Genomic DNA, 144,179 nt, shown 5'->3' with positions numbered 1-144,179 from the left:
CACTGTATGTACAGCTATGCTGTGTAAAGAGAGAGCAGCAAGTAAATTCAAAGTGAAGCAAAGGAGCTACTACTGTAGTTTCCAGAAAGGGCAGTGTTAGGAGTGATTTCCATGTCTGCAGGACAGATCACTGGAAGGAGACTGAGAGGAAGCAGTACAGCTGGCCTGGTAGAGCCAGCTCATCAAAAATAGTTCTACAGAACAAGTGGGCAGAGCTGGCAGCACAGAGGACTTTAAATGGGAGAAACCAATATAGTTGTGCTTCTCTGGGTCTCTGCTTCCTCTTAAAAACAAAACAAAACAAAACAAATGCTGTTTCTTTCTTTCAAAGTGGTTGATAGCTCTCAGAAACTGAAATAAAACTATCCCTTTGTTTTACACTGTACCCTAACTGTACCACGTGGCTTTATCTTTTCCACCTGTAAATAGAGCATTGAATTTTCATTTAGGGTTGTTTGGCCCAATACACACAGCACTTGAAGGTGACACATTGCATTCGCATTTCCATCGAGCCCGTGCCTCAACGACCTAAGCGTCATGAGCCGGACGTGACGCACGTCGGCAAAGCAGCGACCACCTTTGCGCCCTTGAGGCCTGGCCCCGAGCGCCGCCGTGGTGTCACCTTCACGCAGGCCTGTGACGCCCCGGGCGGCGTAGACGCGCGGCACCGCTGGGCCAGGCCAGGAGTGCGCACAGGCCTCGCCGCTGGGGCTCGCCGCCCGCGCCTGATGGCGGCTGGCGAGGCTGCCTCACAGCGCTGGCGGCCGCCGCCGCGCAAAACACCTCCGAACCCCACAGCCCGAGGACAGCGCTAATCCCAGCTGCCAGCCACACCACGCCCCGGGGGCGGCTCCGCGGAACGGGAAAGGGCACGGGGAGGTGGGAATGGGAGACGTGCCGCCGGCGCCCCGCCCACTGTGGCGCCGCCGGGCGCCAGGAGGGGGCGCGGCCGGGACTTCGTGGACAGACCGCCCTTTCTCTCCCCGCTCTTCTCTCCTCCCGACCGTCCCCAGTGGGAGTGTGTTTGGGATCCACGGCCTTCTCGGTCGCGGCGGTGGCGGTGGAAGGCGTGGCCGGCGGCCGCGCTCAGCACCGCCCTGCTCAGGCCTGGAGCAGACACAGAGGCTTCTTTCCGGACCGGCGCAGCGCCTCGGCCGGTCAGCTTCTCCCTGAGAGGGAAGTGCCGGAACAGCGTTGAAGGACGGGACTTTATTCCAGCGCTCGACTCTGAGACCTCGGTGGTGGTCGTTCTTGGTGGCAGAGAGCGCCACCAGCCCCTCCGTGACCGGCTCTGGGGACTGGCATGTGCTTGTGTGCGGTAAAACCCTTTCCGTAAGGAAAGCGCTGTGTGGCGATGCTAAGTCTCATGGACACACGCTTTGATAGCGAGAGGCTATAGGAGCCAAAACCCCACTGGTGAAATACAGATGCATCCAGTAAAACTCTGTTTGGCAAGTCATTTGTCTTTAGCAGGATAATGCCACTTGTCAACAGCTGGCTTTGAAATGTTACCATCCCCCGCTCCCCCCAAATAATTTTTTTATGTGCTATTTTTTTATTCTGTCAGAGCCTTAGATCTTGTTTCCAATATGATTTATTTTGATGGCTTTATGTATTGCTCTTCACTGCTTGTCTGACAATGGGAAAACGGAGGTTGTCACCTCAGCTTTGTACCAAGGGTGAGGTGCATGAGATTGAAAACTAGACATGGCAGTTTCTCTCTTCTGAAACGGAACAGACATGTTCTGCGGCGATCTACCTCCTGTGTATGCAGTGAAAGTCCCTTTGTAGTGGTTTGTTGTTGCTTGGTTTTGTGTGGGTTGGTTGGTTTGGTTTGGTTTTGGTTTTGTTTTAGGAAATCCCCTTTGTGTGAGTCTGTGCTTGCATACATTTGATCCCATGAAGTGAAGGTATTTGACGCCCTTTGAACAGGTTATGTCTCATGCTATTCAGAAGATTGGGAGTCTTGCTGTTCCTTGAATTACAAACCCCTCAACAAAACAAGAGGTAGATGTTTACAGTTGGGGACAGTTAGCAAGCTGGCATAGGCTGGCAGCTGGTGACAATCTGTGTTATGCTATACTAACTGCCAAACTATAGCCAAACTTCATGCTTTTTTACTGTACCCTGCATGCTAACTAGTTTGTTCTTCCACTGAGGGGTCAGGAACCTCAAATTATCCCATACACCCCACTACCTGCATCAACACCACATCCTCTGCTTGCATATTGTCCTAAAATGTGTTACTTTTTAATTCTTTTTTTTTTTTGTTTTAATTTGCTATTTTACAGTTTCACAGTATTTCTCCATAGTCTTGTGTTGAGCCAGGAAACAAAGCTGTCTCAACAAAGCATTTTATCTACCTTATCTGCACCATTCCTTATTTTAAATAGTATTATCATGTTCTCTTTTCAATGTCTGTTTTGTGAAATGAACAATTCAAATCATTTGAATCTATTTGTGCATGTTTTTCCATACCAAACATTCCAGTTGCCTTCCTCTCAATACCCACAACCTCTGTTTTGTACCATGTTCTGTTAGCAGATGGTGTAATCACTTCTGCAACATGTTTTAATATAATGGATACACAGTATTTTTGTGTGTATGTTTTTCTCAGACAATCTAATGCCTTATTTCTGAATATAGTTGTGTATTGAAGAAAGGCTTTCACTTGAGCTGTCCTTAGTTGTAAGCAGATGTCCTTCCTGAACAAGAAGCCCAAATAATTCCATGTTTCCCTTTACACATGAATTATCTAGTGACATGGAGCTTAGCCTGACATTGCACTATTTACCTAGCTAGGGTAAGTCCTTCTGATGTTCTGGGGTCTTTTCAGGACTTGAGCAGCCTGAGAAGCCATTACTGCTTGTGGCTTATAGCCAACTTCGTAATTTGAGGAACTCTTTAAGCCAAAATAAGCTTCCACTAGTCCTCAGTTTGCCCGCTCCCTGCTTTATAGAGTCATACGTGTTGACATGAGCTAGGCTGGGGAACAACCAGGCTGAAAACTAACACAGGGCTTGACCTGATCTCCCATCTGACAGTGTGTGTAGCTGTGATAGCAGCTGTGTCCACAAAAGGGTGGCAGTAGTGCAGAAGTGGTAATGAGTTGTAGAGAGTGAAGGAGATTGGGGACTACTCCTTTTAAGTGGCAGTGCTATCTTAAACTGTTGAGTGCCATTTGACTTAGAGCTTTAAGAATGACAAATTGTGGTTTTGTTAGAATGAGTTTTGTGCAGAAGTATCCATTATCAATGAACAGACTTGAGCTGAACATGTCAGCTGAAGCCCCCACTGCAAGAGTATGTGCTGTGTGTGCTTCTCTGTGCCCCAGAGGATCTGGAATCTTGTCAGAAGGAAGGTTTCAAGAACTTTTATCCAAAAGTTGGTGTTAGATATTGTTGAAAAGGAGAACTGGGCTGCTGCATTAAAAATTATATTGAATTTGGTTTGGTATGTATCAAGTGTTAGATACATAGCAGATGCTATTAGAAACTTCCAACCAAAGACATATGAAGAATCATTAGCCTTTAAAACCTTGGGGATGAGATCACAAAACCAAATCCAATAAATCACAGAGGTTGGTTTTGGAAAAGCTCGTGGTAGAGCAGCAATTTGTTTATACTCTGACAGGTCAATTGGATCAGTGTCAGACCTTCTGTAGGATAAAAGATTTTGCTTTTAATGTATGCTCTTCCCTGAGCGACTTCTGTGCAGCTTTCATATCAAACACATCTGGTCAGCTTCAGGATTACAAAAAGAAAATCTGAAATAGATGAAAAAGCTGAAACAGAATTATTGCAGATTTGGCATTGAAAGATCTCCAGAGTAAAGTCTTATTACCTGATTTAAGTTCAATTCTATCCCAATTGTTTCTGGTTGTTCCTAGTATAGTCCTATAATCTCAGATTTAGTCCTATTTCCTTTTGAGAGAACATTCCCTAATCCATGTCTTTCTGAGGGAGACTTTAAAGCTAATGTGATTTTACTACCTTCTCTAAAACCTTGATGAAGATTGCCTAATTACAGAAACAGTAAAAAAGTTGGGAAATGTGGTGCAGATAAAGAATCTTACGCTTTCAATGATGGTAATGCTGCCCCAACTGCTATGAATTGGTCCGATACCATAAATCACTACATTTATGAAAGCCTTCCCTGCAATGATGCCCAAACTATTTGTAGCATAAAAAGCAGGTTATTACCATAACAATGAGAATAAGAAAATGCAACTGAGGTAAAGAAGAGTTGATACTAGTCTGTTGTCACACCAAGCAAAAGATTACATGACTACTTTTGGGGGGTATTTTAATAGAGGTGAAAGTAGTTTCTTATGCTTTGTACCATTTACTACATTTATGATTACTTATAGACAGGGAAACACTTCATCTGAGTAAATCTTTCTTCCTGTGCTCACTTTCTACTGGAACACCTCATACCACCATCCCTTTGGTCTTCACATACCACACATCAGAATTTCAGATGTAACCAATAGGCAGATCAAAGATATTTTTCCAGATTGCCTCTGTACTTTGTTAAAAAACCTCTACCCCAATTTTGGCCTTTATTTTCTTTTAGGTGACCTTTGGTGGGAAATTGAGCTTCGATAATTAAGAGTTATCTTATACTTAGGGTTTCTTCCTTTTCTTTTAATGGTGGTTTCTGCTGTTGTAAACCAAAAGGGTGATAATTAATGTCTCCTGCTGTTTATGCCTGCTGCCATCTACAGCAATGAGCTATTATTATTCTGTCTGCTAGTACTTGGAAAGGATATTAGTTGGACAACTAATCCAAAATACATCAAGTAAAGATCATTGTCACAACTGCTTGAAATGTTACAGATGTTTGAAATAAAAGGTTTTCATTATATTGGATGATCCAGTCCATCTGCCAAGAATATGACTTGCCATGCACTCTCTAATGTCTCACACAACTTCTAGGATACTGTAAGTATTAAATACCTTATATCCCTTGAAATACATCATGTTGACTTGAAAAACTGTTCCATCATTATGGTGCTAGGTAGACCTGATCTGGTCCAGTTCAGTGGGTGTGGTGGTTTGAGCCTTAACTGGGATTTAAGAGCTCAGATGGGGGCAAGGCTGAGAATCCCTCCCCTGCTCCCCCTTCCTCCCTCCCAACAGAGACAGGGGCGGGGGGGGGGGGACGGGGAAGAAAGGGAGGGAGCAAATCCACCAAGAAATAATTTGGAGTCAGCTTGGAAGTAGAGAGGTAAAGAGTTTTCTTCAAAGTGTATATATGTATTATATATATATATAACAATAACAGGTAAGGTTCACAAGGGAAAGGAACAAGGATGGATGGGAGGAGTTAAAAAAAAAAGAACAAGAGTACAAAACCAGTCTCTCTGAAGAGGCGCGGAGGCAGCAGGGAGAAGGATCAGGCCTGACCACGGGGCAGAGGAGCAGGAAGGCAGCCGCAGTAGCTCTCATCCAGCAAAGGCAGGAGCCAAAGGAGAGCTAATGGCTGCAATGTCCTCCCTTTTATACCCTAGCTGGGCAGGGAGAGGGGAGTGGAACAGACTCAGTTTCCCAGGGGTAAAATGCCCTGCAGGGAGGGCAAAGCACTCGCAAGCCCTCCAGCCCCAGTTTTCAGGATGGGCGTTAACCCATCACCGTGAGACTTTACAACAATGCTCACTTACTAGCCTGGAGTCAGTCTGTGGTGGTTGTTACTAATAGTCTTCTGTAGAGAACTAGACTGCAAGAGAGCCTAGAATAAAAAGCCAGGCTCATCTCTATACCAGATGAATAAATAAAAGAGATGAAATAAAAGGCTGGGGTTCATTTTTTTCCTTTTATTTTTTGTTGTTGTTGCTATGGGGTTGTTTTTTTGGTTGGTTGGTTGGTTGGTTGATTAGTGGTTGGTTGGGTTTTTCTAGGAGTTAATCTGAAATTCTGAGTCTCTGTATGGTTTCTTCATGAGGACATGTTTGTCAGATGAATATAGTATGCTCACTATTACTCTCTGATGTTTTCTGGTACAAATCCAGAAGGCAAAGGCCACTAGAGAGCTCCCAACTTCTAGATTTCTGTGTTTCTTTGCATTGCCTGTGGCAGTGAGATGGCAGAGAAGCTGCCATCTTTAGTGGTTTGGAGGAACGTGTCTCCTAACCACCTGGAGTACTGTGCACATCACCCTGCTGACTGTCATGGTGCAGCACTCCTCCCTGTAGTTAACCACAAATGACATGGGATCCCCTGTGTGCTTTTTAAAGTATTTCTCCACTGTGGGCATATCTCAATTCCACACAAATGTGGGCATATCTCAACTCCACACAAATGAAGCAGAAGACACTCCTCCTGGCAGTCCTGCTGCAGGTGGTAGAGGACCCCTTCCACCCCTCAGAAAATTTTTTACTGTTTCTTATTGCCTTCATCCCCCAGGGAAAACCTGTCTGTGCATTACAAACAACCTATTGTAATCAATACCTACTTTTAATTAAGCCCTGGCCAAATTGTCATCAATCGGTCTGGTTGATTATAGGCAGTAAGTACAAGATGACAATCTTTGAGTATTTAAAACAGAATTTAATCCTTGACTACAAGTCCTGGTCTGGCAGTCTGTGAAATCTTAAACTTTTTGTCTTGTTCCTGTAAACGTGACTGAAGAAGAAATGAATTCCCTCATAACATGTAAGGGAGGAAAAACCAACATTTTCTTAAGGAAACTCATGACTGACAGCAGCAAAAAGTTAAATATATTTGATCATTCCATCAACCTTCTAAGCCAACTCCTTAACTAGATTGATATGTTTCAGTGGGATGTTGAAATGTTGAATGTGTGTGGGAGAGATCTACTCTTTACAATGCTGGGGACCAGGAAACAGCATTGTTCACAGTGCATGTGTAAAAAGTAATTAAGTGCTTTCTTGCACTCCGTAAGGTATTGATTTAAAAAAAACCAACCAACAAACAAAAAACCCCACATTTGAGAACATGCTTTGCTGTAAGGATCACGTTCAATTCACATACCTATTTGACTTGTAGCTCTATTTCAGATGCCTGTTGAATCACCATTTCCAAAGTAAGAACCAAGGTTCTTTAAGAAGTGAAGGGGTAGAGGTCTTCAGAGACATCTGTCTCTTTATACGGCTACTTTAATGAACCAGCGCTCATACGTTTCAATGCCAAAATGTAGGACCTATAGTAGGCAGACGGTGATGCAAACAGATTCACTAACCACATTGCTGATCCTTTTTCCCTCAGTGCAATTCCTTAAACTATGACTGTTGTAATATGAAATATTAATGTGGTATGCTGTTTATTCTATCTTTTGTCTAGTTGTTCTTACTTGCAGTCTATATTTGTTTAATGGGGAAGCTCAAAATGTAATACCCTGCTCCTGCTGATTGAAGTTGCTAAAGCGCTGATTTTGCTCCTGGTTTATTCAGTGCATGCAGATATCTCTTGCTCTTCCCCTACCTCTATATCTCACCATTTTCCCCTTGTTTTAAATGTGTTTACTGCCACTACACACTTTTAATAAGGTGCCCACAGCTGCTTTGCTAAGAAACTATTGATTTTGTCTCTCTGCCCATCAGTTGTTCCATTTCAGTCTGGTCTAGACTCACTATCTTTTGAAGCCATGGTTCAGTTTCAGATGAATTTGTCAGAGGGATTGAAAATTGAGATATAAAGTTTTCATGAGTTGTAAGGAACTAAAATTTTTGCTAGGTAGGCAACCACATCAGCAGGCCACTCTTGGAGAGGCCCCATAATGACTTTGATCTGTTCAGCTTGCCCGCTAGCTGGCTAACACGTGTGTACTGGCCTGCTGGTCAGGATTCATGCATCTTGGAACAAGCCCAAGCACATGACATGAAACATATTCCCCTGCAGTCACCCTTTTGCTAGACTAAGCAATCCAAAGCCCTTTAGTTTCCTCTTGTAACACAAGCTTTCCATTCCCTGGATTATCTGAGTATCATTTGCAATTGCTGGCATTTCATCTCCTCTCTCTTAACCATGGGTGGGCAGAGCTGCACATGGGAGTCCAGCTGAGGTCATATTAGGACTAGGTGGTGGTAATTTTTGCTTTGACTTTGACAGGAATGTCTTGGATGATTTAAGACTCATTCTCAAAAGCAGCAAGAGAGTGCTTACATTTATTGCAACAAGTGTGTGTGAGAATTTGCTGGGGGCAAGAGGTCATTTTTACTCACAATTACCTTCTCCCCCCACACACACTATTGGGTTGCACTTGAGCGAACTACCTTCTGCTTCTGTACATCTCTTTAAAATGCCTCTGTGACATTTCTTCTTCTGTACATCTTAAAATATCTTGAGCCATATGATGACTTTGAATTTCTGGCTAGTAACAACAGCTTCAGTGAGTATCTCTAGAACAATGAAGACAACTTGTCTTGGTCTAGGGCAGTCAGGAGTTACTAACTTAAACTTCTCCTTTCTTTTCTTTTCTTTGCTTGATGTTTTAAGCAGCAAGATTAAATTTGTGAAGAACAAATTCTGTGAAATGCTCAAAAGCATTTGAAGGCTGCATTCAGAATCTACCTTTTATGGGAGATTAATAATTTCTTGACTTCTCCCTCATTCACTTTTTAGGAATAAACCTCACAGTAGCAAATTTTGCTACTTGGCCATCCATTCCTCTGTACCCTGCAGGAATAATGCTATTTTTGAACAAGCTGTTACAGATATTAATCTTGTGATGTCTCTATGTCTGATAAGAAAAGGAGAGATGAGTGCAAGCAAGCAGCTGAATGAACTGGAAGACAGGAAAAGAGAAAGTGAAGATCTTCTACATGATGGCTGTAGAGATGGCCAAATATTTAATGTTGGGCATTAGAATTTAGCACTTAAATGTATGTTTGAACTGTCATCTCTGGTTGCTAAAAGGTTTCCTGGTGAAGCCAGTCAGTGTTCTCGTAAGTGACCTTCAAAGTTGTGTCACAAGAGAGAGGCTGTCTTCTAGCCTGTTTGAAGTTTGGCTTTCTCAAATGCACTGGTGAATTTTTAGCTTAAATCCTGAAGTTTGCTCATCTTTACTTTGGTTGATAAAGAGAAAACAGTGGGTTTTGTTGCTTGGTTTGTTGTGTGTTTTTTTGTTGTGATTTTTTTTTTAACAAGGAAGGATTAATTTTCTTACCTAGCAGAAAAGTACTGAGTTACGCCATTTCACTTGAAAGCCAGTTTTCAGTAATGAAAGTGTTTTTCCTTTTATGTGATAAGAAGGCTGGACTATAAAGCATTTATAAAAAGAGTAATAGAAAATATATTGCTATAAAGAGCTTGTTTTGTAAAACCTACTTGCTGGAAGTAATCCACAAATAGGCTTAAAAATAAGCCTCAGATTTTTTTTCCGAATATCTCATCAACAACAATAAGGGAAACATTATGCATATTGACAGAGATGACTCTTTGTGTCAGGTATACACTGTAGTTTCAGAGTTGTTTCATTTTCAAGCGTGTTTACAAAATGTCTTTGGACCTTTTGGACCCACTGCAGTTGTGATTATTTTAATCTATCATCTGAAGGCTTCCTGTGATTTCCATTCATTAATGTGAAAAAAGCAATTGACTGCATGCATTTAGATAACCAGAGCTATGAGGAGCATCTGTTTTCCAGACATCTCTGTGTTGTACGTGACCTATGGTCTGATTTGGCTGAAATCTGATAGTGTTGTATAATTTTGCATGCCATCATTAGAACATTCCTCTGAGGGGCACCGGAACAGGCCCCAAGCCTGGGAACAGCATTTTTGGGTGATCTTCTTGCTCTTAAGGAAGCTCCTTGCAGAATCACATCCAGCACATGCAGAGCAATGCCCTCAGGATGGGCACACAGTATTTGGTGATTGAGCAAAAGCTGGCCTGCACACTGAGCTGTACAGTAGTTCGTGTGTTAGTGCAATTATTAGTACATCCTATAGCAAAGTAGCTGATATTCAGTCAATCACAGCAACAGCTGTCTCAGTGGATGGGTTTGCACAATGGTTTCCCAAAACATGCAGACATGTCCCTCCTCCTAGCTGCATCAGGTCTACTACAGCTGCAGAGAAAATGGAGGCTGCATATATGTCCACAGGCAATGTGATGCATTAGGAGCAGATCAGTAGATCTGATGTTAGATGCAGAGCATTCTACATCTTCGATAAATGTGGTCTGAAGTTTTGACTTAGAGTAGATCTAATGCGGTGCACTGGACCGTAAATGTCTGTAGCACGCATGCAGTGAGGAACTAGATGATGTTAGATTTGGTCTTGTGGTTTGGACCTCCACAAAGGGATGGAGCACATTTGGGAAGCACCTGGCATGGGGCTTGAGGTTTAGTTCCAATGAAAGAAATCTCATTATAAATACAAAACCCATTCCTTTTATGCAACAATGTGCAGTAAGTGTGAACAATGGGGGAACTGGATTCAAAACTGCTTTAAGGGTCCAAGTCAAAATGTCAGTGTAGACACAGCTTAATTAATTTGCTAGTTATATTTGGTCACTTGTTCAATATTTCCTTCAGATCAACAAGATGTGTACAATTCAAGTAACTGAAACCCAGTGTCATTCTAAATGCCTTCTCCTGAAAGAGCACACAAAAGTAGCTTGGAATTGAAGAATGGGCTATAATGAGATGAAAAAATCCAGATATTTTATTCCAGTGGCTTCCTCTGGAAAAAGGCATGAGTTATATAAATATGAATTTTACTTACATTGTGATGCTCAATAGATAATGCATTTAAACACCAAAGAGACAAGCGAAGTCCTGAGGTGGAGGATACCACTGCAATGTGACTGTTTTTGTGACATTTTCTGTGTGGTGTATCCAGGAGGTTGAACAAAGAAAGTGATTTGAATGTGAAGCCTACCTAGATCTCTTGAATGCTTCAGTGCCTCTACCTTCACAAACTTGGGAAAAATACAGCAGCAGAAAATTTAAAAATACATCTTTTTAATTAAAATGATAAATTCTAATCAACACTGGTAGTTGTGCCCAGAACGAAAGGAATACAAATTATATTCACTGACATTCAAACATGAAAAAATCAACTATAAGTCAAGTTTAAAGCAAATCCTTTGATCTCTAATTTAAACAAAATCCAGGTCAGTAATAATAAAAATCTGTTATTATCAGGATGACACTTCCTTAAACCAGAAGAGGTGATGTCAGGCTGATTTCCCTAAAGACTGGTGGATATATCACAAAACTCCTCACCACACTTCCACCAGACATAACAAATAACTCAGATGTTTGGACAGCAAGTAGATGGGGGAGCATGGGGACAGAAATTCCTTCTTAAGCCTGCTGCTGCTTTCATTTGAGGTTTTGGCAGAAGAATTAGAAAACGAGTACAAACCTGCAATACTTCACTACTCAGCACTGCTCCTTCTCTTCAAGTTAAGATCTCAGGAATCTCTCAGTCCATCACCTTTCATAGCTATTTAATTATTTTTAAATGTACATTTATTTATGCATACAGGTTGCATGAAATTGGAGTAGTGGAGTAAATTTTAAAGTTTACCAATGTTTAGTACCATTCAGTGAAGTTCAGAGGTAGTGTTGTAAACATTGCTCATAAGTCTTAACAGAAAAAGAGCATCTCAAAGGGCAACTAAAATTTTACTTTCAGTGCAAATCCTCCAATGAAGACATTAAAAAAAAAGTCTCTATAATGCTATAGTCACTAGTGATGTCCCTGAGGGAGCAGTGCTGGGCCCCATCCTCTTAAATATCCTTATTGATGATCTGCACAAGGAGATTGAGTCCATCATCAGTAAATTTGCAGATGACACCAAGCTGGGGGCAGGTGTTGATCTGTTAGAGGGTGGGAGAGCTCTGCAGAGGGACCTTGACAGGCTGGACAGATGGGCAGAGTCCAACGGCATGAGATTTAATACATCTAAGTGCTGGGTTCTACACAACAACCCCATGCAGTTCTACAGGCTGGGGTCAGAGTGGCTGGAAAGTGGCCAGGGAGAAAGCGACTTGCGGGTAGTGGTTGATAGTAAGCTGAACATGAGCCAGCAGTGTGCCCCGGGGGCCAAGAAGGCCAATGGCATCCTGGCCTACATCAGGAACAGTGTGGCCAGCAGGAGCAGGGAAGTCATTGTGCCCCTGTACTCAGCACTGGTTAGGCCACACCTTGTCCACACCTGTGTCCAGTTCTGGGCCCCTCAGTTTAGGAAAGATGTTGAGTTGCTGGAACATGTCCAGAGAAGGGCAACAAGGCTGGTGAGGGGCTTGGAGCACAAGCCCTATGAGGAGAAGCTGAGGGAGCTGGGGTTGCTTAGCCTGGAGAAGAGGAGGCTCAGGGGAGACCTTATTGCTGTCTACAACTACCTGAAGGGAGGTTGTAGCCAGGTGGGGCTTGGTCTCTTCTTCCGGGAGGTTTAGGCTGGATGTTAGGAAGAAGTTCTTCATAGAAAGAGAGATTGGCCATTGGAATGGGCTGTCCAGGGAGGTGGTGGACTCACCATCACTGGAGGTGTTTAGGAAGAGACTGGATGGGGCACTTGGTGCCATGGTTTAGTTGATTAGATGTGTTGGATGATAGGTTGGACTTGATGATCTCAGAGGTCTTTTCCAACCTGGTTAAGTCTCTTCCTCTTCCTCTTCCTCTTCCTCTTCCTCTTCCTCTTCCTCTTCCTCTTCCTCTTCCTCTTCCTCTTCCTCTTCCTCTTCCTCTTCCTCTTCCTCTTCCTCTTCCCATAAAATGAATTCAACAATTTTATCTCATATTTTTTATTAACCAGGAGTACATTTATGATTTGATATTGGGCAAATCTAGGTTTACATCATTATACATAAAGATAAAAGCCTGAGCATCTTTAACCTGTGCTGTCTACAGATCTGGTGCCAGAATTATTACATTGAAGTCTCCACTCCAAATGACAGCAATCTAATCCGTTACCAGCAAAACAAGTAAAAAAGGAAAAGATTAAAGAAAAAAAAAAAAAAGCATCATAAATAATCTTCTGTAGCAATACTGAAAACGATTTGCAGCAACAGTTCATTCCTTACTCAGAAAAGCTGGAGGCTGCAAAGGTCTCCTAGATTACCATAGTAACTAAAAGAATAATTTAAACCTGCCTTTTAAAGAGTTGTAAATAATGCAAGTGTACTATCAATCACTGCTCATTGTCATTTCACATGGTCTAGAAGACAGTTTGAAGAAGAATGTGGTATCACAGTTCCTCTTGTAAGGAATTCCAGCATAATAAAATTATGTGTCCCAATCTAACCCCTTCTCTGTTGTTTCTTTCTGGATCTGTCTGATTAGAAATAAGAACCTGTACAACAGGCATTGTTTACATGTCTCTTTGAGAGGCTGAAATGGTTCTAGACATCTACTTCTCTGTCTCAACCCTATCATTATAAAGGATCAGACTCTCTCGATATGTGTCTATCCTGAGTGTTGAAGGATCTGCTGGAACCATTGCAGTGCTGGTACACTGCCGAACATATGTATGTAAGGGTCTTCAGTGTTATCTGCAAGAGTAGAAGGACACAGCTATGTGGGTGCTGCTTTCAATAATGTTAAAAAGATTATCAGAGAAAAATCTTTTGGATGGGGATTTAAAAAGAAGGACCAAATGGTACTGATGGTCTTGAGCAGAATGCTATAAGTAAAAAGGGACATAAGAGTCCAATCTTGTGTGTTGGAATACGAAATTCAGCAGTTCAAGAAATTCCTGAATAACCACATAGACAGCCTATTCTGTCATCTAGAAAGCAGATATGATAAACAATTCAGAAGATAGCCACTGTATATGTATGAATAGGAAAGATATGGCTGATTCCCCAATATTATTCTAATTCCATGTGGTGCTCAATGATTTTCTGAAACACGGTAAAGCAGTGGCATGTGATTTGGAAGAGCAAATGAGTGTGTGTTTAAAATGCATTGTGCTTTAGTCCCTTTCATGGTTAGGTGTGGAATTTCATAGCATTCTTCCCTTTGAAATTAGATGTTTCTGTGTCTCCTGGGTCAATGTCTCATTGTCATGGTCATCATAATAGGGATGAAAAAAGAACCCTCTGAAAGCAAGTTGAAAATTACTAGCAAATTGAATAGAGTACAGCTTAGAAATTATTTCCTTTATCCAACCACCTATGCACATTTCCATCTCATTTATTTACTGGGGTGGTCCTTTTCAGATACAGGAAAGGAACAGATCCAGTTTACATCCTTACGTCTAGCATGTTTTGGGATCTGGACAAAACTGTTTTCAGAGCTGTTGTCATTCACATTCACCTTTTCCCTGGAAAAGCCATGTTTTCTTGAAAATATAATTTTCTCCACGCTCTCTGTCTCTGGATTAGTATATTGCTTGTTAGCTTTTTTGCAGGGCTTATACTGTTCTTGAATCCAGGCAGCCTGATGCAGTGAGAACATATACCTGTGGTGTGCGCGCTATGGCTGCTTGGCCATAATCCAGGCAGCCTTTATGTCTTGTCCTAAGGGAAAAAGTGTTGTTGCTGCTCTTTTTCTCTGGCATATGAGGCACCATCTCAGGAAACTTATGTAAGATGTGTTTTCTGAATGGTGCTATTTACCACTAATCTTTACAATATTTATTGCAGGCACAGTGGAAGCAAATAGGAAAATCCTCTAGCATAATTAAACAACGGGGGGAAAAAAGCATGCTGTGACAGACAATCTCTTAATACATATTCAATGCAAAGAATTAAGTTCAGTAGAGACTATTAAGGCATGCACCTTTGCATCTGAAAGTATGGGGACTTCGCTTATGTTGCTGTATTGGTATGAAGTATACAAATTCTGTGATGGCTCAGGCAGGGAAAAAGTAAAAGAAATATGGTGGTTTAGGATTTGTGTTAGTCTTACATCAAAAATAGACAAGACTCATAGGTGGGCATAGCATTGAGTCTTGAGAAAAACACTGTTCATTCTAATCAATAACAAATAAGAGGGCTTACTTTAATGTAATGTCAGACTTGATAGCATTCTTGTAAAAATATAACCCTTAACTTATTAAATATTAGTCTAACACTATATTGAATTCATAGCACTTACATTGCACTTTGAAGAGGCAAAGTGCTGTGAAGTATCGATCATGTATCAAAAAGATAACACTGAGTATTTTAAAAGACTGTGGTGCTCTTATGTTGTAGGAAAGACTGTATCTGTCTCCCAGCTCTTGTTTTAGTCAATGAGAAACAAGCTCAAAATTGAAATTTCTGCTGAGTTAATTATTCCATTAAATCCTCTGCTTTTCCAAATTTATTAGAAAGATTTGTAACAGAAATAGTTGTGAAACAACCCCCTCAATCTATATACACTGCATTTTTTTAAATTATCAAGCAATTTCATATCCATTTTGCCTGACTCATTTTTTCCTATGGTGCCACTTTTACTTTGTATCATAATTCCACTGAACTGCTTTGTGGAGGACTCAAGTGCCCCAGAAAGGTAGATAATGGTAGGTTAAAATCACAGTATCACAGTATAACCAAGGTTGGAAGAGACCCCAAGGATCATCAAGTCCAACCTGTCCCAACAGACCTCACAACTAGACCATGGCACCAAGTGCCATGTCCAATCTCCCCTTGAACACCTCCAGGGACGGCGACTCCACCACCTCCCTGGGCAGCACATTCCAATGACAAACGACTCACTCAGTGAAGAACTTTCTCCTCACTTCGAGTCTAAACCTCCCCTGGCACAGCTTGAGACTGTGTCCCCTTGTTCTGGTGCTGGTTGCCTGGGAGAAGAGACCAACCCCTTCCTGTCTACAACCACCTTTCAGGTAGTTGTAGAGGGCAATGAGGTCACCCCTGAGCCTTCTCTTCTCCAGGCTAAACAATCCCAGCTCCCTCAGCCTCTCCTCATAGGGCTTGTGCTCAAGGCCTCTCACCAGCCTTGTTGCCCTTAAATAACAGAAAATAACAGAAGGAGGGCTAAATCCTGATGACCTTTGTTATTAACTAGGAATTCATATGGTTGCAATTTTTATCTGCAGCTGATATTTACAATCCAGTTTAAAATCCATCAGAAAGAAACATAAATATTCTTACATAATTTCAACCATACCCAGATCCTTTAAACTGTATAGCTATAAAATAGCCATACTTTTAAAGACAGGTGCTTTATCTATAAGATTAGGTAAAATGAATGTATATTGCATATTTATATATTATCTAAGATAACTTCTACCATACCAAACCAGAACTGAAATTCCACTGGTGAAGTACAATGTTTTCATAATGCTTCCATCTGAAACTGATTTCACAGTTTCATTTTTTAAAAGTTATTCTGCTGTTTGGTTGGTTGGGTGGTTTTTTTTTCTCCACAAATAAAGCAATATTTCCGTTTTTTAAGTGAAGAAGACTCTAACCAGGGTAGGCAGATGACTTCCACTATTAAGTCTGTTGAGTTATGTTGGTTTTATTGGTTTTGTTTGTTTGTTTTATTTTTGGGGGAAAATCCCAACCAAGCAAAAGGGCACTCAATAAATCATAAGAGAGAAAAGCCAAAGTAATGGGGATTATATTCTCAAAATATGTGTCTCTTCAGTTCTGTAAAACACACTATAGAGCCATCAATGTGTAAAAGCATACATCCCATATACTTAAGACACCAGGTGTACCTGCTGAAAATTTGGTCCCAACTAGCCAAATTGCAATTAGAAATAGGATGCTGCCAAATCAGTTTTCTTGCATATGTAACACTAGCACAGGATGTAAAATCAAGTAAAAGATACCCTATTAGTTAACCTACAGATGCATCACTTCTTCACAGTGCAGTGTGGGATTTATCCATAAGCAAGTGTTTATATGAATCATACATTAGTGGTGAATTATGTAGATCTGTAAGCATGTATCAGTTTCCCACCTGCAACTGCACTTTGTATTGCCCTCTCTATTGATTTGGAAATAAAAGCTCTCCTGTTTTTGCTCTCATCAGTTGCTCACTTCCAGCTCCATGATCTGCTAGCATGATTGTCTCATCTGCAGCTCCTGGCTGGACTCTCTGAACCTTTGCTCTCTGATTGCACTGTTTGTGGCTAGACCCAACTCAGATTGCCAGCAGAACTGGAACACTTGGTATTGCCTGGTTGCAAACCAGCTTTATTGCAGCTGGGACAATTCCACTGTACACTTTAGGTGGTTTTTACTATTATTTAATTTAAATTTATTTTTTTATTTATTATTTAAAAGGAATAGCTGCCTTTTGCTCTCAACACTCATTTTCCACGTCAGAATTTACACAATTTAATTCATTATGTTGTGTTCCTTTTGCACGTTTGTGCTTCCAGAAACTCTGAACTGTTTTTTTCACTCCATTCTTGAGGCTCAGGTAGCTAGGAGGGCACCTATGCTTGTCAATGCATTGCATGTAGAAGGAAATGAATTATTTAAACATTATCCATTTGCAGCAGTGCTGCATAGGTATAAAACTCTGACATAACTTCTGTGAAGTTGTGCCAGTAGCTTTAGGGATCTGTTAAGTATTCATTGAGCATATCCCTATAAGAGTCATTTGCACCTTTGAAAAATATAGTATAGTTTATAAGCCACTGGATATTTCAATATTTTGCTCTGTATTACAAAAGATAAATTATAAAAAATATTAGCATATTTTTCCTAGGTAATTTTAAAACCAAAATCCTTAGACAGCTATCATTCTTAAACATTCAGTAGGATAAAAACTGGAAGTGTATATTTAATTGCAGAGTAAGTTATTAGTTCAGAAACAAACAAACAAACAAAAACCCAACTAAAAAATGAATGTGTGTACATAAATTCACCTCTGTTCAGCAAACCATTTAAACATACCAAGGCTCCACTGGAACTTTGAGACACACTTAAGTGGCTTTACAAATAGCACTGCTTAAACAAATGCTTAAAGTGCTTTGTTGAAACAGAATTCAGTGATGCAATTCCCACCCTGTAAATTATTAAACAGGTGCAGGTGAAACTATAAAGTATGAACTTTAGCAACCTTACTAATGAGCCTAAGAAAACTTATCTGCTAGGAAAATAACAGTATTTTAAAATACGTGCTGCCTTTTTACAGGCTTACACAGTTTGGCTACATTTAGGTAAAAAAAAAATTAGAAAATGTGAAAGCTTGTGTAGAAACAGGTGCACAATGGAGTTCTGTATAAACCAAAAAATATTTAAAAAAATACGACTCCCATGGCAGATGAGCATCTTCAGCATTAAGTTCTGCCCTGGTTTAGGCAGTATCATGGCAGTTGGTGTAACTAGTATCACAGTATCACCAAGGTTGGAAGAGACCTCAAAGATCATCAAGTCCAACCTGTCACCACAGACCTCATGACTAGACCATGGCACTAAGTGCCATGTCCAATCCCCTCTTGAACCCCTCCAGGGACGGTGACTCCACCACCTCCCTGGGCAGCCCATTCCAATGGTGAACGACTCTCTCAGTGAAGAACCTCTTGATGCTGTAAGTTTAGGGAATATGGCCTGGATGTAGATCCTATTATAATGCAGATCTGGTTGGATTATCACTGTGGTCTCTATTAGCCTTAAAAAGCTACAGGGTAAAATACATGAAACATGGTCTCCTATATATGAGTTGCTATAAAGTTTAGATGTTACCTAATGTTAAATCTCATGAATGACACATAAAGCATTAAAATGGAAAATACATACCTGTGCTGGGTTGAGGCAGCCCCCTCTCCCCACCACGGGCAGGAATAAAACACTCAGACAAACGGATTGCAAAAGTGATGAAAGTTTAAATAGAAAGCAGTGAATGTTACAGACAACCCAAAGCGCAGTGACAAAGAAAGATCCCAAAGCAGACCCAGAGGCATCCCATTCCCACCTGAGGGTACACCCGAGACCCTCAGGGCTCCTTCTTCCCCCTCCCTCTGCTGGGCTAGTCTCAGCTGGCCAGGCCTGAGACTGCCCATCCCCCTGTGGCCTTGGGCCTAGCCAGGCCCAAAGCCAGCAGACATCTCCCCCAGTTACCGGCTGGCGGAGGAGGAAGAAAAGAGAAAGTGCCAGACCCTGCACTGGATCTTATAGTGGTACAAAGAATTATGGTAGGAAATACACACAATTTCCTGTGTCCATCCCTCTGGGCTGGACTTCTGGACACAGGAAGTGAACACACCGGGGGGCACCCAGCTCAAACTGCAACAATACCATTGGTTAATTTGACCTAGGGAATGTTTGCTGGATAGTTTGTATGGGAAAAAAAAATAGATGACAGACTTCAAGGGCAATGGCTCTTTCCTTTTTAAAGCTTCTTAATGCAGTATGCCCTGCTCCCAAAGGGAATAACTCATTATCAGACTTTCTCTTTACAGAGAATAGTTAATTGTCACTCTAAAAATTACTCTGTTGTTTATGTATTTCTGATTAGAATCTGATTACACTCTATTTGCCTAAACATGTAATGGCAGCACCAGTACTTATCTGTGAAGCTCTAAAAGAGCAAATTACCCAAATCCTAGACTAATTGTCAGCATAATGGACAGAGAATGTGGCTTTGAAGTAAGAAGTGTGAAGAGAAACTTCCAGTTATTCAAAGATAGCCAGTTGGATATGTAGATAGCCATGGCTTCATTAGCACATAAAGCTTTTACTGGGCAGAAAGCCATGCTGGTTAAAAAAATGAAATGAGGAAATGGAAAATCAGTTTGTAAAGACTCAGGTGGGAAACAAAGAAATTAATGACAGGGATTAACAGTAACAAGATTTTATTTTTTTTAAAGTTACATTCTGGTAGTGGGCAACTAGATTAAATGCAGTAAAAGGCCACTTTTAATAAATATTAGAAGGAAAAGGGAAAAAAACACAAAGAATCTGCACCAGGTATACATTAAATATGGTAATTAAACAGTACAAAAGATTCTTGTTTGTTACCTGGAACAAAGAGATTATGTATCCATGTGAGAAATAGGCAGAAATAATAAATATCATCTGCAAGAAAACAAACAGGACAGCATCTGTTCATATTAAACTTCAGTCCTAACAGAGTTAGATGAGTGTCTGTCTTCAGCTGCTAACAAGGTATTTCCCCAGTTCATGGGTAGTTCCAGAAGACGATTGTCAAAGTTGCAGCGGTTTTGAAAATCTTGACAGGACCTGTTGAATAATTAATGATGTCATTCAGAACTGTAGCAATTTGTGACCACATTAAGAAAAAATAGAGGTTAAACTATGATTAAGGTCAGTCAACATGGCATCCCAGAAAGTAGATCTTACTGTAGTTCTTTTGCTAGCAGGGGTGCCTGCGCTGCTTCACTTGCTATTAGAAGTACGTAATTCTGAGTGCTAAAGATGACTGTCTTCACATAACAGCCATTGATCCTTTCAGAACTTTTTAGTCAATATCACAATAACACTTTGATTTAAAAGAACTTCTACTGTACAAAATTAATGTTACATGGATTAAAAGCTGACTCACTGGTTAATCTCCAGATGTCATTGTTAATGAGAAGACACAAAGAAAATTACTGTGAAGAGGTTTTTTTTCCCAAGACTGGTTTTTTTAAAAGTCCTAATACTTGTATCAATTATCTAGACAACATAAAATATTATGATAAAGTTTGCACATGAGAATAAATATTGGAGAGCGTGTATAGCTTTTATCAGTGGGGCTGAATCATCTCATTGAGAATCACAATGCAACAAAAAGGCAAATTATAAGGGCCAAATACAATGTATTATACATGGAATCTGACAACATTAGCTGTATTTATAGAGTCAGTGACTCAGGGTCAGAAAAGAGTTTTACAGTGTGAGGCTTGAGAAATGCAGGGCATGTGGTTTATCAGAAACTGAAGAGAAACTGACTGCTAGGTACAGCAACAAGCAAAGGATAGAGCTCATTCAAAGATGGCTTTTCAACCTGAATATAAAAGTGCAATGCTATACAGTGGCTGGAAGTTTGAAGTTGACTAAAACCAAACTTGAAATAGAGATGGCCTGCTAGCAGCAAATGTAACTGCTGGAGTCAGTTACTGGGGAAGGTGGAGGTCCCACATGTCATGGATTGAGTTGAACCTGCTGCTGTTATTCATACCATGCTGCAGTCATGCCAGCTTCAACAATGAAAGTACTAACTGGAGCAGAGTATTGTCAAGCTTGAAGTTTAGATTGCACCATGGGAGGCTTCCTGTTCTGGTTGCTGCTTCTGGTTTCTGGTTTCTTGGGTTTTGGCTCTTTTCTGCAGGGCTGGGGGTGAGAAATGTGGGTGTGGGGTAGCACTGGTTTTGGTTTTCTGTTTTATGCTTGGTTTCCCCCCTGTGTTTCACTGCACTTTTTCTGCAAATAGGCTAAGCTAAGGTAATCATGCATCATGATATTAGATTAATTAGATTATAAGGTAATGGAATTATGCATTGTGATTATTATATTTTATATTGTATTACACTCTTGTCTTATTTCTTTATCTCAACCAAGTCTTGTGTGTTACTTTTTGCCTCACTTTTTGTATGTGGGGAGCAGGCAGGTTAGCCCTTGCACTAAATCACTACACCGGGCTTACTAAGCAGGTGAAAACCTAAAGAGAATTCTTTTCCACACACGTAAGTTTAGCTCAGTTTCAGGTTGGATAGTCATAGCACTGTATGTTTCAAATAAACTACACAGGGAAGGAGGATGGGCTTAGCATTGGCAATTTGCATACATCCAGGCTGTTTAATGACTATTTAAGGCCTGGTATAGCTAGATAACAGCTAACATGCTTGCAAACAGTACCAAACATGCAAACTGACACCACCATCCTCTGAGCTCATGGGATGACTGTGCACACTGAGCAGCACAAATATGGCCAGCTTTATTTGATGTAGAAGAAAATGCAGCCACGTGCACAGGACACACAGTGGGTTGCTTGGATGTAAGGTCAGAGAAGAATCGTGTGTAATAGTGTGGAGATGTTCCCATGCAGTCCTGCTGAAGGATATGAGCATGTCCTGAGCATGTTCATTACGTTTGCAGCTCTTCATTAAGACAATACAATCTTGTATATCTGGACTTCAGCTGGTTGGCTGTCATAGCAATGAAAGACTCCTTTGATGCACAATAGCCCAATTACATTTTGTGGGTGGTGGGTTATCTCCCTCTGACACGTTGGAATGGGTCTCTCCTAGAGATGGAACACTGATGGGAAATCATATGGAGAACCTTCTTTCTTAGATGCTTGTCTGCTATCACTTTTTCACATGGTAAGCAAAGTGCCAAAGAGTTCAGCAAATTTAAAAATGAGAAATGGTTTGCTTCCATGTCAGGGGGATTCTATCTTTCTTTGGAGGACAGGGCATGGATTTTCTCAAGAATTATCTGGACGTATGGCATCACTTCAGATTAAAGAAGAAGATAGGCTCTACTTGCCCTCGGTCAGCCTTAGTTTATCCTTTTATTTGAGTATAGCACACAATATACATGAAAAAAAGTGTTACAAAACTTGCAGAGAAGCAACTTGTAGATTTAGTTTCCTTGGATGATGACATTGCTGAAACTTGAATTGCTTATGGAAATCTGATGCTCTAGCATTAAATAATAAAACATTTGTTCCATTAACTTGCATGAGTTCATAGGCTGAGTTTCATATTTTCTCCTTACTGTAAAAAAACACCCCAAAATAGAAAGAATGAGTTACAGCACTGGCCGTGAATCCTAATGGTCTCTGTGTATAGGTGCCCACATATAGTAAAACCTCACACTCAGCTGATTTTTTCTGTTCTTTAGAAAAAAATGAGATAGGGTTGAATTGACTTGACTGCCTTTAAAACAACAAATTAGTTTCAACTTGTGTAGACAGGAATAATGTCAGTGAAAGCATGTTAACTTTGCCTTCCTGCAGCATGTGAATATATAGATATAACAAAGGGTCCTTTGTAAAGTTTGTTTTTACTGGTAGCCTTGCAAATTGAGGGGCAAAGAGAATTAATGTCCAAGTTTAGGAGTTTGCCATAATCTAAAATAGATTGTTGGGCTTTTGTGGCACCTACCATTATTCAATCGAAAATACAGCTTGTGCCAGAATGGGCTCAAGTTATTTCACTTCAATACATCTTCCCTTGTATGAAACTTCCAACTTGATTTGAGGCTCCAGAGAACGGGAGTGCACAACGTACGTATTGTGTATGCCAGATTTCTAGTGTCACGTAGAAGTCGAACAAATTCCTGGAATCCCAATGTTTGAAATTCACGTGTGGAGACGCATGAGGGCACTACTGGGCGGGGGATGGCTGCCGGTGGACGATTGCTGTCTGCTGGTCCCTTCTGCAGCCTAGCTGGTATGATGCTTCTGGACTCCAGACAGGAGACATGACTGCTGGTGTCAGGGCAAGTCCCTGAGGCACAGGTGGTGCAGCAGGGGAAGGGACAGTGGAGAGCAGAAGACTAGATCTCCTACTCTGTCGAAAGATTTGAGATCAGCTCTAAGTTCATGTAAAATTTCTGAATAAATTTTTTTGATTTTATAAAACCTGAATGGCCCTATTCATATTCTTTGTTTTAATGGTGAAGACATCTTCAGTCTTTGTGGCATGCTTTTAGTAAAAAGTGATAATACAAATAAGACCAAAAAAAAGGCCTGCAAATATTAAAGAGTTAATGGTATTTAACTTTGTCTTGCTTTCTCATGAGCTTTCTAGGTGGCACTTTCCAGAGTAGGATAATATTGACTAAGCCTCATTAAACTGATTTGGAAATTATTTTTTAAAGGAAAATGCAAAGTTAATGATCCATGTTCTAATGTCAATAAGCCACTTCAGAATGTACATTGACAAACTATTGCTACTAAAAATTACTCTCCGTTGGTTGAGGGTATGCAAAATGAAAAAGATGAGGCTGAGTCATCAGTAGGCATTTAGGAAGGCATGAAATTCACACAGGGAATAGCTGGTGAAATATGGGTGCTGTTGGCACTGAACCCCTACTCAATGAGTTGATATAAAGTTGCCATCGGAACAAGAACAAATCTCCTTGAGGGATTTATTGGCAAATACACTGTATATGTCACCATTATTTATTCTACTATCTTCATTACTCTTGAGGCTTGGCTAGTCCACAGTGTCCTATTGGAGACACTGCATTCAAATATCTAGAGGAAAGGAAAAAGAATGATAAATGTTCGGGAAAATATGACACTTTGAATCAAAAAGCGATGTCTGAAGGGAAAAAAGCTCATGGTAGCTTTAGACACGTATGTAAAAGATTGTCATAAATGGGATACCATCAGTTTTCCTCCACAATCATAAGAGGAAGACAAAATTCAGTTGGGTTAATTTGCAGAGTCTTGAGCAAAACCAGGTAATGGGCACAACAAATTGCCTGAAGAGAATAGGTGATTCACCTAAGGATTTTAAAGGCAAGGTAAAAAAACATGTTGTATTTGGTCTGAAATGCATGTAATCCTGCTTCATTCTGAGTAGATGCCTAATAGAAGGCCTCAGGAGATCCTGCATTTTATGGTATCAGCTGTGTACTAAAGTCTTACTGATGGAACGTCCTGCTGAGGCTTTTTGCATATTTAGCTTTTTTTTTTTTCCAGTTCTGCCTTCTCTCATTTAATGAATATTTTAAAAAATAATGTGCCAGGAATACATTTTACAGGCTTCCCTATTTTCCTTCACAGCACTGCCATTGACCAAGAACAAAATCATAGGGAAGGAGGGAGGAAGGAAGGAAGGGAGGGAGGAAGGAAAGAAGGAAGGAAGGAAGGAAGGGAGGGAGGGAGGAAGGGAGGAAGGGAGGGAGGGAGGGAGGAATGAGTAAAGATTTAGCTCTTGCTGCTCCTGGTCACCTGGGGACTGCTGTCCTAGGGCAGGCTGGATCAGCAGCAGATTTTCTTATTTTCTCCCACCATTTTCAAAGCCATTCTCTTTTTCTGTCAGCTGGAGGAGGATGCTTATTGTACCTGGTGTCATCCTCAGCCAGGCTATGGCTGGACTTTGTATTTATTCCATTTATTGTATTTCCCTTTCAAAATAGAGCAACATTAACATTGGCTGTATTCAAACATCTTTATCCATGGGGTCACCTTTAACAGACTGGTTAGAACTGGTTTCCAGTTAGCCTTAAAATATTAATTCATCACTCTGCTTTCTTTTTTTCTCTTTTTGAGCCTTTGAATGCTGAAGGAGGTGGCTAAGTTGAAAGGCTCACTTTCTTTCTGAAAATGTAACACATTTTGCAGTAGCAGAAATCTGAAAGTTCTGCTATGGATTCTTGCTGAAGACCTCAAGGACAGACTAAAGGAATTTAGTTAAAATTGAAGTGCAGATGCTTCCTGATTTATTCCCCTCTCCACTATATTGTGATGCAGCAGTTTGGTCCCCCTAGGCTGAAGCAGCTGTGGCCTCACTACTGCCAGTGTCTAACCAACTCCTTGTTGCCTTGGAGAGCCAGCTCAGGGACCTGAGATGTGTCTGGAAACTAATTCTGGGGTTTGTCAGGCAAGGCTTCAGCCCTTTCATCGTACAGAGCTGAATTCGTAGAGGGCAAAGGGGCTGCCATGAATGCCCATCTGGCGTCAGTGGTGACCCAACAGCTGATCTGAACCTCACCTTTAGCTTCACCTGACAGAGCACAAGCAGAGTTTAACAGGTTCGAGGAAAACCGGGTACAGCTCCCCCTGTCTCTGGCTACGGATATTCCGCATTTTTTTAGGGAAAGGGAGCGCGACTTGCAGGAGAATGGAGCAGAGAAGTACTACAGGCCTGCGCTGGCTGCAGCCGGCAAGGGGAGAGCGCTTTTTAGCCTTAAGGGGAACACAAACTTAAAAAATTAGTGTAAAAACATGGGAAGAATAAGCTCTGGGAGCCAAAGCACGTGTATTTTTCCCCCAGAAAATCACTTAACAAAATGGTGACACTCCATAGCTCCAGCAATAAAAAGCAGAACAACATGCCTAGAATCCACTATTTTGGCCCCTCTGCAGCACTCCCCTTTTTGCCCCTTTTGTTTTGAGGCGGAAACAGTCGGGCAAAACACTGCGGAGCCGACCCGCATCCGCATCCACAGCGCCCAGACCACAGACCCGACCTCGGCGGCCGCGGGACAGCGCGGGGGGCGGTGCGGACTACGGCGGGAGGGCCCGGCCCGGCCCCGGGGCGGTGCGGCGCGGCGCGGCGCTCGGCCCTGGCAGGGAGGGGTTGGACCGCCCCTACGCGAGCAGCCGCCGCCGTCGCGGCGGGAGAGGTGACAAGCCGCTGCGCGGAGCCGCCGTCGCCGGGGTGGAAGAAGTAGGTGTCCGTCCTTCCGCGCCCCGCTCCGAGGTAAGGCAACCGCATGTTTTGCTGCTAGTCTCTCCGCGCCAGCGCCCGCCCCCGCCCGGAGGCTGTGGGGCCCCGGCGAGGGGACAGGAGGTCCCGCGGCGTCCCGGTGTCGACCCCCGCCAACACGGAGCTGGGCCTTGCGGAACGCTGCGGGTGCAGGGCGGCGGGAGTTTCGTTTCTCCGCCGCCCCTGGGAGGAGCAGTCGCGGCAGCAGTGCCGGCGGCCCCGGGGGAGCCTGGCGGCGGCGGCGAGCCGTGGCGCCTCCCTGCTCGGGGCGCGCCCGGCCGTCCCGCTGCCCGTCCCGCCGCACCTGGTCGGGCGGCGGCCGTCCCCGAGTCCTCATCGGCCTTTCCGCTTGCTGCTGCTGCTGCTACCGCCGCCGCCGAGGGCGCGGGAAGGCGCCCCGCGCCCGGAAATCTGTTCGGGTGCACCCCCACCCCCCCTGCCCGCGCCGCTCACTCCCCTTTCGCTTTCCTGGGGGACACGGCGTGGGACGAGGCGGGAGGCGGCGGGCGCTGCTGCCTTGCCCGTTGCCTCCGGTTCAGCGGTAATTTATGGTTTTGTTAACTCAGCATTTGGCACGGCGCGCTTGCGGGGAGCAGCGGCGGGCGGGAGTTCTAAGTTTTTGTTACTTGTGGGAGGAAAAGGAAGAAGGCTCAGTGGGGCCGTGGGCGCCCCAGCGGCTTCCTCTAAAACGCTCCCTCCCCCCTCCCCCCCCGCCGCCTCGGCGCTGTGGCCGGGTGCTCGCTGTGGTGTGCAGGCAGCAGCAATGGGCAGGGTTGGGGCGGGGGGCAGTTGCCATCCATGAAGTTAGTGTGACAGGAGGGGAAAAACTGTCAGAAATTATTTTTTTTTCCTTCCTACTAGTTTTGTGCGGAAATCCTACGTATTTATTTCCTGTATATACATATATGCATATTTATCTATATATACATGGAATATATACAGATATTTTTTTCAGCTATGAGAACATTGCCTAAAGGCTCCCGCTGCCAGATGTTTTGTTTTCTGGCTCTTTGAGGCATATTTGCATTTCTTCTGGGAAGGGAACAGACAGCAGTAATATTGCTGAATATGTATTTGAACAGTAGCAGGGAACAACTTGTGTGCCTTTAATTCAGCTGCAGAGGAGATCCATGTGGGATTAATATACTTAGGCGATCATGTCACACTGACGTATCTTGTTCAGACTTGTAGATTTTTAAAGCAGTGTGGACTTGTAGGTAGTAGCGGAAGTGCAATTAATTTTAAACATGTGACTTGGCCTGGTGCTTACGATTTTAATGTGATATTCATACCTTCGTAAATATGCATAAATTTAGCCATCTGTCCTCTGCTTTTGCTTTGTCCACATACACTACACAGCACAAACGAAAAAGGTTCCTATATTGTAGGCTTTAGAGCCTTTAAAGTCCAGGAAATGCTGTAAAGTTACTGTCAAGGACTAGTTGAAAGCTTCTTTCATATTTGAGTATGCTTGGAAAAAAGGCTACTTCAGCATCAGTGATGCCAGTTGATAACTTGTGTTTGATGTTAATTCTATTTGCATGCGTCCAGTACAGGTGATACTGCTGCTGAAAGGCAACAAGGCCCTTTTGTCAACCTTGTATGCTTTCAGAGGGTGTATGAACCCTGGGTAGAGCCCTGTGGTTTCTCTCCCCTGTGATAAGGTGGTGGCAGGGTGCCAGCCAGAGTTGCTGGTTGGAGATCTTAGCAATAAAACTTCTGAGGTAGGTTGGAGCCCCAAGTTGGGGCATGTCAGTCGTCGGTGCTTGCCATGATCACTGGCATGTGCTATGGCTCACCTCTGTGGGCGTGAAATTTGGAATAGCAGTGGGCTACAGAAATTATTTCTTCTAGTGTCTGTCTGTCCATCTAGGGTAACTTGCAGGACAGTGGCTATATAGTAATGTATTCCTATAGATGGGCTGTTTTGCTGTGCTATCCCTGCTGTTGCCCCAGGCGTGGTACTTCTGGATTGTGCAGGTAGGTGAGTGAACATCATGACCTGTGTCTCCTCAACACACTTTTCCTCTCCAACTTACCCCTTTATGCCCTCTCCTTGAAAAAAACCACTTGTTCCTAGGCATGAGTAGGCCTGCCAAAATCTCAAATGTTTGGTATTGGTATGTTTGGGATTGTGATGCTAAAATCTTCGTTTGAGCATAATTTTCTTAAATTTGGCTTTTCTAGATTAACAGTTGTGATAAGAAGATTAAAAATAAAGTCTACTGGCTGCTAACACTTGCTGGATGATATTTTCATCTCTTCTACTACAGCTGCTCTGTAGTTTCTGTTCTGGTTGCAGATCCAGAATTGGAGTATGCAGTACTAAATAGACTAGTTCTTCTACCTACTAACCTAGGGATTCTTAAACAGTAGTATATCTACCATAGCAAAAGTAGTACCTGAATCCCACTGCCAGTGGCATATGACTGCTATTTTGGGAACCTTCTTAGTCTTGCCCTTTCTTGGGTTCAAATCTCTGGTACAAAGCACTGGAAGAAGTTCTGTCAACGGTTTATGGCAGGAAGAGGAAAAAGCGTATTAAATTGGTATTCCCGTTGCTGCCTGATGGTGTTAGATGTTTTTGCATCCTCTGGGTAGTTCTTGGAATCTCAGTAACACTGGATGATTATTTTACTCCTTATGCTGCCGAGTAAAATTATACAGCCTGATTTATTTAGGTTTGGCATATTTTCACTGAAACTCATGCCTGCTAGGTGAATGAACAGCCTGTTTGTTTATACTGCCTTTCCCCCCTCCCACTTTTAATAGGCCCTCATAGGTCTTATTGTGGTTCTACTGGAAGGCTTCAGAATTTGGTTCAGCCTGCCAGTAAAAACAGAAGTAAAGAGCCATGAACCATATTAAACTTGTTATCAAAGACGATATTTTCATACTGTCAGTTAACAGGGTAGAAATATTGCTTCAGATGGCTCCAGCCAGTCCTACAGTTGTGTTTACTGCTCTTCTATAAAAACAGCTACCTTCATCTTTGCAGAATTACAAAGTAACCTGAGTGGCTTCCAAATCTCACAGTATCTTTTTTCATGTCCCTCTGTGATAATTCAGACTCTCTCTGTCTACTTATTACTCCGATCCTGGTGTTATTACCAATCAAATCTTTACTGGATCACTTTTCCCTAGATGAATTAATATTCATTTTCTCAGAGGCATCCAAGAAATGAAACGCTTGATGGATTTTTATTCCCCCCCCCCCCCCCCCATTACCTTTCTTCAATATTCTCCCACGTTCATTTGCAACTTTACGTAAGTAGAGCTAGTTAGAAAGTGATCATTAAAATGTCATTGAAGTGAAAGTCAGGAAGGGTGTTGATCAAAAATGCTATTCAGTTTCAAGTCACTCATTTGTGGTGAATCAACTTAAAAACAAAAACAATGTATTTTTGACTGCTGCTACTTCCCCTGTACTTTTTGCTTTCTTGACCATTATGATTGGATTATTTGCTATAGCTGGTTTTGACACAATCAACTCACTTTATGCCTTCCGAGAAACACAGTGTCAAAACACTGCACTAAATCTGGAATAAAAATGTAGTTGGTATGGCTCCATCAGCTACAGGTACGATGGAAGAGTAGACTTCTTCAAAGAGCTCAAAGTGTTGAATATGTAATAGTTTATCTTGACTTGCAGTGGTCCACCAACACTTTTGGCTCACATTGGGTAACTGAAGACAGCGATGACTCCAGGAGACTGTTCTGCAGAGCCCAAGGCAGTTCTTTTGGTGCCTAGGCCTGGGGCCATAGAAAGCAGTAAGACTGTGAGCAGATGTTTGAGCACTGTGAGGATGCAGCCTGGAAGATAGGAGGCTGGTGGTATGCAGCTCTTCCTGGGGAAAGACGCAGTGGTAATGCAGTTTTCTAGACTGGAGGGCCTCATGATCAGCCTGCAGTGTACTGGAGATGCGAGTCGCTCTTTGCCTAGATAGAGCTGAGACAGCAACGCTGCCAGTGAGTAATGTACCAGTATGGAAGTGTAATGTCAGTGTAAAGTCCAGAAATACTTCTGACCTATGACCAGTTGGGATCATGTATCTTAAAGCAACAAAACCAGGATTTGTCTGTGGCTGCCAACCGTTGACAGTGTTTTCCTCTACTTATCACCAGATTTCAGATTTGGTTTTAACTTCAGTAATGGATCATTTTGATAGTACTGCAGCTGTTTGTGCTGAAGGATAAATGGATGTGACTCCACATCGAGAGAATTTGAGACTGTTTCATATGGTAGTTTGACACTGGTGCTAAAAGGTAGCACAGAAGGAACTGAGCTTCATAGGGCTTTACAGGTGGGCAGAATCCAACGGCATGAGATTTAACACATCCGAGTGCTGGGTTCTGCACATTGGCCACAGCAACCCCATGCAGAGCTACAGGCTGGGATAAGAGTGGCTGGAAAGCAGCCAGGCAGAGAGGGATCTGGGGGTACTGGTTGATGGTAGTGTGCCCAGGCAGCCAAGGGGGCCAATGGCATCCTGGCCTGCATCAGGAACAGTGTGGCCAGCAGGAGCAGGGAGGTCATTCTGCCCCTGTATGCTGCACTGGTTAGGCCGCACTTTAAGTACTGTGTCCAGTTCTGGGCCCCTCAGTTTAGGAAAGATGTTGAGTTGCTGGAACCTGTCCAGAGAAGGGCAACAAAGTTGGTGAGGGGCTTGGAGCACAAGCCCTATGAGGAGAAGCTGAGGGAGCTGGGGTTGCTTAGCCTGGAGAAGAGGAGGCTCAGGGGAGACCTTATTGCTGTCTACAAGTACCTGAAGGGAGGTTGTAGCCAGGTGGGGCTTGGTCTCCTCTTCTGGGAGGCCAGCACCAGAACAAGAGGACACAGTCTTAAGCTGTGCCGGGGAGGTTTAGGCTGGATGTTAGGAAGAAGTTCTACACAGAGAGAGTGATTGCCCATTGGAATGGGCTGCTTGGGGAGGTGGTGGAGTCACCATCATTGGAGGTGTTCAGGGGGAGACTTGATAGGGTACTTGGTGCCATGGGTTAGTTGATTAGGTGGGCTGGATTAGTTGATAGGTTGGACAACATGATCTTGAAGGTCTCTTCCAGCCTGGTTTATTCTATTATTCTACAGGGGAAGGATCAAGTGGTGGGGCAGCCATTTCCTACTGCTATTGAACTGCTATTGCTCTAAGTTAATCCAGGAAGGTCCCAGAACATTCATCATATTTTTGTGGGCCCTCATGAGCTGGCCTTACCCCCTGGTGAGTGACAAATATTTCATGTCTGATGGTATCAAGAAGGAGGTCTGGAGGTACAGGGATGTACCCTAAATGTCCTCCCCTTGGGTTGTGTAAGCTGCCTGTTGGTGTGTTTTTTTTTAACTGAAAGAGCTTTCTAAATGCTCAAATTAGAATGTTTCCTTGCAGTGCTACATATCTGTATAGACATTGTTAGCTCTGCTGAAGGCTTTAGCATAGGCTTTGATGCATTAATTATTCTGGCCTTTATTTGCCATTCTGAAATCTGTATTTTCTGTCTTACAAGTGTATATGATGAGATGTGAAAACATGAAGGTGATTTTTGGAGTGTGTCACTGGAGCAGTGGGTGTTAGGAGCTGGTAGTATTTTTGACCATTGCTAGTGGTACCAATCAGTGGTTTCCTGAGCCTTCAGGCCTTTGCCTTGCTGGCTGTTTGTGAGCTGGTAAAGATTTTGGAGTCTTGGAGATTCTTGGTCTTTGCTCTGCTGAGGCTTTTTTTCTGATTCCTAGGAAGCTGGACATTCTTTCACTTGCCTGAATGAGGCAATACTCTTTCCAGAACAGCAGTACTGGAAACTTCTTGTCAAGGGTCAAGTCCAAAATACAATCACAGATTGGACCAGTAATGGTGCAAGGGAGCTATGAGGAAACTGTTTTTTTCATACAAAACATGAAAAGAGGGGTTTTGGAGACTTCAGTATGTTTAGCCTTGTCAATATATGTGTTGAAATTCCCCAAATTTATCATTTGAGGACATTTTACTACCTTCTGTTGTTAGCCTTGCTAAAGCCATTTGTTTACTGTAGTCTTTAAGTGAGTGTGGTAGTTTTAGGCTATGCCTTTAAAATTTACCTGCAGTAAATGTTAGGTTTAGCTTTTCAGATTAATGAAACCTAGTAAAGATGCCTTACTTAGAGGCACCTTAGATTTCATGTTGCAGAACAGGTGAATGAAGTACTTCCTGCTATCTGCTTGTGTCTGAGTCTTTGACTCCATATCATGAGGGGGGTGGGGTGAAAGACATGGCATTTAGATCTCATCTTGACAGTTTTGGGTGATGCAATGCATATCAGATATTTCATCTCTTGGAATTGTATATTGCCTGTTGGCAGTTAGAGGTAGGTCTTACATTACTCAATTCATTCACCTAATTTCATAAAGCTTTATGCTCTTTGCTTCCTGTTTTGTGGTGGAGTGTGTTTTTCCTGCTACTTGCACCTTTAGAAGGTATCTTATTTCTCTATTTTTTTTTTCCTAATTCATTGAACATCCCATACCAGTTTATATCATGGCAGATGAAGTGGACTGTGCCATCTTGATTGCTGGGTTCCAGCGGTATGGACACACTTTCAGTCTTTGTGGAGGTGTAAGCTGTTGAGCCTGGAAATGGTTAGACCTGGTTATGCATCCTGTGGGAGCAGTGGTGAGTGTGGACAGGAAGGGTGAGAGTGTAATAGCTGTAGTGGTAAGATTAGGGCACATTCTAGCAGAAGGAGGTGGTGTTGGTGGCTTCAGTCAGTCATTTTCTTGATATAACCTGTCCTCCTTGTTGTGAATTGAAGGAAGGGGGAAGAAAAATCAATACCCTTTCTGAGCTATAAAGAGGCCTCTTGACTAATAGTGTGGCAATAACTGGAGGCTAGAGCTGGGTGGAGCTCAGTTCGCCTCTCTCATGAAGCAGCAGAGTGGTTTGGTCATCTGAATTGTAGTGATGGCCTTAGGGCTGACAGGAGGATTATTGCAGCATTGTTCTCACTTTCTAGAAAGCTTACCTCATTGTTCTTTACAAGTTTCAAATATGATTGAAGCGTTTTTCTTACATGGTATGAGCAGTGCCAAACCTGCTAGAGCTGATCCCTGCTGCTGAGTCCGTGCTGGCATCTGCTGCTAGAAACAAACTGGAAAGGAAGAAATGTCAGTTTGTCTAGATCTGTGCAGAAGGCATTTAGGATTGGGATGATGAGTTTTCTAAACAGGAGGAATGACTGAAACTGCTGTAGTTCCACTTTGCTTACTTTGGCATGTTTTTGTCAGTGGGTTCATAGTTATTTGTTGCTTTCTGCATAACAGGCTGGAAAAAAGGATCAGAATGAATGAGGTATCCTTAAAGGATTCTTAGGATGGTTTTTGGAGCTACGAATACACTTTGAGTTATGTTGTCTTAGAAAAGATATTTTTGAAGATGACCATAATTGGAAGCATCTGCATCAAATTTGCAGTTTCGAAGGACCTATAAAGAACTCTTCTAGAAAGTAAGCACTGGTAATTTCTTTTTGTGTTGTTAAGTGGCTTGTCATAGAGATCTTTGTAAAATGAAAGTGCATTAAATATGCAAAAATCTGAGACGACCGAAATAGTAAGGGCTAAGATTCTGTGGCCCTTTCTGTGCAGGAACCAAAGCTTTTAATCTGTGCCTTTCTGTTCAGTTTAACAATTCAAAGACTCAAAAGAAGAAAATGAAAAACAGCTGAGTGATACTCCTGTGTATATGCTGCCAACAATGAAGGGAAGAGGTAGAGATGAAAATCTCTTTAGTTCGTATCTTGGGAACTGAGATGATGGTCACTGCTTTTGTTACTTCTAGGTCAGAAGAAATCCTGTTGCTGTGCCTAGATTGAGTGAAGAACTGCTGTTATGAATAGAGGTCTAGGCTGCGGGAGCTGAGCTTTTCCTCTGCAGTCCCTTTTGCCTAGTACTAGCTTTAAGCAAGCCAAAGGTAGCAGACAGGATGTCTTGTAATCATATTTTGGCTCTACTGATGTGTTTCAGTGCTAATATTTTATTGTTATTAGAGAAAGTGTTAGAAAGCTGGATGTTATTCCCTTAGAGACTCCCTACAAATAAGTCTCTGTTGCATTTTTTGGACCTCTAGTGAATGGAGCCCTGTGTACATTTTTATTTTGAGACATTCTTTCTGCAATTTGCTTCATTTTTGAGGTGGTGGGATTAAATCTTGACATGTGCTCCTTGAAACATGCTGTTGTCAGAGATCAGGCTTTTGGATGCCGTTTTTTCCTATGTTCGGTGCTTCTGCTAGAGGACCTTGTTTCTGGTTCTTCATTACTCTTTCTTGTTTGCTTATTTTTCCTGAGTGAATTCTTGTTTCTTCCTGTGTATACAGCTACTTGGTTTTTGTTTTCTGTTATGTGACATGGGAAAAATGGAGGTTTGTGATCATGTATTATGTGGTAGAGTAATTAGTCAAAGATCCACATGTAATGTTTACAAACATTGTATAGATAGGTGTTTCTGCCACTTCACAGTAATCAGAGAGTAAGCTGAAACAAAACAATCTCTTTTGAGTTGAAAATGGAAATTTGGTGCAAAACTCATAACTGAATGCATGTAAATCTGATGTTTAAAGAAATGTTTGTCTATGTGAACACAAACTCATAAACTTCACAAAACAGAGCTGCCTGCTAACCAAAAGACTCGTTGCTTTCCAGCTATTCACTTGGCATAGCTTTCTCCTACCTGTCATCCATACTTCACAGAAAGAAATAAAACCCTGTACTTACATACTCCAGGCCTTTCCTCCTTGCCAAAGTAATGCTTTGCTAATTATATGGAGTCCTTTGCTCATAGATATGCAGGTTATTAATTGCCGCAAAAGGGTGAGGGATCGAATCCTACTCTTATTGATTAAAAAAACCCCAAAACAACCAAAGCAAACAACAGAAATTATCCAGTTGGCTCTCATTTTCTGTGAGGCCTCCTGGAGCCTGTTTTTCTCTGCTTACAGTGAAGATTGCTTGCTGATTTTGCTGCATGCCCCTGAGCATCTACCCTGCGGGCTCAGGCTATTAAGTGGCAGCTTGTAGGGAAATGGGAGCTCACATCACCTGTTAAATAGCAATGGGATGTTTTGCACCTGTATTGCAGGGGTGTGCAATAGGATAATGTCAACGAATTAGAGTGGGACGAATTATTTTTGTGCTAATCGAAGCAAGGAAAATTCAAAATGTAGTTTAGTTTCAGTGGCATCTTTTCCCCTTTGGGCTTGTAATAGAACTTTTGGATTTAAAGGATAATTACAGAGTCCTCATTACATCACTGTTTGGAGGATTTATTTGCAGCTGTTACTTGAATTTTATGCGGGATCTGGGATACGTTGGAGGCTGATAACTGAAGCTTCATAGAAGATTAAAAAATATTTGGTTTACCTACAGAAAACATAATTGGAATACTTTTCTCATGCAGTTACATGAAGTATTTTTTTGGCAATTTAGGAAGTGTTTTACGGGACAAATCTTGCCCCTGTGTCTTCCCAGTAGGTTGGCTGTTATGGCAAACCAGTAAATTCGCTGGATAAGTGGCAGAAGTTTGGTATAAGTATCTTCCACCTATGTCCCCTGAAACACAAGAAGGTTTTCCTATACCCACGTCACACTGTGGCTGAGGTTAGTAGGTTCTCTGACAAGGTGATTTGTCAAATGGTTTCCTCCTGTTGTGGGTTTGAATAGGAGCTAGTCCAAATATGAAGCCAGAACAATAGCTTTGGAGGAAATTAGTCATGGAGGCATCTGAGGAGGAAGGAGCATGTTTTTATCAGGAATGGAAGAACTTCCCAGTACACAAGGGTCTTGCTAAAGATAATTTGGGCATTAGCGAGTAGTGTCAGATTATACCTTTGCATTGTTTCCATCTGGGTATTAAAGATTAAAGGGTACAACACTTGCTCTATTCTTAATTTGACACATTTGAAAAATATTCTTTCTAAAGACATGGATTAAAAATACATTTTTATGAAGGCTTAAGCATTTGCTCTTTGCTTCAGCTGGAGTGAGAGGCTTGGGAGACTTCTATCACATGATTCCTTGGTCATGGTGGATGCTGTACAAAATAGTGGGACATGAAGTCAGTTGGCAAAGAGAAGGATTTATCTTGAACTTAGGACATCTGTTGCTGGCTTAAATAGTGCTTGTACTTCTACCTTATGCTTCCCTGTGATTGTTAAAATGTCTATTCTGAGCAGAGTTCAGCAGTTGAAGAGAAAGGGTTCCTGGTTTCCATATAGCCCTAGAAGACTAGGGCTCTATCCTGATACGAATGGAGGAAATGGTTTACGTTTTTGGATGGATACAGGTACCTAAACATACGGCATCTAAAATGACACTAGACCATTTTATATCTGGGACATCTGCACAGGACTGGCAAATATAAACCAGAACATAACAGTAACCCATTAGCCTTTCCAGCAGTGGCCACTGGAGACCAACAGGAATTCCCTAGGGCATCTAAGAAGGTACTAGGTGTCTGGGCTTAGATGACTAAACTTTAAATGTTAATATTTCAGTACTTTTGAGATTTGTTATTTCAGATGAACAAACTGCAAACACTTTTGTTTTGTTTTTTTTTGTTGGGGTGTTTTTGTTTTGTTGTTGTTTTTTTTCCAGCTGCCAGGAAGCAAAATTCAATCACTTTCCTGGAAGGAAAAAACAACTTTTGCATAAGTCTGCATTCTAAGAGTAAGGCAACATAGGTAGTTTGACAATTTATTTTACCTACCTTATTATTTTCCCAGTTTATATTACCTATCTTATATAGACAGAGTCATCAAGATATTGATTGTTTTTACCAATCTTCCTTCCCACTAAAATTACCGCCCTCCAAAACCAAAAGGAGAATTGAGAGGAGGATCTGAGTCTGACTCCTCTTGGGTTAATTTGGCGTCAGTTGTTCAGAGGTAGAAAGCGTGAATGAGTGCAAGGACTGATGTTCAGTCAGGGGAAAAAAAAAACCAACCCTGGAACATGTTCAGCATAGCTTAGAGAACAAGCTTATGTAGCTTATATAGCAACATAGCTGGAACATGCTTATGGCAAGCTGAGGATTTACACTAAAGCTGTAACTGTACATTGTCGAAATACAGGTGTTCTTTAGCTATATATTAATGTCTTCAGTTATTTCAAATACTCAGAAGTGCTATCCAGTGCATTTAACTGTCTAAATAGTTGTGTTCCTGAGAAAACTGCTTCTGCAGTAAGATTTCACCTTTTACATGTCTAATGAAGGACATGCTAGAAGGAGTCTAAGGGTGACCATTTCAGGTAACCAATAGGAAAACACATGCTTTTAGGGTATGATGAAATCTCTTAGAATAGCTACTTTAGGATAGGATGAATCACAGCCCGCAAATGCCTATTTCTCTTCAGTGACTATAAAGAGAGAGGGGGAGTAGAGTGACTCAGTGAGATGTGGTTGTTTATATTTGGTCAAATATATTTTCAGCTAAGTGCATAAGGCTACTATCCAGAGGCAGCTCAGCTCTCCAAGGCACCCAGGATATGTCTCTCAAATGTTCATCTGCAAAGCCTGGTTGGAGTGCACTACAGCTCTCCTCTGGCTGGTGCTTTCATCACCCTTTCCAACTGGAAACACTCTGTGAAGGAGCAGTGCATGTGTACTCACTTTTCAGTCTGATGGGGAATTGGTGTCATCCCAAAATAAAGTCAGGATGCAGACTGGATGTGTGCCTGAACCCATGTGTTTGGATCTCACAATTTAGACACGGTTTAAATTCCTTGTGCAACAAGTGGAAAGAGAGAGGGGATTTGGAAGGCCTCCAGATGCCACCTTAATTTTGGTAAGATTGAATCCTAACATGTAAGTTGGAGATACGTTTGCTTCTGTGGTGTGTTTTCATTTCATAGTTCTCTCAGCATATATGATGAAAACAGAATAGTCTTTATTCATATCTGTGCATAATCAATTGCCAGTTTTCCTAGGTTAGGGAAATGTTGGGATGTCTGGATGCATGCTAGGAAGTTAAAACAATTTAAATCCTAGACTTTAAGTTCTTCAAGAGAGTGAGTGGACTTTAAGAAGACTTTCAGTGAAGTATTTTGCAAAGGCTGGCATCAGTGTTACTATGTGTGAATAGCACTAGGTGCCTAGTTTTAAAATCTTGGTAGCTGCCTTGACTTTTCTTTATGCCGTCATTCAGACCGTAACTACCAAGGTCAAATTTTGCTAGTAGTGGCACTTGTGGGTAGTTACTAAGAGAAGAGTCTATAACTGACAGATTAAATGGTTTTTAAGTTCTTCCTGCCATTGCTGAACTTACTGAAATGTGGCTGTCGGTCATGTATGAAAGTCTTAAAATCATCTTTGTGCTATACTGAATATCATGTAAGTTGCTTGGCGTCTTTAATGTTGACATTAGACTTACTCCACACTTGCAAAACTTCCTTTACATTGAGACATTTTTGTTGTTTCTGTTATTAGACCTAATCACTATGTTTGAAGAGTAAAGAAGGAAAAACTGTGCGGGTTCTACATGTTCCAGTTCTCCTCCTCTTTATTACTTCCAAAATAGTGCACTTTTCTCCAAAAGTTGCATCCACACCCTTCAGAAAATTGTGTGTAGTAGTCACAGTTGGCAGCATTTTACCCTTAATTAATTATAGGTGCATGTCAAGCAGAGCAGGTGGTGTTTTGTTAAGTTGGGAATTTATCTTTATTTTTTTAATTCTTTGTTTGACATCTGCATTTCTAAGCTTCTCTAATATGATGCCATTTTCCAGTTAAATAGGTAATACAATTATATGAATTGGCCTGGAAATTGAAATCTTGGTGTTTTTCTTTTTAAACTGATGTGAAAAATGAATGAGCACATGGGCATGTACTGGTTCAAGATCAGGCACTTTGGAGCTCCTCATTCCTCAGTGTACAAAGTAGGTATTTAAAAAAAAAAAAAGTTTCTTTTTCTTTACTCCACAAACTTACAGTTTACTTGCTGTCTGCTACTCAAGTGCTGCTTTTGAAAAAGATCATACATTTTCTCTTGAGGTTTTTGATTTGGTCTAGCTGAAGGATTCACAAATATGATGTGATTTATTTTCAGCACCTGCTATTGAGTTGTGGGGCTTCTGATCTATTTGGCAAGGGAGAAACTAAAATGCAGTAGCCCACATGAGGAGCTGGGTGGGCATGATTCGAGTATCTGGCATCCTCACAATCCTTTTGACTGCAGTTGAAGCTCTTGCAGTGGTTGAAGACTGGTGTATACACTGTGAAGCAGTGGTGTTGAAATAGGATTCTGCAGGCGGCATTGAACCTGTACATTTTGGGGTGGGAATTGTGCTAGTGTCTTGGGTTTGTGGTGGTTTTTTGAGTTTTGCATGTTTCCTCCCTCTTTAGAAGCCACCTAATGGACCACAAAAGCTCTTGGCATGTGTTGCCATATGACCATGCATGTGTGATCCATGGAGAGGACATCTAGCTTCTCTTGACTAGTGCTTACTCTTTCCAGTGTCTTGTCTGGATTGGGCTCTGCCTTCATCCTTGTTGTAAACTTCTGCTCAACCAGACCCAGGATTTCCAGACTAGCTCTTTCGTACCTTTGTCTCTCTCTGTTGTCATGATCCCTCCTGTGTCTGCCCAGGTTTGTGCCACATTGTGGTTCCCCCTGACCTTTCTCATACTCCTTCTACAGTGTGCTCTCAAGGGCATGTCTCCTGCATGCCCATGGGTCACAGCTGAAGGGTCATAAGAGCAACAGGTGAGGTTGTCTTCCTGCTGTCAGCTCCAATGTCTGGTCTCTGGCAGATGGGAGCAGCAGTTACAGGGGAAATCCTGCTAATCTCCTGTAATTTGAGCCCATTACATGCTCAGTCACACCGTGGGGCTGGTGCCTTTCCAGCCACATATGAACGGATGGCTGGAGGGAAGCGGTGGTCACTTACTGCAGAACATTTTCAGAGGTTTGTACTATAGGGACCAGGAAAAAAATCCTGAAAAGGTGGTATATGTCAGGTGAATTCTAGTAGGTTTTAAAGCTTTGTCAAATAGGGAAATATTTTCATAAGTATAGCAAAAGAACCCATGGCCTTGGTATGACAACAACAACAAAAATAATAGTAAAAAAATCAACATCAAAACCCAACAACAAGCATGAAAACCCTCAGAAACAAACAAAAACCCAGCAAGAACAAAAAAACCACCCAAACCAATTCAACAGCTAACCAATCAAACAAACAAATTAAAAAACCTGGAAAAAATTATGGGATCAACACTCTTGAAAAATTTCAAGACTGCCCTGACATAAGCAGGGGAACCAGAGTTCCCTTTAGAGTGAGTTACGAGAGTGGCAGAGCAGCATGTTTTTGTCAAGGCTGTCTCAGAAATGGGCAAACTGTGTTTTGGCAGAAAAGTAAATAAATCCTGTAGCAGATGTCCAGCATGGAAAATTTTTAACACAGGCAGCTTGAGTTTGGCAAAGTCAAAAGAATGTGGAAAATACCAACAAGATGCACCATGTTGTCTTAACAATGGGTAGTTACCACCTCTGTTCTCATGGTCTCTTGAAACCCACCAGAATCAAATGAGTTTTTGTTTTGGAGTGGTTTGTATCATTCTTTATTTATATATAGGGCAGAGCAGAGGGGAGGGAATGATTGAGCAGAGAGCGAGGGCTGACTGGCAGGAGCCTCCTTGGCAGGAGTGTATTTCAGCCATGCCAGGAGGGGGAGGGTTTTCACAAATTGAGTAGGAGATGGTGGAGCCCAGAGGAGGGTTTTTGCTTGCAGGGTAGAGGAATAATGGATTTTTGGGAAGCTGTGTTTATAATATGCAAAACAGTCCATAGGAAACAATGGGACCTTGGGACAGAGCTGCCAGTGAATGAGAGCTTTGTTTTCCTCTTGTCTATTCATATTTCTAAACTTTTAGTGGCATTTTAAACACATTTTACACATTTTTTTATATAATGGCTTGAACTGCATAAACTGCTGTCTAAAGTAGTATTGCACTGCAGTCTTGATCCTTTTCTGGATGAAGACTGACTTTCAGCTTAAGCTCCTTTTTGTATTTTTCTTACTTGCAACCCTTGTTCAATAATCCTTGGCTGTGTTGTTCTCTCTTTTTAAAAAAAACTTCACAAAAATTTGTGGGAAAACTGATTGACAGCAGACCTTGTGTACCAAATATATCGAGCTGCCCACTGTTTGCCTTGAAAATGTCAACTAGTATCATAGCCCTTATGCCAGAACCTTGATACAAATGAACATCAGCTGTAAGCTAATCACACGAACTGCGGTTTACATGCTGCTAATGTGATTTGCCTGCTGGTGATATCAGAACACCATTGTCTTGGTTTTGTTTTCATCAGGAAGCAGCCCATACCTGCAGTCCTGTCCCTAACAACTGGTATCAAATATTCAGAAACGTGTATGTATTGCTGTTAAATGCAAGCACTGCACATGCAGTATGAAAACAAGAATATTACTGCCGGAATCCGAGCGTGTTTTGGCTGCGTGTTAAAATGCAGGATAGATGGTCTGGTTTATGGTGCACAGCTCACCTTTAGAGCCACAACAGGATCACTGCAGTTCTGCAGTTTTGGGAATGTTTGGGCAAGCATTTACGATTAGCAAAAGCTTTGAAAATCCTTGTGCAAGAAATGGTGTAGCTGCTGTTGCAGCGGAGGGGAAGGGAGCTGTTTGCTTTTGTTATTTCATGGAGATACTGCTTTACCTCACCAGTAAAACTCCTTCCCTGCGCGAGAGAAATTCCTGGTTCATCAGTATGGATGCATTGTTTTTACACATTAGAAGTGCTGTGTTGCTGTGTCAATCATCCCGTTAGGATCAGTTTAAGAGCAGTAGGGCTGACGAAGCTGGGTGTGATTGGCTGCCATACGCTGGGAGGGCTCTGGGAGAAGGAAGGGCTGCAGTCTTTCGGCAACAGAGTTTAGGCTGTGTCTTTGCTTCATCATCTGAGGAAAAAAACCCCAGACAAGGCACAGGGCTTTCTCGGCACAGAGGAAAAAAAATAATTAATAAATAATAATAATAAAATTACGAGCTGCTCATCGTTTCATGTGAAAATGACTTGCCATGATGCAATGGGGAAGATACGGCCGTTTGTTTATATCAGATGTTCCCGTTCACGTTGGGAATGTGCCGAATAGACAGGGCTAAAGAAGGTAGGAGGATTGTTGTCTTTTATTGAATGTTTTAAGAGTTTGCTGCAGTATGCTGCATGCTGTGGATGTGTTGCTTGAGGGAGTCGGGGAAACGACGCTTCTTGGGTGAATATGTGCTGTCTGGGTGCGATAGGTGGCTTTTCTGGTAACTTGTTTTCAAAGGGAATTAATTTCCCATGTAAATAGCGCTCTTCAGAAATAGACCGTGAGTATGTATGCATATTAAAATAACACAAATAAAAAAAGAAATGGGTCAGTGTGTTTCAGAAGTGCTGTTACCCTAATTGGATTTTTAGCTGGATTGTTATCGGGCAGTGCTTCGTAGCTTTCAGAAGGAGGAGGAGTTAACCTGGAAATCTGTGAAGTTTATAGCAGATATGTTTGAAGATTTAGGTGAATTAGACTGGCTGATCTAAATAATTCCCTATTGGAGGCTTTACTTAAAGCCAAACCTGCCTGTCTTGGACTTGTAGGAGCCATACAACAGGATTACAATATTTTACCCCGTTATAGAAATAAGAGTGTTTTTCACTGCACTATGATTCTTTCTGCTCTTGAAAGCAAGCTGGGAGATTTTTTTGTATTGTCATTTAGCTGAGCATTTTCCCTGCCCTTTCCAGGTCTTTGTCTTGGCAGCAAAACAAAACCTGTACACACAAACAAGGAAAAGAAGGTTAATAATATGTGCTGCAATTATCTGATCTTTATACATTTTTAATGAGAGAACACACAGCTAGCAGAATAATTTAATGAGCAGGCTGGCTTTCAGAGCAATGATTTCACTGTGCTGAGGCACATCAACTTTCTTGCTGAGGAGGAGCCTCAAGAAAGAATGGAGAAGATTTATGTTAAATACTCTGTAGGGAATGAAAGGGTTATTTAGGCAGAAATCAGTAAAATCCTGGAAGAATAGAAGAGTTATTAATTGGAAATAAACTTTATTGTCATATTGTGGGAGGGATCTGAGGACATTGCCTCATCCTATGATGTGCTGAAGCCTCTTCAACTTTCTTAGACTGCCATATGCATTGATGGTGCTCAGTACCTTTTAGGATCCTACCCAGTTAGCTTCCTGAGTTAACATGCTGTCTTGGGTTGTGTTATAGCAGCCTTGTTCATATGCACAGTATATATATTTTTTTTTTTATTTTATTACTATTTTCAAGACTAATAATGAAAAATCAAGAATATATTATCATCTTATGTTTTGTGTAATGCTTGTGAACATTACATATGAATATTTGTATTCACATAGGATGTTGGTATAAAAGTTTATGAGCTGAAGGAAGACCGAAGATCAATTTCTTAAAACAGAAATTAGGTAGAATAACTTTTTGCTGCCCAGGAAAGATTTCAGGGGTGTAAGTTTGGGGGAAGTCTCAAGTTTTTTGTTATCGTTGCTGTTTTGTTTTATCAGCCTAGAATCAAGTGCCACTAATTTTAAAGTATTACATTACATAGGCCCTTCTAGACTAACTGTTCATCCCCCATGCCCCTCTTCCAAGGACATGGGCTCAAAACTCCTGATGTCACCTCTCCAGGTTCCTCACAGCTGATGCTGCTCAGGGGAGGTTAATTCAGCTTCTCCTGCTAAATACTGGCTGAAGATCTGCAGCTAGGTTGTTGACACATCTTCAGTTCATGAACAGGTTATTTTTAAGCACTATGCTCTTCTGAGTAAAATCTCTACAAGCAAGTGAAACACATGTCATGATGTAGAGCATTATTACTAAAAATCCAAAGAATATGAATACATATCATTGATGTTTAAATATGTTGTTTGTGTGCATAGTGTGTTAAGCATGTGAGGCAAAGAGTGGTTAACAGGAAGCAAGTTGAACAATTTATTTTTTCAAGCTATAAAACATAAGATGAATTTTTACTTTTTGTGGGTAAAACCATTTTCATGCACAACTTTCAGAGAAAACTTTGCAGTCTCATGTTTTGAGATTGTCTCTTGCTTTCACATAATTTAAGTGACACTTTTTTTTGTACCTTGGAGATCACAATGTGTAGAATTATCCTCCTTATGTCTGACTGCCAAAGCAAAAATTTGCATTCCTCACTTGGTCAAATAGTTTGTATCAAGCTATTGACAGACAATCCAGTGACAAAAGGTTTAAAAAAGATATTTCTTGCTCAAGCTGTATGTGTACTAATACTTTATATGGATAGGTAAGGGCTTTCATCTTGGAGGGTGGAGATAGTAGCAGATATTCTGTATTTACATTGATTATGTAAATAATTTATAATAAAAGTATTTTGGACCAGATTGTGGTACCTCTTTTCATTTAGTAGTATGCTCTGTGGATTTCATCAGAGCTGTTATTGCGGTAAGGTCTTACTGTGTGTAGTCTGTTTGTTTTCAAGGAATAATTACCCTGTTTAGAATTAGTTTATTTTCTTAAGTTAGGATTTTCTAATGAGTTAGAGGTTCTGAAGAGTAGTGTTCGACTATAGACTTATTTGTGGTGTCAAACTAAGTTCTTCATTTGAAAGTTGTATGTTTTATAGAAATCAATTGTGTGCTACAAACAATTATATATTTTTTTTTTTTCCTTTTATGTGGGATTTCAGGCACTGGGGTCTGGTAACTCATCTCTGCTGTGAATATTCTTCTCTGTTGCTCACAAGTAACATCAGGAAAATCTGTACTATGTTTATTTGTGAAAAGCTCTGTAAAATGCTCAGTCTTGGTGGTATTGAGAGATAAGAAAAGGAATGAAATTCCCATTAATGATTTCACATGTGGCTTTAATTTCCTAAATCATTAACTAGACACATTACTAAGATGTAAATTTCACAAAATAGCTATTAGGGATACATTGTTTATGTTACTAGAAAATTCTGACTTTGGAGAATTATTATTTTTTCTTTCAGGGAAAAAGGAGTTGTTGAGTCCAATGATAATCCCCTTCCTCCGCTCCCCTTTTTTTTATTTGTGTGAATATGACTGTTAGAATATTGTAGGAAAAAGGAATAAAATGGCAGACTTCAGAATTTGTTAGTATATATTTTCTTTTTAAGACTGCTTTCCAGACTTCGATTGTGAAGCTAATTTGATATGTTATGTTTAATAGAATGTGTTATGATTAACTACTGTGAATCAGTGCTATGTAACTGGTCCGTAAACAAGCTGAAATTATACCCTGAGGAAAATAAAACTGATTTCAAGAGGGTGTCAGTGCTGAAAACTAGTTCAAATAATAGTAGTATTAACTGCTTGACTAATTAATCTTCTTATGCATTATTATCAAATGCAGTGACAGTTGCTGGTTATTGATATACAGAGTCCAAAGTCATCTTTTAAAAGCAAACTTCTCAGTTCTATCTGGGAAGTGGTTGCCCGAGGAGAAAGAAATCATACAGCCCCTTTCCAAAATGAGGAAACCTCATAATCTCCTCTCCTCTCGCCCCCCTCCCCCCCCTTTTTTTTTTCTCCCCAATTATTCTTTTTCAATAAGGCCATTAAAACACCAATCTTGCCCTCTGACAGTGCTGGTGATGTAAAATTCTTAGTTCCATATTTTGTGCACACTAATAAATGAAAACTTTGGGCCTGTGAAAATTGAAGAGCATACCCAACAGGAGATTAAATTCAAAATCCTTATAACTAGCACAAAGAAATACTGATTATGTAGGGGACTGTAGGTGCTGCTGGTGATTACTAAAGCTGTTGAGAACTGCCAGTGTGCAGCTTGCCCTTCTGTAGAAGACATGCAAGATTCTTGGAGCCTTAAGTCTGGCGAAGAATGCAGTCATAACCAGGTCTGGACTTGTGATAACCTCAAACTTTTCAAGTTTGAGAGCTCTGCAGTAAACAGAAGGGATGACCACACGTTTTTTTTTGTTTGTTTTGTTTTTTTTTTTCTCTTTTCTTTTTGTCTGTCTTTCCTTCTCACCATTTTTATACCTAGTTAGATGTCCACAAATGTATACACACCTACGTACTGTAGGCACACTCATAATTTTTATTTATTTATTTTTTTTTTAGCACAAACCCAATAACTAATAGAGACGGTAGGAGGGATTTAGTGGTACAGCTGTTGCATAAAGAAATAGATCAAGAAATAAGAACAGATGGCTCATATCAGAATCTATTAATTTCTTCTGGTTTAGATCAATAATTTTTTAGCAGTTTCTGAGTGGCTGATAGACAGGGTTTTGGGGAGGTCTGTGTGTTACACATTGCCAAACTCATAAATAAAGACAAGGTCAATCTGGAGATTCACGTGCTGTAAAATCTTCTCTCCTGCCAAGAGTACAGCGCCTCTGACAACAGGCAGAATTAGAGAATACAGCTAAGGAAAACCACAGAAATGTTTTCCCTGTGTAGTTTTAATGGAAGGAAGGTAGGACTTGGTTACAAGAGGCTTTTTTTTTCCTTTTTTTTTTTTTTTTTTCTTTTTCTGTGTGTGTGAACTCTGGAGGCAACTTTTCAGTATTTTTCTTTGTGAACATTTTTAAGATACAGGCTTAGCTAGCTATTTATTTATTTAAAATTCTAGTGGTTTTGAATACCAGGCTTGAATACCTTTCTTATTTTTTTTTCTCCCCCCTGAGGACTTTTATGCTTAGTTGTTCCTTTTTTACCCCCCAAATACTCTGTTACTTATGCTTCAGGTATACTATACTAAATGGCCCTGCCACCCAATTTCCTGAATCTGTCATGATTTTTGCACTTTATCACAATATCACAATATGGGTAGTGTTCTGAACTTGGTCTAAAACTAACCTTAAAATGCAGAGTGGCAAGATTTCTCTTAGTTTTGCAGTGGTCAGTGTAATGATTTTCACTGCCAGGTTTCAGCTTATTTGGTTTATGCATTAACACTCTCCTCTGGCAGCCCTCTGTTGGAGAATCCGGACATCAAGGTGGGGGGAAGCAGCTGCTTTGTAGGATACCAGAGCCTGCTTTTAGTCCATTTTGATCTTTTTTTGGGTGCTCATTACCACTTTTCAAACAGTGTGTGGTGCTATTAGCTATATGCATATTTTAAGCCTATAGCCATGCTGGTTTGTCAGCAGACATCCTTGGATGAGCCTCTGGTGGGACAGGGAGCTCCATTGCTGGCAGGAGCAGACCTCTGCACCCAATTGATGACTCAGGATTTCAGCACTGCTTCCCTTTTATTTCTTCAAAATGCTACAATAACATGCATGGGATTTTCCTGACAGCTGTGTTCACCCATGACACAGTATCCCCCGCTATATAGCCTCTCAAAGCCTTGAGGAGACCAGCACTGGTTTTCCTACTGTCATCTCCTTGCCATGCAGCCCAAAAGTGATGGGGCCTGGGGCACCTCCTCCAGCTGGTGAGAGGTTTTAGCGGAGGCGGCCGCTGGTGTGTGGGCTGCCTGTGCTAGGGATTGCAGTGCTGCAGACCTTATTGGCATGCTGAACATGCACTGGCAGCACGGCGCAGCGCTGTCCTGGAGCTCTAGCGCTTGCATTTAAAAACTTTTCACTTCACCTGTATTTTTTTTTCCTTCTTTTGCAATTCCTGTGTGCATTTTGACTCCCCGCTGCTGGTGCTGGGACGTGCTTTAGGACTGTATGGCTTTAATGCCATACTCTTAAGGAGGGGGCAGGGAGGTAACCAAAAAACTATGAGATTTTCTTTGCCACAGTGGAGGGGGCATGTAAGGCTTTGAATGTAGCTGCACTGATGTGTTTGTAAAGCCAGTGTTGAGGTCTTTTTTTTTTCCCCCCCTTTTATTTTCTTTCTTTTCTCTCTCTCCTTTTTTTTTTTTTTTTTAAGACCTCATTTAATGATTGTGACTTTGTGCAGTGAGGCCACTTTCAAAGGCTTTGGTATCCACAGTAGCAGCTCTTTGAAGTGGAAACACCAGTGGGGGACGTGCTGGCAGCTTAATCCCTGGTGTAAAAGGTCCTAAGTGTTAAGAAGCCACAACATCAATCCCACAGGGAGATGATGGGGAGCATTATGTGAAACTAAACCCAACCCATCTCCTGGATTTGGACCTCACCCATGGACCTGGAAGTTGGTTGACACTTCCACAGACATGAAGGATCTAGTACCCCTCCTCCCCCTCTCTCGCGCTTTGGTTTTCCACTCATCACCGGTGATGTGTTTAAGTGCCTGTAGATAGGTGGAACAAGTTCACCATCTCTGAAATCTATTTGTGTGAAATAGGAGACAGAAGTGTTGAGTTTCTCATGGGAAGGCTTGAGGATCAGTGTGTCCCTATAGATCCATAGCCAGTCCTGGCTGCTGGGCTAGGCTGCTTGTAAGGAGTTGCTGTCCCTAGGCAGGGAAGGTGAAAGGGTGAGTTGAGGACAGCAGCACGTGCCTTGACTGGTGCATGACTACCCACTAGTCACCAGAGTTTGGAAGCTTCTGAGGAGGACTTCAAGCACTGAATTTAGTAGCCATCAGTGATTCTGATAACTATTTAAATAATCTGACTTTTAAGTTAAAAAGTTATTTTAAACTAGTTGATAGTTTTGCGCTTCAGTACCTAACCTGCCATTTAACTTCAAACTGTTTGCCATGTGCAAACATGTCTTTTGTGTGATTTCCCAGCTCATGTTGGTGAGTGCCCCCTGCCTCCCAGTCACAATTTAGTTAGGTCTTCATCGTTGGTCTCTATGAACTGAGTACTCTTTCTGTTGTCAGAAGTCTTGCCATGCCCCTTCATATATGTATGCCTTTCTGTAGTGCTGATGGCACTGTTGCTGTTCTTCACCTCTATTCTAGCTCTGCAGTAATCTTTGAAATGGGGGATGGAGGATCTGAACTTGTTTTATTGCTTAGGAGTTACATGCTTCATGACTATGTAGTAGTGTAATTCTTGTCTGTTCTCCCTCATTATTTCCAAATGTTTTGCTTGCTTTATCATAGTCAGCTTATTAGTATTTTGCTGAAGTTTTCATTGAATTACTTGTAATGTCCACAAGCTCTTCCCTCTGTAGTAATGTCTTGTTTGAACCAGCATTGTGTACTTCTTAGTAGTTTTGGGTTTTCCCTCTGGCTGCATTATTTTGCCTATCATCATGTTAAACTCTTACATTATTTTATCATCCAGTGTACTCATCATCATGAGATCATTTTGTAACTCTTCACAGTTGGCTTCAAGTATGACTGCAAAAAATTTTAACTGCAGGCTATCTTTGTTTATGGTTGTGTTGCAAGGCAGAGGACAACTCTGTTTGTAATTTTAATAACAAAATTTACTGTAGGTTTTTAGAACTAAATGCATAATATTTAACGACATGAATTTGTTTGGCTTGTGGCTTTTGTAGGACATATTAACCCTGAACTTTGGCTCTGACTTCCATCTTCACACTGTTTGCAAATGTGTAGCACTTTTAGCTACCCTTTTAAATAAATTTCTTTTAACATGATGACATGAATCTTATGGCTGAGAGCTAGGTCCCACAGAAATCATTGTTACAAAGGTGAGATGATTAATTTACTTCCATTTTGCTTAATTTTAAGCTTGTAGCATTTGTATTTTTTAGCTCTTGTCCACCGTAGTCAGAATTGTACTCTTTAATAAAAACTGACAGCTCCCTATAAACATCTTGTAGGTGATAAGGCTTATGAAATGCACTTCATGTTTTCAAAATTGGGTGAGAGGTAGATATGTTGTAGTAGGAGTATGTAGTGGGTCCTTAAACTTGAGGATAAGACTCAGTATAGAGCTGTTTGTTGGCTGGTTTTGGTGTTTGTTTGGGTTTTTTTAATCTTAAACGGAAATGAAATTAAAACAGCCTTAGTAGGAATGGTCTGCTCTGGCAAAGATAATTACCAGTATCTCAACGCTCCTAGCCTCTAGACACCAAAATACCATCATACTTTTCATTTAGAGGAAAGATAAACATGATGGCTTTCATCTTTGAAGTGCTGCACTGCAAGGTAAAAATGATTGTCTTGAAGTGTGATTTTAGAAATGGTGGGAAAGTTTCCACTTTTTTGCCTTAAAAATGCTAAGCATTTTTATTTGTGTGGCTGTATTTACTCCAGCACTACAGTTAAAAAATTTAGCTTCTGTTGTGACTTGTATATCAGCAGGATTGTTCTTCAATTTTTAAATTTTTTTTCCTGGTGGACCTTGCTCTTTTGGTGAATGTTTGGCAATAATGAAGCCAGAAAAAACTTGGGACCCTAAATCATGGATTTCCATCCAACTTTACAGAACCATGATAATCAAAGTTAAAAACCCAACCAAACACCTCCAACCTTAAGTACATTGAGTGAACTTTGCTGTTAAAAATTTTTAAAAGCATAAAATACAGTTGCATCTCTTCAGTGTCAACCTTTTCTTTCTTTTCAGAGCATAATGGTGGGGTGTTTTGGTAGTGGACAAGCAGTTCTGTTCAATTGCTATAAAGTGGTACAATGGGTAATACTATTTCAGATGGTGGGCAGAGGGATAAATGTGAGGGCACTTTATTCCAGTGTCAGTGCATTATAATAAAGCGGTATCTTTGTGAAAGTCAAATACTGGTAAAGTATACTTTGCAACCCATAAAGTTGCAGGGGATTACTGGAAGGCATACTTCTGACTGAGAAAGAGTTGGTTAACTTGTTTGGATGTTGGTGGGGTTTTTTTTCCTGTTCTGGCTTAGTTTTTGTATTGAGCCTCAATGAGATTTGACCGGGAAATGTGTGAAAGGGGAAGCGCTCTCAAGCGTCAGGGGCCAATGTGTGTAGATAGACTGGAGGGTAGAAGGTATAAAAATCTCTTACAAGCTAATTAAATACTGCATTAAAATGAAGCATATTCAACACATACATTTTTGAAGTAATTTTTGCAGAGTTGTTTTTCTGGGAAAAAACGTGTGTAAGCATAATAGCAGCAGTCCACTTTGCGTGTTGATACATGGACAAATTTTTATCTTGGAGTGTTGTGGTTACTGATTTGATCAAATCCAAGATATTTTTGTTCTGTTTATTGAAATATAAAAAATAAGATGTTATCTTAAAAAAATCAGTGCTGTTTGTCAATGTGAGGTTTATGCAGGATTAAAAGAAGTCTTTGAATTATGATTTAATACAGAAGTTGTGCAAGGCAGTACAAATCATACAGTGGAAAACAAAATGTGGCTTTAAATATCCATTTGGGATAAGCTTGAAGTACAGCAAATGAATTGAACCTTTGAAAAGGACAAAACTGTCGAGACTTATTTTAACCAGTCCAAATTTTTCACTGCAAACATTTTCTTGCCAAAAGCCTGTAGCTTGTACTTGGTGCCACAAGTGTATCCACTGCTGTGGAAGTGCTGGTGAGCAACCAGGCTGTGCTTAGCAGTACTGTTGTCCCCAGCAGGAAAGAGAAATCTCTGCTGTTGTAACAGGTAAGCAGAGATAATAGAAAAAGGTCTGGAAATGTGTTCTGTCAAAACATTTCTGGGAAATTTATTCCATTTTCATTGCAAACATGTTGCAATTCATTGTGTCAAAGGCTGAAAGAACTCTCTTTCAGCATTCTTTTCAAATCACAATTGACACTATATCTGAATAACTGTGTGCTTATCCATGACAATATTTCAGTTATGATAAGATGATTCAACCATATAAAAACAAAGTCCCAAGGTCCAATTGTTCCAATATTGCTTAAATACCTCGACTTCCCCTCCTGTTACTTTCACCTTTCAGTCAGAGGAGGCATTGAGATGCTGAAATTTCCTGAATGTTTTCAACAAGATCAATTGAGAGTAGGAAAGACTCTTTTTGCTGTTGCTTTCTTTCCATATTAAATAGCTGAGTTGAAATATGAGCACTGTAGTTTAAATACTGACAGCAATTTTTATTTAAGGCAGGGACATGCCTGGGTCTGAAACCTAGGAGTACTACACTAATGCTGCCTATGCAGTCAGTATTCCTACCTGAATCCATCCCCTTTTAAACTTTTAGGCTAAAAGAAATTAAAAGGAAGGCTCTGTACATTAAAATTGCTTTCTCAACATAGTGGCAGGGGTTTTGTTTTGTTTTGTTTGCTTATTTATTTTCGTCCCTCTTCCCTTCCAGAAATCTGATTATAGTTTATGTCCTGTTTTACTGCTGTGGGCAACTGAGCTGTGCACATGGCAGAAAAACGAGTACGAACTCATCAAGAGTCCTACTGTTGGCCAGTAAGCTTTCTGGGTTTGTTCCTGTGTATCCTCCCTGTGTGTTAAGTACTTTTTCTCCTGCTACTTCCTAAAAAAAAAAAAAGAAAAAGTTTGTTGTTTTGTTAGGTTTTTTGTTGTTGTTTGGTTTGGGTTTTTTTCTGAAATGAAATTGTTTTAGAAAGCAACTTTCTTCAAGTGGCAACGGGTGGTGAACTTTTTGGATCGAGAGATGTGTTACACAAATTAGAACAACAGATCGATATGATCCATTTTTATTGGGTCAGTGCTTCTTAATCGGTGCTCAAGCAAAAAGGAAGGTCAGTAGCAGTACTGCACAGCAAACCCAGAATTCGTCATCTCAGAGATCAGAGAAAAATGTATTTGCTCTGGTAGGCAGTATCTGCAGGCAGTTACTGCATGCTCCTTTTAGTTGTTACTCCGTTATTTGCCTCGGGATTAAGTAGAAGTTTTCAAGATTTCCAGGAAAACAGAAATTCAACAGAACCTGCAAGTACTCTGAGAAAAGTTCTTTGCTTCTCTGCCACCAGTTGCAAAAACAGTTCTAGAGAAAAAGCATTTCTCTTTCTGAGCTCATGATTCTTGTTTGACAACAGGATAGTAGTCCACTAAAGGCAAATTATTTTTTCCCAGGAAGAGTAAATTTCGACTGGGCATTGCAAATACAGCAGAGGTAGCCTCTGAAGTTTTAAATATTGGTTTTGGTGAGGTTGTTTGGTGGACAAATAAATAGTGTGAATTTTGAAAAGAACATCTTTTGCTGTCATCTTCACACTGAGCTTGATTAGATATTTTCTTTATTTGCCTTGGAGGACTAAAGATAATCAGGTGTGTTCAAAACACAAAAGAGGCAACCTACCTTCAGAAGAGACCACTAACCTTTTCAGTACTACTACTTCTTTTTCCTTCACTTTCCCCCCACCTCATCCTCCCCCCAGTGCTGTGCCAAAAACACCCACCATTACTGCTTTCTCCTTGGCTGAGAAGAAGGGTCTTTAAAAAATGGCTTTTAGTTGAAGATTTCAACTTCTGTTATATAAAACATTTTCTGTCTGAGTGTTGGCATGGCAACATTATTTAAAAAAAAAAAAATTAAATTGCCTTTGAAGGTACTCTTAACAATCTGCTATTCCATAGGTGACTTAAAAAAGATGGAACAGCAGCTTAAGTTTAACTGCTGTACAATATAAAGTGCTCTAACACAGATGCTTAATCTAGCTTTGCAGTATGTTCTGTGAGATACCTAAAATCTAAAGCGTTTGGGTATGTTCTGCTTCATGGGGGTTTCTTCAGTTCTGGAAGTAAATGAAACTGTTATGGCATGTTACACGTGCACTAATAAGGGATGGAGAAAGGGGAACTGAGTCCTTGTGATAAAATGGACACTAATGAAGCCTTGCTTGGGCAACCCTCTGAGAAGTAGACACTCTTGAGCTTTTTATTTTTCCCTTTTGGAAGCTTCTGCCCACTGTGGTGAGTTGATGCTTCCAAAGTGTGTTTGATATGATCATTAAACGCTCTGAATGTGGTCAGAGTGCCTCAACTGGGCTTCTTTGGGGACACTGTTGGGTTTTCTTCCTTCTCTGTTGGATTGCTAAGAAAGCATTGCATTTGAGGATGCTCCTAGGTGATGCAGCTTGGTGTGCAGAAAGAGGGGTCTTTGTATTTCTTCCTGTTTTGGTAGGCTTTAAAAGTGCTTTTCTCTAAGCTTCACTTACATTGTAAATAAAAGGTACATTCTGTCTCTTAATTTAATGCATTCAGGGGTAATAAAAAGCCAGTAACAACACAGATTTACTGAAAAGTTTTTGTGATCAGTCATCTCAGTCCCCAGCTCCATTTGCTGTTTCCAGTTTTTCTTAAAATCTCTAAAGGCCAAAAGTGTTTCCTTCCATATCCGTGTTCCTCTCCTGAGAGTCTAGGCTTTTGTCAACAATTGTGAAAACCAGTCAGGCTCCCTCTCAGCCTCCTACGTTCTATGCACATGATGAAAGACACTTCTGAGAGAGCAGGGTTCAAAAAGGGAGTGAGCAAATCAATGAAAGAAAAATCCAGTGAGACCTATTAAATACAAAGACATCAGTTAAAAGTTGCTGGGAGAAGATTAATAGAAATTATCATGCTCTGCCTGCCCTGGTTTTGCGCTCCTCTGTATACAACTGGTATTGCCTGTTGTTGGAGACTGGATATTGCATGAAATGGGCTTTTTGACTGACCTTCTAAAGTTATCTTTGTATATTTCAATATTCTGTTCTCAAGGAAAATATAAATGGAGAAAACAGCATAGAAATGCAGTTATTTTATCTTAGATATGCTTGGATTTTGTGCAGGGAATCTGTTCAGCAGACTGGGTTTAGTGCTTAAGAGGCAGTCACAGTTAATAGCATTACGTAGTGCTCTTGCTGCCTTGCCTTGGAAGCTTTGTTTGGATGTGCCATGCAGCTTCCCAGAGCTGGGTAATTTATTGGGGTATATTACTAATAACGCTGTTGGCAGTCTTAAACATACTTTCAGTTTGCCTGTTCAACATATCTTAATTTACACTGAGGCCCTGGTTTATTCAGACCTATCTTTCAGTGCAAAGGGATGCTGTTTGTTACATACCTCGGTAAGAGTTGTGCTTTCCTGTCTGGGCGGTGTGACACTGGAGTAGAGAAAACAGAAAACCAACAACAGCCTGAGCTCCTTTAAATTGCACTCCTGTGTAACAGCATGCTATCGGTCCTTTGGCAGGTGAGAAAAGTCATTTGATCACACATTCCCTCCATGCCAGCATGTAGAAATTTCACACTATATAAGCACACTTTTCTATAAATATTTTTACAGTCCCGAGGGAAAAAAAATACAAAAATACAATGCATGTCTGCAGCAGGATGCGAGTAGAAGCTCCTAATGCACTGGGGTACCGCTCCTTGGGGAATTGAGTTTGACTAATAGCCGTTACATGGTGCACTCATGCCAAAAGCAAAACATTTGTGTCCACAAGAGGCCAAGTGAGAACGTCATTGCTGTCGGGGATGATTAACTCTGCTCACAGAGGCACAGAAAGAGAAATTGCTTTTGCCCTCTTGTCAAGGTGGGAGCAGAATTTTGTGTATGAAATACGTACACCTAGAGGATAAAATCACTTTTTTGGAGACATGGAAACAAGAAGTGCTTAAGTTTTGGATTGTGAGAGAAAGTAAAGGCCAAGAGAGAAGGAGAAGGTTAAGTGGAGTAGGATAAATAGAATTATTTAAAAACCAAAAACTTAAGAAAAATGTTTGCTAGCAGAAACCCCCTGTTTTCTGCAACTGCATTGTAACTGAAGCATAATGAACATTAGTTTTGTCAGCATGACTTTGAAGCACTTTGATGCTATAAAATACTCTTGTGTGTTCCAGTCATCTGCAGACTTAAAGTTCAGCAGAAATACTTTATGGTCCATTAGCACAGTAGTACAGTGGATCACTGAAAAGGTTCCAGGCTGTGTCTGTTGTTTCGCAGTCAGTGGTACACCTTCCTCCTCACCTGCTTCCCTGAGGACAAAGGACATTAGTGCTGCTATATTGTAAAGCCAGCTTCAAAGTGAACCGATGGCTTCTGGTAAGAAGCTCATTGCTATGCTGTAAATAGCATGGGACATATTAAAAAGCCTGAACCTGGCACATTAGTGATCTTGACAAGGAAAATACGGCTCATTTAGCAGAACTGGTATTTGGAGGTCATGCTCAGTTTAAATAAAACAGAATAGTGTTTTCTAACCTGTCCCTGGTCTTCTCTCGGCTTAGCCAAAGTAGTTAGGATTGATGCTGGGTAAAATGTTCATGTGAATTAAAGTTGGCAAATGTTCCTCTCTGGTTGTATAACAGGCATAGAGAGATGTTGCAATAGTTATCTCTAAGTCAAGCAAATAAAATAAATAATGATTCTTTTGTAAATCAGGGCACTTCTGACTTCAGATGAGTTCAGGTCGGATTAATACAGGAACTGAGCTTATTTTTTGGCTCCTAGCTACCTGGCTAAACTAGTAGGCTGCTTCTCTGATATGGTAGTTCTGGCTTCTTTCTCGGTTGGGCATTGTGGGTTTGCTTGATGCCAAATGGAAGCTGCTACCATCTTAGTGAAAAACAAAAACAAAAAACCCAACAAAACCAAAAACTTCTAAAATGATTAAAGAAATGTTCCAAAGTTTCATTTGAAATCTGTAGAAGAAAATGCACTCCTCGTGTTCTGCTATAATTGAATGTTTTTTCTTTAAAATACTATGGAGGCAGGAAGGTTTTCCATTCATATTTGCTGTCAAAGAACAGATGATGTTTCATGGAAGTCTGTCGTGTTTTCTCTTGTTTCTTAAAAGTAGGGAACATTATTTTTTGGTGACTTTACAAGAGGTCGGAAAAGAGCCAGATGCCTGATTCTGGTTTTAATGCAATAATTGTACTGAACTATGAAAAGACATTACTAAACTCTACTGTACATTGTTCAGCCTTGCTAGATATCGAATATTAGGTTACATGTCAATAATATGACTGTTAAAAACTGGTTCGAGAGAAGAATATGAAGCTGGCATAGTATGTGCTGATGATAACCTCTGTGCCGTCACATCACTTTCTGATCCTGTTTCCTAATCTGGTGGGTTAATGGAGTGAGAAAAGTGTATTCACCACAGGAAAATCTCTCACATGTTCTGTTTTTGAGAATGTGATCTATTCAAAGGTGATTAACAGACATGCTGACTGTCACATAATTTGTCTATAAAGTTACTTTTCCTCCCTTTCTTTCTCTCTCTCTCTCTTTTTTTTTTTTCTTTTCTTTTTTTTTCTTCTGACATAAGATCCTCTCTGTATTGGTTAGTGTGAGATCTTGCACAGTGAGGTTTAAATTAGTATGCAGTGAGAGTCATCCTTACTGTCCTGGGATACAGCATCATCATTACAAGGGGGTTTCAGGGAAGGGACAGGGGGTGCAGCCTGTGCTGTCATGCTTGCTCTGCTTTTTACTCTCTCAGCTGTGGGGCAGGGGCTGGTGGGCACATCTTAGAAGGTCATAGAAGGTCTTGATTGAGTTGTCCAGCATGCCTGATGGCAGGGTGTTTTATGCTGCTGTGTTGACTTTATTTTGCACCTGTGGAATCCAGCTTTATCCTAGGATTAAGCTGCAGCCTTGCTTTCCTTGGTAGGGAGTCTGAGGGAGGGCACGAGAAAACAACACAGGGGAGTCAAGGAAATGGCAGCTGGAACTGAAGGCAATGCTGGAGTGTACTCAAGGGGTCACAGCAGTACTTTGGTATACAGCTTCTCTTCTGTTCGGAGGCCTTGAATGCTATTTGCTGGTTTGTAAACTTGTATTGTGCAGCACAAAGGTAGTGATGCTTATGGTTAACCGTGACTAAGGGCAGAGAGCCTGTTTTCCACTGCTTACACCTTCCAGCCAGAGCTTACGATTTCAACCTGGAACTTTCTGCGCCTGGTGTCTACAGCAGGGTCATGGTTTTGTTTCTTTGTTAAAAGACTTCTGAAATAAGAGTCTGGACATGATTTTCTGGAAGTAAGCAACATGGATATATGTTTATGAATAAAAGTTGTAGCAGCAACCTACTTTGTGCCAAGGGATATGACTTTGGTCCTCTTGAAAGCATTCCTTTTGTTTTTTGGCTGAACTAGCAGTCTCTCTCTGAAGAGTTGCAGTATATGCATGCTGGGTTTGGAAAATAAGTTCTCAAGACATTCTTTCAGAATTAGAGTACCCAGTAGGACAGTTAGGTCCTGAAGGTGAGTTTTATCCCACCTATGTTCTTTGACTGAATTTGGTGAATAACCTATTGATGATCAATAGGTTTCTGCCCTTCTAGTGGCCTAAAGGAGGAACGCCCCACTTCCACAGTATACTGAAATTTTGGGTTGTTGGTTGGTTTTTTTTTGTTTGGGGTTTTGTGTGTATAGTTTTAGCATTTGTGTGTGTGTGTGTATACATATATATATATATGAAATATATATTGATCATCTTGATAAACTTTGACAGTAAGAGCAACAAACTGAGCCCCAGTCTTGACATCTGTAACTGAAGATTTTAATGTGATGAATAATACAGAGTGCTTAATTCTCTAAGAGTGAAGTGAAAATCTGTTTTAACTTAGTGGTTCCACTAGAGATCTGTGTTGGGACCATGCAAAGTATTCTTTTCTTTTGGTGGAAATCATCACCTGCAGAGTTATCTTTTTGAAGATGAGATTTTCATTTTACTATGTGTTCTCTACTGAAGCATGAATACAGCATGCTCTGAAATTTCAGCTTCTCCTTTAGACATACAATAATTAGACATAATCCAATACCACATAATCTGTCTGATAAATTAAACTACTGTATGAGAGCAGCCCATATTTTGTAAAGACCAAGAACAACTGTTTTCTAGCTGAGAGAGCCAGCTGATTTGTAATAGGTCAGGGGCTTTGTGCTTGCTTGCAGCTCTTGCAGGTGCTGGCTGTCTTGTGTTCTTCAGAATGAGAACCTTTTCTGGGAGTACCTAGTGCTGGTGTGCTGTGCCTTGTTTAAGAAGTAAAAGGATTTTTTTTTTTAATTACAATTTTCCCCCCCTTCCTTGGAAAAGGAGAGAAACTATTTTGTGGTTTAGAACAGAAAGATCTGGAGCCTAACACAGCCTCTTGCTCACGCTCTCAAGAAAACATGAGATTGGCAAAAGCCTCTTGTTCCTCTGAGCCTTGCTAGCTTTCCACGAAAGGAAAGTGATGCTTATCTGAAAAGAGCAGTCTAAAGCTAAATAGTTTTTACAAATACATGTTCATGAATTTATTTCACTTAGCCTAAGAAAAACAGCATTTGTAGATGTATATTCTGGATCAATTCCATTGATCCAAGTATCTGAAAGACTGAAAATAAACAGCAATAGTTGCAGAAAACCAAATAAATTTTTTTTTTCTACTTATATTGAGTGCTTTTTTCAGCTTAAGTAGGAACATTTTGCATCTCAGTTGTCAATGTAAAAGTTCAGGTAGTTTGTTTAACTGTAGTAGGACTGGAGGCTTCAGGTGGAGTCATTAATGACAACAACAACAAAACAAGTCAACGAAGCTCCCAAGCAAACCAAAAAGCAAAACTTCTGCCTGGATGAGGGACCTCATTGATGCTGAGGACTTCAGGCTGGTGGGATCCCATTGGTTTTGAGAGGACAGCTGACTTTAGTTGATATGTTGGGATACAGACAGAAATTAGAAGTAATGCAGTTCACATCTGATGGAGGCCCTGGTTTCTCCGTGAGCAGGTTTTGCAGTACATAAGGTCAGGGTAATCTATAATGTTAGTCATGGTCTGTGGCCTGTGGGGCATTTTATTGAGGATTATTACTATAATGATTATTTTCTTTTTAAAATCCTGTGTTTCTTTTCCCTCATTTACTTCCCTCTGTTTACCCAGTTACCATAGTCTCTTACTTTCCTTCTAAAATTCCTTCTTGTCCTTCTCTCCTCCAGTGTTCACATCCTCTTTCCATCTTTCTTCCACAGCAAGCATATTTTTTGCTCACTTCCTGTGAAGATTCACCCACCCTTCTTATGCAAAGAGCCATTTGACTTTCCTACCTTCTATTCCCATTTTTTTTCCTTCTCTTGAGCTCTTTCTTCATATCTTCAACTCTACTTTCTTTTGTTCCTCCTATTTTCCTCCTGTTTCCCTTTCCTCTCTCTTCTCTTCTATTGCTTCCCTCATGGTCAGAGTTTCCAGGTGGCATCTCTTCCTTTATGCTTCTTGAGCAGGTGATGGGCAAGTATGGTAGCTGCATAGGATGTGGTGATGAAAACATAAGCCTTGTGTGTGGTAGGGGTGAAGGACTCCAGATTCTTCTATCTACACCATGTCTGTACCTGCCTCCTGTGGAAGGCATGGCTTCCTTTAGAAGGATCTCATCTCTCTTTTCTAAGTTCGCATCAGTAGAAGCTGCTGAAGCACTCAATGTGTCTTGAGAAATCAGGTAGTGCTGTTACGTTTAACAACACACAGGTTTTTGAGACAAACTTCTAATTCTTCACTTTCTTCATGTAGTTGGAAGATAAGAAATAGGATGATGCTTTATTCCTCTCCTCTTCTACTCTACCCTGCAAACACTTTTTGGTATTAATTCTTGCCACAGCCCCAGGAATCTCATGTGTGATTTTGTTGTGCACTTTTATGGGTTGTTTTTAAAGCATGGCTGCTGCCATGCATACAGTGCATGCTGTTTGCTTTGCCACCATATGCAATGTCTAGTCTTTAGTCTACCTACTTTAGTACATCTACTACTTTGTCAATTTCTGCAGTATTCAGCCCAGCAAAATATTACTACTCAACTTTCAGTGGTGCGTGGTATAACACTTGCCCTTTTCCCAAAATTTGTGTCTGTCTCCTACATCTATTTACTGAAAACCATTACTGACATTTCTGAATTGGAGTGGTTGGTTCCAAGGAGAATATTTCATAGCATCATAGTATGGTCTGGGTTGGAAGGGACCTCCAAAGGTCAGCTAGTCCAACCCCCTCTGCAGTAAGCAGGGGCATCCTCAACTAGATCAGGTTGCCCAGAACCCTGTTGAGCCTCACCTTGAATATCTTCAGGGATGGAGCCCCAACTACCTCCCTGGGCAACCTGTTCCAGTGTTCCACTTCTTTCATGGTAAAGAATTTGTTCCTAACGTCCAATCTAAGTCTGCTCTTCCCTAGTTTGAAGCCATTGCCTCTCATCCTATCACTACAGACCTTTGTGAACATCCTCTCTCCATCCTTTTTGTAGGCCCCCTTCAGGTACTGGAATGTTGTTGTTAGGGCTCTCCAGAGCCTTCTCTTCTCCAGGCTGAACAGCCCCAGCTCCCTCAGCCTGTCCTTGTAGCAGAGGTGCTCTAACACCCTGATTGTTTTCATGGCCCTCCTCTGGATCCACTCCACGAGGTCCATGTTCTTCCTGTATACCAGGAAGAACATGTACCCAGTATTGAGGGCTCGAGAGCTGGACACAATACTCCAGGTGAGGTCTCACCAGAGCAAAGCGGCAGAATCACCTCTCTGGATCTGCTGGCAATGCACCTTTTGATGGAGCCCAGGATGTGATTGGCCTTCTGGGCTGCAAGTGCACACTGTCTGCTCATGTCCATCTTATTGTTCGTCTTTTATATTTAGCCATCTAAATCATTAGCCCCAAAATTAATCAGCTCCAAGTGCCTGTGGAGAGGCTTTCTACCTCTTTTCCCTTTTTATCAGTTACGAGTTTTTTCTCACTTCTTTGTACATTTCCAACTTAACCTTGTTCTTCATCAATGCTGTTGGACAACACTGATGGAATACTTAATCTGAGGAGTACTTAATTCATGCATTGTACTATGCCACATTTGCATAGAATTATTTAAAAATGCAGAATTCTCTTGCAACTTCTTACTCCTGATGGCCAGGTAAAGCTAGCAATGTATCCTTCAGGCCCATCCTGTTGCATGTTGGAATCAAAACTAAATGTTTGAGCAATTAGCATTGCATTACCTTTATTTATGCTAGCAGTGGCAAATTTTGGTGTAGATACCGGTCACGTTGTAAAAGCCTTTTTGGTAGCATTACTAAGTAATAGAAACACCTTTTGATGTTAAGACCTGGAATTCAGAACCGACATCTATTCTTGAAACTCTGCGTGAGTAATTCTTACTCATATAACTAACAATACTGACTTCAATTAAGTAAGACAAGTCCAAGCATATTCTTGCATGGGAAAGATGACAGTGTTTTTAGAGCTATTTTTAATGATGCATTTAAAAATCTCAGTTGTTCCAATCCTTCCCTTTTTCATTATTGTGGCACAAAAATAAACCGTCAGCTGTTTCTGGCTGGTATCCGCAAAGTTAAATTTGTGTTCTTTTGAAGCTGAATAGAAGGAAACATCATGTCTGTGGTTTCACCATCTGCATATAAAATAGTCATTTATTTAAAAATATTTGTAATATCTAACCCTTTGATTTTCAGAACTGTTTATTTATAAAATATTCTAGCTATTTTATAGTCCCCAAGTAGCTTAAGTTCCACATTTAAGTCTTACGTGGCTCAACATCAAAATCTATTTGTAAAGGTACATGAAAGCTAATTTAATCAAAGGAAGAATTAGATAAAGACTACTTCTTATTAGAAAGAACTCATTAGAGGATGATGACTTAGTGGTGAGTCCTTTCATGAAGCCTTTATGAAACAGCTTTTAGCTTAATGGGGAAGTTAACTATATTTTCTGGATATGGAAGTATTGGGTTTTTCCCTGTAATTTTTCTAATGATAATTTAACTTTTTTTCTCCCCTTGAGAAACAGAGGGAGAGACAAAAAAAATCTGAGCAAATAAAATAATTTCTAAGGAAGAACAAATCGACCAGTGACAGCTTTTAATGTAGTAATTTAAAGGGCCAAATGATAAATTAATGGAAACACAGGTTCTTGTATATTGTTTTGGAGACTAAGCACATTGAATTGTTTCACAACCAGCATGCCTAATTATTGTGTCTGCCACATTCATCTATTTAAATCATTCCCAACTTCTGGATTGCTGCCTAGAATATTACTGCAATATGTGTTTCAACTGGTTATTCTCTTGTCATGCGTAACTTCGGGAGGGAGGCAGATTTTGTTCAGAAAGAAGGAGTACAAGTGAGCATTGGCAGTATATTTATAATGTCTGATAAAAAGGAATGATGGGTTTCGTAATGTTGATGCAAATGAGTTACATGTGAACTGATACTGTATTTGTTTTGTCAGGTCAGTGACTTAAAAAGTGCCTTTGCCAAGTCACTTTTATGAGTGAGGACTGCTACGCTTGTATTCTCAAAATCCCGTCTTTGCCAGCCAGACATTGCCTTCACCTTACACCGGGTGGAAGATACCTCAGCTGTCTCCGTTTGCCAATTAGTTGATGGGAAACTGAAAGCAGAAAAAGAGGAAGAACAGTAATTATCACTATTCCTGGAACATGAACAAATGACTGCATTGCTTTTCTTGTGTAATCAATACCAGCGAGCAACTGTCAGAGAACTACTATTCTATCAAGGAGTGCCACTTCATCAAAGGACCTTGGCTTGAAACTGGTGCATCCCTGATATAATCTACAAGTTCCCGTGTTTTCCAGACAGAAATGTGACTGAGCATGATTTTTCCCAGCCAAAAGTCTACAAGTGGGACTTAATGATTGATGAATGACTGCTTGCTGATAAACTTTCTCTGTTTATTCTGCTTTGTGTGCACTGGACGTCATTAATCGTTTCCTACTTTTTTTTTAACTTTCTTTTAACTTTCAGTAGAATTTTTTTTTTCTGGGGGTGTTTTGGGGTGGTGGTTTTTTTTTTCATTTTCTTTTCCCCTCTTTTTGGCATTAGTTTTGGAAATCCCTTCAGCATATTTCACTTGACAGAAATTTACAAATTCTAAATCAGCTTTTCACCATGGCTCTGAATGTTGCTCCCGTCAGAGATACAAAATGGCTAACATTAGAAGTTTGCAGGCAGTTTCAGAGAGGAACTTGTTCACGCTCTGATGAAGAATGCAAATTTGCACACCCCCCTAAAAGTTGCCAGGTTGAAAATGGAAGGGTTATTGCCTGCTTTGATTCATTAAAGGTAAGAAAAAATTGCATGTGTAGTGAATACGCTACTATACTGTACTGAAAGTGTGAAATGAGTTGCAATTAAACCGGGCTAATCGGAAAGTGATTTGTTCTTGGTAAGATGCATATTAATACAAATGTTGTTTGTTGTAACTTTTATTTATTGAAGCTTTTAGAAGATTTCTTTCTAAGGATTTTATTTTCCAGTGTCAATATGTTGTTTACAAGAATTGTGTGTGACTGGTACAGAATTGCTTACAGCTGGTGGGACAATTATATCCTCCTGAGCACATTTTATGATTTAGCATTGTTTCATGACAAACGAAAACGCTAATGGCACAGTACTAGGACATTACCAGAGTCCTAATGAGGCAAATCGTATAGAAAGAGTGCAGACTCTTTTGTTTAAATCAACAGAAGTAGGAAAAGTCTATCCATTACTTCAGTTTTGACACATGTTGTTTACCCTTGGTATTGGAGACTTGGATAAGTTAATAGCATTAATAATTACATGTATGTATAGTGCAGATACTAAAGTTTGGAAGAGAGTGAAGTGGTTCCCTCCTTTGGAGGATATTTTAGCAATTATGTTGTTAAGACTTGGCTTCCTAATGACATCTGGCACGCTTTAGGAAACTATTTTAAAAGAAAATGAATGACCTCGTGGGATTTGGGAGAGGAGTACACAGTGTTTTGTGTGATGATACATTGCTGTTCTCATGTCAACAAAATGGAACATCTTCTTTCATATCAATAAGTAAAGGGGGAAATGAGCATTTTTTAAAATTCCATTTTGAGAGCTTCGCTTGTGGCTTTGTCTTTTGGCCATGGGAGAGTGCTTGCTCTTTAAATTTAGTCGTGTAGTTTTTGATTACTCACCAAGGCAGCTTTTACTGTGGAAGCATCAATGTGAACAAGAAGAAAATTCAGTGTTACTTGAAAGCGTTGATTTGTCTTTATTATAACTTTTTTTCTGATGCAATCCGAGATACTGTGTTAGGTATCTCATACATTTTTGTACTTCTTCTTTTGAGGATTTAGAAGAGAACAACTTGGAGAAAATGTTTATATTGTGTATATTTTACAAGCCAGAACAGGACCTTTGGAGTCATGGCAGTATGTCATTGAATCTATTAATGACCTTAATCCATGGATTACTTCACGATAAACTGTAACAGCTTCTTTGTAGAAGGTCTTCTGTGCTGGCTGTCTGCCAACAGGATAATACTTCCCCCTCCCCCCCCCCCCCTTTAAACAGATAGGCCAGTGTGTCCAGCAAATAAGCAATAATCAGCTTTTATGAAAAACTAAGGAGTCAGTAGAAGGTTTTTTTAAATACAATTTAAAACAATTGTAAGGAATCAGGGCTGTGGCTGGGAGGCTGGAGGTGGGCAGCAGGGCTTGGTCACTCCTGGTTTGCCAGGACAGATGATTTGCAGTGCAAGAAGTGCTGCTGCTACTGCATCATCCTGGCCAAAGCAGCAACATGCCTGTCCTCACTACCTAAGGACAGCGTTGCCCTCCCTGACAGTATAGGCCACTCACAGTAGAGTTGCCAGCTATATGAGCTGGAGACTTTTGTGCAGGGATGGCATTCACCCACAAATTGCAACCTAAGCTAATACCCGAGGAAGATCTTGAGGAATTGCTGTGGATAACTTGTTGCCATGGTCTAGTCATGAGGTCTGTGGTGACAGGTTGGACTCCATGATCTTTGAGGTCTCTTCCAACCTTGGTGATACTCTGATATTGTGATAACCAGCACCATTGCTCAGTGGAGAGAAGTCCAACCCATGTTAAAGTAATCAAAACATGCAGGTGTGTTTTGTCCTAGTGTGGGAGGGCATCTGCTCCTAGGGGCCAGCTTGCTCTAGCCTGGTGGTGGCTAAAGTGGTGCTGCTCCATGCCACTGCCTGTCATCACTCTCTTCCCAGCTGGCAGAAGGAAGTGTGCACCTGGGCCTCCCATCTTGAATTTCCTAGTTGAGTCTGTTGAGTTAAATTGCTGATAAAGATGGGATTATACCAAGAAGCCAGATTGTGGCCTGAAGCAGCAGAGGTGGATATAGGTTTCTTTACGCCAACCCTGTTGTAGGCAGAGGGAGATACGATAATGGGACACCAACATCTTCAGCTGCTGCTCGTAGCTGCTGAGCATGAGCCAGAGCTGTGTTTCAGTGTGCTGCCTGACCCTGCAGTGCATAAAAAGCTGTGAGGGATCATTGTGAGTGTGTGGCTCTTGGCTGCAACTGCTACCCTTGCAGCCATTATCTCCGTTATTCAGAAGAGTGTTTGTAACTCGCCATATATATGTCAAGAATGTGCCTGGTTAGCTCAGTTTGCTTATGCTTCTGGTTGAGGGACTTATGTCATTAGTTGTAAAAATCTATCTGATGCATAGCTTTCAGGAATGCTGGTGTTTAATCATACAGTTTCAGAATAAGGCTTTTGCACTCAACTGCCTGGATAACTTTTCATGTAAGTAAATAAACAGAACAGTCTAGAATTATAGATAAAAATCAGAATGTAATTAAAAAAAGTAAGAGCTGTTTTCCTTGCTGGATGCTGAACCACGCTTTAATGCAGGCAATTATTTAGAGTTTATTTACATAATATCTGGAGCTTTGGAGACTTAGCTTTTTAATGATCCTGGTTTAGTATACCTGCTGTATAAATAAATTATAGTGGGTATGTTGAGTCTCTTTGAATAAACATCTTCCTACCCAGAGAAGACAGAATTTCTTTAGTCTCAGACTGGGGATATGTGTTACATTTGGGTGGTTAGGCTGCTCCTTCAAATGCTCTGAGACAGGCTTTCCTTTACATACTGATCATTCAAAAGAGCCACTGTTTTCAGAAGGGATATGAACTCTCCTGCATGCCACCACCTTTCCAGATTTCCAGGGTAGATGAGGGAGCATGCAATCAGTATCTATCAGCTGGGTCAGACTGCCAAAGCACAAGTTCAGAGCTACAGGAGAGAGTCCATTGAAAGGCTAGAAAATTGGATCTTGAGCATCTTTCCTATGATGAAAGGCTGAGACAGTGGGGATTGTTCAGCATGGAGAAGAGAAGGCTCAGTGGGATCTCATCAGTGTATTTAAATGCCTGAAGGGAGAGTGTAAAGAGAACAGAGCCAGTCTCTGCTTAGTGGTGACCAGTGATAGGACCAGAAGCAATGGGCACAAACTGAAGTATGAGAAGTTTCTTCTGAACATCAGGAGGCACTTTATTACTGCAGGGGTGACAGAGCACTGTCAAAGGTTGCCCAGAGATGTTGTGGAGTCTCCATCCTTGGAGATATTCAAAAGCCACCTGGACGTGGTCCTGGGCAGTTGAGTCTAGATGGCCCTGCTTGAGCAGGGGTTTGGACCAGATGACATCCAGAGGACCTTTCCAACTTCATCTATGCTGTGATTGCATAACCAGAAGCGTTTCCACACTGACTTGCCCATAGCCTCAGTGTTGTTCTAAGTATGCAAAAGACAATGTTGGAGGAAATAATCCCAGCCAGAGACACCTGCCTCAATGTTATGCTACATCCTCCCTTGTCCTCCCTCCACTGTCTTTGTAATTCTATGGTGTACCGTATGGTAAATCGATTGCAGTTAAACCTGAGTTGTTGTTGTAGTTGTTGCTGACAGAAGGGAGAGGAGCCATGTGGCATCAAAAGAACGCTGGGTGAGTTCTGCCAGTGATAATGCTGTAGCCTTAGGCCAGGCTTCTGGGGTGACATGATTGCATCAGAATCCAAATTTTCCCATGTTAAAGAAGTATACTTGTAGGTCTGTTGTTTCCCAGTAAAAGGTCAGCAGAATTTAACAGGCTGTTTGCTTTCAACTCAAAAGGGATTTTTGGCTTTAAAGACCTGTCCTTGCAATATTTGATTTTTAGACCCAGCAAAAGTTTCAACAGCAACCCATTGGACTCATTACAGGTTTGGGGATCCAAAATGCTCGTCGTTGAAGGCAGTCTGGTCTCTGAATATCCTTCATCTGTGAGATGCTGCAGGCTAGACAGAAATAGCTGAAGACTAATGAGCCTGGTTCAGATTCAGGCCAGAAACTTGCTGATTTAAAGCCAGGTTCTGCTGCATGGGCTTTGGAGTTGCAGCTTAGTGTCTATTTCTCCCTCTTTGGTGAAGGAATAGGTGGATGATTCCTGTGCACCCAGTGGATGTTGGATGCAGCAGTTGGAGAGATGCATGCCCATTTGCCAGTTATATCATTGCCTTCAGCCATGTGCCTCCCTCCAGCTGAAGCCCTGCCATAGCTCAGCCACAGGGCACACCCAAAACTGTATTGGACAACTGCCCTTTGTAAACTTAATGTGATGAGGAAAATGTCTCTGAGCTAATCTGGTTGACTATGACTGAGGTGAATGAAGGATTACTTCCATGGTGAAGCCCAAAGCCCTGCTGTTGGTGGGAAGATGAAGGATTCTGAGGAAGCACTGCCAGAGCCATGTCTGCTGCCTTAAGTTCCTGAAGCCTTTTTGGAGCTGTTAAAGGCTTGTCTTCGGCTGCTGCGGTGTTTGTGCAGTAGGAAGGGTCTGGTAAGACGCCTGTAACTGGGAAGTTTGAATTTCAGGAACTGCTCTGTTTGTATTTTAATACTTCTTGCTGGATTCCAGTATCTTAATTTAAAAGTGAAGAACCCAGATACATAGCAATTAATATACTACATTTAAATCCCTCCAAGTTGGACACTATAAGCAAGCCTGTTTTCAAGGCTCTCTTGTTCTGCTCATAGTAAAGAACAAAATCCTTTCCAAGGAATACTAATATATCATATAATGTCTGGGCACAAGAACATACAACACTTTGCTATATTTGGGCTGGAATTTAAAAACCCCTCACCATTCAAATGAATGGGAAAGTCTAGGAGGGGGAGTGGGGAGAAAAGGAAGCTGAGGGGAGAGTTTATTGCTCTCTACAACTGCATTACAGGGGGGCTCTAGCCAGGTTGGTCTCTTCTCCCCAGTAATGAGTAATAGGACAGGCTTGGGGGAGAGTGGCTGGAAAACTATCTGGCAGAAGAGGACCTGGGGGTGCTGGCTGACAAAAAGCTGAACATAAGCCAGCAGTGTGCTCAGGTGGCTGGAGAAGAGGAGGCTGAGGGGAGACCATACTGCTCTCTGCACTTACCTGAAAGGAGGCTATAGTGAGATGGATGTTGCTCTTTTCTCCCAAATGATAGAACAAGAGGAAATTGCTTCAAATTGCACCTGAAAATGTTTATATTGGATATTAGGAAAAATCTTCACTGAATGAGTGATCAGGCATTGGAAGAGGGTGCCCAGGGAGGTGGTAGAGTCACTGATCCCTGGAGGCGTTCAGAAAATGTGTAGACATGGCATTTCAGGACATGGTTTAATGCCATTGTGGTGTTAGGTCAAAGGCTAGAATCAATGCTCTCTGAGGTTGTTTCCAACCAAAACAATTCCATGATTCTATGACAGGAGGAAATGGCCTCAGTTTGCACCAAGGGAGGTTAAACTTTGATATCAGAAGAAACTTCTTCACTGAAAGGGATCTGAAACACTGGAACAAGCTCCCTGGGGAGGTGGTTGAATCCCTATTCCTGGAGGTGTTTAAAAGACACACAGATTGTGGTTCTAAAGGATGTGGTTTAGCACTAGCCTTGGTAGAGTTAGATAATGGTTGGACTCCATCTTAACTGGTCTTTTCCAACCTAAATGATTCTATGATTCTGTTCTATGGAAAGCTTGACATAACAAAATATGATCACATATGCATTTTGCTAGGGGCTGACTCATGTTTGCAGGCAGGTCTGGGGTTCAGTGTTGTTTCTTGTCTTAGATGTATACCCTCTTTGCAGGTCAGCTACTAGAAGTATATGTTGTTTAAGCTAATACATATAACAGGAGCAGTGTCTTCAAGATACTGTCATTGCAAATTTTATGGTGGTAACAGGAAAATGAAAGTTTCTCTAGGGGTATAGATGGCTATTTCTGGGGTTTTTTTTTGTTTGTTTGTTTTTTAAATCTATTTAGTAGTGTCTAAACACTTTGAACTGTTCTATTTATTGAGCCAGCAGACCAGTGTGAGCTGTTCATTTGCATTTTCATGAAAGTCTTTTTAAGAATATGGCTATCTGGTCTCATTTGGGACCACAGAATAAAAGGTAATTGAAACCTGTACAGAGAGACCTGTTTTCCAATTTAAAAGGGTTCCAGGAAAAAAAATATGACATTTTAGGACATCCACTTTGTTGATATATCTGGAACTGAAAATAATTGGTTTTCAATTACCTCAGCTTTATTTAGAGAAAAAAAGTGTCCTTGTAAAGTGAACTCACAGTTGGCATGCAATAGGTAGTCATTTGCCTTGCTGGGATTCTTTTGTGGGTCTCTAAATGTTTTACAAATGTCAGGGATTCAGGATCATCTCACACTTTGAAGTAAGTGATACCTGCTGTCACTCAGCAAAGTGAGGTGATCTGAGCAGGCTGTGTATGAGCACCATATGCAGGGAGGACTGACTAGTTCTGTCTGTACTAGAAAGCATTTAAATGGGTGTTTATAGCATCCTGGTGGGTTGAATTTCTGCTCATTGCCTGGTTGTCTGATGTGGCAGTGTTCACAGACAAGGTGAGTTCAAGGGCTGTGCCTACAGCTGGTGGAGAAGGATGACTGAAATGGGCAGGCTTATTTCTCTTGGGTGACAGAGTAGCTAATTCCTTCTGGGCCCAGAATTTTGACTACTTTGCTGCAGTGACCCAATTTTAGCAGAATGGGAGGGTCTATGCTGCCCTCTTCAGTAGTTGTGGGCTCTGGGGATGTGGAAGTTGCAGGCTGAAACCTTCAGGTGGGGGATGCAGAATCTAGATCTCACTCTTCCTGCAAAGCAACAAGTTTGATCTTTCTATAGTCCAATAAACTACAGGTAGTCTAAGAACACCACCTGGCAGAAACTTTCTTTTGTCTGAGTTTAGTGGATGTGAAGAGAAAGTGTCAATCAAGGCCAGTTTTAGATTGCAGAGAATTAACTCTGTAGGCTTCCTCTGTATTCAGAGTAACAGCAGCTGCTCTGGGGCAGACCAAAGCCTTGCTTATTCCAGTGACCCAGTAATGGCCAGTAGTGGATATTTAGGAGGTAGTGTGCAAACACCACAGTTTCCTAATGATGTGCTGCTCCGGGCAACATTGAAAGCTGGGACTTACACAGTTGTACTTATTAGCTCCAAGTTACCATCTTTCCCCTGGATTTGCCTTGCTGCTTTTTGAATCATGTACAGCTTCAGCACTCACAGTATGCCACAGATGGAACTTCCACAACTTCATTGTGTACAATGAGGAAATACAAGCACAGAATTATTGAGGCTGGAATAGACCTGTGAGATCAAGTCTAGCCCATGACCTAATACCACCACATCAACCAGACCATGTCTCTAAGTACCAAATCCAATCTTCCCTTAAACATCTCCAGGGATGGTGACTCTACTAGCTCCCTGGGCAGTCCATTCCAGTGTCTGATTACCCTTTCCATGAGGAAGTACTTCCTAACATCCAACCTAAACTTCCCCTGGTGCTGTTTCAGGCCATACCCTCTTGTCACAAGTTGCCTGGGAGAAGAGCCTGACCCCCACCTTACTACAACTTCCCCTCAGCTAGTTGTAGACTGTGATACCCCCCACCCCCCCACCCCCCCACCCCCCCCCCCCCGAGTCTCCTCTGGGCTAAACAACCCCAGCTCCCTCAGCCTCTCCTCATAAGACTTTCCCTCAGGAGCAAGTCCTAACCCTGTTTCTGCCCTCAGACTGAAACTATGGAAAGCAGAGAATTTGAGCCAGTTTGAGTTCATTATGTAGGCTATTAGAAAAGTCAGGCATCTCCTTCAGGCCCTGTTTAATTTCCGAGTTTGCTTTAGTAGCACTGAGCATGAAGCTGTCCTGGCTGCCAGTAGTATCCCCTGGCACCACCTCACCTGTTAGATTTTAAACCTGGATGCCTTGTTTCAACTTGATATGTTGCATTCTCAAAGGAGAACCCAGGTGGACGTAAGGAAGAAGCGTGTGGTAAAATACTGAAACAGGCTGCCCAGGGGTATGGTTGAGGAAGCCATGTCCCTGGAGACACTTGACATGGCCCTGGGCAGGCTGATCTAGCTGGAGGTGTCCCTACTCACTGTAGGGAAGTTGGACAAGATGACTTTTGTGTGTCCCAACCCAATGCAATCTGTGAACGTGATTACTGAGGTTGTTCAGAACCTTTTTCCCTCTGGAGGTGTGGGAAATCTTTATTCGCAGTTAGCTGGTTAAGTGGCAAAGCCTCTTGGTGGTCAGGGTAGATGCCTTTCACAAGTAAGTGACCTGTCAGACAGCTTGTGCCTCCTGTGGCCCGTTAGAATTGCCTGATATGAGTGAGTGGGTGTTTACCAGCAGTTTTTGCTGTTGGTTTCAGTGTGGCAGAACTTGCTGAGCAGGTTGCGTGGCCCTTGGCCTGGGGAGAAGAGTGAGCACTAGGAACAGAAATGGTTGAAAGAAAAAATGATTAAACAGTCACTGAAGGATGTAATAAAAATACATCTTTTTGTTCACTGAATTGTGTTGTCCTGAGGGACTAGAAGAGTATTTAGTAGTTCCTGGACAGTTGGCCTTGCTGGGTTGAGTTAACTCCTGGAGCTTGCTGCTTCTAGAAGCTCTAGGAGAGACTTGTGAAGAGCATTCTCAGGTAGTCTGCTGTACCCCTTCATCTCAGATGCATCTGCCACTCAGTTATCAGTCTAAGTCTTATTACATGAAGAGCAGCTAGGTAGACTAATTAGAGCTGCAGGAAACCTTAGGTGCAAAGGGCACAGTGTTTGGCAGATTTTCTTCAGATTTTCAGGCGTGCTTCATATACCCATTGATTCACTGTGTAGTTTTTGTTGCTCCCCTAAGCTTTATAATAACCAGTCTGTGGGTGTAATGAAGGCAAAATTCAATCAGAGTCTCTGACTCATCCCATCACTAGGATTTTGAACACAAGAGCAATTGCTTGCTGCCCACTCCTCCCCCACGCTCCCTATTAACTCAGGTCACTCACTGTTCCCACAGGCTTGCTCTCTCCAGGTCTCCCCACCTACTCCTTTATTTTTCTGGCAGGTGGTTTCTCTTTCATTCCTGTCTCCTTTTTTTTTCCCCTTTTCCTTTTTTTTTTTTGGTCCCTGTGTATGTAGCTTTTTCTCAGTTCAGTCATCAGCTGTTCTTCCCAAGCTGTCATACTTTAACTGCATCATCAATACAAAAGACAGGGTTCTGCTCAGATGCAGAGCAGAACCTGATGTAAAAGCCTAGCAAAGACAAGACCCATGTTCCTATTAGTCCAGGTCAGATATTTGAAATCTGAAAACCAAAACAGCAACAACAACAAAGCAAACAAGCAAACACCACAAAACCCCATGCAAAAAGAATTAGGGGGTTTATGTGCTAGTCTGACAGCCTTACCCCCTCCTAATCATATCCTTTCATATGAAGATGGCTCCTTGTTTTTGAAGGGGTGGATGTGTTAGAAGCCTAATGGAATAAAGGAAGGTTGTCATAGTTTCAGAGATGTTGGGATGTACCATTGAAAACCTGCTGTGAGGTACCTTCTGCCTTCTCATCTGCTTTGTCAGTGAGCTGTATGACAAGGTGGTGTGACCAGTGCCTCAAAAGTCAGATAACCCCAGAGCTTGGGAAGGCAAATCACTGAGCAGTAAAAAGAAAGAAGTAGACAGTCAGTGGAAAACTGCATGAAAAACTGTGAAAGATGTAACAGCTGTGGTGCAATGTGTGCACATGGGCTCAAGGAGTCGGTGGAGCTCCCCTGCTCCCACTAACCCTTCAGGCCTGTGCAGGGTGGTGTTGGATTGGTTGATGGGTTGGACGCGGTGATCTTGAAGGTCTCTTCCAACCTGGTTTATTCTATGTATTCTATTCTATGTATTTTTCCACAACATGGCACTGTGCAGTGTTGTGCTGCTGACTGAAAGATGACCTGGTACTGTCACCATAGTGTAGATGTACCCATTTTCATGAGGCATCACATGCCTTCAGCCTTTGCTTCCTCTGAGCTTTGTTTGGCTTGAATGAGAGGGGATCTATGGTGCAGTGTCCTAGCAGGTGCATGGATAGCCTGGCTAGCTGCCCATCAGTTGTTCTGCTGCTGCCTCACCTGCATGTCCTGTGGGCCAGACATATTTTTTAAAAAGTAAAAAAAAAAAAAAAAAAAAATAAAAATACCAGTTTGGGCTGTGAGCACACTGCAGCAAAGCTGTGCCTTGGACTAAATGAGTTTGTGTATCATATATTGTCAGGGGTGGAACTTACTGAGTGTCAGACTGGTGGCACCTGTAAAGATACAGAGTGGCCATAAGAACAGCTCAGCTGTCATTGAGAAGCTAACTGAGCTGCTAGGACCATCTGTATTCATTCACAGTGAGCCAAACCCCCAAAATCCATCTAGACTAAGCCCTGGTGCCTGTGTCAAACAGTCCCCTACCCCTGAACCACCTACCAAGTAAAAACTCAACATAAGCCAGCTTTTTAAGCTATATGTAATATGTGAAAGTCAAGAGACTTTTTTTCCCCTGAGATTGCTTTCTAGGTCATCATTTAAAAATTGATATGTATCTGTTTGCCATGGATAGAACCTGGGTCTTTGAGCTTGATTCAATTGCCCAAACAGAGGCATCTGATATTATTTGAAATACACTAGAGTACTCTTGATGGCTTTCCAGTGACATGTCAGAGGAGTGTATCATATCTGCTGGCACCACACAGAGGTCCAGGATGTCCCAGGGTACTCCAAATGGTCCTGCTGACTTCTCTATGGCAACAGAGTGAAGCCCTTCTTGGGAGGCAGCATTAGTTTTTGTAGTAACTGGAGACTGACGTCAACTGCTTTGAGTAAAAAGGTGGACAATGCATTTGCCACAGTGATGACCTGGCTGAGAAGAAAGCTGGTGTATAGGTCAAACCCAGAAGAGACTATCTTCTGTAGCAGAAGAATGCCCTTGTGAATATCAAGAGAAGAATTAACATTTTCAGTGTGCTCTTTATAATTCACCATTGGTAGTGCTAACAGCTAATGTAAACTCAATTTGAGATAGTTGTGAATGAGGTAACTGGGCTTGTCTTTTTCTTACCTATGACAAGAAAGAAAATATTTCCAGACACAGGGATATTATGACTGAACTCATGCTGTCCATCTTTTAATTTGATATAGACTTTTTGCAGATTTAAGTTGAAGAGCAACCGTAACTACCTATTCATGAAGATTTTAAAGATAAGAATTAACCAGGATAGTGGTCTATGCTTTTGAAAAGCTATGAAAGTTACAACAAAGAAATTGTTTTCCCCCGAAATACAATTCTTCATTACTTCATTTGCGAATACGAATGTGTCATATGTGTACTACATACATGTGTAGTCTGTTTCTGATACAAAACGGGGGGAAAAATATGTGCTTTTCAAGGAATTTCTTAATGGTGATTTTCCTATGGTAATGGATAAGAATAGAATAGAGAATAGAATAGAGCAGGTTGGAAGAGACCTTCAAGATAGAATAGAATAGAATAGACCGGGTTGGAAGAGACCTTCAAGATCATCGTGTCTAACCCATCAACCAATCCAACCCACCTAATCAACTAAATCATGGCACCAAGCACCCTATCAAGTCTCCTCGTGTCCAACCTATCAACTAATCCAACACCACCTAATCAACTAAACCATGCAACCAAGCACCCTATCAAGTCTCCTCCTGAACACCTCCAATGACGGTGACTCCACCACCTCCCCGGGCAGCGCATTCCAAAGGCCAGTCACTCTCTCTGTGTAGAACTTCTTCCTAACATCCAGCCCAAACCTTTCCTGGTGCAGTCTGAGACTGTGTCCTCTTGTTCTGATGCTGGTTGCCTGGGAAAAGAGACCAACCTCTGCCTGTCTACAACCTCCCTTCAGGTATTTGTAGAGAGCAATAAGGTCACCCCTGAGCCTCCTCCAGGCTAAGCAACCCCATCTCCCTCAGCGTCTCCTCATAGGGCCTGTGTTCCAAACTCCTCACCAACTTGGTTGCCCTTCTCTGGACACGTTCCAGCAAGTCAACATCCTTCCTAAACTGGGGGGCCCAGAACTGGACACATGTAATGAATTACATGAAAATGCAGGCTACTCCCCAGACATATTTTGCCTTACCTGTGTCAGGTATTTGCCTTACAATGTGTGTCAGCATTATTAAAATTGGTGGTGTGGGATTTGCATGTGCAGAGATAGAGGTGTGTGAATATTGGTAAGGGAGGTATTGTGAACATCTGTAAATTATAGCGTTGGTATAAAGGTAATTCTGTGCTTCATGTTGAACACAATGCTGTCAAAGTTTGTGGTAGTTCTCAGTATAAGTCAACACGAATAGTATTTTGCTGCAGAACTCGCATTACTTCAGTGAGAGCAGCATTTGCTGATTAGCATGCATGAACAGGTTTATATTTGAAGTGCAGGAGAAGTCTCTGGTTCTTTTTCTTTAATTGAACCTTCTGGCTATAATTGTTTTTAGCCTAGATTCTTGAGGAAATGAGGCTTATGCAGTCAGGCTGCCTCTCTTTCCCTCCTTCCTTACTAACTTGTGAACCCACTGGCCTGTTTCAGACAACTTTGACAAAGAGATTGAGCTCTCAAGGATAATTCAGTTCTACAAGGAACAGTCAAATAGTAGGATGGAGAAAGAGGGAGAGACATCTGAGGCCTCCCAAATGAAAGAAGAGGTTCTCAGAGAGTGCAGGCAAGTGGAGATCCTTAAAACTCAGTCAGCTGCAAGGAAGCCAGGTTTGGGGATGTGCAGTCACTTGTAAATGTGTAAAGCCCCTGCCTTCAGTTGTGCCAGTGTTTGCAGCACTACCTGTTTAATGATACTGTCACTCTTCATGCTGAGCCGAGCTATTGCAGAGGACTGCTTGCAATCATTCCCACTTACCTTTAGCCTTCTCTTGCTTGATAAGAACAATTCTTCAAAAATAGCAGATTTATCTTACAGTGTTGTTGGTATTTACCTATACTTCTTTGGCTTTAGGAAAAAGAAATGTGTCATCAGACATGTACATTTAGGTCTGATCTGAGATGGTTGTGCAATGGTTTAAAGCAAAAATCAACAGGTTAAGCCAAACGTGGCATGACTGCAGCATGGTAGGAATAACAGCAGCAGATTCAACTCAACCTATGTCACTAGGAGGAGATCCTGGCTGACAGCTCAGGAAGGTGACACCTCTCACTGAAGCTGGTTGTTGCATAAAGCACCACATGGAATATAACAAGCAGTAAGAAAGAGCAAGAGAAGGTGGCATTACCAAAGAAGCATGCATATACAGGGTTAAACTTTGCTTTTAGATGACATACTGGAACAATGAAGGAAGGAACTTGTATTTGGGATATCCTTGATAGTTGAAACATCCTAGACAAATTTGTAAAAAGTGCTACTACTAAATAACATAGTCAGCTGTTGGCTTGGAAATAACGTCCTAGACTAAACTAACCTCATTATAATGTTAAACCCCACATGTCCTAGCTAGAAGACCACTGCATTTCACGGTGTAAGTATCTGCTGTGAATTTCAAGGTGTGTGCTAGCTTCCTGAGAATACACAATCTTGCGCAGCTGTGCAATTAAGCAATGTTGCTTTCTAAAGGTATCATTTGGTTTGGAGACTTCTCTTGGTTACAATTTTCAGTAGCAATGTGACTCTGTGGTTGGAGCTCATCAAGAAGGAGGGAGTTTACAGTTATCATTTCTGCTGCTAGGTTTCTTGGGGCATGTTTTCTTTAGGTAGCCAATTGATGAAAAAAACCTGAAAACTGTCCTGGAAGTAGAGGTGACTACATTTTATGTAAGAACCATATGCCATTTTCCTGAGCTCTTAGCTCTCGTTTTCAGAGCAGCAGCCCACAAGGCTATTCCTGTATCCTGCTGGAGGACCAGGCTGGTCTTTGGCTTTACTCAAGGCTGGCCTAAGAGATGTTTGCTCTTTCTTCCCCCAAACTTTAGGCAGTGTAAGTCCTCCACTGTTCCATGCATAGCTAATCTTCTAAACAAGTACTACTACAAAACAAACCCCAACAAATTTAGTCGGCTTTCCCTAAAGCACCTATAGTACTATAAGCAGGTTTTCTTTTATTGTGTATTTCAGTATGCCAGCTGTTACAATATATGTAATGCACTTAACAAGCAAGGGAGTTTATTATTAGGCAATTGAATAAGGCTGTTCTTCCTAATTAGTTATTTGCCTTTCAGTCCTGGATGTTGCTGTGATCTGTGTCGATTGTGTCTTGGTATGCTTTGATTCGCTATAAAGCAGCTGTGCATTTCAGCGACGCACACGAGAACCAGGAGTGTAAAAGTAACAGGCAAATTTTACACATGCCATGAAGAAATGACAGCAAGTTGGGGTTGGGTTCTGTTCAAGGGAAGTTAACTAACTGATATACCAAAAGGCTTTGTTTGTTTCAGTGTGCATCTGATCTTAGACTCCTTTATTGCTCGAAATGAGATGCAAGTAGAGCAGCCCAAAAGAAGAGAGGGGGACGCAGCTGAGTCAGTAGAGGCCAGTAGTAGACACTGATGCCCTACATTGCTTTGGATGCCAGGAGAAGACCACAGAGAGGACAACACAGTTCAGAAAGTGCTGCGCTGTTTTTTTAACTGATGCTTCTAAGAGTAAGGCAGACACAAAGAAAGGGGAGAGCTGTGGGCAGAATTTTGTGCTGCTGCTGTGTGTAATGTTAAGCAACCTCTTTAAACACCCTGGTTTGATAGGATGATAAAAAACAGCAGGTACAGAGAGTATGGGAATGGTGTTGTTTTGAGGGTGTTTGGGTGATGATCATATTTGCTTTGGTTGTTTAATTCAGTCTGTTTTGGAACACAGTGTAATATGGAGTAAAAATTTGCTGTGCAACTACAGATAAAGAAAATGCAAGAGGACCTCAAATGAGCTGAAGGGAGGGCTGGATCTTTCTGATATGTCAACATTGATCTTTTATATGTATATTTTAAAACACCTCTCCTTGCAAAAATACTTGTCTCTGCCTGTTTTGAGCTGAAATAGTAAGTCTTCAGTGTGCAAGTCTTAGTTACTACTCATACTGTAACAGACCTCTATTGTATGGTAGATAGTGGTTACTAGGTTATTTAAATGGCTTTTGACACTGTTGTATTATTTGAAGCAAAGTTTTTAACCTCTCTGTCCCTTTGCTTTCCCTTGCGAAAGGGATGCAACTGTTGAGATTTTCTTTTTTTACTTATCTTCTCCTTCATTTAGAAATAGAAATTAATAAGCTGTTCAAGGTTAGTGAGAAGAAACAACACTTTCTATGAGACCTGCTAACAACTGAGGAAAAAAACACCAAAACCACACCACAGATAAACTTCTGTGCTCACAAGCCCCTTTTTGCGTCATATTTGTATAAATTTCTGTATAGAGTGTCCTGGAAATACAGAGCAAGCATGACAATACTCACTTGTAAAAAAAAGTAATAAAAAATATTTGGCATCTGTAAACCAACTTACTATTCACATAGAGGTCCATGAATGCATAGAAGACATACAGAGATGCAGAATATGTAGTGCTTGCTGTGCACTGGAGTTGGCAGACCTAGAATGCGTTGGACCTAGAGTCAATCCTACAGCGCAGTTTGCCTGTGGGGTCCTGTCACACAAAAAAAGTGGTAGTTTGGGGTCAAATGATACAATTAAGAGAAACTAAGAGCAAGAAGCTAGGTGGCTTCTGCAGCTCAGAGAAGAGATCCATACCCAAAATTATGGAGGGACCTTTGTCTACCTCTAGCAGCTTGGTAGTCGAAATGTAGTTGTAATCTGAAGATCAGGGGAAAATTAGGTAATTAATTTAGGTCCAATGAATAGAATAGCACAGAATAGAATAGAATAAACCAGGTTGGAAGAGACCTTCAAGATCATTGCATCCAACCTATCATCCAACCCACCTAATCAACTAAACCATGCAACCAAGTACACTTTGGATGTAGTATTTAAAGTCAGGGCTCTCCCTCTTGAGCTGTTGGCCCAGGTGTTTAAATCTGGCCTTCCCAAACTAGAGGCAGATTGCATGAGAAGCCCCTTGAGTGAGGGACATTTCCTAGTCACCTCACAGCTGCACCCACAGACTGGTGCTACACTGAAGGCTTTGCAGAGAGTGAGTTACATGTGCTGATTTGCACTGGAAGAGACCAACGCCTGCTCCCCTTGGGAGTGAGACTTCCTTTCCAGCTTTTTTAAAAGGAAGGCGCACCAGAGATTCTCAAAACCTATCAAGTATTTTTGTTTTCATGATAACTTCTCTGCTGAAGCTTGATATAATCTCTGTTAAATTCTGAATGGGAAATCATGCACTTTTCTTGTGTTTTACTCTAGTCATCAAAACTGACCTTTTAAAGGTATATGGTAACATCTAAACACACTCCTTCCTCATCCTTTTTAATTTTTGTTTGTAATGCATCTCATTGGTGTGAAGTTGGAGGCTCACAAATCCATTGAGGTTGGTTATTTATAAAATATAATATAGATATATGCATACACATATATGTATCATCATTCTGTATGTATATCCTTTGCGCAGCAAAGGTTTTCCCTTTGCATTCTGCTCTGCAGTGGTTTACTCTCAGTGCTTAGCTGAGACAGGAGGAGGGACCTGAGCCACTCAAGTGCTTTGTTTATTAGTGCTCTGTCTATCGACCAAGGACTTCTGAATCCCTGATACCATTCCAGTACATTAGCAGATACCTATTTGATTAATGACAGGTTAGAAAGAAAGATTTGAGGGAGTTGTGGAAGTCAGAGATTTCAATGCTGTTTTTTATCATGGGTGAGCATGTCATCTCCTCACTAAAGTTATTTACTAATCTCTGTGCTAAATGTGGGTGGGGGTTTTTAGCAGATATTTTTTCAGCTTCCATCAGAAGAGTTTGCTATAGTTTCATATCTCATGTATGTCCTCATTTCCTCTGTGGATTTATGTACTGCCAATTTACCTCCATTCAGATGAATGCCACTGTTATTCTGCAGCTGAGGCAACCATGTTTTCCCTTCCTGCCACTCCTTCCTGCCACCTCAACCTCTGGGACATTCATTGGAAGCAGGCACAATGCTCCTCAGCCTTTGTTTTACTCAGCCAAAAACCCCTGCCAGATTCTGTTTCTCTGCTTGCAAGACAGACTTTCCTTTCCTTGGGTCACTTCAGCAGCCCTTTTTCTGTGCGTGCTCAAGGCCAAATCCATCTTATTTGGATGTTGGAGATCAAAAGCACACACAGCATTGCAAGCAGAGATACACTGCAAAAGAATAAACCTTGCCACAGCAGCTTATTGCCTTTCCTAGACAGTCCTGGCTTGATACGTCCTTGGGGCTGTGGTGGCTTTTTCCACAGTCTGTCACATTGGTGTCTCCACAGTCAGCTGTTGATCAAAGCATCCGTGGTGTTCTTTGCCATGCTTAGGTCACAACCAAAAACCTTCCAATCTGTGTCTCCACTGATATGTGGGGTTCGTGTTGCTGATTAGAAATACTTTGTTCACTTTCTGCTTTCATACTGGCTTTCATTCTTTCGGCTTCAAGGTCATCACATTCTGTCATCACCCCAGTTTCTCTGTCTTCCCATTGTCACATGAGCAGATGCAGCATCCCAGAGTTATGAAGCTTAACAACATAATTGAAGCAGTTGCTTTCTATATCTGTGACTTTATAGCCCCTCCAGCCTGTTGTCTTCAAGAATGGTTTGGGTTGGAAGGAACCTTAAAGATCATCTAGCTTCAACCCCCCTGCCATGGGCAAAGCTACCTCCTACAAAACCAGGTTGCTCAAGTCCCGATACAACCTGTCTTTGATCTGGGATGAATTCTTCAGGGGCTGATCATATGTCCAGCTAAGCCAATTGTAAACCTCCAGTTGATTTAATGGGGTACTTCACTGTCCCCACATTTTCTGTAGTTTTTAAAGTGCAACCTGTTTTGCATATTACCAGTGTGGTGTTTTAATGGTTGTTTCCCTACCTAGGGTATCAAATGGAACAGGCTTTCCCTCTGACTGAGGCATATACTTTTTGAAGCTGTATTTATGAATCCATTAATTTAAATACTTTGAGAACTCTCAGCTGTGCTGTCATGGTGTGAATCCCTATCTGTTTCTGTGAGGACCCTTTCACAAGAGAAAATCTGTTGACACTCATAGTTAACGGTTTGTAAAAATTATCTGGCTAGTGATGTATGCAACATGTACTTATACTGTTTCTGTGAATTGAAAGTGAGATTCTGGGTTTTGTTGCTCCTGTAGGCTTTCTCCTTGGTTCTCCTTTTATTTCAATAAGAATGTTTCATGCTTTTGCAGAGTGTGTGTGTTTTTGACTCTGGTTTCTTTTACTTTTTTCCCCCTCTTCTCTCAAAATTCCATCTCTGTTTTCTATAAAGGATATAGGAAAAATATTTTCAATATATATCATTAAATGGCTTCCTTGTTCTTATACTACTCCCTAGGCATCTGCTGCTGACTGCTTTTGGAAACAGGATACGGGGCTGGCTGGATGTACCTTGGTTTAACACAGTGCAGCTGGTTTTATTTTCTTAATCGCTGAATCATTTGTCAGAAAACGTGATTTTTATTAATTTGCTAGTATGCAACTGCAGTGGCTCTTAAGAAGCAGAGCCTACAGTTTGCTCTTGAGAGTATAAAGATAAATTCAGAGGTGTACAACAGCTCATCTAAGTAATTACAGAAGTGTTCCTAATTGTAACCTTCTGATGAGTGCAGAGGCAGTAAGCGTGTATTGCTACGAAATGTGCAGCTTCCAGAAAGTCTGGATGTTTAAGGTGGAGAAGAGATGAAGATCCCAACAGCAGGGGAAGATGAGAGCTACTCCAGCTTGCACTCTGAAGGGGAGGCAAAGGATGCCAGGGGGGAGCAAAATCTGCCTGAGACTTGGTAGCTGGAGTTGCCACTGCTCAAGAAGGGGAACAGGAAAGAACTGGGGCAGGGACAGTTTGATTTGTGTCCACATTTCACAGTGCCTTACCATAAATGTAGATAGTAAACATTTTCTTAATAGTTTAGCAAAATTTTAAGGGCTCACAACTACAAGATTTCACAGCTTCTTCTTGAAACTTCTTTGTTTAAACCTTAATTTTGATCATTAAATACTTTTTTCCTACTAATAATAAAAAGTAAATGTTGTGATATCTGATTATTTTTGTTTTTTAAGATACAGTTGTAGTAATGTGGGCTCTGTTGCCTTACCATGTTCGCATATTTGTATTCCTAGTTCATATACCACTGAAGCAATAACGGGTTGTGGTATGCAGCACTGAGATGCAACTGAGAATCATAGAAATACTGTTATTAATTACATGGGACTAATGAAAATGATCTTACAGTGATAGCCTCAGAGGTATTTCAAGATTCCTGGGCATCACTTTTACCTGTCTGTGTGACCAGATTTAAAAGTGGAAGTTTTCTTGAGATGAAGATTTGCATTCACATAATTCCCAAACAATTTCTACAATTGGACATCCAAGTTAGACTTGTATTTTACTTTTGGTGTACTTTTATCCATTTAATTGTGAGATCTGTGTTTGTGATTAAGTGCACTATCATCTGGTTTAATTATTTTCACCAAGGTTAGCATTTTTCACTTACTGTTTTTTTGAAAGTTTGTTGTTTGATGCATTCACATTCTAGCTGTTTGTTCTTGTTTGTATTTTTAGAAGGAGGGAGAAATCTTGAAAACTTTGACCTATATTTTCATTTCAGAAATTGTCAGAGCATTTACAGATCCTGAGCTTTGTTGACTTGTTGCTCAGGAGTTAGTTAAAATTGGCTGAGTATCTGTCCTAATTACTTCCCGGCTGCTGTACTTGGAATAGCAGTGTTCACTTCTCTGGTGATGGCAAACTAGCCAACAGGCAATATATTTTTATTTGACTCCACTGTCCTTGAAGCAGTTTAATTTTAAGGAATAACAACATGTATCTCCATGTTTAAACAAAGAAAAATGTAAATGTTTAGAATACAAATACATTTTTTTCTAGCTATAGGGCAGCAAGAGATGTAGGAATATTGGTATTAGCCCCTAATTTATTCATGAAGATGAGCAAAACAAAGGACCAGGTGCACTTTGTTTTGTATCTAAGTTACTTTTCTAAACAGAAGATATGTTTATTTGAAGAGCATTGAATAAGTGCTTATGTGTAGGTCATTATTTGAACACACAAGCTCAGGCTGGCCTACCCCATGGCCTACCAGTGCTATGGTGAGAGTGACTGGGTTGAATATGGTTCTTTGCTGTCTTTTCTGATGGATCCTCAGAGATGAGCATTGGCTCATAGACAGCAACAGCAATCTCATACCTCCCAGTCCAGCTACTCAGAGCCATACTAGATAATCCCTCTGTTAAGGTGGGAAGAGACAACAGAATCTGGGGGCACTGGATACCGCTGTGGAGTACAGTGTGGCGTTGAGTAGCTAAGGGACTCCACTGGCACCTATAGACAGTTCACTGCTTGGATGCATGAACTACAGTGCCTGCTTGGGTCATTCACAAGGGTGGAGAAACGTCACAGAATGACTCTTTCATTCCCAGACTGGTGAATCCTCAATTACTTGTAACCCCCTGCAGCATTAGGAGGTTTGTGTTGTTTTTCAGGTTTTTTTAGAGTGTTGGAGAACATGATATTGGTAGCTGTTATGTTTCCATCACGATAGGGTTATCATTGTCCTCTTATGTGCAGTCAAAAATACTTCATTGTACATCTAGACTCCAGTGTATGCATGAGTTTGTGTTTAATACAAGCGTAAAAACTACATTTAAAGCACCAAAATAATGTTTTAGAGGCCTTCAACTCTCTGTGTGTCAGCAAGTAGTACATGATAAATTGGCAGACAGCTGTTTGATTATACATAAATTTTTGTCTAGTACTCAAATAGCTTAATATTTTCCAGCTGTGAATGGATGTATCTGAAATTGTTCCACTTTACTCTTGAGACTTCTAGTTCCTCCTTCATTCTAGTACTTCATGAGCAGTTAACAACTCTGTGTAAGGCTTTGTATTTCCAAAGAGCCAAATTTAATTACCTAGTGATTGGCTTTTATGTTGGAGTATCTGTGAAATGCGAGGGAAAGTTGTTCTTGTCAGATTTGCTGGTGGTTTTGCATTGTTTCCTTGTAGTCTCCAAACTGGTAATTCCACTTGTTAATCTGAGTTGGATTTCGCAATCTCTTTGTTGTGGGATTGTCCTTTGCTTCCCGCAGTACATTCCAGAAATGGTTTGCTTTCAGGCAACTCTATGAATTTTTTAGATTTCTGTTCGATGTTTGAAAAGGTTTTTCCTAGCTCCTACCTTGTCTTTGGTTTTGCTGATATGCTAGTCAAATGTTCCTTAACTAGTTGAAACTGAACACTTCATTTGTTAAATACAACCAGCCAAAGGAGTCCTTTGGGCATGCATCTGCATTATTTACTGTCCCTTTATTTCATTGTTCTCAGGATTACAGCTGAAGAAAACTAGTGAAACATGGTCTAGATTGTGGTGGGTGGCTGTACCTATGAACTTTCTCTTGAGACCTTGATACCTTTAAAATTCACTGTGTTTCCTCTTCTCAATGCAGAGTTGACATTTATAGCTAATTTGACCTTATCTGTTCGCTGAAACTTTGAGTTTGGAACTACCATTGCTGATAAAAACCTGCTGATGAAATGCTGGGCTTTCAGTATGGGATGGTGAAATAAAACAAATAAAAAGGCCAGTGATGTCTGCTGGAGGAGACAGTTCTCTTTAAAAATGTTAACAGTGGTGCTGTAGTCTCAATGTCTGTTTAAAATTAATTGAAAGACATTTTCCCCATTGGCAGTTTCTTCCTTTCTACTGAAGTTACTTGCCAAGGAAAGCTGAAATTATTTACTGTATTCCATGTAAACTGTAGAAAGGCAAGATACTTCCAGTCAGTCTGCTTTTAAGGTATCTAAAAATCTGTGCAAACAAATATAACTAAGCTAGCTAATAAAACTAATGCGCTAATAGAGATGTGCTTGGAGTACATTCATGTTTAACTCATCTCCAAAGAAATGTCTGTATCAGAGGCCATATCTTCAGAGATAATAAGGCAGCCTTATAAAAATCTCACTTTTTGTGTGCGATTGGTTTGCTTATATATAAACTTTACATATCCTATAGTGTGTGGCTTGCGTATCAGTGAGGGGGGATGAGTGCAGTCCTTCCAACCTCCTGCATCTTTTACCTGTGTGCTCGGTATTATTTGGCAGTACCTGGAATGAGAGTTTTGCCCTCATACGAAGATGCTTCATCTGGCTCAGAGGTCTTCCAGAGGATCCCTAATGAAATGTATGTTCCCATACTGGTGTTGCTGATACCAATACTCACCCCTACAGAGCAGCTTATATGCCCCAAGACTGGCCTGAAGATGTGAAAACATACTTAAAAGTAGATGTATCTTTTTGCTTTTATTGCTGTATATATTTACTAAGTAGTATAGGGTAGGGATTTAATAGCCTGAAGAGTCATGCTTTGTGGGCTGCCTTGTGAATGAGTGGTAGGAGGTGAATGACAGCTTGTATTAGGAGCTGTATTTTTGGGCATGGTTTTACATTACATTTGACAAAGAACACCTAACACTAGTCTTAGTCTTGCTAATTAGCAATTAGCGAATTAGCAATTAGTGATACATACACCACCCTTCTTGTGGTCACTGTTGGTTGAGAGAGTCCTCTCTGCTGTGCTGGAAACCCGTGATAGATAATACCAAGTACTATAGGCTGGTTAAAACAGATAAATGTTCTAAAATTTTAAAGTACATTAGTGTTAAATTAGTAGATTTGTCTAAACTCCCTCTCACGCTCTCTCCATCCGGACACTGAATCCCCAGTGATTAAATAAGGGAGTTGGTTAAACCCTGTCTAGATGCTAGTTTGTGATCTCATGTTTTGACTATTTCTTCTGATGAATGGTGCTCATCCATCAAAATTTTTCTTCACTAAAAAGCAGTGGGATGGGAAAAAAACCACTGATTTGGCCATTTAAATACTTATTTTCCAGACCTTCTGTAATTACAAAAGCTTTTAGAAAAATCTGAATCAAGTCTGTTTCAATTGCGATTAACATTTCATACCATGCTATGTTTTAACCTGAACGTCCTTCAGATTGAATTTGACGTGCCATGGCAATTGTAATCACTTTATGATGTGCGTGTCAGACAAATAAAAATAGAAAATAGAAACAAATGCTTCATGGTTCCTGGCAGTGAAAGAGCCACTCTTGTGAAAAGCATGAGATCATGATGTCTTTTATTCTCCCCCTTTCTTTTTCCATTAAAGTTTGGTTTGGTTTGTGGAATTTTAGTTTAATACAGTCTTCAGCCTTCTGACATTTATGAAGACTAAACCAAAGTCCTGCCGTGTAGCTGCGATGAATGATTCTCCTGGGAACGATGAAGGCCTGGTTCAGCCACACTGCCAGGCTGGGTAGTGAGCCAGAGCCATTCTCAAAGTCTGTTAGTTTTGAGGACTTGGTGGTTGTGGTCATCTCCTTCCTGGTTCAGAGACAGAAGTTCTTAGTGCATGTGTTCTCTCCAGTCCTGCTTGGGAGCAGAGAGGGAGCAGGTCTGTCCACCACAAGTAAGTGTAATCTTCACCTAGAGTTTCTCACTTGGTGGTTGTTGCCACTTAGGTGTGAAAAGCAGTAATGGAAGCCTTGGCTGTGCCCTTGGCTTCTAACTGCACCCTGCCTCTTTCTCCTTGGCATTCAAAAAAAGGGAAACATTTGACAAAAAAATATTTGATGGGAATCTCCATTTTGTGACTGCTGCTTAGGCAAGGTGTGGGGACTGAAAACTCTTTGCCCACAAAGGAAAGTCATAAATCGTGTGGTCCGTTGGTTCCTCTTTGGGGAACACTATTTCAGACTCTATGTTAATTTATCCTGAGAAACAGATGAGAGTGGTGCCAAACCTGTGAAGTCTTCCAGGAGATAGACACTGAAAGCAACCATTGGTCCCGTTTAGCAGGGGAGCCTGCTTGTCTTCTGTAGAAACTTCAAGGGCAAGGAAAAACAAGTCACAAAGGTGATTCCTTTATTCAAGTCAGTTTCTGTATTTTATAGTAGGACTTGTAATAGCCTGTCAAGACTTGATAAAATTCTTTTACCTGCTAAGAATTAGGGTGGGAAGGTGGAATCTTCAAGATGCTGAAGGCAACAAATCAGAGAAGTCCTCATGCAAGTCATGGTCATGACCTTTTTTCGTTCTGCATAGATCGCTAGGGCTTTGCTGTAACACTGAAAAGGTTGGGTACACTAGTACACAATTCCTTCTGACGCAATTTGAAATATAACAAAAAGTTTGCCTTGAGATTATGTTTAAATGCTTATAGGCATTATATTCTCTAAAACACTCTGTGGTAACTATCGTCTGTGGAGTCCAACAGCTGGGATGTGAAATGACTACTTGCGTTAAAGTACTTCTGCCAAATGGTCCAGCAGATTTAATCTTTAACATGTTACCAAATATTCTGTTTATTATAACTGTGTTTGAATCCTTCTACTTTTCCATAAGTGCTTTGAGTTTCTGTGGTCATTAGGCTTTGGTCGAGTGTGTGGTTAAGGCATGCATGAGCATTTTACTGCAAACAGTGTGCCATCATCAGCACCTGAATTTAATCTTGCCCACCACTTTCCAAATAAGATCCTCCTTTTCTGTGGTTTGTGGTGCAATTATCTGGGCTGAAACATGAGGGCTTACTCAGAGTGTTTATTTAAAGTTTCAGTGAAACTCTTCAAGCATTTTTGAAGAACAGTTGAGATGCAAATAACTTGTTTCTCCTTTTTAAGTGCATCTCTAAAACTGTTTCAAAAATAAAGTTGACTCCTCATTGTTTACAGCTGAGCCTCAAAATCCTGCAGCAGCAGCGTTGCTCTGATATCAGTAATTCTGCCTTATGCTGCTTTTGAGAAATTTCACCCAAGTTTGGTCATTTTCTGTGTGTGAAAACTCACCATCTATGCACGCCTAGCAGAGGCTGTGTGTGGGTTGGTGTGCAGATAAGACAGACTCTGTTCACAGAGCTGCCTTCAAGCTGAGCACAGCTCTCAATGCATTTGCTCCATTTAGGTGTCAGGTGCTGGTGCCAGGAGTGGGTAGGGAGAGACAGAGCAAGAGGAGAGCTGGGACAAAGTGGGAGCTCACACAGGTGAACTGGGTGGAAGCCAAGGGGTTAGGAAATTGTTCTGGTGATATGTTGTCCAGGTGATGTTAGCTTGCACTCTTCCAGTCTTACATTTTCCTCTGCCTCAGTAGTGCACATCACAGACAGCTTTGTGGAGTTGGGATGGCATGTGGAAGTGGTCATGTCTCCATTCAAAGGGTGCTGATGCAGTAAACAAGGTGGGCAGTGGCAGAGCTAGCAGGAGGTGGCCTCCCAGTCAGGCATTCACCGTTCTTCTGGAGACTAGCAACTGAGTCCCTGAAACTAGCATCTTCTCTGCTAGGTCTTACGTGGCTGGGTTTCCCAAACTCAAAAGCAGTGGGAGTCTAGTGGAGCACTTAAACGTGCCATGTGGATGCAATGGCAAAGTGGAAGGAAGACAGAGGTCTGCAGCCAAAACCCACAGACACTTCTCAGGTCTTCATTTGGTCTCAGTTTATTCTGTGTAGAGTGAGAGTAGTGCTGTCTAGTCTCAGAAGATAACAGAGAAATCCATTAACAATTTTTAATGGAGCCATTCCTGCTGTGCCTATGGATAGGCCCAAAAGGCAGTGACTATCTTGCATTCAAGCCAGGAGATAGATGAATATATGTTAGAGTTCTACTATCTACTGACAGTCAGGGTTAAAAGAAGTACCCTTCAACTGCCCTATTCATTATCTGGGAAGGGAGACTGTGTAAAATAGTAGATGCACTCATGTAATTGGGGTTGGTATCACCGCATCTACTCTGGACCTGATGAAGAAAGGTACCATGGACACCAGAATACACTGATGATGTCATTGTGGTATAATAAATGGCAGGGAGTCCAGTGTGTGCATTCCCTTGAAAATCATGGATATATGCCTTGGAAAACCTAGAGACAGTATTTTAATTTGAGATTAACTTAGAATTTCATTTAGTTGAAGCTGAATCTATGTTAAGGAAGAGAATAATTATCTGCTCCTTCAACACAGTATTGAGAAGGTATAAGCACTCTCAAGACCACAATCACATATTCTAGTACTTAGATGAATATAGCATTCAAGGGAGATAATAAGACATCCTAATGTGTCTTATCTGTTCTCATAACCATGATTTAGCTGCCTAATTCTGTAAGCCAGCATTTGAGATAAATGTAACTGCATTACAGTTCTTACAGTTTTTGCTGGATCTTCTGGAAGCTTCTTAATACTGGATGGAGGAGGACAGATAGAACTTCAGCAAAGAGCAGTGGGTTTTCTTTGGGTTACTGGGATGCCAGATTCTTCATCCACTTGATTGAGTTTCTGGACCTCTTACCACACTCTTTCTCCTTTTATTTATTTATTAAAAGCTGGTCTAGCTTGTTGATTCTCTGGGTGTTTCTCACTGCTAAGTCTCATGTCCCGGTGCTTCGAGGCAGAGATCTCACTGCCCCTCCTGCTGGTCGTGCTGGTTTCCTCATTCCCTGAAGAGGGAAATCTGAGGTGTATTGGACTGCAAGAAAAGATAGGAACTGAAATGTATCACTGATGTTAAGAAATCAGTTCCCAAAAGAGGGAGGGCATGGCCTGGGTGTAGAAAAGCTAGGAAAGGTGTCTGCTTACCTTTTGCTTTGCAAGTTGAGTAAATTTGGTTGCTCTCTGCTAGGTGGTCCCATAATGATAATGGTGTATTATCATCTTGGTAATTTATTTGCCACTTCTCTTACAGTTATGGGTGGTATGGGGTATTTAAGATGTGGTTCTTCTTTTGAAATATTTTAGGTTTTTAGGAGTGTTTCCTTTAATTTGTGCTTTTTAATGCAGTTCCAAATACATGGAGTTTCTAAAACACCAGGAAGTTTCTGTGTATTTTCAGCAGCTTTCCAGTGAGTGGAGAGATGCCGTCAGACTCCATCCCTTGCTGGGCTGTTCCAGGAATGAAGTTGGTGATTTATTAATAAAGTGGTTGAGGTTCCAGACTGCTGCTGAGGGTGGGTAAATGCTCCTCCTCTGCACAGGGGCAAGACAGTGTATTTCCATCTATGCAGTTATGTAAGGTGTCCTCCACAATCTGTGTATTGAGCTCAGCCATTGCTTTTTGCTTTTGCTTGTAAAGCAATTGACCAAGAAAGTGTGAAACCTCCAACAGGAAAAAGGCCAAGTAAGGTCCAGCTAGACTAGGAGCTCTGGCACATTGTTCAGTGCACTCATGGGTGTGGGGTGGCCTGGCTGGGATAAAAACATCTCTGCCAGGAGAAGCAGAAGGGATTGCCAGTGACAGATCAGGTCACCCCTGTAGCTGTTCATGGCTGCTAGGCATCCAGCTTGAGAGTTGGGGGCTGTGACATGGCAGTGGCCAAGGTGATTGCTTACTCCCAGTGCATTAGGTTGTCCCTTCTGCCTAGCACACCAGGGTGGTCTCTTGGTACACAAAGGACTTACTTCACCTTCTCCATGTGGTGAAAATCTTCCAAATAATGGGCCTTTTCCAAATCTCTCTTGATTCAGTGCAACTCTCAAATGAAGCATCTCAAGGCTTCCTTGGTCAGGTGACTTGCTGTGGGAGTCTGATGTGGTTGGTTTTACATCACTCTCCTCCTGTTTCCTTCTCATCCAGTCAACTGGGCCCCGTATTGGCAAGGCATGTCCTTTTGATGCCATGTAACAGATTTATGCCTTTTTTTGAAGCACTTTAAGATTCTTGCTATATTGTTGAGGGAATCATTGTCAGCTTACTAGCCTGTTGCCTGATCCTTGCTGGGCTGCTCATTTAGGCTCATGAGCATCCCAGCAGCAAAGACCTATCGTCGCTATTTACTCCTCCTTTTTTAATCTGATTGCTATGGAGGATGTGGCAGGGCGTAGTGCATGTGCTGAGACATGGTGGCTTTCCTTCACAGGCCACCAAGAGAGAAGTAAGACGTCTCAAGGTTTGTCTGTCAGTTCTGCAATTATCTTTGCCTACCTTTTCACTGCACAGTGGTGTTTGCAAACCAAAGGAGTTTAATCTCGGTCCCGTTCATATGAGCAAGCTGTGGCGGTACATACAAAACCCCTCCCCGTGAAGATGGGATGGTGGGAAACAGGGAAGCTGGGATGAAGGGAGCCAGGAGAGATACCTCCCCCTCTTAGGCCTGTGGATCAGTGGATTCACCTGGGCCTTTCCTCCAAGCCAAGTGTCTTGTCAGGTGCAGACCCTGTGCAGGGTCATGTCTGGGCATGTTTAAGCAGAGAACATATGATTTGTCAGTTTTGACTTTTGATGGTGTGACACAAAAATCAGCTGGCTGGATTAAAACAGGTGAGCTTCAGAGTAGAGGCTCTTCTGTCTTGGGTTTTTACCCTCCACACATGTGGATTATAAGCAGCAGGAGCAGTTCAGGAGGATTTTCCATAAAAAGAGACAAAAGAGGAATTCCCACCACTGGCAAACAGCATTGTGAGTAATTGCTATATTCCTAAGGTCTCTGGGAAATGCCTACCTTTTGTTAGTCATACTGCTTTTGGGGTTATCTTTTTCCAAATACTGTTCTCAAGCCATACAGAACCATTCCTATTGTGAAGATCATTTCTCAACGGAATACCGAGCCTTTATAACTTTTGTATGTAGTTATGTGGGAGGTGGAGCCAAATTAATGAACAAGTTACATTTTTATTAATTTCTCACCTTATTACTAATTATTCCTAACACAAGCTTGCATTAAAGTCAGCATACCTCTTCTTGAAGGCTTTCATGAGAATTGCGAAGGAGGAGGTTAAAGAGGTAGATCAGGAAGCAGTGCCATGCCGTGCCCAACTTCTTGCTTGGCCTTCTGCTACACTGCTCTTGTCTTTTTTCTTACGAGCTGACCTGCAGTGAAACAATTTACCTTCCTGTACTGGCGTTATTTCTGGAATGGCTGTTTTTGTCTGCTCTTGAAATTCTGAGAAAAGTTGACGAAAATTGCCTCTTTCCAAGCTTTTATCTTCTTCTTTTACAGTTCAGTCAAATTAAACTTAATGGTAGAGTATGTTGTTTACCAGCCAAAAATCCATGTCACCTCAAGTTACCATGTGGTCCCACCTGCAATTTACACAGCTCTCTTCTGACTTCCATGAAAACATTCTGTCCTCATGATGAGTGGGTACATTAAAGCTGCCCAGAGCTGAGTTAACTGATTGTAACGCTGTATCGTGAGACTGCATAAAGGGTTTGACTTTTTTTTCTACAACACAGGAATCTGCAGATGCATTGACTTCTCCTAACCGGCAGAGTTGGAGGGCTTAAATCACTGCTTTGCTACTGCAGCCCATCTTGAGTCATATGCAGGCTGCATCTTGTCCTTTCATGGGAGGAGCTGTATTTTTGTTAGACTCTAACCCACCACACCCTTGCAAGCACAAGGCAGCTTTGCATCCTGTGGAGAGTCTCACCCATATAATAGAAATCAGGCATTTTAGGAATTTTAACTAAATGAGTTCATGCTTCCCTCTGCCTTCTTTGTTTTCATTCCATAAGAGTCTTCCTCTATTCCTTTACCTTGGCTGCTTGCTTCTCGTTCCAGGAAAGTTGCCTGTGTATATTAGAGAAAATTTATTTCAGAGTTTGTCTGGTTGCTTGGAATATACTGTGCGACACTGGTCACCAAACATAAAGCTAAGAAAAAAAAATAACTGATTTAGATTTTGAGTGCTAATGAGGGGTGAAAATGGGAAGAGAAAAATGCGCTATGTAATTGGGCAAGAAATAGCCATTATTTCATAGTATCATAGTATCAGGCAGGGTTGGAAGGGACCACAAGGATCACCTAGATCCACCCCCCCTGCCATGGGCAGGCACACCCCACACTAGATTAGGCTGGCCAGAGCCTCATCCAGCCTGGTCTTAAACAGCTCCAGGGACGGGGCCTCAACCACCTCCCTAGTATTCACAAATTATTTTCATGGCAGTAAACACAGAAATAAAATCAACTGGTATTGGTTTAAACTGCCATTTCTTTGTCTGAATTGACTTTGTCTTATATTTTAGAAGTAATCTGGAGGATGTTTGTCCGACAACTTGCAGTTTAATAAGTGTCCTCTTTTTTGGTGTCTGCAATATCTGTTTGAATTCTTTCTCTTTTCAGCAATTTAATGCTGAGTATACTTCCCTTGATACTATGAGGCAAATTATTAGACTATTCTCTATAGCCACCCTTCTCAACATTTGTTTGAAAGAGCATCTTGAGAAACTCAGAGCTTTTTGTGCAAATGTGCTCTTCAGCAGAACATTTTGTCTTTTTCCATTTAAACAAATATCTCCTATTAAGTCTTTAGTGTTAAGACTCTTACGTCATTTAGATATTTCAGCTTTTTGCATGACTTCCATTTTTCTTCAATATTTTTCTGGGGTTTCTGTCAGTTACAGGCAGTCCTTGTTCTCTAACTTTATGAATAAAATCATCATTTTTGTATTGTCAGCTTTTAGGTTTCTTACCAAAAAAGAAAGAAAAGAAATCATTGCAAGGGTAGCTAAGGGGTTGGAAAGTGAATCAAGATGAAGTCACCTGCAATTTTTTTTTGCCTTCTTTTCCTTTGCTACTTTAAAGTAAGAAATTGAATTTGCCTTTACTTTTTCCTGAAGTGGAAGTGTGTAGGTGTGTATAAATATGTATGCACACTCACTAACTTCAGTGGGCAGGCTTGCAAGGTGGTTTTTTAGAAATACAGAATTAAATTCCCAGCAAAGTTTTTAAGTTGTTTTTTTTCTTGGTGGTTTTTGTTTGGTTTTGGAGTTATTCTTCCAGGAAAATGGATCCAGCAGCTGAAACAGTTCAAGTGTAATACAAGAGGTACTTGTTTGTTTTTTTCAAAATACCTTTTATTTCTTCAAGTTTTTGTGCTGTTAAGGTGTATGGCAACAAGTGACGTTTGAGGCTTTTGAGCTCTCCATCAGAAGCTTGTTATTTCTCTTACAAGTACAGTTTGCTACTTTTGAAATTATTTTTCATTTCCTCAATTAGCTCAAGTGTGTCTCATTTTCATGGTAAGAGATCTTATTCTCATCTCCATTCCTTTCTATAAAAGTAGCTACAATTCTGCTTAGGCTGAAGGTATCATGCTTTCATCAACATGGATATTTGTAAGTCAACTCTAGAATATTATGCAAAATTTTTTTAAAAAGCAACTGTGAAGCTTTTTGTGTACCTTAAGAAAGAAATAAAATGCTGCTACTTTTTTTTTAAACCTGTGACTAGTCATTCATAAGGCTTAACTAAATCCCCTAAGTCCTTGCACATATGCTAGGCTCTACACGCATGTGTAGTCCCACAGACTGTGTGAGATGATTCACAGTGAGGGCAAAGGGAATATTTCAGTGGAGGTGTGATACCTGACTTTTTATTTTCTGAGAGAAGTTAGGAAGCAGATAGACTTGCATAGGAAAATTGAATTCCCACACTGTGATGCTAGATGGAAAATGCTTTTTAGCTTAGTCCAAAATGAAGTCTAATGTTGAAAGGACTGTTGGTGATGGAGCTCTTGTGCTGAAATGTACAGGGCAATGCATAAATGCAAGTCCTGTAGAACAAGAAGAATCCCTTTTTCTTCATGAATAAAACCTTAGCATTTTCATTATGTTTGGGGTTTTGTTTAGTTGTTTTGTTGTGGTTTTGTTTGGGTTTTGGTTGGTGGTTTGGTGGTTTTTTGGGGGGGGAGGGGGTATTTCTGTATTTGAAAAATAATGTTTTAACTGGATGTTTTGAAGCGGTAGAGTTGGTGTGGCTGTCTGTGGACAGGAGTAGAAGCTTAAGTATCTTAAAATACCCTGCCCTTCTATTGACTGGGTCTATTTTTAGCCCTAGGGAGCCAGGGATTATTGGAATGAGAAGTTCCCGATTTATGCAGCGGTGAAATTGTTAAATTGACTGGGCGAGGCCACACATGTTCCCAACTAGAATTTGCTGAGGGGCTGCTGAGGAGGAGTCCCGAAGGAGATGTAACAGTTTCTGCTCTTGTCAGAAATTCTTCCAGAGGAGTATTTACGGCTTAGGTACATCCACTGCTGCTGACACTGCTCTCTTTGTGGCTATTCTTGCTGTGCACTGCCACCACCCCGGACAGTGACCTGTGCTAGCTCTTGCTTTGCCAAGGTTTGAACAGCATGCAGTAGCTTCGGGTATCTAATGTCAGTGTCAAGTGGATGATACCTAGCTAACCAGCATGGCCACAGTTAGGAGTGTATTTATTAAAAAGTTTCCAAATAAAATTTAAATTTATTTGCAAATACTTTGTTACAGTGTGGGCTGATCTTTACAAGCATGTGCAGATCTGCTGCTGAAGCTGCAAGATGCAGAAACTTGCAATTTATTTATTTTTTCCAGTAAGAGGAGTGGCAGTGACATCAAGTGATGATTATTTTTTTTTTAAATAAACAAGTAAATTAAATAAATAGATATTTGGTGTGTCTTTTCTACACATTTGGATCTCAGACTGTCTAGTTGGAAACCAGAAAATCTTTTTTTTTTGCCATTGTAGAGCTACTTGCCCCCATAAAGCTGCATATTTAATCCTGAGAGATCATACTATTTAATCTGCTTTTGTTAGTTGTAGCTCATTTTCTTAAGGAAAGAGGTTTTGCATAATTGCACTATCCATATTTTTTCCAGCAACATCCTTGTGCCCTAATAACTTTTGAACACCCTGGCCTATTTAAAGCAAAGTTGCTGGAAGACAAGATCTCAAAGACATATCACAAATGGTTATGCAAAAAGCAGTGTCTGGGTAGAAGAAAGAGACTCAGTCTAAGGATCCTGTTAAGGAAAAGGCTAAAGCATGCACTGAGCTGCTCCCAAGTGTGGTCTGCCAGCCACGTGCACATTTTGGCTGGCCCTTCAGGACATTCATAGCTTGAGCAAGTTATATTTATCATGTGAGTTGTTTCCTGGACTCTAGTTAGGAGAGGTGGGAGGGTGTTCTGGGGTAGCAGGAAAAAGGGAGGTGGTGTATGGGAGGAAGCCTGGAATTTAGGGAGAACAAGGGTGAGTGGGGGGAGCTGGAAGCACCCTGGGGAGTGAGGTTAGCAACAAATGTCTGCAAGGAAGAGGGCCTCCCTTTTTCTGACTTTGAAAGATGATGAGGTGTCCCATGATGTGCTGTGAGGTGGTAGAGGCGTACTCTGATGTTTTCCACTAACAGTGTCAATAAATTGCCTTAATGAATGTTGGACTTGTATGCTCAGCCTCAAGTTGGACTTTCCCTATTTCAACTATTTAAGAGAATGACAAATAATTTGGACTGATGATGAATAACAGTGCTGCTTTGATAGGATGGCAGGTAACCATGGTTGCTGCCTCCCCAAAACAAGAGGTAACACATGGAGGAAGTCTTAGTTTAGTTGGTATGATTTTTAAAAACCCTAATATATATCCCTAAGGGTTCAAACCTGAGACAGGTACACTAAAAGAAGACAATGTAATGATGTTGCACGCCGACGTTCCTCCTGAAAGCGCAGCGTTCAAAGACGAGGTTGTCCAAAGGTGCATAAGCTATTCCCAGCCTGGGCCTGGATGAACTATTACTGTTGTTACTATTAGAGCAACAAGAAAATGCTGAAGAAAGTGGTGAATTTATAAAATAGTCAAGACAGAGATGTGTCTGTACAACTTTTAGACAGGAAAGAAGTTCTTAGTGTTTTAATATGCAGAGTTATGAGGTGTTACTTCTGCACTCACCTTGTTTTGCTATTTTAAAACTGATTCTTACACATGCTTAGCTTTTTAATATACTCCCCTCTGTGAGCTGTCTTGTGCCATTGGCTTCAGCCAAACTACTTGTTCTTAATAGGGAAATCTATTTTGTTTTGTTTTGTTTGTTTGTTTGTTTTAAATAAAAACAAAAGTCAGTGGTGTAACATGGCTTGTTAAGGGATGTATGTTTGATATTAAGCTGATCAGGTAGCAGCTCCCAAGACCACTGACCCTGAAGAAGTGAAGCCTCTACAGAAGGGAGGCTCTATAGAGGGAGTTGGATAGATTGGATCAATGGGCCAATGTTAAAGGGATGAGCTTCAACAAGGCCAAATGCCAGGTCCTGCACTTGGGTCACAACAACCCCAAGCAATGCTACAGGCTTGGGGAAGTGTGTCTGGAAAGCTATTGTGTCCAGTTTTGGGCACCTCGGTACAAGAGAGATGTGGAGGTGCTGGAGCCAGTGCAGAGGAGGGCAATGAAGCTGGTGAAGGGCCTGGAAAATAAATCTTATGAAGAACGACTGCAGGAGCTGGGGCTGTTTATTTTGGAACAGAGGATGCTGAGTGGAGACCTCATTGCTCTCTACAACTACCTGAAAGGATGTTGTAGAGAGGAAAGTGCTGGTCTCTTCTCCTAAGTAATTAGGGATAGGACAAGAGGGAATGGCCTCAAGCTATAACTGAGTAGGTTTAGACTGGATATTAGGGGGAAAAAATTCATGAAAAGAGTGATCAGGCTTTTGAAAGTGCTGCCCAGAGAAGTGGTTCTCTCACCAACCCTGGATGTGTTTAAAGGTCGTTTGGATGTGGTGCTTGGGGATATAGTTTAGGGGTGAACCTTGTAGAGTAGGGTTATTAGTTGGGCTTGGCAATTCTGAAGGTCTCTTCCAACCTGAATATTTCTGTGATTCTGTGATTTTTGTGCCTGCGTGATGGGCACTGGAGTCCTTTGAGTTGCCAGCTCCTTGGTGCATCCTTTCCCTCTCCCACTTTACTAGAGTGAAGCTTGTGACACACCCCTTATGCAAGTCACAGCATGTTCCCAGTCTGGATAGGGAGCAGTACAAAAGTAGTTTTTCCTTCACGGAAATGTGGCCCTATGCTTTAGGCTAGGCTAGTTGTAAAGGATAAAGTCAGAGAAAAGACATCTCAAAAGCAGGTACCAGCCTTGCAGGGTAAGGCGAGTAACAGAGTGCTGCAGTGTGTGTGTGTGCATCACTACTATCCATTGCAGATAAGGAGACAACTCATTGAAAGTATCTGTGCTTTTTGGTTTTGGGGTGGGTTTTGTTTGTTTTAGTTTCTTTTTTAAAATGAACTTGCATGGGAAGTGCACAACAGCTTACGATGTGCTCATTGATAACCTCCTCTTCATGGGTGACGGGAATTTCTAGGGACCAAGTTTCAAAGCAATCTGTCTGTGCCTTCAGTTTCAGGACTCTGACTCATGTGGGAGCAGGTTAAAAGTTGCGTGAAGCAATTATTTTCCCTGCTGCCTGCCTCATCCAGCTGACAGTTTGTGCCACCATGATGCTGGGAAGACTGCAGGTCTTGCGGAGCAGCTCGTGAGTTGCTGTGGTTTCAAGAGGTGTTATAAGCAAAGCCTTACTCCAGAGGCTTCATACTGATGCATCCTAAATTGGAAACACTCAGTTTTGTCTCTGCATTTGTTGTCTGTTCCGTGGTTTGGTTGATATGTGCTGTTGCTTCAGCTGGATTTCATATTTTACTTTTTAATAACCAAAAAAATCCAGGGTCACATTTGACTGAGATAACACTACAAACATTTTTGCAAGGATAGATAGCTGGGAATCAGCCTTGTTCCTCTCTGAAACTTACCTCATCAGAAGGTCACAGGGACATAGAGCATTGGTTAAAAAAGGAATGAAAAGTTGCTTTTAGGCGTTTTCCTGCAACCATTGTAGGTCCAAAAAGTGAAAGCTTGTCTCAGAATTTATTTCATTTTGGTAGCTAGAGTTGGATTAATCTGCTCACTATTTTCATTGTTCATTCCACTGTGGTTTATTTTGGGTCATTTAATTTCAACAAGGCTTGATCTGTTTACCGCACTTTCTACAGTAGCGTGACGGGGCCACACAGCTCTTTCATAGTACGTTCATTGCTAACCAGGAGCTCAAAATACTATTAAATGAGGCACAGACATGAGTAAGTTTAGAAAGGACAGTACATTTTTGTATGGTTGGATTATTTTGGAAAGTTTTCTGAAATAACCAATCTTTTGTGCACTGTGGGTTGCTTTGCAGAGCTTGGAGTAATGGTGTATGGTAGCTGTGTGTTTTCAGAGATGAAAGCACAGGGCTGGCTGAAGGCACTCTTCAGGCTTAAGGCACTTCAAAAGGCACTGTGGTTGAGAGTCCTTCTCAATCCTTATTTGAGGAGCACTTTTGTTTCCATAGGTAGATATTTCCATCAGGTAATTTGATTTGAATTTGCTGTTTTAATTTTCAAATTTGCTGTGTGAACCATTCATGTACGAGATAGGTTAAGGTTAAATAGATCTCAGTTTAAAATGTCTTAATCAGTTGGCCTCATCAGCCAACACAGAAGCTTATGCTCATTGCCTGTGCTAATCATGCTGCAATTTAGCGTTACGAAGGGGATGGCTTTGTTCCCCCAAATGGAAGTGCCAAGCTTCTTCCATGCCCATCAAATCATGACTATTTCTGGATCTGCTCATGCCAGCTGACAAAGTAATATTCCTTTTGTGTACTTTATTAGACCAGACAGCGTTAGTGATTTGCACAACAGAAGTCAGAAGGAAGACTTGGTGTCCTGAAAATTTTATACTAGCATGTGTACAGCACTAAGAACTGTTCTTGAGAGCTGAGACCATTTTTTTTATTCCTTAAGATTTTATCTTTCTTACTTTTTCCCAGCTTCTGCCATTTAGCACACTCCTGAGCAGTGGCCAGTTCAGAAAAAGGGCTGTTTTCAATAGTTTAATAGTGTAGAAATAGCTGTTTGCATTCCTGGTGGCCTTGGTGCAGAAGAACTTTCCTGAACATGTTTAACTCATTGCTGTGTAGGTAGCTATTGCATATTTATGGCAGATTAGAGGCAGAACCAGCAGTGTTCTGCTGTCTGAACTGGAACATATTCAGCTGGCAGCCAGTCACTAGTGGTGTCCCCCAGGGATAAATGCTGGGACCCATCCTGTTCAATATCTTTATTGATGATCTGGACGAGGGGATTGAGTCCATCATCAGTAAGTTTGCAGGTAACACCAAGCTGGGGGCAGGTGATGGTCTGTTAGAGGGTAGGAGAGCTCTGCAGAGGGACCTTGACAGGCTGGACAGATGGACAGAGTCCAAGGGCATGAGATTTAACACATCTAAGTGCTGGGTTCTACACATTGGCCACAACAACCCCATGCAGTGCTACAGGCTGGGGTCAGAGTGGCTGGAGAGCAGCCAGGCAGAAAGAGACCTGTGGGTACTGGGTGATAGTAGGCTGAACATGAGCCCAGGTGGCCAAGAAGGCCAATGGCATCCTGGCCTGTATCAGGAAGAGTGTGGCCAGCAGGAGCAGGGAGGTCATTGTGCCCCTGGACTCGGCATTCGTTAGGCCATTCCTTGAGTCCTGTGTCCAGTTCTGGGCCCCTCAGTTTAGGAAAGATGTTGAGTTGCTGGAACATGTCCAGAGAAGGGCAACAAAGCTGGTGAGGGGTTTGGAGCAGAAGCCCTATGAGGAGAGGCTGAGGGAGCTGGGGTTGCTTAGCCTGGAGAAGTACAAGTACCTGGTTGTAGCCAGGTGGGGGGGTTGGTCTCTTCTCCCAGGCAACCAGCACCCGAACAAGAGGACACAGTCTCAATCTGTGCCAGGGGAGGTTTAGGCTGGATGTTAGGAAGAAATTCTTCACAGCAAGAGTGATTGGCCATTGGAATGTGCTGCCCAGGGAGGTGGTGGAGTCACTGTCCCTGGAGGTGTTTAAGAAGAGACTGGATGAGGAAACGTGGTGCCATGGTTTCGTTGATTAGATAGTGTTGGATGATAGGCTGGACTCGATATCTGGAACATCTTTTCCAACCTGGTTAATTCTATTCTATTACTGCTGCTCTTCTGGGACATACAGAAGGTTTTGTAGTAATGTGTGTGTGCATATGCGTACACAATGTACGTGTCTACTGTGTGATGTTCTTGCACAGGGATCTTAATGTTTTCTTGGCTGTGGGAGGACATTCCTGCTTGGCTACAAGTTGCAAAGCCCTTATACCAGTGAATGGAAAGTTTAAAGAAACCTTAATACATGTCTAAATTTGGAAGTTTACCTTTGTACAAGTTGAGTGTGTGTCTTCCTTTAAAGAGTGGACAGATACAATTTTATTTCCCCTAAGAGTAAAATAAATTGGAGCAAAATACATAATTTTATTCAAAAATACACAGAAAAAATACAAAGCACGTGAACTCTTAACACCTAATACATATGCAGGATACATGAAAAAAACCCAAACCCTTCCCCCAACCAGATTAAACCCAAAACCCCAGTATTCCTTTTCTCTCTCACCATTGCCTCCCTTCCATTAGGCCTAAACAGGCCAAGATCGCACAGGACAAATTAGTCAGGCCTCTGCAGGCCGTAAACAGATGTACTCCCCTATGTTACCAAATAAGGATTTGCTCCAGAGAGCCAAAATGAGGAAGAAGAGAGACAGAAACTAACTCTGCAGCAAATTTTATAGGGATGCAGGCATTGTGGGAATGAAATACAGAGGTTACACTTTCTGAGGTGTATCTTCTGGACTGTCTAGTCCTCCTGTGGAAGACTTCTCTGTGATTTAAGACCTCCCAGTGTGCCTTAAACCCAGGACAGTGTGTCAAATGCAATTTGACTAGTGCTCGAAGTCCTCTGTTCACAGCTCTTAAAAATTTTGTGACTGTGAGCTGTGTCATTGAGGAGCTTCTGATACCAGCACATCCTGCCCTGCAGCTGCACCACCTACTGGTGCTTCCTACAATGTCCCTTTCTGGGGGAAAACCTACCAGTGCACCTTGTGCTGCTCTGCTTACGTTTTGGTCAGCATGCACTGCTTGCAGAAGTGTGCTCTGTGTCCATCTCTCCGAAACAAGCCCAACTGTATCTTTATTGTCACTTACTGCCATATAACTGTCTGTAAATTCCTGCTTTCAGGATGATCAGCAGCTCTTTTTTTGCTGTGTACCTTCAGACTTAGCTCCATCCACTGCTTCTAAATTTAGGCTGTGAAAGTACCAGCTTGACTTCTGTTCTCTTATACTTGAATGGAAATAGCTCAAAGTTGTGCTGATGTAATAAAAACAGGAGGCCAGAAGGCACTGAACTGGAATAAGGGTGAATATGTGAGAGAACACAAGCAGAGAGTGACCTTAGATCCTTACTGCCACGAACACACAATTATTTTTTTAATATTATATACTTAAAGACTGCACTTCTCTTAAACAAGGTTTAAATTTGTTCTTCATAATGTAATATTTATTAAATCCCCAAACATTTGTGTTATGGTAACAACGAGCAGTTCAGATAATACTCAGAATATTAACTGTGTAGCAGTGATCTGTACTTAACAGTGGAAATGCTGTTTTAAAGTCCTTCCCACTTTTTCTTGGCTACTAGCTGTAATGATCCATCAGAGGTAGTGGGCTGAGGCAGAGCTCAAGGCCATCAGCTCCTCTCAGCCTGCCACACAGTTCCCAGGAAACACCCTGTATTTCATCAACTCTTCTTCAGCTTATGGTGTAACATTTTACTCAAAGGCATTAAACTATCATGAAAAGCAGGAGACCAATTAGTGTGACTTCTTCTTCCAGGGTCGCTGTACAAGGGAGAACTGCAAGTACCTTCATCCACCAACGCATTTAAAAACTCAACTGGAAATCAATGGCAGGAACAATTTAATCCAGCAAAAAACTGCAGCAGCAATGCTTGCCCAGCAAATGCAGTTCATGTTTCCAGGGACGCCACTACAACCAGTGGTAAGTATATTTCTCTGATGGTGTGAATGGTAAGTAAAGTTGAAGACTATACTGACCTGCAAAAGTTCTCTAAATTAGTATCAATACAAATATTTCCTGTCTAAAACATGTTTATTTGTATTTGCATTCAAAGATATAGTGGAGTGTTGCTGTTGATTTTATACATTTTTTTAATTACAGAATAATTTGCAGGATTTGTTTCCTTTCTTCATTTTTTCCCGTCGCTTTATGTCAGATTTAGTCTAGATTTGCAAGGCTTCTACCTGCAATCCTTCTGGAGGTGAAAATTTGTGTAATAATAATACTAGGATGCTAGTAAGATATTTGAGTATGAATGCCAAGGTTCTCAGAAGTCTATAGGTTTGAATGGCTTTATTTAGTATTTAATCCCAGTACCAGCAACAAAGGTTCATGACATTCTGAGTAGCATTTTCTTACTCTCTTGAAATCTGAAGTGTCCCAGAGTAAGACAGAGAACTGCTGTTGTGTTTTCTGTACAAAACTCAGCATTTTATCTTAAGGTAATGCATGTGATGTCTGGGACACTTCAAATCCAGAAGCTTACATGAAACTTAAGTCTTGTATGCATGAGCAGCATCTTTGGATATACATTAAAATCTTTGACTGCTCTGGGCTGCTTTTGCAGTTGAGTTCCTCACTGCTACCAGACTTCCAAAGCATGTTTAGGCAAGTAATCAGAATTAAGCTTTTCATACATGGCTGCTAATGTTGTTTTCTCAATCTGAAGGCATCTCACTGGAGTGGGATTTCTTTCTCTAACTTGAGGCATCTGGAGTGTTGGCATCAACTTCTGCATTGGGCTTCCAAAGTCCGTTTATAGTTTATCAGAAGACATAAGCACTTCTCATTACTATTTGCTTGGCTTGTTTTGGACTTCTACATTTGGATTAGAATACTTGTTGATTTAAGTGCCTTTGTCTTGCCATGGGCTATCACATGAGCCAGATGTAAGCATCTCAGAGAAAGACATCTATATTTGGTCACAGGTAGCTTACCACTGATGCCTTTTTCAGACGTATTTTTACACTTGAAACATTTGGTGTAAGGGGCAGGGGTACGAATAAAAATTGAGTGTCAGGAGTCCCTGAATTTCTGGTACATATTTGTCAAATTGTATCTTGGTATATTGGCAGAATCATAGAATGGCTTAGGTTGGAAAGACCTTAGAGATCTCTTCTCCAACCTTCCTACCACGGATACGGACATCTCACAACTAGACTCATCTGCTCAAGGCTTTGTCCAACCTGGCCTTGAATATCCCCAGGGAGGAGGCATCCAGAGTCTCACCACCCTTGTACTGAAGAATTTCTTCCTAAGATCCAGTCTGAATCTACTCTACCCCAGCTTAAAACCATGCTCCCTTGTCCTGTTGCTAGACAGCCTTATGAAAAGTCCCTCTCCAGCCTACATGTAGGATCCATTCAGGTATTGGAAGGCAGCTATAAGGTCCCCCCAGAGTCTTCTCTAGTCTGAATGTCCCCAGCTCTATCAGCCTGTCCTCATAGCAGAGGTGTTCCAGCCCTTGTGTCATCTTTGTGGCCCTCCTCTGGATTCATTCCAACAGCTCTGTGTCCTTAAGATGGGGACTTCAGAACTGGACACTGTATTCAAGATGGGGTCTCATGTGTTTTGATATTTCCCGGGGTTTTAGTGCTTGAGCTTTCACCAGAAAGGTTTTGGTGAAGTAATAGATTTCACCTCTTAGTATTATGAGAAAAATTGAAGTGGCAAAATTATACCTTTTTTTTTTTTTTCCTACTGATTTCATAATTTGAACTGTGTCATTTCATTGACGTAATGCGTTCTGTACCCATCACTGTGATCACAATGCTGGGTTTTATTTCCCGGTCTCACATAAATTGCCAGATTAAGATGACTCAGCCTTGACCAAATGGATATAAAAATGAAAGAAAATTCCATAGAAGTCATTTGACATGTAGATTTAATCTTAAAATTGTATCTGATACAAAGCTGTTACTTGGATTTTACAAAACACATATTGTTTTATATGAACGTTCATTATTATTATGCTCTAAAGAATTTAGCTTGCACTTGACATATAAATGGCTGGACAAAAAACAGGGAGCTACCAATAGCTTCCCCCTCTCTGCTTTCTTCCACCCTGTACAAGAGAAAGAGAAAAGACGAAAGCAGAGAGTAGCTTGTTAAGTTACTTAGCCACAACAAGAACGTAGCCAAGGTCTGCAGCAGCCAAACAAAAGCCACCATCTAGCATCAGCTGGAGCAAAGAGCCAAGAAAGAGAAGGATTAGTTTATACAGCTAACTTTATGTTAGTTATCAGACCAATGGGACATTAGTGGTGTCCCCCAGGGATAAGTGCTGGGCCCTATCCTGTTCAGAATCTTGATGATCTGGACATGGGGATTGAGTCCATCATCAGTAAGTTTGCAGATGACACCAAGCTGGGGGCAGGTGTTGGTCTGTTAGAGGGTAGAAGAGCTCTGCAGAGGGACTTGACAGGCTGGACAGATGGACAGAGTCCAAGGGCATGAGATTTAACACATCTAAGTGCTGGGTTCTACACATTGGCCACAACAACCCCATGCAGTGCTACAGGCTGGGGTCAGAGTGGCTGGAGAGCAGCCAGGCAGAGAGGGACCTGGGGATACTGGTTGATATTAGGCTGAACATGAGCCAGCAGTGTGCCCAGGTGGCCAAGAAGGCCAATGGCATCCTGGCCTGTATCAGGAACAGTGTGGCCAGCAGGAGCAGGGAACTCATTGTGCCCCTGGACTCAGCACTCATTAGGCCACAGCTTGAGTCCTGTGTCCAGTTCTGGGCCCCTCAATTTAGGAAAGATGTTGAGTTGCTGGAACGTGTCCAGAGAAGGGCAATAAAGCTGGTGAGGGGTTTGGAGCACAAGCCCTATGAGGAGGGGCTGAGGGAGCTGGGGTTGCTTAGCTTGGAGAAGTACAAGTACCTGAAGGGGGGGTTGTAGCCAGGTGGGGGTTGGTCTCTTCTCCCAGGCAACCAGCACCCGAACAAGAGGACACAGTCTCAATCTGTGCCAGGGGAGGTTTAGGCTGGATGTTAGGGAGAAGTTCTTCACAGCAAGAGTGATTGGCCATTGGAATGTGCTGCCCAGGGAGGTGGTGGAGTCACCATCACTGGAAGTGTTTAAGAAGAGACTGGATGGGGTGCTTGGTGCCATGGTTTAGTTGATTAGGTGGTGTTGGATGATAGGTTGGACTCGATTATCTCAAACATCTTTTCCAACCTGGTTAATGCTGTTCTATTCTATTTAGACCTTATCATTATTTTCTCTTTACCTGCAATGGTAATTTATTTACATTCTACAACTTTCTACTCAAGATCTGTGGAAAATTTCCTAGGCATCAGCTTAAAACTGCCACAACTCACTAGGGTGGGTAGTTGCCTTTTCCATACAGTTGGGTATCCTGGCCAATCTGCTGCTCAAAGCATCTTCTTGGTACTCTCTCACATTTGTTTATAAGTTAGTAATTTATTCAAAGGACCACAAAAAACAAAACAAACCTCAAAAAAACAGAAATCACTTTTTAGCTCCTACGCTTTTTCTTGCATATTTTCTACATACTGCACATGGCTGCCTTCCCTTCTTGAACAGAGGGATTAGAAAGACACTCCTACTTCATTAAGTATTTTAAAGTCTTTCCTTAGTGTTCTATTGTTTTGTGGTTAATTTCTAGCTGCTGGCTTATTTGGGAACTTAATTTCTGACAGAACTACTCTGAGATGTGTCCTGTTTTTCTGCATAGTTTTCCTTCATTTATAATTATAGCTTCACTCTGGGGTAAATGTCAGCTCTGCAGAACTAAACCACATTCCAGGTCTGACCGTGGTGGTGTGCTGCCTTCACCCCACCATGGAGCTGGTGATAACAAATGCACCATTCTGCCTTGGCAGGCCTGCGTTTTAGCATCACACAAGTGCTCTTTCTTCTGGTCATGACTTCACTGACTCACTGTAGGAAGGCATGAAACAGATTTTTAGACCCATATCATTCCTTCCAATCAAATTTTTTTTGTAAGATGAACTCTGGCTAAGCTTGAATAATCCCTTTCTAAATATTGTGTCCAGCTGAGATTATAATATTTATTCTGCTTGCCACTGGTGACAGCTGAACACACAAACATTTGCAAAGGTGAGGTTTTTTGATGTGTGAGCCATAGTAACATATAATTGCAGGAGGTGACAAAATACAGCATGCAAACAGATGGAAGTTACATGCCAAAGGGCTCATTATATATACACCCTTGTTAGAAATATGGCTTTAATATAGTTAATAATGCCTCACCTGTGAAATCTGTTACTTTGAAAAATAGCCTGTTTTCCCAAGGAAAACAGATGTTGAGGAAAAGCAGTACAGTCTATGTTATTTCTGCTTTTAGATGTGTAAATAAGCCTGCAATGTAAGCTGGACCTCCATAGAGATTCAGGTTCAAGGTATGAGTTCCTTTGCGTGGGCAGCCTCTTTTCCAATAATAGAGCTACAAGGACGGTTCTTCATGTGCTGCTGGAATGTGTTATGTAATTAAAAGAAGAAAGTATGCTGTGTGTTTTTCCAGCTGTTTGAAATTTTTTCATTAAGGAAAGGAATCAGTGCCAGAAAGAACATGTGAAAGACAGCTAGCAAGCTCTTGTTTAGAAGATTGGTTTTTTTCATCTTGATCTGTGTTTTCCTTTTGCAGCCCACATTTCCAGTGGGTCCCACAATAGGAACAAACACGGCTATTAGCTTTGCTCCTTACCTAACGCCAGTAACACCAGGAGTTGGCTTAGTCCCGACTGAAATCCTGCCCACGCCGCCTGTCATTGTCCCTGGAAGTCCACCGGTTTCAGTCCCCAGTTCAACTGCTACTCAGAAGCTCCTCAGGACTGATAAATTGGAGGTACTGTAGACACCGCTGTGACTAGAAATACAGTCCTTTGTTAGGCTGTGTGAAAGATCCTGGAGGGAAAAATTCTATTGTTTTAGAAATGATGCTTGAATTTAGTTGCTACTAATAAAGACCTTGTAACCAGGCAGGATTTCTACACTTGCAGCCAGTGGTAATGAAACACAGTTATTTTTAAGGTAGTGTGTTTGCTCAAATGTAATACACAGGCATCAACATGAATTTTCATTTTTTTGTAATGGTCATGTCCTCCAAAATTTCTCAGGTATGCACACCTTTGAAGGTATCTTTGGATGAAATAGCTAACAAGCTTTTTATTTCATTATTAATTCTGTCCCAGTTTTTCTATGGACTAATACGAGGGGAATTTTATAGCCTTATGGATTGATATTAAAGGAATGTTACAGCCCTTCAGCCTTGAGCTACAAATGGAAACATCGAATGTTACCAACCCTGCAGCCGGCTAAAGGGGCAAGCCGCCAGCTATGCGCAGAGTCTCCCTGGTATTGACGGATCTCTGCATGGCTGGGCTCAGTGGAATCTGTGATCCAAGGAAGCAAGCAGGCCAAATGGCTCTTGCAGAAATGAATGTCCTTTCCCAAAAGCCTAGTGTCTAGAGCACGTTTCTTCTTTATAAATCAGTGTGTTCGTTGTGTTAATTTTTGAAAATAGTTTCTGAGGAGGCTCCCTGTTTTGTCTGTAGAGTCCATAAAACATGAAGTGCATCATTTGCCTGGGTCTAAGCAAGAGAAACTCCTTCCCTACTGATGGAGCTTCAAGAATATAAGGTGTAGCCAGAAAGGGAATGAGTATTTTGTTATTCCCAGCTACTTATGCAGGGGCAGTTGCTTCAGTAGGTATCCTTCTCAGGTGTTTTCTAGACAGGAAAAACAGAAGGTATTTGGGAATGCTTCTGTTGCATGTCAAGTTCATTTAGCCGCCGTACCGCAGAGCTGCCTGAGGAGCCAAGTACGCAAGGGTAACCTAGATGCATTGCCCTTTCCCAGAAGAAGGTGGAAAGTTTGTTAAATTCAGTTCACTGAGAAACTTTAACTGGGGAAGGGGTAAGGTCTATCTTTTGGGGGCATGGGGCTCTCCCTGTCCCTTTGCATTGTGTCAAGTTCTTCCCCTGCAACGGGTGTTGTTTTGCATGTAGGTGTGCAGGGAGTTCCAGCGGGGAAACTGTGCACGTGGAGAGACTGATTGCCGCTTTGCGCATCCAGCAGACAGCACAATGATTGACACAAACGACAACACTGTAACCGTGTGTATGGATTACATAAAAGGTCGTTGCATGAGGGAGAAATGCAAGTATTTTCACCCTCCTGCACATTTGCAGGCCAAAATCAAAGCGGCGCAACACCAAGCCAACCAGGCTGCAGTGGCAGCCCAGGCAGCTGCGGCAGCTGCGACTGTGATGGTAAGTGCTGGCATATATGGCTGCCTTTTTTTGACAGAAGCTCTTTGATGCCTATTTTGCTTCAATTTAATGCTGTTTGCTTATACTTTCTTTTCTCTTTTGCCTCTATTTTTTTAAATTGTTTATTTTTTTAATTTGTTTTGTTAAAAGATAAGAATTAATGAAATTACCTGTATTGCTTGATGGGAGGAAGCACTTTTTTCTTTATGCCCTTATTTTATTGCTGTATTTCTATCCAAGACAGTGAAGCAAATGACACTCTATACCACTTCTGTTCCCTGCCTTAATTATATGTTAAATTTACCCCTAGTATTTGCAAACAGAAACAAAATTGGTAGTCTTCAACATCCCCTGGAAAAAGAGGGGCACATATGCTGGTTTAGCTCTTTAATGACAGATATACATGTGGAAATTTGGAAGAAGAGGAAGAAAAACAAAGAGACCTTTTGCTTCAGAGATCAGTAGTAGAGAAGAAACCTGTATTGAGATTCAACTCACCCCACCCTTGATATCAGACAGTTAGATATCTGAGTCTAGCCTAGCTTCCTTGGTCTCACTTTATAGGTAGTGAAGAAAAAACAGCACGTTCATCTGATCCACCATTAGTGCCTGTCTGAGGATGAGAAAGATACACGCCTGTCCCCTGTGACTAAAAACTGCTGACTGTGTATTTTTGAACTTTGTTAGATGAATCTCCTGCCTGGAGACTATCCTTGCCTCTCTCAGAAATTATTTGAATTATGGGGTAGTAAACTAAATGGGAATCATGAAGAAAAAGCATAGTAACTATAGTCAGAGGAAAAGAGATTGAGAGCTTTCCATTTTCAGATCTTTTAAGCTTGCTCTTAAAACTCTTCAGAGGAGTCAGCCCATCTATTTACCAGTATCGGATCTCTCTTACGGTTGCTACCAGGAAGGTTGATAAATTTAAATAGAGTGGTATTGATAAAGTTAAATAAATCAAGCATGCAGAATCTGACTTGGAAGACGAGATTGCTGGCAGCAAATCAAAGAGTCATTGTCCTTATTGCTGGCAGTGGATGAACAATGAAGCAGATGTGGTTTGTGGACTTGTGGGCAGTGCATACAATAGTTATAGACAGTACAGTTATTCTCTGGGTAAAAGCCTACCAGGAACACAATACAGTACAGTATATAAGTAGCCCAAGCTATTGTATTTAGCGTATTAGCAAAGACCAGACTTTCTGAGGGACAAAGGGTAAGTTATGCAAGAAAGTAAGCTTCCAAACAGAGGAACGTTCCTTAAGTTTTAATATTATTTCTCTTATAGTATCCACAGTCTGTTTCAGATTGGGTGACTTTTAGTTAAACTTTCCTGTGCTTGCAGAAATTGAATACCATCTGGAAACTAAGAGCAAAGGAGATTGTTTTTTCATTCTAGTTAGCTTCTATTGTACAATATTTATTGTCCATTTAGAGAATGTAATATTTCTAGGCAATATACTAAAAAAGAGAGAGAGATTAATTTCTTTGTGCTTCAGTAATAGCTGAATTTATATCCCATGATTTTAAATAAGCCATAATTGGAGTTGCATTAGCCTCAAAGCAAGATGAAGCATCTTTGGAAAGACAGAATTGAAATATTAGCGTTCTAATGTCACAGGAGAAGCAGCAGGAACCTCTAATTCAGGATAACGTTTTGCAGAAAAATATGTACAAAATATTTTAATGGCATATTTAGACTACCAAACAGAAAAGATTCTTTACAATCCAACTATTTTTTTTTAAATGCATTTGAAACAATCAGGTGGAGTGAATGAAAAAATCACAGGAATGGCAATAAACCAAAACAACCCCCAAAAACATGGTAGAAAGGATACATGCCTGCAAGGCTACCCAGGAACAATCAAAAATACTCACTTGGATCTTGAGAGCAAAATTAAGGCAAAAATACAAATGATTACCTGCAGAGTTTGCTTTCAGTTCATTCCCAAGCTGAAAATGTGTCTGAGAGGTTTTCCTTCCTGTGGGACATGGTTGTGTTGGTCTGGTTCAAAGGGTACTCATATACATGAGCATTGTGGTCTATAAGACCACTGAAGGTCAAAGAATTCTGCAGTGTAGGACCTTGCAGAAAATGCCTTATCTGTATTTCTGTATGCTGAAGTTTAGGATTTCTTATTCAGATATCTTATGTGACCTCACAATTTGAAGTAAAAGGAAAGGGGAAAGACACTGTGAAAGAGGCTATAGACTGTGTACAGCTTAAGTGTGAAGTGTGTTAGGGGGCAGTGTTGTCTGTCATTGTACTCGGGGAGCTCCAAATATTCATCAGAGCATATAAAAAGTCACTGAAGAATGTACAGCCTAAATGAAAATGTAAATTCACAGTTGATGTTGAAAAGGACCTATGAAGTTCACCTAGTCCAATCCCTCTGCTCAAGCCAGCTGAGCTAGAGCAAATATACCTGATTGGCTTTTGAAAGTTTCCAAGGATGGAGACTCCACAACTTTTCTTGACAACCTGCTCCATGGTTAGATCATGCTTTCAGTAATAAATCAAGCAATCTTATATTTAAATGGAATTTAGAGTGTTTAGGTTTGTTCCCATTGCCTTTTATCCTCTCACTGAGCACTGATGAGAAGAATACGGCTCCATCTTTACTTCTCTGTCAGGTATTTGCATACATTGGTGAGATCTCCCAGTGTCTTGTCTTCTGCAGGCTGAACAGTCACAGTTGTTTCAGCCTTTCTTCATATAAGAGGTATTCCAGTTCCTTAGTAAACTTCATGGCTCTTTATGGGACTGTTTTATAGTATGTCCATGTCTTTCTTGTACCAAAGTGCTCAGACCTGGACATAGTACTCCATATGCGGCCTCACTGGTGCTGAGTAAAGGGTAGGGATCACCTTCCGCACACTGCTAATGCAGCTTAGGATGCTGTCAACTACCTTTTCTGTGAGGGTACATTGTTGGCTTGTGTCAACTTGGTGTCCACAAGGACCCTGAGGGCCTTTTCTGCCAAGACTTGGTGGCCACCAGCATGTACTTGTACCTGGGCTTGTTACTCTCTAGGTGCAGGGCTTGGTATTTCTCTTTGCTGAACTTAGTGAGGTTCCTCTGTGCCCATTTCTCTAGCCTTTTCAGGTTCCTCTGAGTGGCAGCACATCTATCTTGTCTGTCAGCAAGTCCTCCGAGTTCTACACCACTAGTGACTGGCCTCCAGCTGGACTTTGTGTTGCTGATCACAGCCCTTTGACCCTGGCAGTTGAGCCAATTTTCAGCCCACCTGACTATTTCCCATTTAGCCCATACCAAGTATGTTTGTCTGTGAAATGGGAGACAGTGTTGGAAAATCTTTCTGAAAAGACATTCATTGTTCTTCCCTCGCCCACCAAGCCAGTCTCATTGCAGAAGGCTGTCAGGCTGGTTAAAACACACTTTCTCATCTGTAAATCTATGCTGACTACTCCTCATCACCTTCTTTGCTTTCATGTGTTTAGAGATAGGTTTTGGGAGGATTTGCTAGATTGCTATCCCAGGGATTGAGGTGAGGTTGACCAACCTGTCATTCATTGGACCTTATTTCCTGCCCACTTTAAAGATAAGAGTATCATTTCCTTTCCTGTAGCCTTTGGGAACTTAAACCTAGTGGCAGGGATCTTTCAAAGATAATTGAGCGTGGCTTGCAATGACATTGGCCAGCTCCCTCAACACCCATCAGTGCATCCTGTTAGGTCCTATGAGTTTGTATGCATCTGGTTTGTTTAGATGTTTCTAAGTGTGATCCTCCTTCTCTAAAGGTAAATCTTCACCTCAGCCTTTCTCTCTAGTCTCCCAGTGGCCAAAGGTCAGTAAAGACTGATGTGGAGAAGGTGTTCAGTACCTCAGCCATCTCTGTGTCTTGTATCACCACGTTACCTGCCCCATACAACAGCAGGCCCACATTTTCCCTATTCTCCCTTTTGTTGCTGATACACTGGGAGAAACCCTTCTTGTTGTCCTTCATATCCCTTGCCTGATTCAGCTCCAAGTGGTCTTTGGCTCTCCTAACCCATCCCTGCAAGCTCAGGCTGTGGTGTCCTCATGCCTCCTTTCCTCATTCAGGGCCTTCTTCCACTTCTTGTGTATTTCCCTTCTTTCATTTGATTTTAGTTAGGAGATTCATGCACATCTGTGCAGGCCTCTGCTTTTGTTCATATTCCAGGAGATACTACAGTGTACCAATGTGATATACAGCAGACAAACACTGTGCCTCGGTATGATAATTTTTATTATAGTCTTTATTTCCTTTCCACAGCCTTTCCATAGCCTTTTCATCTCCAGTTTATAGCCATTGATTATTACTTTTTTTGGTAGTTATATAAGATCAGATGTTGAGCAAGAGAAAACCTGATGGAACAGAAAGAGGAGATTTTGGTATCAGGACGAAAGAGAGAAAAATGGGCAGTCAGTCTGAAAGCCTGAAAAGAGGGAGAGACAGCATGGAAAAAAGGCTGATGATTAAGTAGGTCTACAACCAGGTCAAGTTAAAGCCTTCAGTCTAGGAAATCTGTGAGACTGAACTTGATGCGGAAAAATGAGGGGAAAACCATCAGAAAGCCTCAAAATAGGGAGGTGAGGTTATGAAGTGCATGGAGAAATGGAGGAAGGCAATCATAAACACAGAGATAAGAAGTTAACAAGTGAGATTAGATAAGATCTGCATTTGTATGATAAAGGTAATTACCTGAGATGCTTTGCTCTTAATTATGTTGATTTGAGTTTGTGGACTTCATAATGACATAGCACTGAATTCAGTCATAATGCTTCACCTTCTTGTAGTCTTCCATTCATAGTGGATGCAGAGTAGATCTGAGGCTGTGCCCCGTGCAGACAGAGTGGTGTCCTCCATGAGGGTGCTGCACTTCAGCAGCACAGCAGCTTGCTGAGGTACAAGAATGCTTTCTAGATCTCCACTTTGCACTAGGAGTTTCTTGTTATGTCTGAGTCTTGGACCCAGACAGTCCTAGATCCTGTAGACCAGGGTATGTAATCCAGAAAAGTGCTGAAGGAGAGGCGAGGAGTGTGTCGGGAAGCTTCATACCACGTAGGTGCAACAGAGCCAGGGCCAAGGAATAGGCAAAGTGAGAGCTATTCTGCAAAATACGCTGCTGGCAACTAGCTAATCTTGTGATCATAAGCATTTTTTAGGCATTTTGTGCCTTGCCCTTTTTTTTTTTTCCTACTTTTGTTCCCTATTTCCACATACTGATGTCAAGATAGACATAGTCTGCATTTCTTGAAAAGAGCTAAATATCAGTCTGTGTTTAAGTAACAAAAGTAAGAATTCTCATTTCTGAAATCTTCCTTTCCTTTCTAAAGATTTGTAAGAATTATTTGCACCAAGTAATATTACACAAATATTTTATATGAGAAGATATTTTAGAGAAGCAATCATATCAGCTGTAAATTTGATCTTCTTACGGAAGTGTACATAAATGTATGTGCCTATGTACTACACCTAAATACTTAATTTAAAAAAATCATCATAATGCTGTATTAGTATCATTACACATCATTCAACGTTTGCTCATGCACTGGGAGCACAGTGTTCTTACTCCCTGCTCCTGAAGCTACTACTGAAGGTCGTAGCAAAATTCAGAAAATATGTTTTAAATTCTGAAAGATTTTTTTTCCCTCTCAATGTAATGTGGTAAGTTACAAGGAAAAAAAAATCTGCAAAAGTGACCCAGCTGTAGGGGAAAAAAAAGAAAAAGGAAAAAAAAAGTGGAATTAATGATAAGTTAGTATAACTAGACATTGTACTTATTCTGCTTTGTATTGGAAAAGGAGAACTTCTCTCATTTTGAACCCCAAATCTATTGAACAGCACACTTCTCGTGATTAAAAGGCCCTCACCTTGCAAGCACTGATGTTAATAGCATTTGTAATGCATTACAACTTTCACTAGTGCTTTACATTTGAAAAAGTAGCCTTCCAAATTGATTTTTCTGCTTTAAAATGTGACGTGACTAACTTATCAGGAATTCTTATGGGCGTATCCGTAAAAGTTTCTGCATCTCTGTGAAGTGTTTATATAATGCTTAATAGTGTCTGCAAGCTGCTGTTTTACTCAACTTTCCTGAATTTCAAACATCTATATTTTACTCTCTTATATGCTTTTAACTAAGGTATAGTAGATGCATTTTTGCTTCGGTACTAATTTGAAATGTAATATTCATTTCTTTAGAAGACATTTTTGTTGTTGTGCATGCCTAGTGTTTTGTATGTTGTATATTGCATTCAGAATATTTTTTTCCTTCTCACCTATCCACAAATGCAATGCCGTTCCCATGATGCACCTCTGCTTGCTGTTTACCTGTATGTTAATTCGCTTGAATCCCATTGGCCCACTGCCATCATGTGCTCGCTGCCTGTTATTAAAAGACTCAGTCGACTGCCAAAGCAATGAAGCGACCTCTCGAAGCAACTGTAGACCTGGTACTTTGACCTTTCACCTTTTGCTTTGCATGTAGCTTTTTTTTTTTTTATTACTATTATTATTTTGTTTTGTTTTGTTTTCAGAGAAAGCAACTAATGAAATTTGTATCGCTTTACTTTTGAACATCAACCGGAAATGATTTCACATACTCGTTGATTTACCAGAAACTCTATTTATCCATCTCATTCTCATACGTAATAAACGCAGACAATTTAGTTTGGTTCCTAACATGGTTTCATTTTTTTAAATATCCTCTCATGAAAAGTCGAATTGAGACAAAACTGCTTCTGTAATTGAAAACGCTTAACGTAATCCATTAATCTGGGTAATAATAGGAAACGGTATTTAAACTTTAAAAAAAAGAAAATACTTGGCAATGAAACACAAGTGGTTTTTTCTCCCTGTTAATATTTGAAAACCTATTTAAAGGCAATGCCATTTTCGTTGCTTTAAAGGCCTTTCTTTTCAGTAGTTGTGCTGCTACAGTTTTAGGTTAATAGTACCACGCTTTTGCTACCAATAACAAAATCTCACTCATTTTACATTGCTGTGCTTTGAGTTAATATGCATGGCGAGGCATCTTTAGCTGCTTTAAAAAATAAGAAGTTTTTTTTTGTATTTATGTATGTGTTACCGACAAAGTCTTAAAAATGGCACCCTTTTAACTAACTTTCTTATTTACAGGCCTTTCCTCCTGGTGTTCTTCACCCTTTACCAAAGAGACAAGCACTTGAAAAAAGCAATGGTGCCAGTGCCGTTTTCAATCCCAGTGTCTTGCACTATCAACAGGCTCTTGCCAATGCTCAGTTGCAGCAACATGCAGCCTTTATCCCAACAGGTATGTTGTACTCACGTTGAACTGATTTTGTGTTCCTTAGGCAGCCTCCACGTCAGGCAGTTGCACTTTAAAAAAGGTTTCATTATGTTCTCTGCCCTACTTGAGGTGAAGTCTGCACAGATATTTATACGTTACTTTCCTTCCTTCTGCAAAGTATGAGAATCGAAGCAGAAGTATTTCAATGTGCCACTAGGCTGCTTTTCACGTTCATAGCCTTGTTGATCATTGTCTGCAGTCTGACCCATTTTTTACCTGCTTTAAATTGGCTGTATTTTGACTTTTATCTGCCAGTGCTCTCCTAGGAGATGAGAAGGCAAAGATCCACTAGCAGAAATGCTGGGAAAAGCATCATGCTTCAGAGGTGCCGCAGAAATTGTGCTGTGAGCAAGGCACATCCTCCTGCTCCCTTGGGAGCTGTTTTGGAGCCACAGGGCTTACCCCACCTGCACAAAAGCAGAGCAAGAAAAGGGGAGCACCAGCCAATGGGTATCTGCGTGGAAGCCCTGACCAAACACATTGCTTCCCGCAGCTGCACTGAAGGGCTTTAAGGCATCAGGCGTGTTTTCGTGGTTGTTACTTTGGAATGCCACCAGAACTTTTCCTAGCAATTGTGGCTAGTAGCTGTCTGGGGTTATAATTCTTCATTAGGATGATCTGAATATGAGTGACCATAATTTGCATTTCAGTGCTCAGAAGTCTGTAACTATCAGAGCATTCTATGATTCAGAGATGACTTGAACTGCACCATGGCTGGTGGCAGGGTTTCTCTTTTAACAGTGAGAGAAAGAATGTGTTAAGTGCTTGTGTAAACAATAACAACATAAACCTCTACATTATGTCAGTCACTCCCACTCCAGATTTCCCAATGGTAAACATCCTGCCTAGTGAATGTGCGATTTCATTTGTGATTATCAAATTACATATTTTCGTACCAGAATGTTATCAAGTGTGAACTTCCAGAATCATTTAAAACTCCGTGTTTGCAAATGCACTTGACATTTCAGCAATGCCTTTTTAGTTTATAGAAATAATGTGGGTTAAACAAGGAATGAAACGCAACACATAATGATTTCCCAATCTATCAGCATTCCCATATGTGTTTAAAGATAAAAACAAACACAGATGGCTTTGACTTCGTGGAATTTTGCTATAAGGCCTGAGTAACAACCTTGGAGCCTGCCCCTGTATTTATAATAGTAAGTTATAGCTTGCTGTATTTTTAGCGCATTGGTGCACCAGAATATCTGTGGCAGAAACACACTGACATTTATGGGAGTGCTTGGAAAAAAAATAAAATAATAAATTGCAAGTCTGCTTATTTGGACATGAATGGAAGGCTGCCCTGTGCTTACAAAGGTACGGAAATCTCCACAAGCTTGTTTTACATCCTAGCCCCGCGATTTTGCAGTACGATACGCATTATTCCTTTTCCTCAGCACTCCCTTTCAGGGCCTGTTGCTATTACTTGCAATTGCCGAGGATTTTAAATTAACTGTGCAAAATGCAGTAGTTTAAACCTTTTTCAGCAAAATACCATTTGGATATTTTCCAGACTTTTGGAGTGCTCACGCTTCCTTAAGTAGCTCATTCTTTGTGTTTTTCGTTGTCCATCCCCCTTTCCAGCTAATGGTTATAATTACAGTTCTATCTTAAAATTTTCAGAGGACAGGGATGGGCGGATCTTGATACCAAATCTTAAAGGCCAGATTGTTGGCAAGCCCTGAAACAAATGCATGAAAGAGGGGAAAACAGAGGGATAGTATAGCAGATGGAGCCCAAGCCCAGCATAGAAAACCTTTCTAAAAGTGTTACTCTTTGCAAACAACATCAGCACCTCGAAAGGGTGTTAGAGAGAGGAGTGGTGTGTGGGAGGAAGTTAGGAGAGGGGAACCCCCTCTATATGAGTGGGTGTCATAAGCTTTTCATTAAAGATGTTACATGCACTTGATAATCCTACATTTCCTAGGAAGGTTGGATTTGGTGAGTGCAAGGCCTGTCATGCCACCCAAGTCTAAGGAGCAATGCATGACACGATCTGTTGGATTTTAAATTATTATGTGATATTTTCTGAACTGGTGTAATTTTCAAATGTGTTCCTTGTGTGTGTGTGTGTGTGTGTGTGTGTTAAGTTCAAATTTAAGACAAGTTTTGCTGCTGGAATATATATAAAACTTAATTGTTTTATATAACTTCTCTGCTTTCTTAACCACTTGCTCCCCTAATAGAAAGTGTGGGGCTTGACGTAGCATGGCTTAGCTCCAAAGTTCTGCACTTTGTTTTACATCAGTTTGATTGCTTTGTCACCTTCTCCTCACTGTTTGATGAATGATCTTGAAAACAGCAGGTCTTTTCTCTCTTCCCATTGCTGTTCGTTACTGTTTCTATAGCCTCTAAGAGGAGGAACTTTGTGTATTCTCTGGGGAATGTTCTTGGGTAAGGTCATTCATAGTTACACTGCTACTGTGACGGTCTGAGAAGGGGACATGATAGTAATTAAGCACGAATACCGGAAGCATATTTGATTTTGTATCAAATATGTGTGTACCTGGGACTAGTCTCCTTACCTGCTGGCCTTCACCAGCTTGCTGTCCTGAAAATACAGTTCTTTGGGTTTTTTCTTTCTTTTTTCATTTGGTCTTCCCAGAAAGGTTAAAGGTGAACTAGGCACCAAAACTAAACTGTGTGGCAGGTGAGCAGTCCTTCCAGGGCATCTTTGAGATGTGCTGGGAATCTTTTGCTGGGTAGGTACACAGTTTGAGGTGTTTAGGTCAGGGAATCGTCGCAGTAGTGTTTTCTTTGTTCAGAAGCATCTCCATGCCTCCAGTGTTGCATTAAGGACGGGTACCTTACCATCAAATGTGAATTTGGCAAAGCCCCTGCAGAACAATATCAGCTAATTCCATTTTAATTTCTTTCTCTACTGCACATTAGAAAGTTGGTGAGTGCCTATATATGCAACATTGAACTGTCTGAATTATCCATTGAGTTATAAAATTCCCAAATAACAGGATATTTAACCAAAGATCTTTGCTGTAAGCAAAAATCTTTTTCTGCAAAGGTAGTAATTGAAAGGATAAAAGTGCTAAGTAAAAAAGTTTATGAAGTACCTTGTAGGGTACACAGAATAATGCCAGGAGTTTAGTGAGAACATAATCACCTTTTTGTGTTAAAGCAAAACTATGAATGACCTTACAGTTTCATTTAACTAACTTACTTCTCTGTGGTTATGCTTGAATCTCACTTTGAATGTTAACTCTAAACAGCTAACCTGTTTCTTCCCTTTATCCACTTTTTTCACCTATCATTGCATGACACGCAGGGTCAGTTTTGTGCATGACACCCGCTACCAGTATTGGTAGGTTCCAAATCTCTTTATTGATCTCTTTTTGTAATGTATATGATGTATATTCACTTCGTTTCAAAAGTCCTAGGTGAGATTTAGAGAGTGAATTAAAGATTCGCTTGTCCTTCTGGTTGAGTTTGCAGAGTTTTTAGGTTCGTAGGTGGAAGTTGCAGTTTAGATGCGGTATCACCTGCTATAACAACTACACTGCAAAAGCATAATACCATGAATTCCAGTCTGCTTTTCAGTTTTCAAAGTTTTATTTCTCTTTATATTTTATATTGTCTAGTACTATAAAACACAAAATACTGGAAAAAAGCCAGCAAATTTCATCAGTGTTTTAAAGTTTCATAGTGGTGTGCCTATTTCTCCTTTTTGCTGTGTGTTAGAAAGTTTTATCAGCGTTTCCCAGAAATGCCTACTTTGATCCATGGAGGTTCTGTTGAAACCTGTGATCTGAGCCTTGCTCCTCCTTTACATGTATTTGCAGCTTGGAACTAACATTTTGGGCATGCAGAATGGAAGTCCAATGCAGCAGCCTCTAAGACGGAAAAGTAACCTTCCTTCTATTCTGTAGCCCTGTCCCAGTGATTTTTTTGTAAAAAATTTTCCCCCCAATTTTTATTTGTGGGACTACTCAGATAAGCAGTCAAAATGTCAAGCCTTTGAAACATCGAGTTAAAAATTCTCTCATGAAGATGCTGGTTAGAATTCATTCTCAAAATGAGCAAAAGCAGCGACTTTTATAAAATCGACCTTGCTTTTTTTGGATCGCACAAAGCAGTGTTTAAATCAGGAAAATTATTATAATCATCCTCCTGATTTTTGCCTCAAAACAGATGGTAATGTAACTCTGATAAAATATAACAGTTGTGCAGTGCTAGTAGGGAAAAAAAACCCAGCATAAATTGGATTATAAAGGAAGACAGGCAGTATCTGGCTTGTTTCAGAATGAAGATACGTGAAAATAAGAAATGTTTTCATTGTCTTTTAAAAATGAGATAAAGGTGTTTAATTTTCCTTCGCAGTGCAAACCACTGTCTTGTCTTTTCGCTAATTTTTTTGCCCCAATGCTTTGTATCGATACCGGAGGAAAGCAAACTGCCCTCGTAACAACTCTCAGTTACCAGGCTATTTTTGGAGAGGCTTGGTTTGCGCAAGTAATAGCCTTCTTGGAGATCACAGCCGTGTTTTCCTTGCTCTTTTTTCTGGGAATCGCCGATTGTGTTGACAGCCTTCCTTTAATTGTACTTGTAATAAGCTATTTTCCCTTGTTTTTTTTATTTCTCCGCCACGCTTTCTCGCTTTGCACTGTGATTGCATGCCATCTGCCGGTTTAACCCATGACGATGGCTTGCCGCTCTTGATATTCACCATGCCAAAAATACCACTTCTCTTACCATAATGCTGCACCCTCCTGTTCATTGCTTCCATGGTTCCCCTCCTGAAAGTACCCATGATGCACAACGCTACGGCCGCCACTGTCTCTGCAGCAACAACTCCTGCAACAAGTGTTCCCTTCGCCGCAACAGCCACAGCAAATCAGGTTTGCTCCTTTTAAAGCTTTCTTTCACGAGATCCCGAACTCTAAATGAGTGCTGAGATTTTTATTTTAATTTTTCTTTTATTTTTAAACAAAAAAAATTCTCCCAGAGAATTTTTTTTTTTCTGTGTTTACCCCATCAAATTTTACTTTGATTTCTAAGTCGTTTATAGCAAGTGTTTGTGGGACAGGTTGCACTTATTTAGAGTTAACATTTGTTGCAAATAATGATGTAGCTGTGTTTTGTGTTGCGATGTTTGTACCTAATTAATGTGTAATTAACCCAGCTGGAGTTACAATCACCATAGTACTGGACTACTTACCAAAGTCTGTTATTAACTCCTAAGATCAAAAGACAGATCATCACAGGTTTCAAATGTTTAGGTGTGTTCATGTAGCCTTTTCCATGTGGTGTGTGGAAGTGACTAATTAGTAAGCATGGAAGCTGTCAAAAATCATATGTGGGACAAGGCAGCTGGGAAAAATCCAACCAACCAAATGAATAAACAAAAAACCCAAAGGGAAAAAACAACAAACACACAAAACAAACAAAAAGAAAAGAAACAAAATAGAGTGTTTTCTGTAAATGCTTGTGATCAAATCAGCACTCAAGATATTTATGACTATGCTTGCTTTATATTTGAACGTGTGCCTTTAACCTGGGAATTTTATTTCCCTAAGGAAGGACTGTCACAAAGTACCCCTAGGGTAATTGGCAGAGAGAGGCTAGGAAAGATGGTATTTTCTCCTTTTCTTTTGTGGTTTGTTATGTTAATGGAAGTTGTAATGTTGATAGAGTATTCCTCTTCATCCTGTAAGACCTGGTTGCAAAGGAAGACATACCTGTTGCAGCTCAGAGTGTGTAGCTTTGACTCCTCCATTACAGCTGTAGAGTTTGCCACCCTGATGCATCTGGCATTTGCCATGAGAGATGTTTGCACAGCACTTCGGTCACTCTGGCTTTTCTGTTGCTTTGGGACCGTCCTTGGGCTCTTTCACCTAAGAGCCATTTTCCCTCATGTTTTGAGAGGTCAGACTAAGAAAGAAGCAAGCAGATTTGCTCACCAAGAGAAAGCAAAGGGCTATGTCCCCATCACCTTTCCTTGTGTTGCTTTTGGCCAGACAGACAAGCTGTTGCAGACCTACTACAAACGTGTGCTCGTTGTTTCATTCCCCTCCACTTAGAAAGAAATGAGTGACGATGTTTTACTTAATAATGTTATACCAGCAGATATATTTATTTTTTTGAGTCTGTCCCCAAACTATTTAAGTATCCTGTGGAAAACCAGAAGTTGCTGCAAGAGTTTATTTATAATAATTCAGGAAAAATATACTACCTCTGAAATACATCCTACTTTCTGAAAGAAACACAAACCAGTCAGCTTTGTGTGTTGGTTTTGTTGGGTTTTTTAAAGGCTTGTTTGCCAGCATTGTGGTATTTGTGCTTCTAGCATTTTCATCAGAAGAGGGTTGTCATTTCGTGCATTCTTTTCCAAGAGCTAGCTTGTTTTAATGAAAAACATGCTTGAGACAAGCAGGAAAGTGCAGCAGAGAAACAGTGCATTTCACCATCCTTCCCTGGACTGCATCTACTGCAGAGAATTATTTTGTGGCATCCAGTGTAGTTTTGTGATCCCAAAGTGATAACAGAGGGACTTGAAGATGCCAAGGGACTATGAGAAAATGGGACGGTTTGGGGAGAGGATCAGCTGGGGACCCTGTCCCATGTGGGAATGCAGCTAGGGCAGCTCCACCACCCCCACTGCTGGGTGCCAGAGAGACTATGTCTGCAGCAGAATAAATAGATGTACACCTACAAAAGGACCAGTAAGCAGTCTGGTTATTTTGGGGTTATATTTTAGTTAATGGGAATACTTTTACAAACGTAATTAGTGTCACTGGGGAGACATAGGTGTGCCTTAATACACTTTTTTCATCTAACAGGATAACAGGCAGAGCCCCTCCTTTCCTGGTGTGGATTTTGTTTGCACTGGAGCATTAGAGCATTTACCATTTAATGAGAGTTATGAAAAGTGCCTCTCTGTGTTTATTTAGTTGCATATGTGTGTGTATACATGTAACTCCGTGCTTAAATTATAAGGATAGTTTAACACAGATATGGGTTTCAACTTGTTAAACTTCAGCCATTTGGAAGTTCAGCATCCAGTTTGTCTGCTTTTCTAGAAGTCCATGTCAGGGCAAGGTAAATTGTTGTGGAAGGTGCTGCCTCTTTCCCTTGCCTGTAGAAGGTGCACAGGTGTGTAACCGAAGTTCTGCACCACTATACATGGAGGAGATGGATTCCAAACCCAGGAGCTTTTCTCAGTGGTTTCTGTAGCATGTGCCATTGCTGTCTTTTTCTTCTCACTCCTGTCTTTGAGTTACAGCATATCTTTAAAAGCTACTGTGAAAAGTTGTGTATGTGAAAGGAAAAGGGAAAGGTAATTCTTCTTTATAACAGACAAATCTCTAAGTTTATTGTTTATTTGCAATCTCCTAAGAACTGGAGACAAAGCTACAGCACTGGGAAAGGCCCCATAGCAGCTCTGTGGTCCTTGCTCTCAGTATTTCTACAGTTCAGGAAACACAGAAAGAACAGGTAATTAACTTCCCATCCAGATAAAATTTCCTTTCAGGTCTGTGCCACACTGCTTTACATATCCATGGGACACAATTTCCTCTTTCCAGTGTCTTTTCTGCATTTCTAAAATCAACCTGCAACCTTCAGCTCCCATTTCAGGTCCCACAGCTTCTAATAACAGTCACAGAAAGAAAGTTGCGGCAGGGCTTAATCATTTAGCTCGATACCATTTGGCTTCATATTCTGGCCTGGGGAAAGATTGCTGGACTTCCTTGTGTTGAGTGTGATGATCCCGATGTCCTTGAAGCACCAGGGGAAGGAAAAGTCAGCATCCCGAAAGTTAGGGAATCTGGGCTGGTGGCTAAAAAGCCCTAACAACTCTGTGGGATCTAGTAAATTATTCAGTGTAAGCCATCATCTTACATTTTGGGAAAAAAAAGATGAACTATGTCTTCTGTCGTGAGTATGTCTCTTCTTTTTGAGAGTAGCATCAGTCACAGCTCAAAACACGCATTCGGTCATGCTCGGACAGCAGCTCTGTGCATTGAGTGCTCAGTGTATGGCATGAGGCACATAAGAAGATTGTGTAGGGTAAAGGCTATACTGTAGTACATCTCTGCTGGGTGACAGCAGTTAAGAATATGTGGAAAACTGGAAGTCTTCTGCTTTCCCTCACTTACAGAAGTTAGGTTTTAAAACCAAAATCATTTTCCTGCCGTGTACTTCACAGTGGGAGAGCATCGGTTTGGTTCAGTGCAGTAAAACCAAGATGGAGCAAAAAATGCTTTAGCAAATCCTGTTTCAAAAATCCTGATTAAAAAATGGCTCGGTTGGTAAAAGAGCTGGTGGTGTTGCTGTTCACTGCATGTGGACATCTTGTGAGGGGGTGTTCCCACTTACACTAGCTGTCAGGCTGTGATGAGAAGTGAGGGGACTTCAGTTTGGGTTTTCCAGTGAAAGGCAGGTGGCCTTCCAAAGATACATGATGACCATGACCTGTCAGAGGTGAGATATCTTTCCCTTTTTTGTCTTCCCACTTTTCAAACTGTTCCAGTCATTCTCAACAGAGGGGGGCTGGAAGCTGCAGCTGCTTAATTTCACTTCAGGCTTAGATCTTTAATGAACTTATGTTCAGTTGTTGTTCAGGGATACTCACAATGTTTTCTTGGAGAATGGAACCTGCAAAATCCACATAGTGTCAAATGAGAATGAGAAGCAGTGTTAGTGTATATGGAGGGCTTGGTCCTGGCTCCCTCTAGTGCATACATGTGGGCAGAGGTATGTCACGTGTATTTAAAATATGAATACAGTAACTGTGTGTAAATACCTACTTCAGAGACCTTGAACAAAGCTTTCAATTATTACTCCTGTAGCTAGTGGGCAAGCAGTACTCAAGCAAGCAAGGAAGCTGTTACCTGCTCAACTTCACTCACAGGTAGCTGTGAGATTTTGCAGAGGATGATGTGTCCTAGCATTATGTGAGAAAGGTGTTATTCTGAATTCTGGGACTGAGTTTCAGTTTTGAATAATGCAAACACCTGCACTGGGAGGGCTTTCAATTTCTAAGCAGAAAGCCTTCCTATTGGTTCGCTTATGTGTATGCTTCAGTGAGTCCCACAAGCATAAAAGGTTAGGACTCAGCCTGAAATTAAGACACCTAAGTGTTGCTGTCTGAATATGTCTGCATGCAAGCTAGAAGTTTAAGTATCCATTTTAGACTGTGAAGTTTGTGAGCACAGCCAGATGAAGTCTGGAGAATAGTCTTTCTTAACCTTCAAAATTCATGCAGGTCTTGGTTCAGTTGCCTACACATGTGTCTACTGACGTTTAAGATTGTCCTGACATAACCTTGGGTGTCTAGGTTATCCAAGACATGTTGACAAGCTTGGCAACAGGGGACCTATAGACAAATCTGCATGCTTCTGAACTGGCAGCTGGATGACAGGCAGGAGACCTTAGCCCAAACAGTACTAAAAGCCTGTTGAGCAAATATCTTGAGCCTGCAGTGGGTGATCATATGAAGTGATTTCTGGACTCTGTTGGCTTCCTGGCTGTTGTATCACTCCACTGACTGCAGCAGGAGGTTAAGACACCAGCATTTCTCTGATTTAATGTGTCTTCAAGCTCAGTGGGTGCTTCCTTAGTTCTTGGGTATTACAGGGCAATTACAAATTCCAAATTAAAATAGACTTGCTCACATCACTTCAGTACAGAACAGCACATGGCTTTGTTTTCTGTAGCAATGAAAATGGGCCACAGACTGATAGTATAAAAATAGCATTGTGGAGACTGATGCTTAAAGATGTTGCTTAGTGCCAACATCATTCTAATGGTTACATGACCTTTAACCAAGAAGGAAAAAAAATAAAAGGCAGATGCAGTGGAACAGCAAAATAGTCATAGACTGGAAAAAAATAAAATAAATGTGATCAACAGGGTGCCTCATGCTAAGGCTTGTGATTTATCCAGCACAGCTGTTTTAAATTATGCCTCAGTGTTCACACTGAACTGGGTGGCAATTATGCAGATATTAATTATGAAATCATTCTGTAGCCTTCAGTTTTGTCAAAATCTGTGAAAATACAATGAAGCGAAAATAAAATAGTTACATTCCATTCGAGTGCCAAGAACAAAAGGACAATTAAAATATTTGCCCTGGAATTCAAGAAAATAGTTACTGTAGAATAAAATACAAACATGCCAAATGCTTAACAGGGCTTTGAGATACCGCATGTGGCAGGTCCCTCTGGAGCGGGGGGAGATGAGACAGGCAGCAGCTGCACACCTCTCCTTGCCAAGGTGCCCACAAAGGCAGCCACCACTCCCAAAGGAGGCAAATTCTTCTCAAATTCAAATGTCATGTGGCAATCTACTCAAGATAATTTCTCTTTCTACATAAGGCTCCCTCTTGCAAATATTCCCTGTGGCCCCAGAAAGGGCTTCCTCTCTAGTCCACCCATCTAACCCTGGGAAGCCTTCCGGCTGGTCAGAGGGCTGTCCTCAGTGCTGCTCACAAGGATGTTTTCTTTTTCAAGTTCTCTTTCTTCCTGTGGAAACCTGCTGAACTTGAAAACAAGAGTAGTACTGCAAGGAGAAAATGAATTGAAAAGTCTGGAAGGTACTAAGAAATGGCATTTTTAATTGTTTAAAAGCAAGCTTTTGAGAAGGAAGGTGGGAAGGGAAAACAAGTGTTATTTACATCTTTAGTACTGGTATACAAATAAGAGCCTAAACAAAATTCCTGTTAGTCATTTGAAAAGCTTCAATTGCAGCTTGTATGGAATGGCATAACAGGTAGGAAAGCACTTCTGCTGTGAATAATAAATATCTGAACAATTTTGGTCCTTTTTTATTGACTGAAATGTTGGTCTAAAAATTCTAGTCCTGAGTTAAATACTCCTATAGAAAATCCTGTTCTCCCAACAGAAAGGACAATTCCAATCTGACATGATAAAGTCCAGAAAAGTTCCTTTCTCTGACACACTATCAGAGGGGGAATGCTTGCAGGGAGCAGGCCCTTGACCAGAACAGTGTTGGGGAATCCAGCAGCCCCATCTATGGCACCATGTTGCTCTATGTAGAGGTAGTGGTAAACCTTGGTATCTGGGATGCAGGACTAGAGATCTCGCCTTGTACCTGTACCAGGCTGGAAAGATGAACCTAAGTGATACTTGAGCATGAAGAGTCATTTCTCTAGAGAAAGTAGTTGAATAGCGATAGCTTCTCAGGGTAGGAAAGACAAACAACTTGCTGCGTCTGTCATGCTATACACCCAAGAATCACAAGCTTTAACTCAATCAAGTTATCTTGTCTGAAGACACTGAGTTGCATATAAGTAGTGGTAACTTTCAGACTTAACAGTTTGAAGACCATAGAAGAGATTGTCCAAACTTCACTCCCAGAACACATCTCAAGCAGTGCCAAGAAAAGACACTTCAAATTGCCTTGAAACAACTGACATTACAAAATACATGGCAACATTTTGTCTTCTTGAACTGTAAGGCAGAGGAGAAGCAAAGCCAGAAGATTACCCTGAGAAATTTAAAGGAATTCTATTTTAAGTCTCACATGAACTTTCACAAAGTCTTTACTTTTAATAACAATTTTTGGTCTCTTTAAGACAGCCATGTTGTTTCAGTGACTGGCTTGAGAGCAGCTCTGAAGAAAAGGACTTGGGGGTGCTGGTGGATGAGAAGCTCAACATGAGCCACCGGTGTGCACTTGCAGCCCAGAAAGCCACATCCTGGGCTGCATCAAGAGAAGCATAGCCAGCAGGTTGAGAGGTGGTTCTCCCCCTCTACTCCACTTTGGGGAGACCCCACCTGGAGTGCTGCATAAAGTTCTGGAGGGATGCAGTTATAGGAAGGATCTGGAGGTGCTGGAGCATGTCCAGAGAAGGGCCACAAGGATGATTGGAGGGCTGGAGCGCCTCTCCTGTGAGGACAGACTGAGAGAGTTGGGAGTTGTGCTTAGTCTGGAGAAGACTCTGAGGAGACCTTACTGTGGCCTTGCAGTATCTTAAGGGGGACTACAAGAAAGCTGGTGAGGGACTTTTTTGGGTGTCAGGTAATGACAGGACTAGGGGAAATGGAACAAAACTAGAAATGGGTATATTCAGATTGGCTATTAGGAAGAAATTCACCATGAAGGTGGTGAGACGCTGGAACAGGTTGCCCAGGGAGGTGGTAGAATCCCCATCCCTGGAGGTTTTTAAGGCCAGGCTGATTGTGGCTCTGAGCAACCTGATCTAGTGTGGGGTGTCCCTGCCCATGGCAGGGGGGTTGGAACTAGATGATCCTTGAGGTCCCTTCCAGCCCTAACAATTCTATGATACTGTGATTGTATGATTATGTACAGATGCTGAAGACTTCTGGCAGGCTGGCATGCTGAGTTTTAGATGACGTGCTCATATACAAGATGCCAGTGGGAAGAACTGGAAAAATCTGGTTTCATTCGGTTTGGTTTGTTGGTTTGGGTTTGTTTTGTTTGTTTGTTTGTTTTTAATTCTCCCCTCACACAGCCACCCCTGTAGAAGTGGCCTGAAACCTGATTTCCCCTGGTTGCCTGCTAGATGGCAGTGTCACATAACAGGAGCAGTAAAGCGCAGATGAACACTTCTTTTATGTAACAAGAAATCAAGACGTATTTCCCTTTCCTGTTACAGACTGGGTTATCCTTCATATAATTGTATTATTTCTTAAAATAAGTATTTATATTTGATATGGTAGCTCTTTTGTGTTCTTGCTTTCAATTATTCCACAAATGATGCTTTGAGAAATTGAGTAAAAAGTCTTTGGGGGCATTTATTTATTATTTAAACAGAGGATAAAAAATCTGAGGTCAGCTTCTCTTGTGGGCATTTTGGGGAAAATGAGTTTGTTTCATTGAGCTTACCATGTACACACAGCTCATGGGAGTCTGGGGTTTTTTCCATCATAAAAATTAAACAACATAATGCCTGTTGTGACATTCAGCTTGAGGCAGATTTGTTAACTTCGACAGACTTTGGTTTTGGTGCAATATTATCTGCAGTGCCACACAGTCCTCTCTCTGTCTGTTTCTGTGAGAGTATTCAGATAAGAAGAAAGTTAAGGAAGCAGTAAGCAGTCAAAAGTCAGGAATATTAAGATTTCCTCAGAGAAGCTGTAAGTATAGTAAGTTTCATAAAACTGGCATAGGTGTCCTCAGAGCGGTATCTGATGAGTAACCTTGAGGAACATAATTGTGGTACCTTTCCGCATTTGAGTTCAGTTCTGGATGTTGCAGTGGACCATCCCATGCTTGGAGTCTGAGCTGGAGTGCCAGGTTTTGGGAGAGGAGGGTTCAGAGTGGTGGCTGCTGCTGGGGAACCTGCAGAAGTGCCAGCCAATCCTTTGTGTGCAGTGACAGTGTTCACCTAAGAGGGATGCCATATGTGTAGTGGCAGCCTTAGTTTGCATGATTTGGGCATGCATGATGTGTAAGAAAAAAATGTAAGGCGGGTTTTGTTACAACAACAAAAGATGGGTAAGGACACCTAAGAAAATACAGTTTTGGAGAAGTAACAGCCCTACAAGAGGAATACAAGCACGTTCACAGTGAAAAACACAACTTCTACCTGGCCTTTCACTCCTTTGTGCTCTCAGTTCCTCTGCATAAGCCTATTCTGGCATTTCTAAAATTCAAGAAGAGAAGGGAAATGACCTGAAAATAAGAAGTAAAAAGCACAGATGATTGCAGTAGCTCAGACCTGCTGAAAGGTAAAATTGAGTGGCTATTCAAAACAGGCACTGTATGCATGCTCCTAAGACATTACAGCAATATTTTTCTCATTTCTACATAGTCTGTCTGCTGCCAGTGCAATTAGCTAAAAATAGCTTTTGATAGAATATATTAGACTATGTTATGATCAATTTTTAGCACTGCATTATTTATTACTTTAAAGAAGAATAAATAAAGCCAGATTGCTTTCAATTTTGAAGCAACTAGTGCTGTTTCTTCAGAGTAAGTAAATACCTATTAAGTTGAACTTAAATATTATACATTATTACTTGATTGAAATGCGTAAGCATGCTAAGGAGTTAGCAGTACAAGTGGCTTTGGACTTTCTTTCAGGACTTTGTGAATATTAAATGAGAGGAATGATGCTGTCAAATCCTTGAGTCCTTTGGGATGCCAAGGTTGCCTTGATCTTTTCTTTAGATCATCATGAAGAGCTGGATTCAGACATAGTCTCTGTTATGACATCCCAGTGACCAAGAAGCTTGTGCCTGATAGAATGAAACTGTCCTGGTAGATGTGTCTACTTCAGCATGGACATCTGACCCTCAGCAATTTCCAGAGGTGTATTATCAAGATATGGGACAGGCAGAACCAGACACTCAGATTTAGAGAAGAAAAGAGAGGGTAGGGCAGGGCAGCAGAATTACCATGGCAGAGGATGGGCTGTGAGAAAGCCAAACAAATAGGGCTTCCACTCCTCAGGAAACACCTGGAAACACAGGGGGCTATGCTAGTCACTGTATGGTCAGGCAACTGAGGAGACTATCTGTGACCTAGATATTTCACCCTTTATATATACAAGTCAGAGGTCGCCTTATTGGTGAGCAAAGTAGACAAATGTATTAGGGATGCATTGGGTTAATGGAGAAGCAATGTGATAAAATCCTCCTTCGTGCCTGATTTAAAGAGAGATCTGCAGTTAGTGAGAAAACTTACGCACATATACATCAGATCATAGTATGCTGGGAATCAGAATGAGGTTTCTGGCCATCAAGAAAAGGAGCAGCAAAGGAAAGAAGCCAATGACAGTGACACAGGGTGGAGCTCAGTGTGTGTTTATGAAAAGTGATGGAAGTGTTTCAGCAGTGATACTAGGGATAACAAATTGCTTTCAGCAGGTCCCTCCAACTCTATTAGTAGTTCCTTTAGGTTTTGTTTGGGTATATGTTTATTCAGAGTTTTTTCTTTATAGTGTTTGCAGGTGACTCTGTAGGAAGATGACACTAGTTTTACACAAGTGCAAACTGGTGACTGTGAATTTTGAAAGAGGAAAGGGAGAAATGAGTGAGGCAGGCCTGAGGTTAGATGGGTGCACAAATGTGCAAATGTATTCGATGGAGAGAAGGAAGGGAGGCTCTTGCAGCAGTGACAAGACCTGTGATGTAGTGCAGACACTATACCAGGAAGAGACTTCCAGTCGGGGATTACAGCTGGTGCCAGGAGCAGTAAAAGGGGCAGGATGACGTCTAAGGTGGGAGAGATGAGGTGTGTGTGCTCGAGCACCTTTCTACCCCCAGTGTTGGGAGCAGGCAGGCGGCTTTTAACACAAGGGAGAGTTAAAGCTGTCTCAGCTATTAACCAGTTGAGGACAGGGACAAATCCCATCCTTTGGAAAAGTAGTGGGAGGGGATTGGAAAGGTGGGGTTTGGACTGGAAAACTTGGGTTGGTGCTTTGTGGACATGCTGCTGCTGAAGTCATGAAGAAATAGGAGGTGAAAAAAGTCCATCTGCAAGGCTATGTAAAAAGTATGATCAAGCGTAACTGATAGAGTAGCGACTGCTCTCAGTAAATGTCCCATTTAAAAAACAAAACAACAACCTCATTTAAAGACAGAGAAAAAGGTACAGGCCACCAATGAAGATTCTAAGTGAAAATGATAAATAAAGAGATAGAAACATTTCCCAAGGGCCTGGAGAAATATAAATAGTCTTGGGTTTCATGTCAAAGGGAAGAAATACTTGGTGTTAGTTTTATTTTTAGAGAGCAGGAGAAGTTATGAGACAGCTTGATACGAGCCAGCTGTCTGAAAATATCTGTAGTTTTTAATGTATACCCTAGATATATCTGACCAGTCTGCTACTTGAGCAAAAAACATGAAAGCAGAAAATGTCACTTGTGGAAGGATTCATCTGCTCTGACACAGGCGTCTAAAAGTTAAATACCTCAGTGTGAACTGATTGCTGCAGACTCTTACATTTGGTGGGTAGGGAAAAAGCATTATGAGTTCATAATCTGCCTCAGGATAAAATAAGTTGCCTGAGGTAGACTAGGAAGATGTAAAACAGGATAACCGGCTGAGGCGTGCATGTCTGAAATCATCGGCGATGAATTGTGTCGACTAGAAACTCCTGTTACTACCTTGTGCTTAAATTGAAAGGCTGAGCAATCTAAAATGTTAACTATGTAGGAGTTCATTTTTGGAAGGATAAGTGCTTTGCAACGTGGAGGTCAAATGCCCCTTAAAATGTGTTTGTGATTACAGAGCAAAGTGTGATTTGGAAAAACAATTTCACAATTTCTGAAAGAGAAACACGTCAGAGGGAGATGCAAGGTCATGTTTTCCAGCAGATCCACTGTGACATGCCTGTAGTTGAACAAGAGTTCACCTTCATTGAGTTCATGCAGAATGGTACAGTGCCCATACGCATCGTTGTGTAATACATCTGGAACTGGAAACAGAATTTAACACGAAGAGGGCAGAGAAGCTTTGTGTGTTGTCTGTTTTGAAAGAGAACATTTCAAGCCAAACAGTATTCTTGAAATTCCTGTTATCCAGTCATGGTTGTAGGTAATTTCGTTAATTCTGTAAACTGTATCAAATAAAGCAGTGCATGTAGTAACCTGGGTGTCAGAAAACAGCTCACAAAGGTGGGCTTTCCACCTTAATTTAAAAGAGAGCCTCCATTTTGCTTTATAATTTTGAGACAGAAACTGATCATAGATGCCTTTGATGAGGAAATCCCAGGCTGACATCAATTTGTCTTCTGCATAGCATGCATTATAGTCCAGTGAGAAGCTGAAACCATTGGCAGTAACATCTCTCTTGGTTGCCATTCCCATGGATGACACTTCAGAACTGTATCACCCTTAGGAGCAGCCCTGGCTGCATTTCAGAATGTTCTATGTTGCATGGGGGTGTTAAATGACCACTGTGGTCATTCTGAGGTTCTGAAAGTAAAGGTCTAAAAGAGGCATGCTCTGATAGAAAAGATAGAAAATCTTGGCATTAGGGAGCTGAAAATCTCACCTCTAAAGAGCTGGAAAATTTGGAAGAGCAAATGCTTCTTGGCAGTTGGAAAAGTAGTTTGCAGAAATCCAGGTTCATTCCTTATTACTGGTTTCAGTGAGGTCTAGTAACACTGGCACAATTTTATTGATTTTAGTCTAAAGGGTAGCCAGCTTTCTGGCACTTCAAATGGGTACCAAGCAAGAAGGCAACAGGCTATGTCTGTGACTGCCTCCAAAAAAATTCCCTTTTCTGTTATTAAATCTTATGTGCATTACTCCCCCAGACAAGTAAGTGCCAGGCCATTCTCCTTACGCTAGCAATAGTGTTCTTGTTAGATCTCTTACTGCAGCAGCAGCAGGTATGTTTTCTGGCACATCTCTATCCACACCTGCAGAACTTACCTGTACAGAGCATAGTAAAATGCTTTCCCATGCTTGCCCTGTCAACCTTTGTACATGGGACAATGCACATTCGTCGTACAGTCTTACTTTTCAGTTTTCCGTGTTTGCATACACTGGTTAAAGTGTCAACACATAGCAAGCAAGCTGTTGTGAAGTGCAGTGATACAAAAGTCTCACTGCAAACACGACAAGCCATATATATGTGCATTTCTTTAAACAGCAGTGAACATAAAGGTTGGAACTATTTACAAGTAGCAAGAGAGCACAGACCCTGACTTCAGAGATGTTGCTTTGTCAGTATGTTCTGTACAGCTTCTCCTTTTTCAGCATGCAAGCGATGGAGCAATTAGCAGTGATGCAGACTTAGATATCCTCTGTCTTCCATCACAGTTTATGACTTCATTTGTAGATTAAACAGAAGAGGTTCACAGTGTGTTTTCCATATAAAGTAGTTTAGCATTTTATGTGCCTCTGTCAGACACAGTGGGGGGAAGAAAAACCAACACAAAACCAGTTGCAGAAGTTGATACATGTGTATGTAGCGATGGCAGAGTTGTGATATCTTTTGAGAAATAGGGTGTGAACATAAAATTAAAGACTATGGGATACATTTTACACTTTCTGGGTAAGGTTTAAAAATTCCTTTTAAAACTGTGGTTCTGTGTGTCTGCACTGGAGAAGCTTGTTCTGATGGAGAGAAACGTGTTACTTTATTTTTTTTTCCCCTGGGAGGACTCCTACGTGTACTGGAAATAGCCAGGGTGCAACATGCCCTAGTTACATCCCCTGCACGAGCAGCACAGCAAGGACAATGTGGTGGGAGCAAGCCAGCTCCACAGCCACTGGCAGTGGGAGAAGCATGGTGAGGGAAGCTCCAGCTGCTCCTTCTCTGCCCACAGCCACATGAACAGGACATGTTCATGCACAAAAGGAAAGTGTTTGCGTTGTCTTTGCTGTTTGGCGAGTTTTGAAAGTGGGGAGAAGTGGCAGGAATAGGGATGGTGTGGTGGAAGTCCTTACCTGGAGTCTGGCACCTGCCAGAGCAGGGCAGAGGAGGGATCCCTGCTCTTTCACACTGCCCAGGACCCCTCTGTCCTACCTGGTGTGTAGCAGGGCAAGTTGCATGTGCATTAACCAAAGCACCAGAGAGGATCCTACCCTTATCCCAAGAAACAACCTGAGATTAGGCCCTCCTCATTCTTTGGGGCACCCTTTGGGGAAACTGGGAGCATCAGTCTTGTGTGGCTGTTTAACCTTTTAGGACGCCTTGCCATAAGGGACAGTGATCTGTCTCTCTGGATAAGGAGATAAAAAGCTATAGGAAAATACAAGTTTATCTCAAAAGTTGGCAGACAGTGTAGGCAGCTGCAGTGTCTGAAGTTTTGTTTGGGTTTTTGTTTTGTGTTTTTTTTAACACTGAGTAGATTTGTGTCCCATTAAATCAGACCTTAGGTTCCCTTAAATACACTTGTGTGATTATGTCTAACCCAATATAGCTAAAGCTGCTTTATTAATTACATTGACATGTTGGTTTGTAATAAGCTAAAAATATCAGTGCTGATAATCTTGGTCACTTCTTATTTTCAGCACAGCTACGTTCTATGTACATACTGTCAAAGTACTGTGCTGCAGATGGACCAAGGTGATCACAGGCAGAGCTTTATTATTTCAGCAAAGGCATTTCTTTGTTAATTCAATAGGAAACAGAAGATAGACGCTAAGCAAACAAACTTACAAGGGGTGGAAGTTCATTAAAAATGTATGTCCTTGTTGTATGTATGCCCTTTGGAGCATCAGGTGTTTGTACTGTGTCATAACAAGGGGGTCCCACGTGTCACCAGATCTTCAATGCTGACGGTAATCAAAGATGACTTTTTGGCACACTGGCAAATTAGAGAGGATCAGGGAGCTGGGAGCTGTATACAGAGAGCAAGGCAGGTATGGTTCGTTTATGGCAGTTAGGGGTTGTTTAGCCTGGAGAAGAGGAGGCTCAGGGGAGACCTTATTGCCATCTACAACTACCTGAAGGGTGGTTGTAGCCAGGTGGGGGTTGGTCTCTTCTCCCAGATAACCAGCACCAGAACAAGAGGACACAGTCGCAGGCTGTGCAAGGGGAAGTTTAGGCTTGATCTTAGAAAGAAGATTGCCCGTTGGAATGGGCTGCCCAGGGAGGTGGTGGGGTCAGTGTCCCTGGAGGTGTTTAAGAAACTGGATGAGGCACTTATTGCCATGGTCCAGTTGACTAGTTAGGATTGGGTGATCGGTTGGACCTGATGATCTTGGAGGTCTCTTCCAGCCTGGCTGATTCTGTGATTCTGTAGTTGTGAGGCATGCTAAGATGCGACTGGCACAAGGTCCTTCCATGCAGAGGCAAGCGTGTTTCTTTTGTGGCATTCTGTATGTCAGAGGTAGTATGTTGCTGCAGTTGTTTTCAAAACATCTCTTTTTCCCTCCTTTTTAAAATAAATACTGCATTAAGCAGCGGTCTAGTAATACAGAAGTAGGTCAAAGTGCTCTCATGACTGTTTTGTGTACCACTTAAAAATACACTGCATGCCAAATTAAACAGGAAGAGCAGACAATGCACTCTAATTCCCTGAATGTGCTTAAGTCTGGAGCACAGATGAGCAAGGAGGTGATAAAACACCACACCGCTGGCTGTGGACATCACTGTCACTGACACCAGTTTCAGGCAGGTGATGGGAATCCAAACTGTTCTCCAACGGTGTGAGCAGGCTGAGTCAGTTGCTGGGCACATTGTGCATTTAACCTTCACGGCATTGGGAGTGTAAGAGTTGGCTTCTGTATACATGGTTGCTGCACCCTCAGTTTGAGACACTGTGGAGGTAAAGCAGCAAGGTTAGTGACTAGCTAGGTGCGCAGAGGTACTGTTACAATGAGGCTCCTGGATCCCCTGACATAAGGAAGCGTGACAAAAAGCCTCTCAATTTCACTGACCTGCAGATAATAATTTTTTTTAGGAAATAAGCAGCTGCTAGAAGTGCACTGAGGAGACACTTCAGCTTCTTGAAACCAGCCACCCCAGTACATTTTTTTGCTTGCTAGTGGTGAGGGGCCCTGCCTCCACTGTTTCCCCTCATTGTTCTGATACTGTGGGAACTGGAGAATTGCACCGGGCACCAATGCACTTTTGAGCTTCCTCGGGAGGCGCAAGACTGCTTCCCCCGCTGCTGACAGCCAGGGTGCTGGGGGTGCACACCCCACCTATGGCCAGACCCTCCCTTTGTGGCCTTGGTGCCATCCCCGGTATTTTGACACATGAAATACCGCCTCTGCCTGTTCACACAGGAGGACATGCATACGGGAGGAAGACAAGCAGGCTTGTGAAACCCAAACACCTCCTGGGCAGTGTGAGGATACAGGATGCTGCCCAGTATGAGCTGCCCCTGAGCTTAGCTAGCGTAGCACCAGCTGTCTGGGCAAACTGCTCTCCCCTGTCACCTCAAGGCGCGGTCACGCTTTCCTTTCTCTTCACAGATAATCCTGAAATAGCCGGCAGGAGCGGAACAGAGTGTCACGAAGCCTCCCTGCGGACGGCCAAGCATGGCTACTGTACATACTACCCCGTCTCCTCCTCTCTAGAGTTGCCACAAACTGCATGCTAAGTCAAGAATTTGTTCTTATGGACAAATCACAAACTCGAAAAAGCTAGTGCTGCTATGTCATATATGAATATTAAATATGGTATGCTTACTATACTCCAACCTAAAATAGTTAACTACCTGAATACCAGCTGTGATGTTTCAAGACATAAAAGGGTAACATTTAGTTTTAAAGATTTTTCTAAGCATAGTTTAATTCTTGAAGATAATGTCTTTTCTCCATAACTATACCTAATGGAAATGGTCCAGTTAAGTCAGTCTCGTGAGATTCGGTGTTGGTGAATCTTTCGAGCTCAGCAATAATTAAGTTGTATTGGCTAAAAACCTATATCCCAGTTGCAGGTTTGATTTTCACCCGAGCTACGATTGGAGTTTTTCTTCTCGGTTTAAAACGCATAAAAGTAAATGAATCTTGGTTTTGCTCCCTTAGCGAGTCGATTCCGAGACAGCAGAAGTGAAAGCAGTGCCCAGTGTCCTGCACAGCACCCTGCCAAACCTGAATACGTTTAGCCAGAAGCCCAAAGCGAAGCACAAATTCTTTCGATGCGCATGGTTGGTGTTTGAGCTGTATGGAGAAGTTGCATTTGAATCATAGCAGAATAGCAGACGAAAATTTAAAACTTTTGCACAGTATGACCTTCATACCCCTGTCAGCCCCCAAAAGAACAAAGTCTTGAGAATATTATTTTACGAGTATATTTATAATGTTTTTAAAAGAGACTTTGCAGAAGTGCCTAAATTTTGTCACATCAGACTTGATGAAAGTGAGCCTGATGCCAACGGTGAAATCTCACCAGAAGCAAATAATCTTTCAAACTCAAAATCAGGTTACCAAAAAGATCCAAGCTGTTAAGAAGTTACTTCTAGAAGTGTAAAATCAGTCAATCAATCAAACAAACAAACAAAACCGACCAAATTAGGAGAAGCAAAGGCGAAAAAGAAGGCTGTAGATAGTGAGATTTGTATGATAGGCTAATTTAATTAAGATTCAGTTGAGTCACTTCAACTTCACAGGTGACTTTAATCTAGACTATTAACCGAACACTAAGAATGTAGAATGAGATTCAGTTTAGTAAATCATTACTGTATTTGCATTTTTTTTTTTTAATTGGATTTTAAGATTGTAACCAGATTAGAGTGGAGGAAAACAAAAACCCTTGGTTAATTGTTTTTCTTTAAAAACATATTTTATGTCACAAATGTATGAAGATATCTTTAATACAATTATATACATGTTATATATACATACATACATATATATGGATGAAGCAGATTTTAATGTTGTTTACTTTTTTAAATACTTTGTTGATTTACAAGGTAATTATATATGTGTAATTAAATTTTCATTCGTTTGAGTTGAGATTTGTTTCAAGCACTATTGTACCAAATATTTCATACTTCACATTTTATATGTTGCACATGTATCACATGAATGACATAGTTTTTAAATTATTGTTTAAAAAAACAAAAACAAAACAAACAAAAAAAAAATAGAACAAGACAGCTGTTATTAATGGATATTATGTATAATTGTTTGCAGCATAAGTTTTCTATGTGGACATTATTAGTGATTGCAGTATTTTAACTTAACCTCTTCAGATTGATTGTAAACTATTTTAAACTCTGGCAGCGCTGCCTGTTCTGAACCGACCGAAGGCACTAACCATGTAATTATTTGTCTAGGAAACGATATTTTCCAGGCTAAATCTTGTTTGTCCGATGTCTAATTACTCTCTATTTATATATATATATATATATAAAGCTGGAGATTTGAGCATCTGAAAGAAAAGAAGAAAGGTAAAAACTGATCGCAATTCGACTGTAAAATGAACATAGTGCTTGTAACGTTGCGTTAGTTTTAATTTGTGGCAAGATAACGTATCTTAACTTGTTACTTTAGCAGTTAAGGTATCACCATTATATCCTATTAAAACACTAATATTTGTAGACTTTCTCAGTCATTATAACTAGGTAGTTGACACTGCAACTTGCCTATTATCTGTCAAAGTTGTTTTTATTTTTTTATAATAGTTCCTTTAGGCATTTGGGTAGCGTATTGTATAATACTGAATGGTAAATGATCCCTGTTGTTTAACTATTTTACGTCGATAACTCTTCAGGACATTGTTACGTGTGAACTTCTTACGTTTCAGAGTAACCGCTATTCTGGGTTTGTTGGTTTGGTTTTTTTTTTTACAAGCAATCCGACACTGCTCTTTGGTTTTGTTTTTTTTCTTTGCCCGTGGATGATGATGAAGCTTCAGAACCATCAGGCCTTTCATCCAGATCAACTGACAGAACAAATAAAAAAAGAGGAGAAAAAAAAAAAAAAAAAAAGAAAGAAAAAAAAAAAAATAAAAAAAAAAAAAAAAAAAAAATGTATTTTTAATAAGAGAATCCGCTTTCCGACCTCGACTTTGTGATATATTCCTGAAAACCGACGCTAGAACAGTGAGGAGGCAATTACAGAGATGTGCAAATACATGTACAACAGATTCTGCGTTTTATTTATTTATAAAGTAATTTTATAGACTACTTCGAAATTTGGGAAGATCCTAAAACTATTTTTCTGTATAAATATTATTTGCCAAAACTTTGTTTATATTTAAAGGAAAAGGGAAAAAAAAAAGGTCTAATGGAAATGGTTAAAATTTTAGATGCTTTGTTTAATTAAAGAAAAACCCAGCGAGTAAACCCCCCCTAAAAGAACCATGAGATGGGCCAACACAGAGACAGTGAATACTGTAGCTGGGACATGGTTTCAAGTAACTTGAGATGTCTCAGTGTTTATTTTCTTCAGAGGACACAGCACCTCACCAAAATACCTTTTAGTTTGCCTCTCTCATCCAGCATAATTGACGGCACGTACAATGAATATTTCGGTAACAGTTAGAAGAAACCCCACCATTCACTCTTTTTCAGCATATAACTACTAGTGGTCTGTTAAATAGCCATTCTATTTCTGTTGTGACGTTACAATTCATTCACCCAATGTACAACCACTGAAATAAAAGGAAGCATTTTAAAAGGAGAGCAGAGTTGGGGCAATCCTTTCTTGTGGTGCGGCTCTGGAAGAGGGGACTGAGGTTACAAAAACAACCAAAAGAAATTAACCCAAAGTGGAAACATTTTATTTTTCTTTTTCTCTTTTACTTTTTTTATTTTTCTTTTCTCTTTCTCTCACTTTTTCTTTATATTTTTCCTTTTTTCTTTCCATTTTCCTCTTTTCCTTGTCTTTTCCTTTTTTGTTTTCCTTGTCTTGTTCCCTACCCTACCCTACCCTACCCTACCCTACCCTACCCTACCCTACCCTACATAGCATGTTTAAGTAATAAATCCTTAAGTGCAATCCCCAGGTGCAGGATACAGGCAGGTGCAGCACAAGGAAGCATGTACTCTTCTGCTGGAGGCAGCATCTGAGGACACAGTGCTGCCTGGCCTTAGTCCTAATCATTTTGTGCCCTTTCTGCCTGCCCCTGCACGCTGAGCTGCAGACAGGCAGTGGTTATCTCAGCAGTGTGGCTCACAGATGCCTAACCATTGGGATTATTTTTTTTTGCCAGCTCATCCTCTGCTTTTTCTTTTTCTTGCCTGCATCTCAGACTATTACACCAACAAATTCTTATCTACTAGCTCCTCTGGGGAGAGCAGCATCGCAGAGGACTTGTGTGCCCAAGGGCAAAGAGTGCCTGGCAAGCTAATGACAGAGGAGGGATTAAAAGGGCTGGCTTCTTGGTTTCTTGACACCAGCTTCTCTGCTCTATTTTTTAAAAATGCTTTAGAGAAAGGGACTACAATTGCCACAGAATCAAAAAAGAGTTTGTGGCATAAATTTGTATGCATTTCGTCAGCATGGGGCTGGTTTGAAAAGAGTCAGAGGTCACAACTGATTTGGAAGACTACCTGGTCAATCAGTCAGGTTGGATGCGCCACAACTGTACTGAACCAGAAGCCTGCTGAGAAGAAGAATGTGGGATGGAGAGGAGATAGAGGGATGGCTTGCAGGGACAGGGGAGGACTGGAGCATAGAGGGCTGCAACGGCACTGCAGAGCAGGAATGACAAGTGATTCAAATTCAACTCCTAATGATTCAGGAGCAGAAACCCTGTCTGCTCACACTTTCTTGTGTCAAACCCCACCCTAGACAGTTGTCAGCTGCCCAGAAGGGTCAGGACATGTTGATTTTTTTTTTGTCTATAAGTTGCTTTGTTTCATGTCAACGTTGGCACTTTTTTGTCAGCAGAGAAGTACTTGTGGGAGCCTTGAGCTTTCAGGAGCCATGCCACACCAGCAGTCTTTGGACACTTCAGCATACAGAGCATATCCCCTTCAGATAATGTCAGTGTTTCCAAAATGAAGCAAGGTACTTCCAGAGAAGAGGCTTTAGAAACCTTTCTTATCTCCCACACAGGTCCTCGTGGAGGGACAGTGGCCACAGCTTTGGTGCCAAAGGCTGCTCCACTCAGTCCCTCACCCCAAGCCAAGCACTGCAGCAGCATTATGTTGCTCAACACGAGCATTGTCTAGAGCAGACAAAAAAGGTCCACACTCAGTGTCTGGCTGTGTAACATCTCTGGCTCCACATAGTGTAGCCATGACTATAAAGCATTCAGTATGCTTTGCTTGATTTTCAGTCCAAAAGACTGAAGTAATCTGAGGGCCAGGGGGTTTTGCAGCCCACTGGAATTAATAGCATGAAACAAAAGGGTATGTGACGTTTGAGGAGTTGGAGCCTGCTGGGATAGATTTGTATGTTTGTATAAAGCAAAGGAAGCCAAAACTAGTTCAGCCTTGCCCATGCGGCATTTTGGGAGTATCTGTGGAACAATGAAAACAGCAGCTGGGTTTTGTTTCAGGAAGTTGTTTCACTCCAGAAGAGAACCTAGGAACAACCCAACATTTTCTGTGTTGTGGGTGATGATGGAAAAAGGACTTGTGGACAAGGCTGTTTGATGGTGTGGTCACTGAATCTTCTGCTAGTAGCATTTGTCACGAGTTCATCGGACCCAAAAAAATGCCTTGCCTAGAACTGCTGAAAACCTTGGCATCTGATCATACACATACCGTGCTCTTTATGCCTGAAATAATTTCTCTACTCGATCCAAGCCTTTTGTCAAGTAACCTGCTTTTATGATGTCATGTAATTGACAGTTCTGGAGGCTTTTTTGCATGGGTCAAGAGGATTTTTGTGGCCGGCATGGGCATGTATGTGAGGGCAATAGCATCTCAGCTGCTGCATTAAAGCAGTTAATATTGCTGGTATTTAATGTATTCAAGCAAATAGAGATAGGTATAGAATATATAGTTAGACTACCTGTGAAATAATAAAATACAGAAAAATCTTATGAGTTCTTACTCTAATTCTGCAATCATAGAAACCATAGAAATTGTAGGAAGTAAGTTACATGATTCATTACATAAAAAGACCTTCTGCTGTAGCAGGGGGAAAAAAACACTACAGAATGTGAAAGGAAGCTGCTGGTGTGAGCTGCTTATGCAATGTTGTGTGGCAGTTGCATTATTTCCACCAAAGCTGCTTCAAGAGTGAGGCTTTATGATGTAGGAAAATGAGTACGGGAAAGACGCCCTGCTCCTCTCGTCTTCAAAGAGATGGATTTGGATACTACTTTTAAGAAAAACAAATTCCAGTGAGTGTCCTGAGT

General features: G+C 41.2%; 1 protein-coding gene across 11 annotated transcripts; it reads left to right on the top strand.

The window, feature by feature from the left end:
• The first annotated feature begins 26,093 nt into the window (after nt 1-26,093).
• MBNL2 (muscleblind like splicing regulator 2) lies at nt 26,094-140,653 on the top strand. Of its 11 annotated transcripts, XM_054162941.1 has the most exons (10): nt 42,111-42,358; nt 63,203-64,056; nt 103,746-103,910; nt 108,624-108,824; nt 109,987-110,250; nt 116,642-116,695; nt 117,381-117,534; nt 120,854-120,889; nt 122,329-122,423; nt 138,392-138,522. In XM_054162941.1, the coding sequence occupies exons 2-10, from the start codon at nt 63,883-63,885 to the stop codon at nt 138,404-138,406; spliced, it is 1,158 nt and encodes a 385-aa protein (XP_054018916.1). In that variant the 5' UTR covers nt 42,111-42,358; nt 63,203-63,882; the 3' UTR covers nt 138,407-138,522. The 11 variants fall into 11 exon arrangements, with proteins under 11 accessions (XP_054018913.1, XP_054018914.1, XP_054018916.1 ...); XM_054162938.1 differs by lacking the exons at nt 42,111-42,358; nt 122,329-122,423 and adding an exon at nt 26,094-26,207 and having other exon boundaries at nt 138,392-140,653; XM_054162939.1 differs by lacking the exons at nt 42,111-42,358; nt 122,329-122,423 and adding an exon at nt 37,999-38,017 and having other exon boundaries at nt 138,392-140,653.
• The last annotated feature ends 3,526 nt before the right edge of the window (nt 140,654-144,179 follow it).

This window comes from Dryobates pubescens, chromosome 7 (assembly GCF_014839835.1).
Source record: "Dryobates pubescens isolate bDryPub1 chromosome 7, bDryPub1.pri, whole genome shotgun sequence".
NCBI lineage: Eukaryota > Metazoa > Chordata > Aves > Piciformes > Picidae > Dryobates > Dryobates pubescens.
The sequence above is the reverse complement of the archived record's forward strand: the minus strand, read 5'-3'. Positions and strand labels throughout refer to the sequence as shown.

Bases quoted from the DNA above. Each gene is read 5' to 3' on its own strand.
- MBNL2 (XM_054162938.1), top strand. From the start codon at position 63,883: ATGGCTCTGAATGTTGCTCCCGTCAGAGATACAAAATGGCTAACATTA. The intron at 64,057-103,745 runs GTAAGAAAAAAT...TTCTTCTTCCAG, and splicing joins CCTGCTTTGATTCATTAAAG to GGTCGCTGTACAAGGGAGAA. The intron at 116,696-117,380 runs GTACTTTGACCT...TCTTATTTACAG, and splicing joins TCGAAGCAACTGTAGACCTG to GCCTTTCCTCCTGGTGTTCT.